This window comes from Metopolophium dirhodum, chromosome 9, assembly GCF_019925205.1.
Source record: "Metopolophium dirhodum isolate CAU chromosome 9, ASM1992520v1, whole genome shotgun sequence".
Lineage (NCBI taxonomy): Eukaryota > Metazoa > Arthropoda > Insecta > Hemiptera > Aphididae > Metopolophium > Metopolophium dirhodum.
The window spans coordinates 20,261,055-20,405,233 of record NC_083568.1 but is presented as its reverse complement, the minus strand read 5'-3'; the positions used below and the strand labels follow the sequence as shown (position 1 = coordinate 20,405,233).

At 30.1% G+C, this 144,179-nt stretch overlaps 1 protein-coding gene across 1 annotated transcript; it reads right to left on the bottom strand.

Moving 5' to 3' along the window:
* Nucleotides 1-35,279: 35,279 nt before the first annotated feature.
* On the bottom strand, nucleotides 35,280-118,324 carry LOC132952377 (uncharacterized). Its single transcript, XM_061024664.1, has 6 exons — nucleotides 117,636-118,324; nucleotides 67,539-67,744; nucleotides 64,806-64,941; nucleotides 54,935-55,068; nucleotides 42,336-42,570; nucleotides 35,280-35,894 (listed from the first exon to the last, which is right to left on the bottom strand). Exons 1-6 carry the CDS (start codon nucleotides 117,727-117,729, stop codon nucleotides 35,830-35,832), a joined length of 870 nt encoding a protein of 289 aa, XP_060880647.1. The 5' UTR covers nucleotides 117,730-118,324; the 3' UTR covers nucleotides 35,280-35,829.
* Between the last annotated feature and the right edge of the window lie 25,855 nt (nucleotides 118,325-144,179).

The following is a 144,179-nucleotide window of genomic DNA, read 5'->3' as shown; positions in this document are numbered from 1 at the left end:
GGTAGATGCACTATCTATATGTATTTGGTTGCAATTGTGCGTAATATTATGAAAATATGATATTTGGTTGAAGGAAGACCTGCAGGATTAAGGGAGGATATCAGAGGGTCCCCGTATGTATAAAGGGCCTATAATACAGTGTAGTCAGCGTAGTGTGTTAAACGATTGTTTGTACATAATACTATTATTAAGACAAACTTAAGGGGAAAGAGGGACGTAGCTTTGTTGTACAGTTGTAGGCGTCGATTGTACATCGTCATTGAATAGGCACTCTAAAGATTATGTGTTGAATTGGAACTCAATGATAAATCATTGTATACGATGTAAAACAATTCTGAGCGATGATGATTGTCTGACCAAGGTTATCAAACGTTTATTTTAATTATAATAATAATAATATTAACATTTTAAAAAATACTCTTCTTAGTTTTTCCCGATTATTTTAAAAAGTACTGAGAATTATAGATTTAGACTTCCCAAAAATACCAAATAGATGAAATTTTCTACAATAATAGTCCATCTGGCATCAAAGTTGATGATCAGAGAATTTTTTCTTCCAAGAAAAGTGTTGCTACACACAAAAAACAAATAACAAAAACACACATCATTGTAAAATCAATAGATTTGTTACCTTTCTCAGAATCTAAAACTAAAATACAATATTATTATCTTTACCAGCTATTACTATTATTTTTTTTAGCTTCTAATATATTATTTACTACGAAAGCTCAACAATTATATTATGTACACAAACAATAAACTAATAATATATAGTATACAATGTACTTAAAGTTTTTCCATAATTACAATGAAATACAATTTAAAGAAATAATAATAAAATAATGCAATTTTTGTCAGATACAGAATTAACATTATAAAGTTATGCATTTTGCATTAATAGCAAAATACCATTATATAATACTAAATCAATAGTTATTTATACCTATTAATTTAGTGTATATAATATATGGTAAATATGATTGAATATAATTAATATTTATTTAAATTAGACGTAGGGAAAAATACAATACTATATATTCTTGTTAAAAATATAGTACCTATGTACCAGTTCCTTCTAACGTGTCGATGTCAGATCGTGTTTTGGACTATTGTGTGTTTTTATAATATTTGTACTCCAAGAAAATTACGAGTGTTGATGATGGCAACAATAATATTATAATAATTGTTATTATAACGAAAGTATTTAGTTTCTATCTTTGGTATTATTTTAGGCGTTTGCTCAAAATTAATTAAATTAAGCACACTGTACGCACGAATGTTTAAAATAGTAATTAAGTAAATTAAAAAATAAAAATGTATAGGTACAAATACATTTTGGCTGGAGTAAAAAATCACTTTAGTTGAGAAGTAGATCGAGAAAAAAATAATTAAAACATCAAACATTTTTTTTTCAAAGCATCCAAATATTACGGAATTTAAGAAAAATATACCTATACATTATGTTTTATATTGTTTTAAAAACCCTAAAAACACAAAAATAAGACACCAGTATTAGTACACAAATTTTTTTCACAATTAATTTTAAAATTAAAGAACATATATTTTGTATTTATTCAGTTGTATTAATAAATGTACCTCTATTTAATGTCGTTAGTATTTATACCTTTATTTATATTTTATAAACATGTTTACTTTTAAATTATATTATTTTATTGAAAATAATAATATTATGATGTAAGTAGGTATTCACTTAATATTATAATAATAAGTATATTTTTATAAAAGTGTTATTTCCATATAATTATACTTCAGTATTATTTTATGGAAGTATTAAAATAAAAACAAAGAGTTCTAAGTGTTAAAGTATATTATTTTAAAAAAGGTAACATTTTAGTATTCAATATTTATTACTTCAATGTAATAATAGAAATATCATTGATCGATTTTACATAATACAAAGTATAGTTATTAATTAATGTGATATATTACTGATATTTTTATTCTTAACAGTGAGTAATTGTTAAGTTATGTGTATTGTGTATAGGTATTATAATTTTCAGACAGGGATAAGAACAGTATTATATTTTTCCCCGTTAATACTACCGGTATCAGACCTGGGCTTCTAGAGGTCTTAATTCGGTATTGGATTATAATACTATATATAATTGTACGGTGCATTGAGCGATCGAGTGAGGTCGTCGCCATTGTCGTCGTCGTTCGCACTACAATTTTCACCCAATTTCCTCTTCCTTCAACTATTATGTTAGGTATTTACATCAGAAGTTTTCTATTCAAATCCAATAGGTGGGAATAAAAGTATATGCATTGTATTGGTTCCGAACCTAAGAAGAAATCGATACCGTAGTGTCCTTGTGCTGAGGGGTAATTCACCTTCCAGACACCACCTTTACTTCACTATGCAGTGTGAGATAAATAAACACGACGACAACGATAGTGACGCGTGGACTATCCAACCACGAGTTTCTTTAGTTCAAAATTATTCTAACGGTTGGGTCTCTGGTATTTTCCCCTCGTAAACTGTAATGATAATAATATTATATTATATTAATAAACGGCTATTCGCCTGTTTATAGTAAAGTGTAGGTATATTAATATATTATATTACAATTACGCACAATTTTAGACCCAATGTACTAAGCGATAGGTATGAGGTATTTAACTATTTCTGTCCGCGTTTATAATACAATATAATATTAGAATGTATTAATAATAATAATGCGTAGGTATAATAATTAATAGTGTGATAATAATAATAATAATAACAATAATAATAATATGTAATCGGATAGAAGCGATATGGTATTGATTGTGCCGCATGTCTGTCAATTGGAAATCGAAACGCTTAATCAAACTACCACCACCCTCCGCCCACATTGGAGTGATGTGCTATCAATCTGCAGGAGCGACGATGACTATACTATTATAGTAATATGGCAAACTAACAGGCCACCAGTGTTCGGACTTATCTAGATGAATATTTGTTCATCTTTTATCATATCTAGATAAATAGTTACAAGGTATCTAAACGTTCATCTTAGATAATTTTTTTACTAATCTATATAAATTCATCTAGATACATTTTTTATTATACAAACGCATTTTTAATATTTATACAGATTCTCAAACCAAGCTAAGGTTTATAAAAATTGTAATTATTTTTATTTATATCATTAATATTATTATGTTCCTAGTGCCCAACTAAAATATACTTAAATTTAAAACCCATTTAAAAAAAATTGTATCTTTTTTCGTATCTAGATAAAAAAGTATTTATCTTTATCTTTATCTAGATAAATATGAGTTAAGTTATCTTTTTTATATCTATCTAGATACATTTGAGTTGCATTATCTTTATCTTTATCTAGATAAAAAAATACTTATCTAATCCGAACACTGCTGGCCACTGACATACGAGCATGTAGGGGTAGCTATAACGAGGTTCCAGGGGCTGTTTCTTCGTATTCCCTTCCCCGCGTTATTTAAAACAAAAAATTAGATTACTCTGTACAATAATTAATATTAACGAGTCGGCAAGTACTTCTTTGGAAGAACAAAATAGTTGTTCCACTAAAGAACAAAACGTTTAAACACGGGTTGTTTCATAGAGTAAATAGCTAGTACATTCGTAAATTAATTGACAATCGGAATAGCTTATATAAAATATATTATTGCATGTTAAATTTTAAATTATGTCCGTCAAACAGTCACGAATCTACGCGGGACAGTAGTATACTCGAATTTTGTAAACGCGAAAGCGACGATTATCGGATTATCCGATTTCAGTTTTAATAAAAAAAAGTTACAGTTTTTTCACTTCAGCTGTTCGCAATTTCTATAAAAAAAATTTGGGAATTTTCCAATTTCCGCGAGCTCTATAATGTTGTAATGTACCACCGACCGACACTGTTTTCGATCGATCGAATGCACTCGAATCGCGGCGGTGGTGTGCCCACTGCGCCAAAAAGTATTTTACGATAAAAAAAAAAAAATAATAATAATAATAATAAAAAAAAAAATAAAAAAAACCACACGCACCGTGCGGAGTTATATATACGTATTTTATTATTGCGAGACTATAAATCATGACGTACGAGTGCTCCATTCGGAATCTATAACGATGATTAGTAGTGTTGTGCCCGGTCTCCATAGTATAATATTATAATGCACGCTTTCACACACCTTCAAAACTATTGCAGTACGGTCGAAACCGTTTTAACAGTATGGGGCGGCGTGAAAAGTCGCCAAAGTCGGGGTTCGACGCGACATTTAGACCGGAAGTCTAAGAGTCATTCGATCGTCCAGTCTCGCGTGCAGAGTGCGGGGGGGGGGGTCAGCGCAATATCGTCGGGAGAAATTCTGGGAAATACATTATTTGTATGTAAACACTGTTGAGCGTAGACGATACTGCGATTGCTACCTACTTCGGCGCCACGGCGGGGAGGAACCGAAGACGCGGATGAAACCAGAGACACGCATTGGATCCGCGCTACCTACTGCAAAGGCCGAGTCGTGATTTCGATTATTTGAGCTCGAGTTCCGCACTAAAGCCTCCAATCCATATGTAAACATCGAATCCCTCTCCACCACTCGTCGGACAACCACCGCCGCCGACGGAGACGTATATAATATATTATATTCTGTTGTCCATTGCACGGACGTCGACAAATATATATATATATATATATATATATATGGGTACCCTATGTGTAACGTCCATCTCTTACAGCATGAGGTGTGTGTGTGTGTTTGTTTGTGTGTGTGTGTGTGTGTGTGTGTGTGTGTGTGTTTGTTTGTGTGTGTGTGTGTGTGTGTGTGTGTGTGTGTGTGTGTGTGTGTGTGTGTGTGTGTGTGTGTGTGTGTGTGTGTGTGTGTGTGTCGTTTCTGATTTTCAGGTCATGGCTTTGAAGGTTATCGCAATATTATCCTCCTCGTCTTACAGCAAAAATATATAATATCTTATATACGAATATGTCCAATGTACACAGCTACACTAGCCAACTACTGAACTCTAATCAAACAATAACGAACATTTTTCGATCCGTCGAAGTAGGTATTCATTCCATACAAATAGTAATAATTACTGTCACCGATACTGAAATAATTAATGTTGTAAGTAGGATGTAGATAAGTAGAATATAGAATATTGTGCAAAACGATTTTCCAAATTATTTTTTATATCGACCGTGTTTTGTTGAAAAGGCATAACCCGTATCATTGAAATTGTTCGGGATGGACGTAAAACTGCACGATAAATACATTTTTTAAAATACAATTTGTGAAATTATAATTTTAGAAAATTGAAAGACCAACGATTTTATAAATACATTTTAAAATACTTACCTGAAATAATTATGTAATTAATAATTAAAACTGGAGGTTCGAGATTACACCCTTACTTTATTATGCATTTTACACAAGCCCTTTTGATTAAAATAATTTTTAGTGGTAAAAGTCATGTATGTATTTTTTTTTCACAAGCCCTTTCTCATTTATAACAAATCATAAAATGCTATGAATATAATATTATATTATAAAGTTTAAATAAATAATTTCTGACTAAATGTTTAAGTTATTAGAAGTTATTACAACATAGTAATATTACCTATAAGACATATTAGCATGTATAGTCTGACTGACGACTGATGAGTGATGTACCTATGATAGTGATAATAATATTATTATTTAAGCGGGAACTTCTATGGTATTGTTTGACAACTGTAATATTATTATGAGTATTATGTACTATAATAATTAATATAAAGCAATTGAATAGTATTTATTATTATCGTATCGAAATGAACACATTTAAAGTAAAAATGCTGTAATTTCCAAATCGTATCACAAAATATAATATTATGTATAATATTTGTATGGAGAACGCCTTTTTTACATTACTCATGTTTTACTTTTATTTTACCAAAAGGCCGCCTCTATTCAGTACAATTGTTATCAGTTAGACATGTTTCTTATCAAATAGACGACGTTTTACAGACTATTCTTCTAATTTTTTTTAAAAATGTTGATACCAAAAAGTCGGGTTTCGACTGTTTCAACATAACACCGTCGATAAATTATTATTATTATGTATGTATAGATTGATTTAGATTTTAACTTCAAATATGTATAGTACCATTATATTTACCTAGGGTTATAATGATTGTAGATTTATATATTGTATAATACAATGATGTTTATTGTTTAGAATTTAGAAACGTATTTAATTATAATATTTTATAAATATTGATCTACAATAGCTATTGCCCTCAATATCGGCGCACATTATTGAAATGTTATTATTATTATTATACTTGTCTACAATATAGGTATATATATTTATTATATACCTTAACCTTTGCGAATTGGACCATAAACTGAATAAAACATTTTAAATTCTATATATATATTATTATCACGTCAGATTTGTTTGTTATTCATTTCTTTCGAGTAATCAAATTTTATTAGTCCTTGACTGGTCAGTTAAGTAATGTTCATAAACCGCATGCTGAATACTAATTTTATTTTCCGGCACGATTGTGGGAAATAGAAAATTCTCCATCCTTTGAGTGTACAATTTTTTTGTTTTTCATAACTTTATTCTGGGTTCTATCACCGCCGTAGTTGTTTGAATATAAAATCCAAAACTATTTTAAAAACGTATCGTGGGTGTACTGTGTACGGTACAGGTATACCCATTATATCTATATTGTGATGGATTTTACTAAGACGGATTAGTTAACCTTTAGAAACTTCGTATTTTTAACTTAACGCATAAATGTATGCTTGTTCTAAACGTTTACTATAGGTATACCTAATAATCATACCTTTGTATTGTTGAATATTATACATTTATACACTATTCTTTACGAAATCATTATAATATTATTATGACTATACTGTATATTCATCGTAATGCATCGTAATTAATATTATATTGTACGCAATCGTAAAGTTTTGAAGTTCATGTAATACCTATACATAATATAATATATTATTATTATTGTATATATACGTATTAAATTCAATCATCGGGAAATCGCAATATGTATCTGCTGGACCTATAATTGGCTTAACGAACAATAATCCAATAAATGTTTGCCGCACAATGTGCTGCCGATTAAATAATTTATGGCTTGGCTTGTGCAGAACTTGCGTGTGCCGACGTTCCTGTACCGTGGTCACAGATGAGGAATAATTCTGACTTTGAATCTGACGGGTGCCAATTGAAATTAAAATCAATTGTGTTTCACCACTCACTTTATTAGCCGCGACGAAATTTACGGAATACATTATAACGCAGTGCGCATGCGCTTTTTGTACAAGTGGAGTATATTATATTGTTACGTGTTTACACGAAATTTTTAATAAAATATATAATAATATTGTTCATTTAATATATCACTGTTGTAGGTGCTGCTGGTGTCGCTGCAGTTGGATAAGTATACATCGCTAACTGTAAAGCATGTACGCTGCATAAATTTCAATTTACTTGGACTTGATTTATGAAGAAAATAAATTGCATTTTTTTTTTTTGTCCATTGCTTTTTAGTCCAATTCCATTGAAGTGGCTTGCAACTCCAATAGAAATGCCCTTCCGATATATTTATTGATTCGTCCTATTGAGTTTTATCTGCCGCGTGTGTATAATGAGTTAATATTTTATATTATTCACAATTTAAGTGTGTTCTAAAGTATTTATATTTTTACTTCATCCAATTTTTCTTTAATAAATATCAATGTGTTAATTTACTATACAAATCAAGATTCTATTTTGGTATTTTATTTTATTACCATCTCATTTATAAAATAAAAAATCTGATATTGTATTTTAGTTAAAATTTTTTTTTTATATGGTTAACTTTGTTTTAATAGTTATTACATGCATATTATCTCATATTTTATCATTATACATTTTCAATTTTCAAACATAATATATTTTAACTTTTCAAACTAAATTTAATCAATTTTATTTTTTCCATTTAGATTGTCTAATTTTTTTGAGATTAAAATATTGTTGTATGAGATTTTCATATTAAACATTTGATATAAATATAATTTATTTATTTTCGTTTTACTATTTAGAGGTTATACAATAAATAAACAAGTAAAGAGATTGCAGTTATAGTTTACTAGTACGTCATTAGAAGTGTATATTTTTGATAAACATTTAATATTTTTTGTCAACAATAATAATACTATTACAATATTATTACCGTGTCGTAATATATTTTATTTATTCGTATCGATTTATATTTTATTCATCCGTATCGATTTATATTTTACAACTTAAAGACTATGTACATTTTCTATCAGAAAATTCAAAATTTTAAACGAACCATTTCAAATGATGATTAACCGTGTAATGGTGGGAATTTTACAAAGGCAAAGAGTTTCGACACTTAATTTCTCATATTACACTGTTGATGAATCGTTTGAAGCGAGTAAAAAGTTTTGTATACTTGTTAAGTGCAAAGTGTTTCCTTTAAATCCTCATTTACAACTTTATTTAAGACTTTTCATTCAGCTCGAAACTCGAAGTGAATATAAGTAGTGTTTATTTTCATCGCTGCACGTAATACAAACGGATTTAAATCCGATAAATGTAATTGCTGTGCACATGGATGAAATATTTTCGAAAGTATTTTAGTTTGCAGTTTTTTTGTTTTTTATTTATAACATTATGAGATAAAAGGAAAATTAAACCGTGACGTATTCTGAGGCATCAAAATATAACGACAAATGACGTCTTTGCCGATAAAAAGGTAGTTCTGCCAATAAACGAATAACAACAATAATAATAATAATAATGGAGACAGTTTTATGATTCGTTTGAAGTCACTCATGACTTTTTTACCTCGTTATAGCTCCAGAGTACGTGACACATGCGATAGCGGTTTATGATTGACCCGGACAGGAAATACGGTGGCGACGAACTTTATATTATTCTGAAGTCTTTGCAAAGGGATTCCGAAAACGAGTCAACGCCGAAATATCACAGAATACTATTTAATATGATTTCGACGAATCGCCACGGAGTTTATGAACCATAATTTCTGAACGGCATTTTTTTTCTTTCGTCGCATCACGTAGACATTATCGTTAGCCTTTGCCACCAACTGAGGAAGACCGTTTCCCGAACACAATTTTACATTTATACCCAAGACTTAAATTATTGTTTGTATACAAATACAATTCACGTATGTATATTATTATTATGAGTGTACTTTTGTCTTGAAAACGTTTTATTCCATAGAATACGACATTCGTGATAAACCTACGTCAAGAATTTTGACTGTTGTTTCGCGAATAAAATATGAGCTCTTGTCTTTATGAAAATTCGATTAGCAATTAGCATGATTCATACATATTTTATTATAACAATTATTTATAAGTCAATTTTTTTTTTTAACGAAGTAGGTATAACATAATATTATTGCATATACACACAGTGCAGTGTTAAAATGAATGTATAAATTATGGTATGATTTCAGCAAATTCATAAAATTTAAATTACCCGAACTTTGTGTACCTACATATTATTATACGTATAATCAAATCATGTCAACCGGTCTGCAGATTTGAAAATTCTTATAGTTCATAGATTAAAATCATTAAATATGACGTAGGTAGGTATAATTTATCTTTTTCAAACACCGCGCGTTTGGTATTCTTTAAGTAAATAAAAGTGAACATTACGGATAATACTCATAATACAAGTATTTCCCGAAATTTTATTGAATTCATAAATATTTTTTTAGTTTTAAAGAAAACCGTACTTATTCTCTCCAAATATAAAAGAATATAATATGAAAGGTCGAAAATAAACGATTATTGCTGGAGCTGTGTGGTCGAGTTCAGAAGTTTGTGTATTTTATATTAAAAAGTTTGAATCAGAGAATTCAATAGCATTTAATGCATTTCTTTCGAGATAATATTTTTTAGGAGTGAATATTCAGAACCCGAAAGTTATAAAGTAGAGCGCGTTTGGTCATTGTCGCAATTATTTATTTTTCGTCGAAACGAAAATCGGTGGAATTGTTTGTCGCATTTTTCTGTAAAAAGGTCAAAAGAAAAATCGTAAACGGTGGCGTCGAAATAGCGTGAAGAGTACACGCATAAATTCTGGTTTGTTAATAGTAATAATAATAATATTATATTGTTCTTTGACCATAAAAACAATAGTAATAATAACAACAACAACAACAACAACAACAAAAACAAAACTAGCAATAAAAACACGGGGAAGGGGGTGGGAAAAAAAAGAAGCTGTTTGTTTAATTATTATACTTCGCGTCGTTAAATGTCGTTTAAATAGCAGTTGGATTCTTCGCGTTGACCTATAATGGCTATTATATGATGGGCGTTGGACCGGCGGCAGAACGAGTGGCTGTTCGGTTTTTAAAAGCCAAATCGTGGGGCAATTAAAATTCCACGCATAGTTCCCCGGCGGTGTGTGTGTTCGTGTATGTGTTCGAGTGTGTGTGGGTGTTCGTGTGTATAGCAGAACAATGGTTAAGGTCGTAAATTGGTCTCGCGAGCTTTTGCACCGCATAAAGGCCACGCCGCCGCCTTTTCTTTCTCTCGCCATAATAATAATATATACTATATATAATATTGAATCCGGTATTGTCCTCTGACCGGGGAACGCGTGGCGTGGCGCGGTAATCTTAGGAGGACCGAATAAAAAGAATTGTCTGAATTTTTATTTTTTTTTAGCTAGATCCATATACATATATACATACATATATATATATATATACGGAGGCGCGCGCGCTGTGTCAGATATTTATTGTGCGTGCGATATTTCATGTAATATATTTCTTCTCGTCTTTTTCGAGTAGTTTTTTTCACCGTGATTATTATTGTTGTATATTTTTTTTTTCATTTTTTTTTTTTTTTGTTCGCGGACACACACAACAATAACAATTGAGTTTGGTAGCACACAGCACATCACAATGGGAATCCGGAGAGACCGAGTGTCTAGACTCTTCCGGCGGTCTCCGCCACCGTGCACTGTGCAGCTGCAGGACGGGCGCTGTAATGACTCGACACGATGACTGCCTGTGCACATATTAACCCAAATACGCGAAAGCGGCGGCGGCGGATGTTTGTCAAGACGAAACGTCGGACGGAACATTACACACGACAGTGCACACGCGCGCGACACACTCGCGATGATGATAATAATAATAATAATAATAATAATGATAATAGTGTGTACGCAAGACGGGACATTCACACGAGTATAATGTGCGGATAATAATCACTCGTCCCAAAATATATTATACGCTCGCCATCGATACTGACGGACGGTCCTCGCGTGAATGGAGATTCGCAAACACTTTTCATCCGGCTACGTGGAGAGTTTATTATTTTCTTACACCGAAATCACGGTATCCTCCAGTCGTATACGTTCCACCACGCGATTACAACGATGGATTTCAATATTCACATAATAGGTGGTCAAGGATAGAAAGTTTGTGGACGACTCTCAAGAATGTGTGAAAAGATGTGTGCTCTTGACATATGTTTCCAAAGTATCATAATTTAAATTTATTTATTTATGTAGATATAATAAATTATTACAGCCTTCACATATTGAGATATCATATCGAAACGCAGCGGAAAGGAATCAACTTTGCTACAATGGCAAAAATATCTATTTTTTCGTTTCTAATTATTAAGAGTATATTTTAAAAGAAAATAATTTTAAAGCGTATATTTTTAAGTGATAAACAACGAGATGAAGACGACAGTGCCGTTGATATAACTTAATAGTTTTTAATAATACGATTATATTACTTATTTATAATATTTTTTAACAAAACACTAGCAAATTAAAATAACTCCGAGTATTATTAATTTTGTAATTCAAACCACTTTTACATCATTCACAACTAAATTACTTACAATAGTATAATATTGCTTAATTATTGCTGTATGGTGGCAAAAACAGTAGAGCGCCATACGCAGTCGCAATGTTGTCAGTAGAGCACATTCGACAAGATAGCTCTGAAATCATTGTGATATCGCATATTAACATGGTATCTATGATATTACGTATGATATAACTATAATATCAGAGTGTCGTGGATAGTTCTTCCCGTGCTCTCTTCTGTGCCATCGAGAGATCCTCTGAGGGAAGTTAACTGTCCTCCGGACCATTTCCCAGGAACCGCTTCACCACGTGTTTTTATTATTCGATTAGGCTTCCTCAAATGTTAAGTGTAATACGATTTTCTGTATAAAAGTATCCGATTATCAATAATAATTATTACTGTAACAACAGACGATCTGTTGCGATGAAAAACGTATTATTTGTATTCAAAAATAAATATACTGTTGAAAAAAAAATAATAAGCTTCTTGGTAGTATCTACTTATAGGAGAAGGTAGTAGGAAGTAAATGTATGCATATTAGCATTGGCAATGAGTGTAACCATATATCTTTATCCACCCTGTGACCTGGTTTCGTCCGTGAATGCAACGAGAATAGCTACCTTCATTATTTTTGTCAAGTGTTCTCGCCGACAAATATGCACTTAAAAATTAACATAAAATAGTTGATTGTTTCTCAAATATAAATTAATACTATATCCTCAAAATACGCGTGTAAATTATATTGCTTAACAAATCATCTGGAATCACAAAATGTATGAATCAATACATTATATTGACAATGAGAATAATAATTAATATAAAAACAAAAAAGACGAATCCGATAATATTTATTACTTTTATAATAATATTAATATTCATAAAATTATGAGGAGCATAACATTATTATTAATGTGTGCGTCAGACTTAAATTAAGTACCTAATTAAAAAATATATTGCCTTGGAAGTGCTTTATTATTGTGAGTATGATGTTTCAATAATTTTAAACCAAAAAAAATTGTATTACAACGAAAGTAAATTTATTATTATCACAGAGCTAGTATTTGAGTTTGGGGTGCTAGGATTACGTTATTTCAGCATCACAACCATTAGGTGATTAACATTTTTATTTGAAAACTGTTTGGTATTTTCGTAATTATTATAACTTTACAATTTGTAAATGCAAAAAAAATGTGGTTACCGGAAAATAGGTATTTCAATGTATTTGTGTTAGGGGACCCGGGTGTTTCCCGATCAACCCAACCATTAAGAAATCAAGTTCTTAAAATGTTGACATTGGACATTTTTTTGTGAACGGTATAATGTGAATTACCACTCCGGATATTATCTACTCTAAAGCTGTGCCTGTGACATCCGTGTGTTGGTATATGTGGTTACAATAACGCTGAGCCGACCGGATACGGGGCCGACGGACGTCGGGCAGACAGGATATTAGTTCGACACGTATTATTGTTGAACATAGATACCTACTAAAACGGATCAAACAATATTTTAATATTTTATAATTTACTGTTCGTTTTTCTTCTTATTACAACAAACTGATTGCTAAAAAAAAATTCAATTTATATAACTATCATATTTATATAAAAAAATACGATAGTTTTATGGTGGTCCTATTACATTTATCATTTATAATATTATTTGAACGCTTCTTACAAGTGTCATTGATATTTCAGATGTTCACTCTATAGTGTTAATTCTATATTTTGAGTTTTGACCTATAACTCCAGATATTTTAATTACGACGTATAAATTAACTACGTACGTACACTGTTAAATAAATTATATAGGTATTAATATATTATACTAAAATTATCCTAATGTATTCTGCTGTTCTTTTTTAAATATTATGAAACAATAATAAATAATATGTAAACAGGTCATATATGATCCGCATCGATTAAAGTCTTCCGTCGTTTGTGCCAGGACAATAATACCTATTGTTTGGATAGTTCGAGGTATCCAATATGTATAATTTGTTATACTGACGCATTTGACAAATTCCTGGTAGAAATTATAGTTGGTAAACACTGTTCCATTCCTAAATGTTCGACGAATTTGTCTATTTGCTCAAGAGTATCTTCAAACCATATATAAATACCGATTGGTACAATATACCGTTTTGTGTTTTATTAAATTACGCCCCCTGACTGATTTTCTCGAAAACAGATTTTGCGTAAAAATTCCCGTTTTCCCTTAATTTTTCTTTTGTTTTCACGTCGCGTTTGAAAACTACTGAGAAATTTTTACTTTTGACCCCTCAAAGTACCAACTAGATTCACTTTCCTATCAGAAAAGTTACTTTTGAAGATAATCCAAGCACTTTTACTCAGTGGCGTCATTTGGCGGGGGGGGATAAGGTGGGCATTTGCCCCTGTCTGATTTAAAAAGCAGCCCTATGGGCCGGTGTCCAGTTATTGCCGTTTTACCGTTATTATATTTTATTAGCGTAAAAACGTGCCTACAATAATGTTATAATAATATTTTTAGTCAAACATTTGCTGTCTGGGTATTTTATAATATTTTCAGAAAATATTAAAGTATGTACTAAGAAATTATTGTCACAATGATACATTTTTACTAATTGATAGTTGGAATATATTTAGACGTATGCGGGGACGTACACATTGTATGTATGGGTATGTATTTATGTATGTTTGTTTGTGTGAGTGTGTTTTGTGAAGGAAAATGAACAATTAGTATCATAATCTCGTATAGTTTAATTTCTAAAATCTAAAATGATTACAAATTCTAAAAACAACAACCGATTGACGCTCTTATCATTGATCACGGACTTCATAACTTGCGACAGTCGTGTATGATTCAACTATTTTGCGTATTGTGTTAATTTAGTTGAGTACCTAAATTAAAATTAATTTTTTTCGTGACGCATGTTTACATTAATCTTTTAATTTGGGCAAAATATGATCTAAAAAAAATAGATGGGTGGTATTAGGTGGTGCGACTAAAAATATAAAATTACCGCTCACTGCTCGAAAAGTATCGAAAATCATTTCTAACATGTTAATAAACAGACAAAACTTGAGCCGGTAATCAAGCAATAAAAAAAAAATATATTATAATTTAAGATAATATTAATTTGTAAATATATCATATACTTATATAAGATAATATATATATACTTATATGCTTATAATGAATCAGGTAAAATTGATTTATAGATAATGCAGTTAATAGATTTTCAAAAATAAAAAAAAGAAGATATCTTAATAAACTACTAATATTTTTGCGGTTTTTTTTACCCATTCGGGCCGGTCTAAACCTTTGCCCCCCTCTATTGAAAACTGAAATGACGCCACTGCTTTTACTGTCCTAAAAGGTGATGACAGACACAAATAAAAAAATAAAAAATAAACACACATCATTGTACAGTCAATACATTCATCGCTTCGCTCAGAATCTAAAATGTGTTTTTAATTATTAACCATACTATTAGAGTCTCGAGTATACACAGTCAAGTAGCGATAACTCAAACCTTGATAACTCCACTTGTAACCCACTTGTAACCTACTGTACAGCAGAGCGACATCCACTTACCCACCTTTTTAAAATATAATATCACATGGGACATAATATTTGTACAATTTTTTTTTAGAAAAAGGTTAGTACTAAAATATTTTCTAGACCACACGTCGTGGTATGTTTTGACGTAATCGTATTCTATGATTTTTTTTGTGCCACTACATCGCATAATGAAAATATATTTTTAATATAAGTCACATATTTCAAACATTTAAATCACAATATATTATAGTATAAACATATTACAATATGAAAATGGTTTAGGAACAAATTGTGAAAAATGTTTAGAAATATATGTAACTTTGTAGTGTGGGATGTCATGTGCGTGCGCATATGCGCCAAACCGAAGAGGACAAATGATTATTTTTTTATGGAAAAATAAATAAATCGACTTTGCGTCACCGATTCACAGGTATAGGGACGGTACCTACACGTCACAAATTCACGTGACGTATAGTAATGCTGCCTACGTAGGCATACTTTACGCCATATTTTCCGGAATTTCGATAAGTTTTCAAAACCATTGATATATAGGTCGTGGCCGGTCGAGACGTGAACTTTTCATATAAGACGTATGGGAATTATTATTACGACGGCAGTCTGTCGTATTCCGGGCTTTCTGAATTTTTACACAATAACTTAATCTTTGTCTTAAAATAAATTCAATGGGAATTGAATCCCGATACCGACGAGTTTTATATAGAATCGATTTTAAAGTATTAACTATATATATATATATTATAATATTTTCCGAATTCTGGAGAGCTTTGACTCTTTGACAGCGAGAGAAAGAGAGATGGAGAGAGAGAGAGACGATCATTGCTGACGCAGTACAATGTCGAATATCTATTCAGCTCGAGAAATCCCACGAATCTTTGCTTATTCATTTTGTGTATATCATATCCTTCGACAGTAAAAATAAACAGCATCTGGGACCTTTTAATGGTTTTATGGGTTTTGTTCATATAATGTATAATATAATAACGTCAAATGAATCGAAATAAAATCCTAATGAAAATGTCGATCCCGGCTTAAATTTTGGCTCTATTTTTTTTTAAATTGTTGTGGTTGGACTAAACGATCTATAAAATGTCTGTAGAAAACTCTTAAGCGATTATCATAATATTATTGGGCGCACACGAATTGCGTACCAAAACAGGTAAACGAACCTTTTTGAACGAATTGCGTCCCGGACGCAATTCGTGTTACCTTTTTATCTACAGTTGAGTGGTTCTTAAAATGACATTGAAATAATAAAGATATGTCTGTGAAAACATAATATCGTATACAATAAATTGTCATAATCACATATTTTTAACAAATTTAAATTGTAAAATCATAATATCATAGGTATAAATGGTCATATTCACATATTATTTTTAAAAAAAAATTAAAGCTGTGAAAACATAATTTCTTATGTTACTTATTGATTGGAAAGTCCGTATGGTCCGTAATATTTTTATAAAAATATCTATAAAAGTAAAAACCACTAAAAGCTAGTTTTCATATAATAATAATATTTGTGATAAATATTTAAATTGTTAAAAAATTTTAATAAATTTGGAAACCACTAAAAAATATCTTAAGGCAAAAAGTAACATGAATTGCGTCCGGGACGCAATTCGTTCAAAAAGGTTCGTTTACCTGACTTGGTACGCAATTCGTGTGCACCGATATTATTAGGTTTAACACAAAAACTGTAACTGATGTGGGGAACCCTGGACTTACTCCTGAATTTTGGCTCCTGAATAAAAAGAAATAAACTTATTGTTCCGGTTGTAGTTCGGTTCAAAATTTCAAATAACTATGATTTTTATTCCGAGAACAACTCGGTACCCGGTGGCCGATTCAAAGAAATTATAATCCTAAAAAGTAAAAACCACTATTGATTTTTAAATGAAATAATGTATTGTTTTAAAATAATATGCAGGACAAACAATGAAATTTGAACTCAACCAGCAAAAACGAAAGCCTTAGGATTGAATCCAAAATTCAGGGGTGGGGTTGCCGTTGAAATGCACCACTGTGTAGCTAATATTATTATTAATAATTGTAATTTTTCGTAATAACCTATTATATACCTACTTGCATGACTTGCATTGGTTTTTTTGCCAACGATTATTATGCTTATACAGTCGTTAACAAACGTAAATCATTATCTTAAAAAAAGAAAATAATAATACTAATTGATTTTCTACTTAATAAAACATGCGTACCTATAATGATAATAATATACTGATTATTATTTTGTTCAGTAAAACAGTCGTCAAAGACTTTCTACTTGATTTAAGCTAATCGTGCAATCCTGTTCGTTAATAACTTTGTGTGGTATTTAAATGACTATTTAAATCAATTCATATTATAATATATGTAATATTATTCACTCAATAAACGTGTGCACACGGAATTTGATGAATCAGTAAAAATAGAAATTTCGTTTCAGGGAAATCAATAAAAGCACAAAATAGTATGTGTTGTTCCAAGGAAAACGATTTGAATTCAAAAATAGTTGGCATTCCCCTACGTGAAGGTCAATTTTGGAATTAAGGAGATGGATTTTACTATTCTTATTCTGCGAAAAGATGAAATAAGATTACAGTTTTCGTCAGTCAGACGTCGAAAATCGTAGTTCGTAAAATTCCGATTGCTGGTTATAACTTATAAGCTGATATTATTTTGTAACATGATAATATATAAGTAGGAACGTAGTCATTGTTTAATATTAATTAACGTGTTTGTTATCATAAATAAATGTATTAGGATTTAGGACCCTAGAGACCTTATACCAAGTATAGCGTCCATGCGTAGGACAAATTTATCGTAATACAAACTATAATTTTTAGATACCATTGTTACAATTATTACCATTGTCATCATCATCTTGTCATTTTTGCTAACATACTAATAAATTGTCCATACAATTCTCATATTGCGATCAAAATAAAATATGCACAATATTAATGTTATTGAAAGCCAGTTGGCGTCGTTAATACATTTATACAAAATAAATTAATAAAAAATAAATAAAAGTCCATTTTTATATTATGTATTATGTGATACGAGTGACGGCATTGCAGTGTATGTAATATAATTATTATTGGCTTCGATTTAACGTATGGATCTAAATAGTTCAGATTACTGACGTGAAAATTTTTTGAATTTCGAATTCAGAACAAACAAATCGAAAATGTTTGCGAATAATTTCTGAACGTGTCTCATCTTCTATAGTGGTAATAATAATAAACGTAATAATGTCATTACTCTGTACCTTTAGATACTCGCCTTAAAACTACCTACACGATGAATAATTTATACGCATATATTAACGCGTACACATCAATTAAAAACATGTCAAACCTTAAAAATAATATGAGAGGTTACCGTAAATAATGTTAAACAGATGCACCCACACGTATTATAATACACCATTCGTCTTGATCATGGCAAGTCCACACGAATTATAGTGATTATAATGCTCATATATATTTTGCCGCGTACTGACTGTCGGGAACATTATAATTGCACGTTGTATCGCGGTATTTACCATTAAGGTTACATAATATTATTATGCACGAAGTGCCGTATAGGACAATAGTTTGGGTACAAATATCATCGTTTAAATAGCATTTTAATAAATTGTCGGACGGTTTAAACCAAATCATTGCGTGTTCGTTCGAAACGATATTTATTTACGACGTTATATTTTTTTCGGTTATTACTAACGAACATAATTTGAACTGTTGGAGGATAATAACCAAAGGGTTTCAGTAAATAAAGAGGTGTCCAGATAATTCTGCACAAATTTCAACAAAAGCCGGTTAGACAATTTATTGCTTTCTTAATTTTTAATCAAAGGCTTTGTTTCGTCTTACGAAAATAATTAATAAATAAATCTTGAACTTATTTACTTTATGTCATCCAAAGTATAGGTATATCCCATATTGAACTTTATTATAATACAATACACCGCTCCCAAACCTAATAAACTTTGCCACAAAAGTTTTTTATTAAAGAGATTATAACTTAAAGTTATTGTAACTTGACAATTGCAAAGGTGGTATATACATGCTACAGTCACACCAACACACATACACACGTGCTGCACGTGCTTTGATAATATTCTTTGATAATTATCAACTTTGAGCCAACAATTGATTTTTGTCTAGAACTCGGGTCATTAAAATGTTTAGCGACAACATATTTTATACGTGGTCGGATGCTTTATAGTCACATTGGATTTAATAAAAGCTTTTATATTCCTTTACCCTATTAGTGCTATACCGTGGGTCCACGATCAAAAATGCTTGTTCAAAGGCCAAATAATTATGGAGCGAGCAATCGGATTTATGATAATAATTTACGAGGGCGAGTGTTTCGACCGGTCCGTGAGTGCCCGAGTTTATATATGGAGACCGTTTGGAAATAAAATTTTGAATTACAATTTAACAACATGATTAGATTGCTGGATCAGCCAAATGAAGCGATGCCAGAGATATTATATTATATTATGTGAACGAAATTAAGTAACATTCGCTGTAGTACAATTTAGTAAATCTAAAGCTTATATATGACTTTCTATCCCGATCGGCGTTGCCCAAGTGAAAATTTGTTTTTTTTTTATAAATATATTAGTAAAAAAAATGTATATACACTATAATACGAGTAATTAAAATTGTAATTTAAATATTTATTACCTACGTAATATAATGTTACCAATGGCAACTCTATAAATCAAAATAAAATATAATCTTCTTTCGTTGGCTGAAAACTTCATTCATGTGTGAGCTACCTTTTAGCTACCTATAGGCCATAGGGGTTGAACCGATGAACACCCTCAAAGTCTCAAGGAATCTATTGATGTAACTTTTATTGAAAACGGTTTAATAATTCTTTTGAGTCTATTAATAATACATACAGATAGACAGGCAGGCAGGCAGGCAGACAGACAGGTAAACGTAGAGAGAAGGACACAAATGTTTATAGATAAGACACATAAACATTCGGACATGGACCAGTAGCGCCTAAAACAAAATTTGTATTTTAGGGTCTGTATACCAATCGTGCTGCATACACTTAAGGTATGTTTATGTATATTAGGTATATTATTATAAATGTACTAAATATTATTTATGTTCATTCTATAACAATAAAATTAAAAAAATTAACGAACAAATTGTTTTTATTAAATCTGAAAATAGCAATTTATTTATAAATTATGAATAAATTTAATTATACGCTAAAAATATACTGTAATATACAATTATACTATAATAGTGATTTAGTTTATTGTAATTATATATTTGTGAATATTAGGTTAAAAATATATTATTAATGTTAATATTCATTATATTCCAATAAAAATATTGTTCTATTGAATATAATGAATATTACCCAGAAAATGACCGAACTCAATTGGTACACGAAAGGGCCGTTTTAAGCGCAGTTGGTCAAAACAATGTTTTGTCGAACATTTAACATAATAAAATATAAGAAAACATTGTATCTATTACAATATCATACATATTGTACTCGCATTATCAGTACGGTCGAGTCGTGGCCGTCAATATAATAAAGTTTACGCCTTATGGATTGATTACTTGTTCGCTAACTATATGTATGTCCCCGTCCAATGGAGTTATATCTGTTATAATAGTGTTAAGTCGTACATTGTAATATTATATCATGTCAAGTTTTAATTAGTCTGAATGCAGGAATGGACAAATTCGATCAATAGACGAGTATTGCGGCGAACGGTGGCGGGCGAGACCACAAGTCTTTCACACCGTCGTCGTCTAATGTAATGTTATATTATATAGATTATTAGCTGTCCTATTCATAAGCCCGATATAGATGATGATAATAATAATATATAATGTCTGAAAAGAAATAAAAGGTGCCGTCTCAAAATCGATATTACGTAATTTAATCGGATGAACGAATCACACGTCTTCAAAGTTTCAACGGTCTTTCGTAGTAGATAGGTATTTCCTACTATTTTGTGCACACAAAATTCAACATTGTGATTCAGGTCAGAGCACGCTTATCACAATAATAAATGAAACGGTAACCGTCCACTTACGATCTACGATCACGGTTATCCACGGTTATCCATTTGCAGACCATCACGCTGTATACGTATACTATATGAAACGAATTAATTTGTTTCGTCGAAGACATTAGGTACTATACCAGCGTTGTGGGCTACGACGGTGGTGGTAGGTTTACGACGTGTTAATCGTCTTTACGTCATTAGCCGCCGTTTTTGCAAAGACTCGCGAAAATGATAGTCTGGTCCTTTTCACAGCCCTCCGGGAATCGGACGTCGACTTCCGCGCTTTTCAAACCCTCTGCCGCCGGCAATCCCGGGACTGCTCGACGAAACATTCGCCAAACTACGCCATAGTCATCATTATAATATAATAACAACTTTAGATCATTACGGGTCAACACCGATCCGTTGAATACCATAAAAATATGATCGATATAATAATTTACTCCGCGATCATAAATGTGCAAAGGCATTGTTTCGTATCGGATTGAAAAAATATCGTTTAATTTTGAAATTTGAGACATCAAAAAAACCTCAAATGGTTGTCTAAGATTTTGTGAATACATTTGGAATCGCTTTGTGTAACAGTACATTTGAACAAAAGAATCAATATTATATTGCATCGAAATCATATTACTCGATGATTTTACAGTACAGAATTAAACGCGGACATAAATATTCGAAAAATAATCTAAAACAGACGTAGACACAATGTGATAATATATTGATATAATACAAACTTATAAACTATTTGATTAAACAAATTTTTGAAACCAAACTTAATCAAATACTTGACAAACTTCAACCGCGGCGATCGACAAATGACACACTGACACTATAGATTCTCGTTTTATTTATTGAAGTGCTCGCATAGCTTTCGTGGTATTAAATAGTTTTAAATCCAATAACCATCAACCGTAAAGATTTAGTAGATTTCATAACGCGCAGTTTCCAGTTATCTTCTATCAATAAGAAAATATACGTGATCCCTGTTTTGAATTTCAAAACTTAAATACCTGATCTTTTAAATCGCACGTGTCTTAAGATCTTATCGCGAGGTGACTCCCGCTAAAGCATAAATATTTCGTTTGAATTTAAATCATTGAACCGCAAAATTCAGTGAAATACGGTTTCTTTTATACGGCTTACTGTAAAAGACCGCTTGAGTATAAGGTAAATTTAGAAAGGCTTTATAAAGCAGCCCCAGATCCTCGTTATTTATTCTCTACTTAATAATATTGACAATTTTTTGTCTATATTATTTTATTTATGATTAGGTATTAGGTAAATAATATTTTAGATGATTTAAATGTATTCGTGTCTTCTCCACTGAACCATTATAATAATTTTATTTATATTACGTGGCCTAGTCGATAGTGTAAATAGTTCTTAAAATATAAATTATACCTATTCTATGCACAATGTTGAAGGGCAATTGAAAATTGATAAGCTAGATTATGATATTCTTTGAGTTTTGAAACGTTTGATTTTATTTTCAGATTAGTCTGTAGCACTAGAGATATGTGTACGAAAGCAATGAAGTATAATCATCATATCCTTATTTTATTAATTTATAATAAATATTTTACTATTTTAATCTTTGTACCTATTTATTCAAATAATTACAACTCATAACCTATATCCTAGACCTATTCTATGAAATAAGTTGTTAATTTTTTTTTTTAAATATTTGTTTTAAATCATTGTAGGTGTTTAGATTTTTTTCGTTTGTACTAAAAATAGTTCAAAAAGTGTATGTGACGGGAGAAGAGTAATAATGATTTATATTATTGTTTTACAGACGACGAATTATAAAAAGTTTTTAGTTAATATAATAATATAAATTATGCTACAATATTACCAAATTGTATAAATAATAAGCCAGTATATAAATTAAATGTTTGTCCATTAAATCTTATTTATTTTTTTTGTAAATTTAAATTATTATGTATATGTATACATATTTTTTTTATTGTGATTCAAGTATTAGTTATTATATTATCGCTATAATTTGGTCTGCAATAATTAATTGAATGCCCCCGAAATTAATAGAATTAAAAAGTTAATTATATTTTGGGTTTTAGGTTGATAATTTTTTTTGTTATAATAAGTTTAGCGAAATTATTATTGATTTTCAAACTGGCAAAATAATTAATGAATTCTCCATATTTGAATGTTTAATTAAGTACTAAATACTGTACTTTTTTATGCACAAACACACTACAATTTACAATATAATTACCATGAAAAACGAAATATATTGAATTATGTTCTATATACAGCTGATTACATAATGCCCAAAACATAGTCGTATTGCATTATAATTTATAATACATTCATTAATCCAATAAAATTTGAATATTTTCAAATTCGTATATTATTATGCTGCAAAAAATGTAATACTTTTTTTGAAACGTAGAGTTATCAATAATGTAGTAAAATAAAATCAAGTTAAGTTGGTAGGTGCTTAGTTATTTTAATATTTAAAATGTTATTATTTGGATAGTAATTTTTTTATACTCATTAAAACTATAAATATAATTTACTACATACCTATTAGAATCTATAAATGTCTGGTATGCGCCTATTTCACAAACAATTTAATTTGTAAATAAATGCCTATCGGTTGGTTAAATGATTGTTCTTATTCAGTTTGTTCTTCAAGTTATTCAACCTCTCTGTAATAATAAATTATAGTAACGAAATGAATTTATACATGTTAAGAAATCCGAGAACCATTATGATTATTGTTGGATATTTTCGTGTTACGTTGTAAGTTGAACAATACGGTAGTCGGTTTAAATCACTAGTTTTAAGGTTAACTATTAATCCATATACCTCTTAAAGTCTTAACTTATATATTTATTTAGAAATGCGTGTTGTTTTTAGTATTTTTTTTTTGTTTGGTGAAACACAATAGTAATATTATTACGTACCGTAAAGCGTTAATAAATTTATAATAACATATAAAACACTTGAGTGTATTATTAAATAAGATTAGATGTGAGGTTACGTTTAGGTTCATTTTATATTAATATTGTATTCAATTATGTGTTCGACGCACACAAATCTATATAAACTTTACAGCAGTTTCAATAGAACCTCGTCTAATTTTAGTCCATAAACCCGTATATTGGTCGAAAATAAAGGTCTAAACTTGTTGATATTCTTTGTCGTCCGTCATGTATTTACTACTTAAATATTATTAATATTAAACATCAAGCAGAATTTCGTATAATATAATGTCGCGTATTGTATATACATAGATAATATTAACATATTTATGTAGAGTCCGGATAACTGGAAGTTGAAGGGAGTTAAAAAAATTGTTTCGAGATATCCAACTTAAATTTAACGCCCTAACAAGGGGAATAAAAAAAAAATGAATCGAGTTGACAAGTATTTAGAGCTATGGCGAGTAGACTGTATTTTGTCTAGTTTCCTATACTAAAAAGTATTGCGCCTAATCTGCTCAATATACATATTTTCCAATACGTTTTCCCGAACGCTTACTTTAAAACGAGGTCTGCAAACCACCTTCTGTGGACTTTCTGACTAAATTGATGACGAAACACGAAGCTAGTCAGGCGTATGGAGAGACAAGTCCGGTCATCGCAAGTTACCTATGATTTACACTAGAGTGCCTTGATATTGCTCTGTCAAGGCACTCTAATTTACACCACTTACAGTGTGTACTTACCAGTCCAACGATAACTCTTTGTACTCTACTCAAGGTGATAGAACAATTCGTATTATTCAATTTTTCCCTATAATCCATGCCAGGCTCAAAGACTCTGACGGAGGTGCTCGTCAATTCTACCCAAAAAGCAAAACTCACAACTGATATCTGCGACCTTGAATGCACCAAGATATATCCTCTTAATAACGCCACCGCTGATTTTTTTTTTCGGAAGTCGACGTTTTATACTAAATACTAAATGTTTACTTAAATATTTTTAATATTATAAATTATATTATCATTACTATCATTAAGCAATGTCATCAATATTGTAGTGATCGCCGTGAAGGACCATTATAGACGTTATAGATCATATTATTGACATTAGATAGCTAATATTCTTACCATACAAGTCATGCTGAATATTATTAATATTTTTATATAAAATAATAAAGTTGTTATAGCACTTGATGTGCTGAAACATTTTTAAAACTACAAATAAATAAATAAAAACAGTGTAAAATATATTAATAAGTAATGTGATATAATTTAATACGTTAAAAATAACAAATTAAATGTTTAAACGATATAAGTATATATATAAATGACTAAAGTTCAGGATTATATTATTTTGCGGTCGTTGTTTATGAAATCAAAAACAACGCTTTATAATATAATAGTTCATATCTATAGCACAAGCAACAAATTTCGGATGAGAAACCACAGAGTTTTATGACTTTAAAATATTTTCTTATTTATTCGAACTCTTTCTTGTTTTTCGACTATAAGCACAGACCATATTTTAGGGTATCTGTCGTTTGTACAGATTTCTTTTACTGCTCTCGAATAGAATCCACCCTTTAACCTTTACGACCATCGTCGTCCCATCTTCACATAAGTTCCGCCGCGTCGTGTCATACTATTTCTGGCTCGATTTTTTCTTTTTTGGTATTTTCCTTATTCATCATATTATTTTCTACTACGAATATTTTCTAGTGCTACGAATATTTTCTAGTGGTCACATTAAAATAACGGTAAATGAAAGTGTATATTTCATTAGTAACTACTATCAAATAATAAATGAGATATTATTATAAATTTATTTTTAAATATACTATCAATTTTATCTAAGAAATGACTGCGTGCATATACTGCATTAACATAATTTTTCATGTTACTTGGATAAAATACTATTTTTCATCGGCCACAGGAGCCCTGTAGAATCTTCGCCGTGTAGACGCAATTACATTTACATTTACAGCTGTACGACAACCATTTATTTTTAGGATGCTAATTTATTCCTAACGATCGGGATTTACACATTATTATCGGTTCTACTCAAATAAAAATAAAAACGTTAAAGGAATTTCGTGGGAGTTTTCTTGTTGCGGGAATTTTTCGATATAATAATGTTGCGTCGGCGTTTTCACTATAGAATTCATATCTTCCCAGTTTGCTGACGCCCGATTCGCCGACTAATAAACCAGATTTTACAGTTTCATGAACATTTCCCAATTTTCCGACATCGAATATCGAATATTGGATAAAATAAAATAATAATATTATTATAATTGATGAAATGTCCGTAATGTACATGCAATGACACGCTGCGACTGTGGTTGTCAGAAAATTAAATTAAAACTGATATAATACATGTTAATCGAAACATCATAACCATGCAACACATTGAATCAGCTTCAGATATAAACAGTTTCTAAAATAGTCGAACGTTTATAAGAACAAAAATACTCTCCGTGTTTCGTGTTTTTAACAAATGTCATTAAACATTTTGACTTGGAATGCATAATAGATTGAAGTTTGTTGAAATACATATTTAATTTTATCAATATTTCATTTGCATAAGCATATTATATACATATTCTATGCGAGTTTCCGTTATATTATTTGTTTTACCAATATTAGAATAATGTATGAAGATTCTTGAATTGTATTATTATGATAAATTTTCTCATAACAATATATTTTGTAATTTATACATTAAAAATAAATTAAATGTTTTTTACTGTACTTGTCAGCAGATATAACTTGTATTATCATATATTGATTAGGTAGTTATAAATTTGGTTTATTAATTTATTAAATTATTATCTTAATAATATTGTCAAAAAAAAAACTTTTCCTTCCAAAATAATTAAATTAGCATCTATTATTAATTTAATACCTACGTATTTTGTTTGTTATTATCCGTATTGTTTTATTAACCACACGTACACTGAAACGTACGATAACTTAAAATACAAATTAAATATAAGTAACGGATAAGATTGTATTAAATGAAAATGTCAACTCTTTATAATATCCATTGTATCTTCAATAAAATTACGATTTTAAGTATTTCTAAAAAGAAGTAATTACTGTTTTTTAGTTTTATATTATTCTCTTTGTTCCAGAAAGAGTTAACTAATAGTTTTATATAATTATTTGAAATGTTGAAAATACTTGATTACATTTAAAAACGAATACAAAACAATTAAAACGTTATATTTTAATTAAAATAATAATTTTTATTTAATTGTTTATTTTGGATTGTAAATTAACTTTGGTTAAGTAATGTATAGCTTATGAACAAATCATTAATTATTAAGATCAAATTAAAAACGTTTAATAACTTTTTATTTCTAATTTCGAAACAACTTACAATCATTTGTATTAATACTATCTATACCTACTTATTAGTATGAGTGATATGGATTTGATACCATTAAATAAGTAACCAAACTCATAGATATTTAATCTTTTTTCTATTATATGATAATTGTTAAATTACAACAAAAATAAAATTGTATCGTTTTTTGTTAGCAAAAGTTTAATTTTAAGTCAAGTCCACTGACTGGCAATATATAAACTAAATTATATTATTATTCAATGACATAATATTATAATACAGTATGTAGCAAATGAACAATATTTATTTACAATAATTAATATAAAAGTAATTCCTGTGATAACATAATATAGACAATATTATACACCTTAAATTATTACACACACATCATTGTCAAACATTCCATGATTTTCTTATAGGTAATCGATAAGTGTCAAAATACTAAAATATTAAATTTACATTTTATAAACCTATGTACATTGAAGGTAATATAATTTTCAAACAAATTGCTTATTTTGTCATGTTCTCGAGAAAACCACTGGCAAAGCAATGCTTTGAAATTATCTTTAAATTAGATTTACATCAAAATTTTGTAATTTGAAATTGTTCAAAAACTCACATCTGAACAAGATCTGAAGAAAATCACAAAAAAGTTACTGTAAAAACAGTTTTCTGTAGTTTTTGTATAATACAACTACACAAGTGACTAAATTACCGCCGTTGAATACACTTTGAATACTTGAATGTAATTTGTGCGATCATCAAATAACAAAAAACAAAAACAACTCAAGTTATCTATAAAATCACGAAATAAAGTATATTATGACTAATCGGTTTATTGTATTCATGTTAATATTTTAATATAAGTTCCTATTGTTTTAAATGGTCTACAAAGCTATAATATTATTATACACGGGTTGGAACAAAACAACTTACGATAATAAGGATTGTTTAAGATTCTAAGAAGACCTGCTGATATAACAATCACTGAACATAATATATAAATAAATAGGCAATGAAAAATTTAAAAAGTAAAAATATTATCCTTACTTGACCTATATTATTGCATTGAATTGCGCAGGTTTAATAACAATTATTGGACATCAACTATAGTTGAATATTATGATATCGTTTATAGTAATGACTATCATTTATCGTCGGACGAACTAAAGTGATTGTTTCAGATTTTGGAATTATGTGACAAAAAAATTTCTTTATGATTTCCTACCTATTTTAGTCGTCAGAAATCATAATTAATGTCTTGATATGATATTTTGACATCTTTGGTTGTACTTTTTTGTAATTGGTAATTTCGAATATCATAATAATATTATAATCTAGTCGATATAATATAATATATAGGTATTACCTTCAGCTGAGTGTCGAAGAACTCGAGTCGGGAGATGGTATTTTGCGCCAATTTTATCACTTATAATTTGTGCCACCAAGAGGTACATTTAAGAGCGTATGTAATTTGCGCCAAAATATAAAAATATAACAATGTGCCACATCTAAAAAAATTTAATTTTACCAAAATTAATTTTCAGATTTCGCGCAAATTACATATTATGCATCTCGAGTATCGATAACTCAAACCTCGACAGCCGAAAAACCTCGAGAATTTTTTTCCCGCTATTTCAAATGTTCGCAAGTTGTATTTATATGTTATACAACTCGAAAATGCACAAGTAGAATTTCTTTTGATTCCTCTCGAGATTCGAGTTATCGAGACTCGACTGTATGAATAATATCACAGGACGCATATACCTAGGTACCACAGTTTGATGCGTCCGTCCATAATAATAATATTATAATAACATACCGAAATCGATTTCACAACACCGACGTAGTCGCATATTATTTTTACTTCGTGAAAATGTTGCAGCAGTATTCATCGACGAGTTTAATCGTTTTTCTCAGCGAGTTTAATTGCGTGTAAGCAATATACCATACAGCACACATTATCTGCAGGACGATCGGAACACCATTATACGAATACTTTCCGGCGTGGCTACATAATAATAATAATAATAATAATATTGTTATCACGGTAGTGTATACGCCGTTTTACATAGTACAATAATCTCAATATTAATGCTCCGATGGGCGCGTTAATGTCTGTTGCTCCACCATAAGTCTATGATCGAACGCTTTATCGTACCGCAGGCAGCCTGCGGTGTAGTAATAATAATAATAATATATTGTCTCGTTTAATCACACGGAATTTTCGTCCTCGCTTTGATATATCGAACGAGAGTCGTCTCTGGTGCGGCGGACTAAGGGATCCGCGGCAGATGCAGCTAGTAATTAAACCAAAATCGGCCGAACCGCGCGCGGCAAAATCAGCTGGTAATTAAATTGTCCGAACCGTGCAGTGCACGCGGAAAAATTCACTGTTGATACAATCGACCCCGGTTGAATAATGTATTAATTCGGCAGACGGAGGACTCGAACGCGCATAATATAATATGGGTTGGTAACATAGACATTATACATAGAGTATATATAGACCGATTACGACTGTAGTTCCAGCGGTCTGACTGTATATAGGTACACGACGATGGCCGTCGAAAAGTCTCTCACCACTACCGTGGACGCAATCCGTCGGGGCAACACGACACAGTGAAACCGAATAACGGTCACCGACATTTTGTTCAAACTTGATACGAATATGGGTGGTGAAAATTTATTTGGAAAAACGTTGCCTTAAAATGTGTTGAAAATGTGTACGAACAGAACTATTGAAATGGGTGTCGCAGCTATTCGGAGGTTTTCGAATTAAAAGTAGTGAAAATGTTTCTGCTTCCAAAAAAACGTCCCCTATTGAGAGGTGAATGTCAAGGGAGATTTATCTGCAATATTAATATCACACCACAGCAGTGTGTGGGTTTTGCATACAACAATCTCAATATTAATTCTTCGATGCGTGCATTAATGTCTGTTGCTCCGAGTAGAACCCAAGGTCTATGATCGAATGCTTTATAATACCACCAACCACAGAATAATAATAATATCTCGTTTAATCAAATACTCGTGGCCCTCGCTTTGATATCGAACGAGATTCGTCTCTTTGTGCGGTGGACTAAGGGACCCGGCAGACATGGGTAATTAAACCAAAATCGGCCGAACCGCGAGTGGTAAAATAATATAATTATTCGACGTACAGAGGACGCGAACACTCGCGTATATTATATAGGTGGGTATACGACGATGGATAAGTCTTACTACTACTACTACTACTACTGAATTCGGTGTGACACAAATAAATGTATTATTATTACACCCTGTGAATATGGTTGCTGCAGACTGCCGAGCAAAATATGACCATGGTATTCCGCAGGAGGAAACAGCTGCAAATGCACTAACACATAATATATTATTATTGTATAGCGTCAGAGCGTTGCCGGTTCGCGCCGACCCTTTTTTGGTACCTTCCTATACATACCTAATTGGCCACATTTTAATTGGGGTCGCAATCAAAGTGGTTAATTTCCATAAACATATCACGAGACGCGATACTTACGGTACCTGAGCACATATTCTCGTTCACAAATATCATATAATATACAGGGTGATTCACCAAACACGCTCATCCCAGTTGTATCCGTTGGTAATAATTATGCGTACTATGAGTTTGAATAAACAATTTTGGTTTTTATTCAGAATTTTTAAATAGACATAACCATATTAGTATATTACGTTCAAACACTGATTAATTATGCTGTTATTAAGGATGTTATGTAACAAATTTATTTTTTTTTCAAATTTTAACCGTCTTTGAAATTGAAAAAAAAATCATCATTTAAATTGACTTATTAATGGATTATTACTTGACTAAACTATAATGATCCGTTGGGTGGCCCCCTTTTCGGCAAACATTTACCGTTCCCTTTTCGGCCAGCACCCACAGTTTTCTTTAAAATTTACAATTATAACAACTGAACTTAACAGTTTTTATATTTAAATATGATTGTATCCAAAAATGTGATTTTTTTTTTTAAACATTATTACTTACAACTGTAAAAAACAGAAAAAATAAAACAATTGGCAATAAACTGTTATAACATATTATCATTAAAATTGATTATATTATATTAGTATTTATAATCAACGTTATTACTTATATTAATCGAATAAAAATTAATATAGTCATATAATGCATATAGGTAATAAGAAGGTATTTAATAATAATTATTATGATAGTAAAATATAGCCAATTATGAATGCATTTAAACTTACATTGAAGAGTAAAGGTATGTAATAAAAATAGTATCATTTTTTAAACCAAAATTAATTGTTAGTTTATTTGACTATAAGCTAATAATATGTTAAACCATTTTATTGCCAATTGTTTTATTTTATTATTTTGTCACTCCGTTGTAGGTGAGAATGTTTATCAAAGAATCACATTTTTGGATACAATCATATTTAATTAAATATAAAAATTGTTAATTGTTACAACTGTAAAAGGAACAGTATGTTTTGGCCGAAAAGTGACACTGACCGAAAAGGGAATGATAAGTTTTTGCTGAAAAGAGACACTGGCCGAAAAGGGAAGGGTACATTTTGGCCGAAAACGATGACGCCCGTTCCGTTTTATCTTTATAACTGTGGTTAGGCCGCGGAATATTTTGACGTTGGATCGAAAGCCTTGAAAAAGGACCATGCGAGTCGAACAATTATAGAAATCGCTGGATAAATTGGAGTGAGCACGATTGGCCGCAAAAAATCTGTAGGTACCTTTATAATAATATGTACTACACCGATCGTTTATTTTAACAGGTGTCCTATTGGATCGCTTACGCTGCGAACGTCTCCGGTCAAAACCGATGAATGTGCAACAACAGTAATAATATACAGACACTGTAACGATGTCGGTTGAACCTATGATTACGATATTAGTCATCCTGCAGTGAAGTATTTTTATTACTTATATGGATATGTTTTCCGTATAGCTGGGGGTCAGATACACTTGTGTATGAGGTTCTTATCAATAAATAACAGACGCGATTGTTTTTAAAGTCTATAATAATTGTTAGTCTATTTTAAATAGTACTTTAATGTAACGGAGGCTGGCAGATAATAATACTGTGTCGGTGTGTTCGCTCGTATCGATGGCGATTGTCAAACCGTCTGCCGTGTGTAATTTTAATAATAAGTATAGTAATTTGGACGTCGAAAATACTTATGAAGTGTGTATGTTTTCGATTTTGTGTTGGTCAATTTGTATTTAGTGTATATAATTAATTTATAGGGTGTAAAAAACATTACAAAACATTTTAAATTTAACACCCTCCAGGCTACAACTTTGATCGCGTAGTTACACGTGACACGAAGTTCTGGGACACGCGGCGCAATTCATTAGTAAACATTTACACAAAAATAATAATAATATTATATAGGTCACGAGTGAAAATACACATTAAACATAATAATTATTATTGTTGATGTTCAACGCGCACCGTCGTAAAGCATATTATTATTATTTTATGCACATACGTTATAATAAAAAATATGTATATACGTACTGAGAATTGCTTAGGTTTAACTACTATCACATTCAAAAAGTTTTGAGAACCTTTTCTATTGTCCCACGGCCGCCGCCGCCGCCGTTATTACCGCAGTTTTCGTATTTTCCGAGATTCGCACCAAACACATTTTGTCTAGGTACCTACGAACCGTATTTTTATAGTTTATATTATTTAGTTGGCTCAATATTATTATAATAGCGTCGTTATAATAATTATACAGTAAAAGAAAAAAAACATTACAATATAATATTCTAGCGATTATTTTGAAAACAACTATTATACGCAGATCTCGCAGACGTAATAATATTTCAGTCCAACTTTTTTGGTAACCCGTTTAGTATATAATAATACGAAAATAAATCATCGCGATTGTATATTAAAATATCACAAAACTAAGCGTGTAATATATATATATTGTTTTTAATTATATTTCGTGCTGGATCCTAGTTGAATTTATTCATTTAGTTTTCAATTTTAGGCGTCTTATAGTATCACATTTGTCACATTGTTCAGAGCATATTTTAATAAAATATATAACATTTATACGAAAGATATTATTCGTATGCTGACGGGTGGGTTTTAAATTATTAAAAGTTTTCGTATACAACATACATACGATGTTGCTACTCGACTACTGCTACTGCTACTGCAAATATAAATACCAATAATAATTCACTTCAAATATTAGTATAACATTATTTATTGTTGATATTAATATTGGAATAAATTATTTTGTTAATTTAATTCAAATATTCATAAATTACATTTTAAATAACAATTATTATTTACTGCACTCCAAGATGTAAATGCGTATCAGAAAGTCGGAGTTAATTTTATAAATAATAGCTTTTACGCCAAAATCAAAAGATACTTACTTTCTAACGACCATCATTCAGCTTATTTTATCTTCGAAATGTCAACGTTTTACTCCATGCGTACCTAGTCATTTCAAAAAATGTAATTTTGAAGCACTATTTACTAAAAAAAATCTACCGATAAAAAATATACGCTAAATATAATACAATTTTATAGTTGTCATGGTCAAGATAAATTAGAGCTGTGGAAATTACATAATAATAATTAATTTGCATTTAAAAATCAATAAAATCAATTGAATTTCTATTTACACTATTACGTACCTACCTATTTGATGTACCCATCTACATTGTAGTTATAAATTAAAATTGTAAAATACTGAGCAAGAAACGTTCACGTTGAATACAACAGTTTACATAGTTCATGAAAATATATTTAACATTTTAACTTGTATATTTAGTCGATTGTAAATTATTACTCGACAAAACGAATTAAATCATTAATCGAAATGTTGATAAAGAAAATATTTAATGCTATAATAATGTATAATTACTCTTAAACGTAATACTTTTTATTTGTCCGTTCATTGCAAATTTACAAAAAAATGTTCATAAATTAACAAAAAAAATATTTGTTTGTTTACGAAAAAGTACTTTTAAAAATCTTGATAAGGATGATTAACGTTCGGTAATTATAACGACTAATATTTATACTTGTATTTATAGCAGTTGGTAGTTAAGTTGGGTAGTTTATACCCTTAAATAATTTTTAGGTACATGTTTTTGAGTGCGACGGGTATACAAACATAATATTATTTGTGTACCAATTGTATTAGTTAATTAATTATTCTCTTATTTCATCCTCGGAAGTGTTTCACCTATAGAAATCATTTAAGTAGGTATGTTAATCGCTACAAAATGAATGAAAAGAATCAATTTGTTTTAAAACTTAGGCTTTGCAAGTTTGTACAAATTAAGCTTTGTCAGTAACTTTGTCAAACAAAACTTTGAATACATTTTTTATCACCTACACACACAAGAATAAAATAAAATAAGCCAGAAGTCTTTGAAATTCGAGTAATTCTCTAGTATGGAAAGAAAAAATAATGATAACAATAAAATATTATATTTCTTTGCAGTGATACGTAAATGACAGTAATCTACGCAAGAATGTACCTAAATTGACTATCAAAAGCGCCGTCTTATCGTACGAACAAAACAACAACAACAACACAATACGATTATAATATGATTATTTATGCACCAATGGTTTATTCAATACAAACATTAAATCATAACGAACAGTATTGGCGTCTTATCTGAAGTTTATTCACCTAACTAAGTTATTTTTTCGTTAACGATTATTCAAAAGTCGAATAGATATTATTATATAATATGTATTATTAATATTTTTATTAAATAGTGTACATTTTTAGTTGAATATATATTATAATATTATACAATGTAATAATATTAATAAAGTCGTTAAAACGTAACTTCATAATAACCGATAAAATACTCTATGGATTTTTATTTTCTAAAATCATTCTATATAATATACAACATAATACATACATATTTATACGTAGATAGTTTTTGGATTCCAAAATAACGCGTCTTAAAAATGTTACAAATTTACATAAAACGAAAATCAACGAAATCACTAATGCGGTCGTTTATTTTGTATTTTGATTTTGGATTTTTACATGGTTATCTCATCAATACGCTGACCAATATCACAATCAATAACAAATAAGAAGACGTGTGTGATGCACCTGAAAAAAAATCAAAAACATAATATCAGTAAACTTTATTGACCGATTAATGTAACACCGTAATAACCGTACAAATCGTACAATACTAATATCATATTGTTATTTATTATTTAATTATGATATCAGGAATCAGCTGTTCTCGCGGATCGGATACAATATTATTAATATTATTAAATATAGCCATTGAATTACTCCGGTACCGATGCGGGACTTAAGCTATGGTCTGCAGTAAGTTTTAATTCCCCAACGTACCCCGTGTCGTTTTGCACCCTTCGGTATGTATTTAATCGTGAATGGAGAGGGACGGTTAAGCGCATTACAAAAGTCAAATATACCATACTTAATATTACTTAAACTCCTCGAAAAAGTACGTTTTTTTTTCGACTTTAAATGAGATTAAAATTTAAAATCTTTAATATTATGGAATGGATTATAGAAGTGGTGACGCGATAACCGAGATACTTGGATGTGGTAAACATTCGGTAGCGATTGCTGGTACCTCGTGTACTGTTACTCCCGATATGAAACTAAACTGTAATGGGCGTTAAATATTATATTTTAATTTCAACGAAGTAGCCAATCAGATTGTCTCGCTTACTTTCAGCTATTACAACCTATGATATTACAGCTGTGATGGTTATTGTTATTATTATTTTAATTTTTAGGAAATTTTATTAATGATTGTTATATAGTATCTAATTAAATTTATATTAAAATATGAAAACATGATGACTAATTATTGGAAATTTAAACAGAGGACTAATATATTTCTTATCAGGTAGCACTGCTGGGAGCCTTCCTACTCTACAATTAATGTTATTTTATGTCACCACACTTACTTATTATAGGTACCTTATCGTATAGATTGTAAAAATATTATTATATTTAAATAAGAAAAAAAAAGGAATAATATACCGATGTAAACAGTATTTTAAATTAATATATTATAATATATCTAACTGTAGGTACTTTAATAAATAGTTGGTTCAAAATTATTCTCTACTGTAGTTATCGTTTTTTGTTAATCAATTATTTTACTTGGAAACAATTTTAAGGATATTATATATGTTGCAAATTATAATAAAAGCCTTATATTATATTCGCCTTAGATATAAAATATAATAATTATGTATAATTTATATTTAAAATAAAATACATATTTTATTTATACTTATACTGATTATAATTAATATAAAATTTAAATATTAAGTATCTCATTGTTATTTAGGTAATAATATTAAAATATTAAATCATTTTTATCATTTTTTCAATCTTCAGTTTTTCTTTTTAATTTTCTAATCAAGAAATTTGTTTCATCATAATAATAATCATTCTAACTGATTTACAAATTTAAATTAAAAAAACGAGTTAGCCGTAGTTCAAAACTGCAATTAAAATTATTTTGAACATAAAAATATCTCACGCCTATAGACATCAAAAAGAGTGGAACGTTTTATTTATTTAATTAGTGTACTTTATTATGACGTAATTTTTCAATATTCAGAAATGTATTTTATCATTATAATAATCATTCTAACTTATTCAATCATTTATATAAAAAACGCGTTAGTCTTTCGAAACTACAACAAACCTTTTTATTAACAGTAAAAGCTCTCACGTCTGCAATATACAAAAAGAGTGGTACATTTTATTTATTAAATTTGAGTATTTTATTTGCATATTGCGTATAGGTATATTTTTAACATTAAGGCTTTAACAAAACCAATTCTTTTTTCCTCAGTTTTTGTTGGCTTCAAGTTTTATTCATTATAATTTAACCATAAAAAGTCATCTTGTAAAGGAATTTTCGTAGTTTCCCTGTTAACTCGTTTATAACTTATTTAAAATAATTGCTTTTAGGACGCATATTTTTGCAAATCGCACTTGACAAGCATGACAAAGTCCCGAACAGTTTAATATTTTGCATTATAGTCGCTGCGCGGTACAAAACCAAAACGAGGAAAACCCAATAATATTGGATAACGATTTTGATAATACAATTAAGTAGGTACACATAAAGTAAAACATAACAATAGTTATAATACACAGAGCATAAACATTTTTTTTTCAATGTACATGCACCAACTAAATCATTTATAATTATTATACCAATATTTTTCATCCCTCGTCAATCAGATATATTTTTGACGTTAAGTTTATAACTTTTGATTATTTACGCGTACGTCGTAATTATTATATAAATATTTTAGTGTACAATGTTGACTGTCATGCAAGTTTATTCATGCCGTTGAAAAAAATATTGTTTTAAATCAAAATATATGAGTTTTCAAACGAAAAATTACAATTTAGAACTTGAGCGGTGAACGGTTATGACAGTAATACATAAACACCGAAAGTAAAATTTTATATAATATTTATGCCGGATCAGATTTTACGCAGAGACTCAATTAATAATAATAACAGTTGCAGTCGCGTAATAGTTACGTTTTCGTATTAAAATGCACAACATTTAGTATTGCATCTATAGAAACACTGCCGCAATAAATTATCCTTGCGTATATCGTAAACAATATTGACTATTTATTTAGAAGTTCATATTATATGGCTCGCGTCTTAATATTTTTACTAATATAATATTAGGTATTATTTCTTTCCTGCTCTTCATATTAATTTTACTTAATATATCATTGTGTAGCTCGCGATTCGTTTATCGCTGGCCAACTATGATATTAGACTATCCCAATGAAAAAAAAAAGTATAAAATATAAACATTCAAACGGAAAATTACATTATGTGAAATTTATTGATGAACGATTACGATAATAACATAAACACCGAAATTAAAATTCCATATAATATATTTTATGCCGGATTTAATATTTTAATGCTTTACGCGAGCGAGCGAATTAATAACAGCAGTCGCGCAATAATTACGTTTTCATATAAAAAATATAGTTTTGCATCTAGAAACACTGCTGTAATTATCCTTATTATAATAATAATATACACTCGTATAAATTATAAAAGCATATATATATATATATATATGTGTGTGTGTGTGTGTATGGGTTTGGAAGTGCCGACGAATATGCAAATGTCGGAATGGCATGCATAGTATGTATGTGTGACACGTTTTATGTTACTACTGCAGCAGCGCCGGTGTTCGAGAAATCATTTTTACCGTTTTATTTTCACCACCGACGACTGCAGCCTATACGCGTATTATGGTCGTGGTGAAAATGAAATATATATACACGATGAAACAATAAGATAGCTATAATATAATATATATATAAAAAAAAAAAAAAACAGATCGAGAGTAACGGTTACGGACGATAGGTTTTTGTCAATATATACGCCACCGTCATCGTGTTTTATACATTAACTCCGCGCGTACGATACTACTACCGAGGTAGAGGTATGTATAAAACGTACATAAAACACACGCGTGGAGTCATACGCGTTGAATATAGGTATAGGGTTCGAAACGTTTTGGTGAAATTATGTGCGCGTTTACTGTCTTTTTTTTTTCTTAATACTAAACGCGTTTTCTGCGCGATCCTTTATTAGTAGACACATCGAAAGTGTCGTTAGACAAAAAAAAAAAGAAAACGAAACGAAAAAACCACACGAAATAAATGGCGACTATCACGCGCGCGTGTCGTTGCACACCGTCGCAACCTATACGTATTTATATAGGTGCATTACTCACATATTATACCATCCTCATTCGGATCTTGTTTTTCTATTCTTTCCTCGGCGGTTTCCGTGGAAATAACCTTTCGTTATTTCGTTCGACGTATATCCACGCCACGGTGGGTCTTATAATTTTATATACTCCCGCTGGGATCGATTTTCGCAGAATTCGTCTATACGACACGCGCCTATATACTAAGGGTAGTCGTGTCACTCGGATATAGTATGTATGCGCTCGAAGGTGAAAAAAAACTGCAAATTCTGCAGGATTTTTTCGGGGCTTGTCTCCATCCGGGTGTATATACTTAAGAGAGGCAGTCGCGATGAATCATTGCACTCCAAAAACGGTTTTGCACAGAACCCGGTTTATCGTCTATTTGACGTGTCGTCGTTTATTCTATCTATGTCGGTAGATACTGCGGTAAGGTCCACGTGAAATGTTCAATACATTAATATGTATAAAATAAGCTTGCCGAGATTGAAAAGTGTTTTAAGTCCGTTTCGAGTGTGTGACTAGTGAAAAAAAATAAAGAAACCTGTTGCTAAGACCCGGTGTATATAAATCGCTGGTTGGTGGATTTTCAAACACAATAAAACGTCTTCGTCTCAAAGGCTGTAAAGGTTTAAATATATTATTATCTGAGCGTGTGGTAAATACAGGGTGGCCCGTTGAGTTTTCCTGTTTTTCCATTTTTAACACTATTACCGAAAGAAATCACGACGTGACACACACTGTACTACCCGCTACGAGTGGTTTCGCTTTCTACGCAGTATATTATCTGCACTGGGTATATCGATAGTATTATAGTACACAGACATGGTAAGTGACATTTTATAAAATGTTCAGGCCGGGCATTTGAAATTGTTTACCCTCATCAAGTACAGTATTTATTTCAAACAACGACGTTATCTATTGGATTAAATATTAACCATACACATACAAAACGTGTATACCATGAAACAAAATATGGGGAATTTTATACAAAGTTCAACTTACAAATTTCAGCCAAAAATATCACTATTAGTTATTACCACATCTGCGTACTATATAAAATTTTTTAATCTTAATTGTAGGTGAACCGCAGGCCAATGATCGTAGCAGTTATCGTCAGAGCAACGGTTAAAGTCGAGTGATGTCACCTTCCACGATGACGGAATTCGCTATGATAGTTAGCTGGGGGAGGGGAGGTCGATGTCGCGTGGTTTTCGATTAGAACAGAGTGCGTATTTAACAGAGTTGCCATAGACGTATATTATCTGCACAGGGCATATCATTGGTCTGTGCACAGACGTGGTAGGTGACACTTAATAAAATGTTCAGAGCAGACATTTTAAATGGTTTACCCTAATAAAGTACAGTATTTATTTCGAACAAAAACGTTACTCAACGGATTAAATATTGATCATAGTCGTATCAAATACATTTCCCCACCATCACCCATTTCAATTTTTCAACTTTTTCCAACGCCAATATTTAATGCTCCATTCCTGCCAATTGATGCCACCACTCCCGGAATTCCTGCTCAAGCCACTGTATTCCCAAGGTATGAAGCTCAATCAAAGATATAGTCTATCTTAAATCGTGGTATGAAGTATTGAACTCTAATAGTTGAAATTGTATCCGTAATGCGATAGGATGTTGGCAACGTGTATCCCTCTTTGTTACGAAATTATAAAAACGTAATCAATCTATTGACCACAGCCTTCATTTATTAAAAGTTGTTTGTTTGTCAGTTTCAGACGCTTCTGTAGGTATTGTATACATTTTACTATATATTAAATTACTAGAATAAACTTTGTCTTATTTGACATTTTTAAATTATTTATAATATTGATATAATTTAATAAATTTAATGTATGTATAATGTATGTCATCCCCCCCCCCCCCCCAAAGGGCCTCGATACCGTGTTCAAGGCCACAGTCCCCAGCTTTAGCCAAATCAATGTTGAAGGCCTGATTGGACGAACCAAAATATGTGAAATTGTATGCAATGTTAAACTGACTTCAGTAAAAAAGTCACTTACCTTACCTATGTACACTATGTATTTTATATTCTCAAACTCTCAGTTATCGTCAGAACAACGGCGAGGGTCGAGTGAGGTCACCGCCTCCCACGATGATGGAATTCACTAAGATAGCTGGTTGGAAGGAGGGGGGGGGGTCGATGTCGCGCAGTTTTCGATTAGAACGAAGTGCGTATTCCTTATAATAGGTCTGCGACGTCGTTGCGTTACGGAGATGTCGGCCGAGTTGCTGTGTGATATATGCGATAGCAGCAGCTCACAAACACACGCACGCAAGTGCGGTATAGTTTACGTATTATATAATATATATATAGTATAAAACAGACCATCGAGCAAATAAATTGCCTTCCACACGACTGGAGACCATTACATTACAACGACGCGAAGAATGTGCCCTTAATCCCCCGTAAACCCATTTTACACTACATTTTTCACCCGCTCGCTGGTCGAGAAAGTCTATGTGTGTGTGTATATGTGTGTATAAAGTGTACGTAGTCTCCTCCACCTTCCCCTTGCTCCCGCAGCTCCCTTAGACCGACAGATTTTTCTTGGCGCGCAGATTTTTATTTTTCTTCCCCGGACCCTATTCCTCCCCCGACCGCGTCCACACCGTCGAGAACAGTCGTCAATGGGCGTTATACAATATAATAATAATAATAGTTATAATAATAACAACAATAACAATATAATACTCGGACGATATATAATAATATTTTATACATGTATGTATGTATTGTGCGCGCGTGTCGTTATATTTACCTGTAGACGAGAACGTGCCCAGAATCGAAGCCAGGCGAGGTTTCTCCTCGTCCAGCACCGTCTCGGCCGACGTTTTGAACACGCCGTACAGCTCGGCCACGCACCGGATACGCATCTTGCCCACTTTGAAACTGTTCACCTCCAGCTCGAGTCCCACCGTGTTCGTCGACCGCCACGCGTCGTCTGATGCCGCCAGACCGGACGACGACGAAGACTGGCCGTAACTCGAGTTCATCTGTAACCACACCACACCGCACACGACCGTAATGTTTATTATGGTATAATAATAATAATAATAATATAAATGTCGATATTATTTATTATCACGTGTACGTTATACATTAATTATATTATATAGGTGCGGAATGTGTGATTATATCACGTGCGCGCCAATCGATCATCGATAGGTACCTACACGCCGCTGCGGCTGTCATTCGCGATACAATTAATTACACGTCATCGCTGTAATTATACCTAACGCCACGCATCGTCTATAATATACCACGGTACCATAATATCATGGTAGTCATAGTACCGCGTAATTGGTCTACGGAAACTTCCGTACGCCGTAGAAAATATCATCATCACGATTGCCACGGTGTCTACCGCGCGTTTTATTTGAGGCAGACGATAACATTGCTATGACTATGTTTTTGACTACCTAGGCATTTTTGAATTTTCAAATATTACAATTTAACATTCAAATCCTCACTGTTTATGTATTGTTATTTTATTATTTCCGTTTTTTGTTTACTTAAAAATTCGAGATATTATATATAATTTATATAGGTACAGATAAACAATCGTACTACGAAAATTCATAAATCGTTAATATATTTATGCCTAATAAGTACAATTTTTATTTCCTAATCATATCCAAGAAAATTGACAAGTACAAATAATACTCTGGAATTAAAAATATATATTTTTTCGAATTCTTAAAGTGTACAACTACAAAAAAAAAAAAAAACATAACATAGCAAATTGAGCCCCACCTACGGAGGAGTAAGATACACTGCGTGCGATATCCATATCGCGGACCACTTGTTGTCGAAATTATAATTTTTCTCTGTGTTCTCATGGTCCAAGTGTGCATGATCTACATATCATGTTATTTATTGTATTTCCACGACCTATATATAATATTAGCTACCTCCGTGTATCGCGTATCGTATACACGTACAAGTACAAAACGTTGTCGTAGTGTTTTCGGCGTCGATAGCGGTGCCCGCGAGGGGGATATGGATTTCATATAAATTCTCTGATATCAAAAGCAATTTAAATGGCTAACAAATTATTTATGGTCAGGACGACGAAAAAAACGAAATTCATACATTCACAATATTATAATATATTACTAGGACGCGTTTATTGCCCTCTTGGTACTAGAACGCGTTTCAAATGCACGTGCGTCTTGACGTTTATGGCGGACATTTGTTTAAATATATATATAAGATACCGCGTGTTCAGACATATTTCACGGTCGGGTCTATATAATTTTCACATTGATATCGGTTGCTGAACTTACAAAGTTCTTATCTGTCGATTTGAATTGGACTTTTGCTCTTTTGCGGAGGTGTACAAATACGTCGCGTCACTTTATATTGTATTGTATTTTAACAGAGCACGTTTAAAAAAAATAATAACAAACGCGCTAATAACAATCGATACGTCTGCTCAGGAAAACGACAAAGTTTTAACGATATTTCTTTTCTTATGCGTATCTGATATTATATTATTATATAGATACATTGCAAACGAGTTTTTCCTTTGTTCACGGGCAATTGTGTTTTATTAGCTACGTTAATTTGTTTATTGTGTACTCTTAAAATTTGCTACTGCCGATAAATGCTCGTGACGTTTGTTTAAGTTTTTATAAATGAACGACCACAGTCGTGGTATTTTACAATACAATAATAATATATTTTATATATATTTATTATTATTAATTTTAAATTTAATTTCATGCTTGTCACGCTGGGGTGGGGATCGAAAAATATTACCAAAAATAAAACCTCAGTAGTATAATATAGCTGATTATTAGAAACTAATATTAAAATATAAGTACGGGAAAACTAAATATATTACTATGTTTCTTTTACTACGAAAATGCTTGTTGTTAAATATACCTGTGTTATTTTTATTTTCCATTATGCTGCACGATGATAATGTATTTTTTAAATTATTTGATTGCAAATAAAATACATATTATCCGTGTTTGAAATATGTTTTTTAATGATCTCTCAACTTTTTCCTTTGATGTGCGCATAACATTATTCTGTGGGATCGTACCTAATAAGCAAACACATTGTTGTGAACCAAGAAAAAAGGGTATTTCCAATCATCCAATATTATATCTTATAATAACATATTATTTACATTGAATCTGTTAGAGATGAGAGAATAACGATTACTATAACAATATACAAAGACAAATACCTTTATGTGGCATAAAGTCGATTGGATAATAGGTACAAATAATATTACAAAATTGGTGAGATCGGTTTATAATATTAATATTAATAATTGGGCGTATTCAAAATATATAATTAGCTTTATAGACTCGACACACATTTTTTTACAACCATTAATTTAATAATTATTAATCACGTCGAATATGCACACTTATATTGTGCCCAACTTCGTAATAAATTTTAATTGGCCAGTATAACCTTTTCAACTTTAAACGACAATTTATGGTGAAAAATTCAATGATATATTATTATAGGTGTCGTAATAAACACGAGGGGTATAACTGGGAGAGGGTAAGGGTACGAAAACAGAACAGCAGGTATATACGTGTTCCCTTGGATTTTCTGCGGTCCTGACCATGTTACAAGATAATAATAGTGAGTATAAATTATAAATGACAGTTTAGGTATAATGTCCTAGAAATCTACCTCGTAAATTTTAAGTGATTTTGTTTCCAGTGGCCACGATTGAAAAACAAACTTATATTGTTACATATTATTATATATATAATATATGAACATTATTATTATAAGTTTACAAAGTTTTGCTATAGCATTTTTTTTTTAATTCTAGCCGATACAATAAATACTTTGTCGAATGATTCAAATAGAATTCGGTGTTAAAGTTAAATGAATTATATTTGCTTAATCTTTGTACAATTTGGACCCTTGCAAGTAGAACACCAGTTAACTTAATGTGTATTTAAATTTCAAAGTTACTTTCCCAAGAAACTAATATAAAAATCATTGTCTAGAACAAGGCACACCAGATCGATAGTAAATATAAACGGTCCTGTACAGATTAAAGCGCTACTCAGCAGCACTCAGCTTGTATACAAAATAATATATTATATTGAATGGACTTTTGAAAAATATACCTACTGCAGTGTATAAATGAAAAACGTAATAAAAACCGTTTTTGTAATACTGGAAAATACGAGCAATTCTATGATTTAGAAAACTTGGACTTCACAATACGTTTGTTGGTATGCATTTAACATGAACTTTAAGACTGTTCCATATTTACTGTTTGTTGAATATAACATAGGTGTAATAATAATGTTTTTATAATATTATAATTAAAATTCTTTATTTAGAGACCCGTAACGACTTTTCCAATACACCCACACAATAATATTGTGTTAAATAACTACTAGTAATAATATATCGTATAGTAATAATTCAAAAATGCAATGTTTTAATACACACTATACAGCTGCTAGCTCGAGCCGTTTACTGCGGAAAAAACCACTATTTTTTCTCGGTATTTTAACTCAATTGTGCAGGCAACTTTGAACACAATTAAGACTTTGTATAATCGGCTAATGTTGAACGCGTGGGGCAGCTCAATGTCGGGTGAAATGCGAGTGAAACTTTGTACAACCAAATGCATTGGGTTAGCGCATTTAAAGTTTATATACGCAACAACTGCACATTCTCCCGGCAATTTCCTGCAAGACCAGTTGAACAAAATAAATTAATTCGTCCCGCATCATTCGATATAATACATGATACATAACATATTGGTTGTATAGCTATTATTTCTATGTACTTATATTGTATAAATGATAATAATTATTATTGGGGCCTGGAAATTGATGAATTTTTTTTTTTTTGGTGCATCATTGACGATGATTTCATTTTTATGTCATTGTTTTGAGATTGGCTATGACTAAGGAATTTTTTTTTTAAGTTTTGGGGCATTTTTTATCTTTTTTTTACAATTGAGAAAAAAAATTAAGAATTAATTATTTGCCATCATTATATTTTTAATTTTATATTTTCCACCAATCGAATAATTTAATTTTTTCTATTTCGAAAAACCAGTTTAAAATTCAAGTTTAAATCAAAATATCGTATGCTATGTAATTGTGATTGTATAGCTTTAATTATATAGTTTTATGAGGGTTCCTTTTTAAGTATTTAGGTCATGGCATTTTTATATGTTTTATTGAGAAACAACATCCGAGCCCCAATAATAATAAATATGTGACGAGGAAATAAGAAATTAAGACCTTACGGGCGTGCTTACTTTACAATATGGTATAAATTATACGTATTCCCGCATTATGAGTCTAAAATTACTATGATAGAAAAGACTATGATAAAACTATTGTCATATACGCTGATTAATTCAGACATACACAAATAAACGAACAAATAATAATATTATAATCACTTTATATTATCAACTGGCGTCTAATGGTAATCGCATCTAACACGATCATCATCCCAAACTCAATCGGAATCACTATCGATAAAATCTAGGTAGTATGTACTATGAGTAAAATTATTATACGAATTGTTATTTTATTACATCGTCTTTATCATAACCTAGTTTGGTGGAATTTATGTTTTTACTTAGCTTATTGAATATTGTACGATTTGTTTTGAAATATTACTTGCTACCTATGATTCTTTTCTTAACCTAGTTTTTAAATACTAACATTTCTATTATTACTTCATATTTTAATTTATACCTACGTTAAAAGCTTATTATAACAATACCAATGTTGAATATTATCAAAGAAGTTGAAATTTGAAATACTTTATTACTTACGACCGTATCCTGGTGGGAATTCATAAGTATATTAACAACGATAGTCAAATAAATAATGGCTAAATACGCTGAAACACTATTCTATATTGAGTAGGTTTAACTGTATCAAATTAATTAAGAACCTATTTAAAAAAAAAAAAAAAATGATAGTTTTAAGGCGTTTGTAATGTGGTAAATAAAGGTCATTAGTGTACGGAAATAGATTATAATATTAGTTGTCACGATAGTAACTATCGCGTTTTACTATCGTTGTAAAGCACGGAATTAGAATACATTTATTTCATTTCAATAGTTGTGCTTTATCGAATTCGTATTTTTCCACTAGATAAATATTATAAATTATAATGAAATAGCTACATTTACATACATGAATATGCAATATTATAATTTTAATATTTTTCTAAAAAAAAAAAAATGTTATTATAATAAAATTTAAAAAAAAAGGTAGAGATTGGATGATCTGACTCCCACACCCCGTCCTGAACACAATTCTGAATGAGCATGCTTCGTGCAGCACAATATATCGTTAGAAAACATATTGTTATTATTATTATTAAAATTGTTATTATTAATAATAAAACTACAGCATTTGTGGCACAGATAAGCATCGCTGTATAATTATATTGTATAAGCTCATCTGTAATATATTATTATTGTTGTAGTATGGAAACGCAAAAAAGTATATATGTAGTTAAGGGAAAATAAAATTAGACGGAACAAAATAATACCGAACCAAATCGAAAGCTATATATAATTATCAATACGTGACTTTTAACTTTTTGTTTTCCTAGCAAGCATAAATCAAATATTATTATTTACCTCCGCACGTACACATAGAACCCCGGGATCCGTTATTATTTTCGATACGAAAAAAAAAAAAACAAAAAAATAAAATAAAATACTTCTCACAATATGCGTGAGGGGAAGTCATTTTATTTTCGATTCCGTACGTGATTTAAATAAATGCGAGTTCAAACAGTATAATATACGCAGTGCATATTTCACATTAAATGAATCACACAAACTCTCGTGGATCAAAAATTAAATTAAATCATTATTTAACCGCAATCCATTAATCAAAATATATGAACAATAAATAAATTCATTATTATTTGCGAATACCATTTGGACACCATAATAATAGTATAGAAATTATAGAAACGCGTATAGGACGAGGAGCTGGTAGGTACGTGCATAAATAATAAATATATATTATTATTAGAGTGGTGTTATACGGCGTTTCAGGTAAACTATAATTTATATTTCATTACTCGTTTTTAATTCTACTAACGAAATATGTTCGTACTTAAGAGCAACGCAGATCTGGTAAAGGTGAATAATTATAATTCGATGAAATACGATGTATTAGGGAAACACGAATAAACACAACGAAATTCATTGAGGATTTGAATAGCAATACGAACACGAATTGAACCACATAACATTATTGTGTTATGTAATTGTCAAGCTATCATAGTTTATACTGGAGGCTTTAAATAATAATAAAAAAAACATTATCGGGTATATCGGTAATACACGGATTATTTAAAAAAATTATGCTCAAGAAATTTTAATATTGTAAAAACAATCAAATGTTATAATATTATATGCATTAGTATATTATACATTGAGTCTTATTGGCCTTAGAGCCCCTCACCCCAAGTCAATACTATAGGCATAATATCCTATTTTATATTGCGTCAAGTAATCGTAATTTTGTTTGCCACATTTTCCCATCGGCAGAATTTTACATAACAGTAACGAAAATCTATCTGGTTTTAATTTTTCCTTTGATAATAGTTGTGAGTTCAAAAAGATTTTACTTAATTTTTAGTTTATTTATATATTATGTTATTTCTAACTCATGTTATGGTATGTACCCACGTGGACGTTTCTTTCAACACATAAATAATACATTACTACAGTTGTTACATGTGTAATTTGGTAAGGTATAAATGTATAATAAATATGAGCTTTAAGCTATATTGAAGGACGATGTTTGAAAGCTTCAAAATTTTTTATTTATATCAACAGATCCGGTATACTTATAACATGGTCACATACAACACTCTTGCAAAATCTAGGAAGGTCATATGCGTTGCAAATTATATTGTGCACTATAACGCAAGTATCACATTCTCGGACGTTAAAAAATAATAAATTATCCATTTGACGTCATCACAATTTATCGTAGATTTATTCGGGATGTGCTCACGAGGCGTGAACAGCGTGACAAGCATTTTGAAGTATATTTTGTATATTATAATATTACAGTGAAACCTCCAAATACCGGACACTCTCTGTGGCTGAAATGTTGTCTTCTATTCGGAGGTGTCCGCTATCCACCAAAAGGGAGTTCATATTGTAGAAAGTTTGTAGTTGGTTCCCAAGAAAACGTCCCCTAATATCTACCTACTTAAAACCTAAAGATGCCTTGGACTTTAAATATTTGTCGTGGTCCTGAACCCATAAGCTACATGAGAAAAAAACGACCAGAAATTAATGTTTCTACGTCATGCGTTTCAAGCGTACACTACAGCTACAGGGGTATAATATCGCAACAAAACAAATAAAGTAAATTTCATCAAAATACGCGTTATATGAAATTGGAAAATACTTACGTACCAAATAGTAATAATAATATTTCTCTACGTCATCGTCATAACATTGTGTACACTAACCTAACTTAACGTACTTCTACTTAATATTACGTACCGACGTAATACATATATATATAGGTACGTGTAATTTATTGTTTTTAAAAATCGCGAATCGTCGATCCGTTAGACAGCAGTGGTTCTCAAACTGTGGTACGCAGAATGCCGTGTGGTGGTAGTACGGGAAATTAATTAATTAATATTTTTGGGTACTAATGTTTGTAAAGGATCTAATATTATTATTTTTTGTTTTGTAGATACTAAATATAATCCTGTTAAATTAACATAAATTATTATTATTAAAAGTGTATTTCGTTATGGACCGATCCATTATACACATGAGTGGTAGGTAAGCGAGAAAAAAAGTTTGAGTATTTCTGCGTTAGAGCCATATTCGCGTATAAAATAATAATAATATAATAGCGTCCGAGCACGATGTCGGTGGGTATTTATTTGAAAATAATATGTTCACCCTTATGCAGTATATAAATATTTTACTATACCCGAGTACGTCGGTTTCAAACATATACACCGACCGGACTAATTCCCATATTATCGTCGTTATAGGTACTTTTTATAACTTATGATACGGTGTAATGGGTTAGGATACATATATTATATAACCACCCGTCTGGCTCAGTGTATACCTAGTCCTGGTGTGTGTGTGTGTGTGTGCTAAAGGCGTAGGCAAAACTCAGCGTTTGATACTTGTTCGAAATTTCTCTTACACGTCTAAAACACGAAATAGTAAATTTGTCTGTACACATACGGTTTTACTCTATACGAGAACACTTTAGTATTTCAATAAATGCGGTAGAGTTCAAGTGCCCTTTAGACGCCGCTATTCACTCTATAATGCGCCGGCTCTATATGTGTGTGGTGTATTCATTTAATACGGACGTCTATTTTAAACTATTACGGAAAATAAATGTTTAGCAGGATGTTGTTAGGTTACGTATTATACGGGTAGGTACTGTTTGCCCGTTAACAGCGTTATTATTTTTAATTTAATGCGACAAAATGCACTGTGCACCGTTTCAGTTGATGTCTCTCGACAGTTGTACGTGAATGTAGATCGGTAAGAGCACGCAGCAGCGGTTAAATTAACGTTGTTATAAGAACGGTTAATTCGTCCAGTTGGTTAAGACCGTCTTACATAATTATTATGACATAGTGACAAACAAAATGCATCAGCGGACGTCGGCTTTTATACATTTTTTTTTTTTTTAGTTTTATTAATTGCATTGTAGTAAGTCATTATTATGCGTACTATATTATAATAGCACGCATTGCTCTCATTCGAATCGCCAACTCTAATTCGTAATCTCTTAATTCCTAGAGGATATTTAATTCATTATGACATATTCATTATCCCACTTTGCGAAAGTTTAATCGCAGTCAAATTTAATTCCTCTGCGTTGCCTGACTTAATAATTATTAACCACCGCTACGGTAATATGATTTTAAAAGTTTAGTTGACAAAACATTATTTGTCCCTTACATTTGAATAAACGCATTAGAAGTATTTTAAAGGATTAGTTATTAATATATTATTATATAGGCAATACAATATTACATTTAACGAAAGTTCTGTCGTATATTATTATTTACGATTAAATTTATGTATATTTTTTTAGATTCTGAGCGAAGCCATGTTTTTTTTTTTATTGATCAAAATAATATCGACAACAGAGGCCATTAGTTATTATGTACATTTGTTTATTATGTTAGACAGTGTTTTAATTGTATACAAATGTAATACAATTTTTTTTCTCAATCTCGAATTTATACAATCTATACATAACAAAAAGATAATAAGCATAAAGAATGTTTTTTCTTAAATAATATTTAAGTGGACGCTTGAGTGACTTGAGGGAAGAACCAACCAGCAAAGGCACTTTGGCGTAAATCGATAAAAAATAAATCGAAAATTAGGTAAAGAAATGGAATCATAATTCAAATATTATGTCAAACATAACCGTATTAGAATTAATAATAATTATAATATTTATATTTTATACAACATATATAATAATATATCGATTTTGATGCGTAAACATAATTTCAATATCGCATACAAATATACGAATACAAAAAATAAGAAAAGATAAATAATAATATCGTCTGTGAATGTTATGACACAATAACAATAATAGTATGTACCCATCTATTGCATTATGTAAAAAAACACAAAGATACCTAATGTATTATTTTCTTTGAACTTTTAAGTAGATCAAAAATAAGATCTTGGTTATTTGATTGTACTGCCGAAACGAAATTCTATTATTGTTAGATAAATTATGTTCTAAAGACTTTTGTGAGTAGTAACTTATGCCTTTAAACTATAAACTATCATTTCCGAGAAAGTATTATAATTTATTAGCGTTTCCCAGTAAAACGAGTACGATAATAATAATATATAGTATTGGATAATAAAATATGTTTTACTCTACGACGTAACAATGTCAGAAATAGTTTTTTTTTATAAATATATTGTATACAATATTTAGTGAACCAAATACCCTCGATAATTAGTAGTTATTACAGAAGCATATAATACTCTTTGAGTAAAACCGAAACAATTTTTAATTTTTGAGGGTTACTTATAAATTTATTCTTTGAGGTACTTACTTTAACCTATAACTTATAAATACTTAGTGTAACCAATTAACTAAGTTGTACTAATTTATCAGTGTTTCGAAATGTTTTATAACCTGAAAAAGCATGCATATAATTCATAACGGATTTTCTATAATGTTGTTGTAACACTGAAAGTTATGAGTTATGACTGTGGTATACTCGTGCTAAAATATTTAAGTAACGTTTTAAAAATTGTGACCAGTACACAACTTTATCGGTGTACACCCCACGAATGGACTTGATATACCTTGGTCATAATATGAGCTACACCGGAGTGCCTTTTTATTTTTCTCGACCGTTTTTTATATTGATATATTTTTATTGCGTTATATATTTTACATTATTATAAATACTTGGTAGATTTGCATCACTTTATAATAATATATTGTATGGCTGGTATGAATATGCAGTTGATTGGAAAAAAAAATTACAATATATTGAACATATAATATATAATGACGTACGGATCCAGACATATTATTATATTATAATATATTGCACAAGCGTGAAATCGTTTAATTTAACGTAATATGATGTCTATTCGCAGATGACAAATTCAATTTAAAAACCCGTTTTATATGAATATTATATTGTATCTTGGATTCGTCATTAAAATATTATAGTAGTAATATCGTCACGCGCAATGTTATCACCTAGAAGTGTACCTATAGCAATACGATAAGCCGTCATATCGAATATACAATATAGCACAATAATATTATGTAGGTTAGGTCTATGTTGGAAATAAAACGCTATGATTAACCGATGATTATTTACGTCCATGATGATAATATTATTCGTATAATTTAAAATTTAAATAAATACATATATTATATTTTTTTTTTATTTTTATTTTTTTTTTTTTATTTGGGTTAAGGCTTCAACTACTCAGGTTATTAGCCTGTGGTACTGTAGGGGAGGGGGTACTGTAGATTTGTTTACTCGTGATTTGTTTTGGCAGAATTTTTAATTTGGGCACCCGTAGGTATCTGCCATGCCCGGGTGGGGGATGGCGGCACTTGTTCTCCGGACACCGTGACTTGCATGGAGAAAAATGCCGCCCGGTGGTTGAGGATCGAACTCAGACCGGCTGTGCCGAATCCGTCGCGTTAGACCGCTCGGCCACCTCGTCCCCCACATATTATATTATTATTGAATTTGTCAACACAATATGTTATATGGGTCAATGTAATATAATAACTATTATTTATTGTGTAGCCCAATATAGTTGAGCAGTTATCTGAACAAAAAATATATTATTTAGAAAATAAACATACTTAAAAAGTACACAATAATAAGGCCAAACATAAACTATAGTCTATATTATTACAAGACTCGTTAATTCATGCATTAACAAGTCAATCTGGTAAAGTTATATTGGATGCTATTGATAACATAGAAATTTTCTTTTATATGACAAGATTCCCGATTCAATACATTATTCTATTTTATTTTGCAAAATTAGAGATTTTCGGCATTTCTAATGTATTTAGCGTATGTTGGTATGATCATGGATTTATTAACTTTTAAAATGTTTGACTTATTGTTAACACATTAGTTTCGATGTAATTTGTAAACAGTCAAATTTTAAAACATTAAGAATACTATCTAGGTACATACGTTTTTAAAATATAACCAATACCAACGTACAGTTAAATTATTAAAAATAAGACGTTTAAATTAATAGTTTTCTATCTGTTAATTATAATGATAATATTTACGATTATAAATGAACGCATAGACAATTTTTTTTTTTTATTCGCAAAAGTAAGGAATAAAAAAAAAAAATTAGGATGCGATTAGGTTTTGTTAATAAATCAAAAAAATTAATTGAAATAATATTTATGAGTTTTTACTGTATAATATATTAAAGGTTTTTTATTGCAAATTTAAGTGCATATTTGAGCATTTTTAGGAGCATAGTTACTTACATATTATTATTCAAGCGTTTTTTAGTGCAAAAACTTACGAGCCAGCCCTGATGATTACATTTTTAATTATGCACTATGATTAATTCGCCTAATTAGTTTTATCATACTAAAACTGTATATTTTATTTTAATATCCTCAGACGAATCCTTTAGGTCCTACCTACTGATAAATGCAGTAGCATTGTGAGCATACTTAGCATAATATATTTATTGAAAATATCGTATCGGTTTTAACAATTTTTATGTACCTAATAAATTAATTTATAGACCATCGGCTACCACATATATGTAATGATTTTTTCCGAACAACGACTTAGGTAGGTCGGGTTTGGTTTACGTACCCATTTATCGTTTAAGTACCACGTGACATTGGATGGTGGACTGGACGGCGGTGACGTGCAGTTGCCTTTCAATGTGTCTCCGATGGTGTAGTGTCGTTTCTCCAGCGACAGCACGGGTTGTCCGACAGGTGGGTCTGAAACGTGATAACACATTAACGGTGTAATTATACTACAATCGTGTTTCTTAAGTATGAAACATATGTATAATAGCCACTTAGGTAATAATATAATAGAACAATAATTGATTATCGGTGTAGGCGCACACGAGGGAACGTATAACGTATAAAGTATGATTTAATAATAACGACCATTAGATCCCTATATAGGTTATGACGACGAGTTACATAGACGTGACACATAGCGTAGATATTTTATAATATTATAGCGTCGAGGGTGGTTATACTTCACGTTTGATAATGCAGATCTACCGAGAATAATATATATAATATTTATTATTTACCACAGGAGATCAACACGACATATTAAAATGTATGCCGATGTTAGTGTGTTACTATTATAATAATTATCATACACGTCTTGTTGAATATTGAAATAGGTACTAATTATTGTATTTTGTAGCTATTTAAAAATATTAAACACAAAATTCAGAGTATTTTTGAGGCGTGATGTTTTTTTTATTACCGTAACTAAACAATTTTCTCCTACGCCCAGGAATGGTTTACTATCTACGACGAATATTGTATACTTTATAGTGCTAAATAGTGTATAGACATAGTTGGATATATTATGTACAATAAGAGTATGCGATAAGCGCAAAACATAAATTTGAGTTACACGAACCACCCGTTAGTGACACTTAGTGAAAGATTTATTTTATACCGTTATTTTTTATTCCTATTATATTATGGTATACAGCTTATAAGTGAAAAAATATAACTGTTACACAGTTTGTACAAAATGATTTTTTGAGCAGGTTTTTCTAATTATTATAATACAAAATCCGTAACTATAAGAAAAAAATAAATATTATTTAAACAAATATAGAATATGGCGTGCAATTAATATAAAAATAATATTATACCTCCACAATTGTTTTTCTCATACAACATAATATTATATTAAAAAATAGCTGAACGTTAGAATAAAGAATCTGAAAAGACCAGAAAATCTAAAAACGTTTTCAAGTATTTAAAAATATTTAAAATACTTATTGAATACATTTGTATTTAAATACTTATAGTATAATTATGCGTTTAAATAAATAATAAAATACTTTTTCATTCGAGTAGGTTATATAAAATATCTATTTTAGTATTTTGGATACGAGTAGGATGAACACTGATCAGTATAAACAGTAAACATGTTAATAACATTCTATAGGAAATACAATAATATTTTTAAACCATGAAGTGCACTTAAAAGTTGAACAAATTCAATAACGAAATAAAAACGAGCATGCTTGGTGAATCGTTCGCTGTATAATATATATATTATTAAATACTATACTTTTTCCCATGATCATATAATAATTATATAATATATCAGCTGTGCAATTTATTATACAACTACACGCATACACATCATAATACCAAAACAACACACCGTAGTCGTTAAATAATAATTATTGTTCACGGTGTTACTAGGTCGCACCCCATATACGTGTATGAATCAACCGAGGGGTTGTAAACGCACCTATGCTGCAAATAATAATATGATACAATATTATATAATAATGTTATCCAGACCGCATTATTGTGATATCCGTTGTTGTCGTCGTTGTCATCGTCGTGTGTCATGTCGTTCGGTCGACCCCACAACGGGGAGATTTACATTCGTGGATCGTGACGCGGGTCAATCATACATATTTTATAATACGCATGTCATCGGTGACGGGTTAAAAAAATCAGTTTTTCGATCTCCTGCATACCCACGTGCTTTGTTTGCATAAAATAAACGAACATTTTTCATTCCCCAGACGCTCTACTACAACACTGTACCTAACCTATGTGTATTATAGTATTATAATATAGGCCAATATGTCATTGTATATATTATTATAATATACACTATACAGCCAGTAATGATGCATACGTGTGGCCGACTATATTTTATAATAATATGCGCATGACATAATATTATATTATACCCTACGAAAATAATGTGCTAGTCACTATTTCGTTTGAGTAAAATCTATATTATCATAAAAGTACCGCAATAATATTATTTTATTAATTTAAATGTTATTTCAAAATTGTATTGGAACACTAGGTACGCGGGGGTATCCAAAACTGTAAATGCAGTGCCTTCATTCGTTTTACAAATTACCGATATTTATTTTTAGTTTTTTTTCCTGGATGTGTAGAGTTAACAATGGAACTCCGAAATAAACAAATAAAACCCATAATATAATATTATGAAAACCGTCTTTAATAAAATACGCAATATAAATAATCAAGCCTATTATTTTATATATTATTTTGCTTACTAAACTCATAAATTATTGTATCATTCGATTGTCTGCCGGAGTATACGCCTTTCATTTAGATTTTTATGATTTGTTTGTTGTATTTACACGCCAAATTTTCTCATAATTAATGGTGCAATTTGATAAAGCACTTGAAAACTAACCATCTAAGTATAAAATACTAAATAGTTAAACTTTTCCTACCTGCATATTATTAATTACCATATACACCTACGGTGTCTTTGTGACTTACAACTTACACCATACTACTCGACAATTTAATCATAAACGTATGTCGGTAAATACGATAGTTAATAAGTAATGACTTATAAGACTTATAGACTATACCTATAGTTGACGTCTTTGGGTAACTAATAACTATAGTTGAATTAGTTTGCTTGATATTAGTTTTGAAAAAATGATATAAACACAGTATCTAAATATGGTTGTCCATTTCAAAGAAAAGTTAGTTTTGAATACAAATATAATATAATATGTAAAAGTGGCATAATATAAAATATATGTACCTAAATATAACACCTACTGCAACTTAATTTTTATTAAATAAACGGTATTTTAAAAAAACACTATTTCATAACTTTGTTCAAACACAGTTCCGCGTAAAATTCTCTTCTAACAAACGATTTTTTTTTTTTTACGTTAACTCTGTGACTGAAGGAAAAAGTATGTGCAATTTATTATTTAATTTACCAGAGAAGGTAAAAAACATAAATGCATAACGTTAGATGTTATATACATAGCCCCGAACGAGTACGGCTTCAGAAAGGGTGTCAGTACAGGGTCAGCAATCGGCAAAGTCCTCGAGCTAGCTGCCCAGGCCGCAACCGGACCCGGACAGAAAGATTTGTGCGTCCTAGTGACACTAGACGTTAGGAACGCATTTAATTCCCTAAGATGGCTCGTCATTGATGAAGATTTAAGGAAGATGAACACACCAGAGTATCTGGGGGAAATGCTCCGTTTGTGGCTCTCGAGCAGAATACTACTGACTGGAGCAGAGATAGCCCCCAGACCTATAATCTGCAGCGTCCCGCAGGGGTCGGTTCTGAGCCCCGCTCTGTGGAACGTTGCATACAACTCCACAGATGAGGTCTGCCGCCCTGAAGCTAATCTGGGCCTATAGGACCGTCTCTGATGAGGCTGCTCTGGTTCTTGCTTGCATGCCGCCATCGGATCTATTAAGTCTCGAAAGGCTCAGAATCAGGGACCGGCAAAACACGACACCCAACCCCGGAGAACCCCTCCCATCCAAAGCAGCCATCAAGCGGCAGGAGAGAATCTCCACCATCGCCCTCTGACAGGCAAGATGGGACGAGACGGAAAAAGGGGAATGGACGCGCTGATCGATCCCTAACATCAAGAGATGGCCGGGAAGAACCATGATTAAGGTGCCTTTGTCCTTTCACATGACTCAGGCACTAGCGAATCACGGTTGTTTCCAGCAATACCTATTCCGAATGGCAAGAGCTCCTAGCGCGGCATGCCAACACTGTCAGGGAGACTCAGACTCCGCAGAGCACACACTATTTGCGTGTCCATACTGGAGCGGCCACCGGAAAGAGCTAATCGCCCGACTCGGTCACTAGCCGACTGCAGCGGACCTTCCGGAGCTTCTGTGTGGGACCGACTTCGACGTCCTCCCTCCGAACCCAGAAGAAAAAGGCATTTTGTTGGCCAATGCCGACGAAGCCTTACGGCTATTCTACAAAATGGTAGAGGATATCCTTTCTTTAAAGGAAATAGAAGAAAGAGCAAGACAGGTGGCCGGAAGATGAGCTCGACCACTGGACTCGGACACCAGGACAGCACGAGAACTCGTGACCGGCGGGCTAGCCAGCCGGGTCAAAAAGTCCGGATCAACTGCGCTCGCAATTCGAATCTTGTAGATATAAGTTACTATCGTTGTAATTGATAACTTGCACTATTGTAGTAATTGATAACCTGTACTATTGTTGTAATTGATAAGTTGTTGTGTTTTTCAATAAACGATGGGGGCCGAGGAGCTGTAATGCAAATCGCGGTTCTCTCCCCGGTCCTCGACAACACGAAAAAAAAAAGAAAAAAGATGTTATAAACATGTTTTAATAAAAAGTATAATAAAAAAATTCCTAATGATTGGCAAAAATGGTAAACAATAATATGTACAAAATGTGTTATGTTTACCGGAAATGCATGTATAGGTACACACAAAGATATAAACGAGTACTACTGAGTTTATGCAAGTAAAAATAGTTTTGTTCTGTAAGTCATGTGTCTCATTTCACGAAATAGCAAAGAGCGTCGATATTATTTTATATTGACATGATTAACTGAATTAGTTGTTTGATTTATTTTACTTCTCAGCGTGTTTATTTCCGAAATCGAATATTGAATGTTTTAAGTTTGAGAATGGTTGTGTTCTCATTTATACGTATATTGTACTAATGTTGTGTTTCGAAAGTATCAGCTCGACGTATCTAAATGTGTTAGACAAATAAATAAATTATTTTAATGTCTGAGAAACCCCAACAGGCGACCACAATAAAAAACAGGAAAAATCGCTCTGTTGTATTATAGTTGTAGGTGTCGGATGTACCTTTTCATTATAAGTAGGTCACGACTGAAATGGATGAGTTTGCAACATACCCTTCCTCCTTCGTCCAAAATCAAGTGATTGTCTTAATTCATATCCAATCCTATCAGGTCTAATGATGGTAGTTGGTTTGCTATTCTCACTACTACACGAACCGGGATCGCGAACCAGATTGTTGGACTTGTATAAATAAAGTTTTCCGGGAAGAAGTAATGGTAACGCGGCTCCTTCCCGGTTATCGATTTATAAAAAAAAGTTATATTTTACAGGTACCAGAAACCTACAACCAGCGTCCAAACTAACACGATATAGCAACGTGTGCATAGATTTATTCAACACCTGAAATATTTACAAAACAATAACAATGTATACTGTACTGCAGTGGCATATCCAGAATTTTTCGGGGAGAATGGAAGGGGTTAATTTTTGACGAATTTTATTGAAAATAATTTATTAATGAAAATGTTGTTATTATTTAACAATTTCGGGGGGTTACAACCACCCCTGGTTACGCCACTGCAGTACTGAGTACACGACTATCGCTATACCCGAGTAACCCCGTTCTTTAGGGTGCTATTTAAGATCACATGAATAGCGGAGTACGAGCTGTTGAACAAAACAATTAATTAATATATTATTATGGCGAGGTTAGGTTATGTTTTTGAGGTTATTATACCTATATTTAATCGATTTAAAATTATATACCTATTCAACATTTAAGAGTTGATTGTTGTAAGTCTATCTAGTTTGCATACAGACTTTACTACTACTGTCTGTGTAAATAATTAAACAACAATATAATATACTTGTATACGCTCGTACTCAACGTTCCTGTGTTTTGTTAACCTTAAGCAAATTCACAGAGTGCGAAATAAACGACTAGTTAGTTGTAATCTGTAAATCATTACATAGGTATTACATTTGAATTCAAAGACAAATCAAAGTACACGGGAAACGATTCTGAGCGGAGACTTATTTGTCAGCCTATATCTAAGCATATTGTATAGCAATATATTTATATGGCTATAAAAAAAGTATAGTTCTCCAAGTACCACAGGTGATGTTTAATTTTGTACTCCCCTACATTTTCAACTAGAGCCAATTATTTATTAGACATTACTTTCTAAAATTTGTTCAATGAAGCATATTTTTTACTTCTCCAAAATGTTATGGACTAAAAAAAGATATAGTAATAGATACATAACTAAATAAAAAATAAGAGAATCCATCTCATCATTGTAGAATCAATACATTCATCGCTTTGCTCGCAATCTGAAAACAATGAAAAACCATGATTGGAAATCCTACAAAGATAAACAAAATCTAATTATACTGAACAAACACGATGTATTGAATTCTAAGAATTGAAGTACACTCGCATTAGAAAACACAAAAATACACATAATGAAATACATACATACATTATACATATAAATAATTTAATGGCATAATATATTATATTATTATATGTTCTCCAAATGCCCCGAGGGAAATAATATTATACAAAGTAATCATATTTATTTAGAATAGGATTAATATCGTCTATACTTATATTGCGAGCACAATGCTACGAAAGTCGACATTTTACCGCATATTTGTGGACGATATTAAAATTTAAAATTTAAAATATAATATGTATTCGTTTTCATCTCATATCCAAGTACCTATACTAATCAAATCTTCTCCAAATACATATTATATTATTAAAAGTCAATATATTTTTTTGCTATTGAATTAAGCTTGACATAACGAAGAGTATTTTTTTCTTTCTCTATGAGTAAACATTTAAATAAAATAAACTATTAGATGTGCACATAATAATATAATGAACGTATGTATATTGTATATATATATATCATATAGGTATCAAAAAAACATTATTTTATTAATAGTACGATAACTAATACTGTTTATTATACATTATTATTATTACTGTATGTTTCACGCAGCGGGAGTGGTTTTTTCATTTTCATTTTCTATTGGTTGGAAACCCGTCAAAGTTGTCGGATGAAAGAAGCCGCCGCGCGAGTAAACTACAAAACCAAGTATAACTTTTTCCTCGGTATAGTTCTTTTTCTTTTTTCTGGTCTTGTTCGCGTTCTCCGTCTCCTGTCGTTTCGGTTTATTTGTTTTGGATCTCTGCCGGGTGCGAGATTGAACACGCGCGCACGCGCACACACACACAAATACATTCACGACGACACGATGGTATTTTTGCGTGCCACGGCGACCCGGGATTAAAATTTACACGACGACGACGCGACTCGCGAAAAAAAACACAGCTGTCACTAACGGCTTTCTTTCGGGCGGTTTTCGGGGCAAACAATATTATTCGCACCCCCTTACTCTCCTTCTCCCACGCACACGCTTACACACAAACACACACACACATAAACACACTCACGACCACTCGCGCACAACAACAACGCACATCCCTTACTCGGTCGTCTGGCTTAATTACTTTTATAGTCTTAATGGTTGGATTTGTGCGGGTGGTCCGAGACCCGCCAAAACACGCGCGCTAAAAAACTCGATAAATTCCACGTTATTAATAGACGTCACGACGGCCGCCGACGATAGAGCACAATAATATTGTATAGGGGTGGGTGGCGAGTGGTGCGAGGGGAACGAAAAAACGACGAAAAAAACCGACCGTTTTAGTAAAAATTGTCAAGCCACCACCGCCAGCCACCACGCCGATTACGTTTTTACGTCAAACGCCACTTCGTCGTCGCTTTCGCCGCCGGTCGGTAATTAAAATACATTATGATATTATAAAATGATAACGTCGTGGGCGTCCACGCGTAATAATCTGTACAATATAATAATTATAGTACCACACAAACATTGTTTGAGTTATACCCACAGCCTCAGGTGGCAGCTGAGGTGCCGATTACGCAGACGTCATATACGATGTAAACTAAATCACTTATTTTATGTCTTTAAAAACAAGTAAAATATGTGACTGACAAAGGACCGACGACTATTATTGGTACGAACGTCATCGTTATTCTGTCGTACGGTTTAGATGTGGATAGTATATGTGATGATACGTCATGGTTGTAATATTGTATATTATTATTGGACGTGACACCGTATTATTATTTATTTGTGATTTTGATGTCATAATCATTGCAGAAAACAAAAAAATTAAAAAAAAAAAATGTATAGCATGTTCAATTGGATATTTTGTTACAGGATATTTTGTCCCAGAGTCGACTGCATTGTATAGTTAAATTATAAAAATAAAGCTTTAATTAATAACAGTCTCAATAGATATTATAAGATGACTCCATTGTCATGACTTTCACTCCTTTTTTTTATTAATTTTAAGGTATCTGTATCTCATATGACGCTCATTTTTTAGTATTATAATATAATTTAAAATTTCATGGTGATCCGGCGACCTGGATAGGCAATTAGCTACACCATTTTTGTGCATTCGTTTTACTGGTATTATCACATACAAAAAAAAATGATGTTTTGTTATTAAACTTAAAATACATCAAAATACGAAATAAGTGAGTTAGTTGTAAAAGCAACGTATTATTTTGGTCTATTTCACAAGATATATGTTTATAATGAGTAATACCTCAATCCAATTTAAGGTACAAATTAAGAAATGTAGTAATATTGTTAATAGACGTTTAATTATCATTTCAAAATAATATTGTAAATGCTAATATTAAGTGAATATATAGTAAAATAGTTATATACAAGACAATTTTGTTAAAACTTATGTAGTAGGTACCTACCAAGGTACGGTCGTATTTTAATAGTAACAACTGACTACAAACATCTTTTTGCACCGCCGCCACTTACGATGGTTACGCGGTTGTCGAGATTACGGATGGTACCTTTACAACCGATTTTCTAGGGTTTCTGTAAACATGCAGACATTTTTCTACCAAGCACGTTTTCTAATAATATATTTTTACGAAACTTATATAAATATTTGTAATTTTGTAAAATTTCAGAATAAAATATTATTTGTCACGTTGTGTACGAAATAAAATACATATTAAATAAACTGAACACTCCAGACGCACGCATCCTATACTTGGTTATTTTGAATTATTATGCTAACTACAGTATAATACTAATTCAAAATATTTATCAAGAGCTCGTAGAACAAAATTGTATTATTTAATAGTAAAATAATTTATTTAAATTGGATTTAATTATACCCTTGAAATTAAGGTAGAGAAACTTTGCATTTGGGTTTAAATTAAAAAAAAAGAGCCAGCTTATCCACAAGAAAATATTATAACTAGACAAATGTTTCTTTTAAGCTCCTCGTTATTATTTATGACCGAAGTTTATGAATAAAAAATGGCATTCGTATAACGTGCGGTTGACGTGTACGACATATCATTATACGGCTAATAATAATTGTTATAAAACAGAACATTAGTCGTACCTATACGTTAGGTTTTTGTTTTTTTAACCAACGGATCCTTTATCATTAATAAACATACATTGTCGGCTGAAACGTAATACGCCCGTTCTAGATAATACGATATGAAAAAAAATTCGATTAATATCGTCAGCTGTCATTCGATATTTTTCAAAACCAAAAATTTAGAGTGATATCTAAATTAAATCATATTCAACGTCAAATTCAATTTGATTAAAGTGAGTAACATATTGGCAGATTTCGAAACAATGAACTTTATTGTAAATCATAATTTAAATCAATAAATGTGTATTTCAAAATCGTATAACTACATATAGACATGAAAAATAATATATTTACGAGCAATATATTATATAATTTGTGACATGTCAGCGTAATCCATATATTTTGTATGAAACCGTATTGTTTAAACATAGTTTTAAATTTTAATACTTACAGACAACATGCATCCAAGAGGACACGATTTTCGTGTGAAACGATGGTGCGTCCGCTGATACCTCGCATCGGTATTTTCCTGATAAGTGTCTTTTGACGTCTCGTAGTACCACTTGATTAGGTCCTGATTGGCTAACCTGATTTAACATACGAAGACAAAATCGATCTGATTAATTATAATATGACAGAATATGTAAATATATTATAATATATATTATATATTATTTATTATATATTACCTACTACTATAAATACGTAGGTACACGTGTAATACTAGATAAGCCAACTCGATCTACATTGCCTTATCGTATTATCCGTTGTAAACGAAATAAATACGAAACATTTTTAAATTACAAAACGTCTTACAAGTTTTCAACTATTTTGACAATATTTTAAACTGTAAAAACAGTAATTGTCTGTAATTTAAAAAGGTACTAGGAATTTATTTAATGTAATAGAAATACAATATTTAAAAGAAAAAATTTAAGTATGCTAATTGAATATAAACTTTTAAGATGAATCGCCATGTATAAAATGAGAACAATACGCCGTTGACAGAGAAAAAAACTTTAATAAGATTACGTAAGAATAAATATAAATACCCATAAAGAATTCAAAACCTTCGTAAAAAGTACCATTTTTGTTCCAACAAAACCATTTTATAAGATCGCAAAAAATATATATACTTTAACTAAATAATTAACTGTACGAAATAATTTGAAATTTAGAAAAGTATAAGGTTACGTATTATGCAAATATAATATCATGATTGTTTTACATTTATAAAAATAGCTTACATTATATTTTATTTAATGCTTTGAATAAAAGAGTAAAGTTACGATACTCTTTCATTGCGGACTCATAAAAGTATTTACCTGATACTGAATTGAAAATAAAATATATGACTTAATAGTAATTACTAGCATAATATTATAATACATCGTACAACATATAGTAAATACAAAATGTATACTAAAAAAAGACTACAAAGCTGTTCATTTTGGAGATTAGTTGTAATTGAACAATTATTTACTGCTACAATTGCTGTTAAACTTAATTAATACTGCAGAGTGCTGATTAAAATTACAATTTTCATAAAACAAAAAGGATAATATTAGAATTTTATAATAATTGTAGTTAGATTAAAAAAAAATTGTGTGTCGTGACATAATAAAAGTTAACGGTTATATCAACTATATTTTAGGTAAATTTCTGCCTGATACCAAAATATTATGTTTATTTTGTTTTTTACAAAATATGTATAACAATTTCTAAACACCGCATATAAAATAATATATAAATGTACATGACCGAGTTATTTCACGTTTCGGAGCGCAACCCATAATAATATAATACAGGTATTCTCCATTGTAATGTTTGATTGTTCATTAACGTTTCGTATAATATAAATACAATAATTTATAATGGTATTCTGCGGAGTGTTTCCGAATAGTAAATGATAAATTTCCATTAGGGGTTTGATGTAAAAACGTAGCTGCAAGGCGGGGTCCCGTCCTAAGCACGTGTGCCGCTTTTAACGCAATAATAACGCGAGTAATCAAATGTCAATACGACCACACTGTCCGCAAATACACATGCACCGCAAGGTGTACCTACACGGTGACCCAAATAATAAAAATTTGCATAACAGTACCTACTTTACTATTATTATTATTATTATTATTGTTATTGTTATCAGTGGTGCCGTATCCAGATCATTTATTTTTATTTTATTTTTTTTTTTTTTTGGGAGGGGGGCACTTAAATAATTATCACCTGTTACTCTATGAAACCATTGTTAAAATAAAATATAATATACAAGAGGGCACTTGTTTCCAGTACCCCCCCCCCCCCCCATGACTACGGCACTAATTGTTATTGCTATTGTATTGTCATTAATTATACACACTGCGGAAAGAACGCGTCCGACGCACGTGTGCCACTTTTAAGTTTTAAAGGTCTCGGTGCCAGTTCTTCAAATTTTCCACAATTCTATAAAATTTGAAAATTAAATTTTATATTTTAGTTGCCACCTCAATTATAAGACTTTTCCATTAATCTACTACCCGATACCTATTTAGAGGGGGGGGGGGGGGTTGATACTTGATAGGGTGTATTATATCGAAAAAAATTACTTTACGGGAATAACTCTCAAGCTTTGTAGAATTGTCAGATTTTGTTGACTATTTTTTTTTCTGCAAGAAGAAGACTTCCTTCCTACAGCCCGCATCGATCTCTGATTTTGTATTTTATTTCAAATAATTGTATTAAAAAATTTGTAAAAAAAAATGCTTTTTATCTTATATTTTTTTAGACATATTATAAAGTTTGAGAATAAAATATTGAAAAACAGAGATCGATGCGGGCTGTAGAATATTTCTCTCTAGCAATTAAAAAAAAAAATTATGAAATTTGGTTGATTTTATAAGGCGGTATCGTTGTTCCCGCAGAGTGTATTTTTGAGGACAAAATGGCATCGGCACCGGGTGCCCTAACAAAATAATAACGTGAGCAAAAAATCACCTATACTGTCCGAAAACATACGCGAATAATAAGTGGCCCAAGCAATAATAATTTGTGCAACTGTATATCATTATTATTATTGTTACCAGTGCCGTAGCCAGAAAATGTTAGGGGGGCACTTTCTCCCAATGCCCCCCCCCCTAGCTACTGATCAGCACTGATTGTAATATTTTTATTGTACCTATATTGTCATTAATTTCAGTACACTTACGTCCACGTTTATGCCGGGCCACGGGAACACTCTGGTGTGCGGCAGTTCCTTCGGCACGTATCTGAAGAACTCCTGCCGACCTTTGTACCACTTGACCGTGTACAGCGGATCGGATTCTAGGTCGTAGGTGCACGTCATCTTGGCCGACTCGCCGGACGCCACGGCCACGGGAACCGTTATGCTCATGTTGGACAGACTGTCGCATTCTGTAACACAATGACGCACAAGAATAATAAAAACACGTTCATATTATCCGGCAAACACATTGAACAGTGAAGACCCCACATGTCTCATCTGGGAGAAGGAAGGTAGTATCATATATACATAGATACATAGATCACATGATCTCCCTAATACCCATTTGTGATTAGTATTTATAACTACCTTGGGGTCGTATCAATGAACAAATACAAAACATAAAATAAAAAAATATTATCCGGTAAACATCATCGAGTCCGGGATCGTGGTCGTAATACGTCATATAATTAATGTACCTACCTATCGTCACCGAAACTATGTTATTATTTTTAAGCAGTGGCGTTTTATGCAACGGTTTCGAACGTCCGAATAATGTGTATATTCAGTGCTTATTTATATTTGCAGGGTCATTCGACTTTAATTTAATTTTTCTACTAAAAGGCTATTTATGTGCAAATATTTACGAGCGAAACCCGATAGAAACTCGATAGAATCAAATACGATTTAAATTTGTACTAGGATATATATTCAACGCATAGATAGTTTAAACATAATGTAGTTTCTGTTAAACGTTTCCGTTTTTCGAGAAGTAAAGACAAAATGCGTACGGACAATATTTGTCATGCATCAACTACGTGACATACTTCACAAGGCCTGTTAAATTCATTGTACATAATATGTTATTATTATCTTTTAAAACTAAAAATATTTTCGTCTTCTGTCAGATATAAAATAACATGAGGTTTATGATTGATCGCACTACAATATAATACATTAATACATCACTGATTCCCAATGATTGGAAAATAATATAATTTAATGTAGATTATTTTACCTTTAAAAAATATAAGCGAAAGTTGATTACTTCCACGTTTTGGAAACTCACTGAATATTTACGTTATTCTTGACACATAAAATATTTTGAAACTTTAAAACAAATTTCACGTTTTCTGTATTTTCTACAACTTGCCTGATGACAATTTTTGGGAATGTATAATATTAAAAGTTTGACATGATTCGTATAAAAAATATGTATTATTAAAAGTACAACTTTGTGACCTACAATAAGCTTAGTTTTTCAAAAAATTTATATTAATCATTATAAAGAAATAAGGAAAAACACATTCTTGAATCCTATTGTAGACAATGTTATACTAGCGAATGTAACTCAATAGCAGCGATTTAACAAAACTTAATCAATTTAAAGCTTAAAAACACTTTAAAAAAAGCACAAAACTATTACACTGTAGAAGATTTAATTGATAATATAATTTCAATTCAATAACAATTATTAAAACCTTTAGGATTGTAGGTTAAAAAAATAAGTGTCGACAAACAATAACAATTGTATAATAGAACATATATTAGATATGTTTTGTACGATTTTAAATAGTTTTGTTGCAATGAATTTTACGATGAAGTACCGAAACTTATAACACTATCAAAGTATTTTAAAACGTAAGTAAAACTAAAATTTGAAAACTCACGCTGTGTTAAACACTGTATTTGCGATTATTAAACAGGTACAGACTACAAATTTGACGTCAGATTTCATTCTTAAATCATCCTGCGAAATTAAATTAAAGTTCGTTTGACAAATAAACAAACGGTCCAATAATAGTGTACACAATTATGAATAGAGTTTACTTGCGCACTACAACTTCTGGGAAATGTGAGCAACAACTACTCGTGACTGTTATTTTGTAGACATTGTAAATAAATAATACGTTTCACATCTTATTTTGTAATTTAAAAAAAAATAAAAAGAAACACATCTCTGCAGGCTTTGCACTAACATACAGCTAGTGTATATTATGTACTTAACATCTGGCGTAAGAGCCATATGCTGCAATGAGAACTACTCTGATACTATAAACTTATAGCATTGAAATTAGGTATATAAAATATTATAAATGTCTACATTAATATACGTATAATATTATGCATTATACATATATTATGTTTATATGTTATAGTATATACAACCGTTAATGTGTTTACATTTCAAATTGTAAAGTCATAAGTTCTCGTCATTTCTCATCATCATGTCTCTTCAAGATCATCGTTCAAAAAATGCTGTATCGTCACTATTTTAACTACGGTGACTTATGTTAAACATAATATATATTATATATATAATATTATTCTACTGTTTGATATGGCCATGGCTGGCGTGTTCTTACTAATATAAATAAAATTATAAAAATTATTTTTCAAACAATATCTTACTATTGTTTATTTTATAAAATATGCATATATTGCATACCACGATTTTATTTTAATCTAAACATAGTTTTTCCAAAATTAATTTCAACTAAGTTTTTCTTAAATTTAAAAAAGCGCATGTGAACAAAATACGAGGGTATAAAAAATGTAAGCTTCGTATTCAAAGATGTGATTTCCAAAATTCATCCATTTTTGTTTTATAGTAGCAGTACATTAAAAGACATTAATAACATTTAAACACTTTTATAGAAGTTTTAAAACAACTACTAGTGAATAAAATGTATATTTAAATTTAAATTAATAATAATCTAATTAAAAATATTTTTTTAACACAATTGATCAAATATTATGATTTTAAACAAAAAAATATTTTAATTCAATCATATAATAAATCTTAACTTGCTTAAACTTCAGAAATTTCACATATTTTGTAATTTTTTTTTAACTTATATTTTTCGTGTAGAATGTATTACCGAGAAAATTGTTTATATGTTACATTATACATTCCGTTTAGTATTTTACTAAGTGATGTTTGAAAATTTGAACATATTTTATTATTTTACTTTTAGAGTACAATATGTTATACACAACAAATACAAATGTTGTATTTACTTTTTAATATTTAAGACAGTATAGGGCAACATATTAAATAGTTTTACAGTAATTTATACACTCGTTATTTATTTAAATTTTAAATATCCAATTTTTTCATAAACTTGAATATTTTCTGACATTTGACTATATACTATAGTGTATACAATATGTATACATTTTCATAAGTTGTTATTCAAAAGTTTACTTATGTAACACATTATTCGATAGTGCAAATGTTTTTGTTTCATTAAAATATATACAAATTTAAATTATCGTATTCACGCAATAGAAGTGGAAAGAGTTCACTTAATAGAATAAGGTGTTAGTCTCCGTCAAATTTGTGTGTAATAAATTCACTTGCGACACCTTTAATACGTGAACACGTTTATTCTGTGAGTAGTTTGTATTATTTTTATGTTATTGCTCAAACCACAATTATTGTTACTGTTTTTATTCCGTTAAAAAAAATCATCGGGTTTTGTTTTTAAAAATTTGAAAAATACATTTATCTTGTCAATACTAAGTATGAAATATACTTAATATTAAAACAGAAAAAAAAAATTTAATAATCACATCATCATGATTGTATGATTCATACGGCCGTATTATTATTTTCGGTAACAATACGTGAAACGATTAATTCTAGTTTAATTTTTACCACAAAAGTTGTTCGATAAATTATTATTTTACAATTGTTTCGAACATCATCTGCAAACCATTATTATTAAAAAATAATAATATATATATTATATACGTACACATAAACGTTCTGCATGATAAATTACACATGAAATAGTAGTAATGTAAATAATAGGTGTTAGGTATCTCAAGCTGGTATAACTAAAAGCATTTTACATTATGTGATTAATTATGATTTTCAACTAAAAGCAGCAACTATAATAATATGTATTAAAAATAGAAATAATAATAAAAACTGGGGTTTAGTTTTAAAAAATCAATTTTAAAAACGAACATTAATTAAACTGCAATAAATACCATTTTTTCAGACACAATCACTCGAGCGTTCCGGCATAATAATTATTTATGAAAATAAATATTCGAAAGGCATTTTTATACACCGTCCCTTTCAAATAAAAGTAATATTAAACACCACAATATCATAATTTTATCGTGTCTTTTTGTTGTTTTTGTTAATGCATATCACAATTTAATTTAATTTTTTTTCGTTTTAATGGATACAGTTTAATTTCAATAATTACAAGTAGGTACCTATATTTTTTTTTTTTAATATTATCATTCATTACCACTTGCTTTGGGATGAGGTTGCAAAAAACGGCATTATATGGGACAATGGTAGCAGGAGTATATAACCCCCACCCCTCTGGGCACGCCACTACTAGCCGTAAAAATGGATTCAAACGTATCAAAACCTTGAAATCCAATGGTTCGTTATTTGTGGTTACATATTTTAATTTTCATTATTATTTTTGTTCGATTCAATGCAAAACTTATCAGAAAAACGTACAACCAATTATCTGTACTGCAGAGGACCATCATCTCGCTTTAGTGTACATATTATTATGGTACTATAACTATAATACAACCTATCCATCAACGCGTTATAAAATAGGTATGGTATGATATTGTATGCATAATCGATTTCTCTAGATACCGTAGTCAGTCCAACAAGGCTACAATAACTATACTAAATATTGCGGCAACAACACTGCGTACACATCTACAGTGCGGCTAAACCCCGCTTTTGTTCCGGAAAAACACAATTTTCAAACGGCATAATATTATCATAATAATATTACTATGTTTATCGATTCGGGCGAGAGGGAAAGCGCGTTTATATAGTTTTTCGTCCACCACACTGAATATAACCGAACAATAACAACGATTAATAATTACGATAATATAATAGTATATCTAAACTCGTCCGCGTTATGTTTTTGGAAGGGATTGTGGCAGTACGCATAATATATAGTATAATTTATACACATAATATACAATATATTATAACTCGATCAATGGCTGTAGACGCAATAATACATTGACAAACGAACAAAGCCGAAGTGGATACGGTGACCATACGGGGTGTGGGACAGTAGTAATATATTACATAGTGCTTCGTGATGTTCAATAATGTTGAAATCGATGATAAATCATAGAGTTCGAAAAACGATTCTCGATTAAAATTGCGCTATAGCTTAAGTCCCTTTACTATTCTTCAACGCGCGTACTTATATAATATGATGTGTAGTTTTTCCTCACGTGTGTAGGTGTACGTGAAAAAACCCGAGAGTGTTTTTGAAAAATGACCTATTCCGTATTCGAAGTACCAACTATACTATATTAATATAGTCTCGATTTTCAATCGATAATCAGCAGGGTCACGTGAAACTATCGGAGCACACTTCTTCTACCCGAAAAACACCCGTTCGGAGAGAAAGATTATATTTTAATATAATCATGATAATAGTAATAATAAAAATACGTCAATAAAAACCTATATACGATCCTGCAGGCCATATCACGGCTTGAATTATAAAATACACACTTTTAATAATTTAATAATAACTATAGCTAACAACTAAATCGGTGGCCAACGTAATCCTCAGCATTCCGCATCCCTCGTTACATTCAACGAATGACTGAGGCTGTGGTACAGTGTATTAAACATATAAATACATAATATTTTCTGTGTATACAATATATATTATATTATAGTATGTATTATATAATATATATATATATATATATATATATATATAAATGATACATTTCCCACGCGCACGCACGCAAACAGACATTAAGCCCGGTTAAACGGTCGCGTCGATCTCCGACAATGATGAGTAAGCGATGAATCCATTACCACCGGCGCGCGTGTTTACATTAAAGGACATTCCAATTTGAAGGGTTGTCGTTGGGGCGGGGGTGGGGGTGGGTTTGCCGATTATAAGGGTGGTGTGGAAAAGCAACCGAGAGGGGGGAGGGAAGTGAATATCGGGTAAAAGGACTGCCCTCGGATGTCAATAGCACTCCTCGCACTCTTTAATATATCGGTCTGCACATACACACACACACACACACACACACACACACACACACGCACGCACACCACACTGCTTCACCCGAAACACATAACCGACAGTGCTTCTCACCGTCACCACACCGCCCGCGACCAAAACGCAACCCGCCGCCGTAGTGGTAGTACCGTAGCTGCTCCGGGTGTGTATACCGAAAACGTGCATTATATTTTTGTGTCGACCGCCGAAAACCCTTCCCGCGAGGTCCATAAATAATATAAAATGCGCGTATATACACACAATATAATATACAATATATTTCCTTTAAATGTCTTCGGGGGACCGAGAACGTTTCTCTAATGTCACCGCCGCAGCCGCCGCCGATTTGCTCGAAACACACGACTACGACATTGTATAATAAAAGTCGTCGTCGTACTATATACGCCCTTGTGGCGCAGTGTAACGGATCGCATAAGCAGTGGCGACTGGCGGTGGCGGCGCCCACTCGACGCTCGTGGAGAGAAGTTTCCACTTATTATTTTATTTTACTTAACGGTTTTGGTCCCGACGCCAAACATCGCCGCGAATTAGAAACCCGGGCCGGCCATATATTATTTTATCCGAGTGGCGCGCGCTGCGGCCCCACGAACGACGCTGCAAGTGTTTCTCACACGATCTCCAAACTACTACAAACTATATACATTATACGATTACAACACCCGACTAGCGTTTTACGAAATTAACACGAAAAGTTACAGCCGAATGTTACGCGCTAAAGGAGACAAATCGTTTATGAATCCGACTGCAATGTGTGACCGTTTGACAGACGTGCCGGACGACGGTTATTGATCGATACGAGACACTTTCATTTTTCCACCGACTTTTTGTTGCTGTCGTTGTGATTTTCGATGATCAACTATCGTCTTTTTATCGGCTTGATAAAATTTGTTTTATTATTATAATAGTTTCACGTTTTAATCTTATTCGATAGTATTGTATTATAAACGGACTCAAAGTAATTAGCTAAACAAATTGCACAGATATAGATAACCTACATTAATCTAACTTAACTATAATTGTTTCTCTTTAATCAATCGATTATGGGCTATAAACAAGAAAAACATTTTAAAATCGAAGTTTTTATATGATTATTGGAATGTTTATTATTTTTATTTTATTTATGGGCAATAAAACTTTATAATTGAAAGTAAAAGTGTAAAAAAAAAATTTATAAGCTGCAGGAGATATAAAATTCAATCAAACGTATACACATCAGATATCAGAATTCAGTAATAAAGTTTTACCTCACTTATATGATATTATAGGTAGGTACCTACATGTATCACTTGGGGCATTCAAAAGCATTGAAAAATATTATTAAAAATGTCATTACATAATAGTACAATATGCATTGAATGAGTGTTTAAACTAATCCAGAGGCGTATTTAGGTTTTTGTCATGGGGGGGGGGGGGGTATGATTTTATCCAGTAGCCCTGGTTTTAAAGTTAGGACTCCGAGCAATGTTTCATATTATATACAGCCTATGGGGGCATCGAATCTTAAACTTGACGTAAGAAATACGGGATTTCAAAGTTTAATTTAAAAATAATCAACCTGGAGATCTTATAAAGCTTACCGCTAGCATTGAATATCTTACTGATATATTTCATTCGAATGTGTTTAAAAACAATTTAGACATTTTCAAGCCACCGGTATCGCAGAATCGACTTGAAAATAATTGTTATTGCCAATTATAATGATTGCGTACATGGACCATAATAATGTTGAGCATCTCGGAATCGTACAATTCCAGTGACATACAGGAAGGGGTAAATATGACTCACCCCCGTCCGTTTGGAAATCTGCCACAACAAATGTTTACTGACGTGTATGTACAATCATTATTATAAAGAACGGGACACGAAGCTATATATATGTATAGTGTATACTATCAAGATTTAAGAGGAATGCTCAGCCATTTATATATAAACTGACATTAATAATAATAATAATAATAATAATAATAATACTAATTATAACTAAATAACCACATGTCCGTAGTACATATACGTATATATTATGATAAAAGGATTGAGACACATAAGAGGACGTTCCGAGTTAACCAGATGAATAGCATTCAACAGCCAAACAAACGTTGTCAGATATCTAAAGAAATATAAGCCGGAACAATATCAAATGTACACAGAGACTACATGCTACAACAACAACAACAACAACTACTACTACTTCTACTATTACTACTACTAGGCGACTATAGCCGGAGACAGACTGACGTACGAATCGATTAACTGGAGCACCACAAACAGCAGTAGTTGTACTACTCCACCGCGTTTTGGCAATAATAATAGCAGAGGACAAAGCACAACATATTATTTCTCAAAACACAAACTCGTACCCATACACCCACACACACTCACACAATATATGTATGCATAATATATTATGTACAATATATTACGTCATAAATCATGTCAAAGTATTTCGCTCTATGTACTATATTATTGGGTTCAACACGGTTTTGATACAACTGTAAGTTAATTGAAAATCGTAATTAAATGCATATATATACACAATAATATCTAAGTAACATCCACGTGTCTTAATTAAAGCATGTTTCAAACATCGACAATACTGCAACAAATGATTTAATACGCACTATCTAATATATACTTATCGAACGACTCCTCGCAGGATTTCAAACACGGTATAATTATATTATTGCTATTTCTGTTACTAACCAGACTCTAATGCGATTTAAAATAATTATATGGGTATTTTGGAGATTTACTGTTGTATTTTTCAACTCATTCGTTCGGTTCCTCCGTTTGAAAACGCGTATTAGAATAATAATAATATGTGTTTAGGTTGTAGGTACACTTTCTTTTATGCATCACTATTGTAAATATGATTGAAAAAATAGATCATAAGAAACGTTACGTAGAAATATTCTTACATCTTCGTTATAAAAAAAAAAGAGAAAAATGCCATATATAGTATGTATCATCTTCTACTTCTTTTCCTTTTCGAACAGTTTCTTAAGGACTAATACGTATTTGATGAGGTCGAGTTCAAAGTGATTTACTGACATCTTTTACGACTACAAAAATATTTTGTATCAGAATATAATGTAATAAATATTGTGTGTTTGAAAAAAAATTTAAATGTCTGTGCACAAGATAAATGTGTCACTATATATAATATCGGAGAAAAAATATCGATTTTTAAACACTTAGTAGATAATAATATGTATATGGAAAAAGATATTCCCGTGCGAGGTTACGGGGTAGTTCATTAAGGGTTCGGTTAAAATAATATACGTAAAGATAACAGAATTTTACACCGGTAGTACGCTATTTCGTTTAGTAGCACCTATTGTTCGCATGATTTATTGAACTAAAAACAGTCCTTAACAATGTGTGCTTTTTGCAACTTTATACAACTCTACATTATGAAATCTTAGCTGTTTAAACTGTGTATATTGTTAATAAAATATAATATATTCTAATTTCAAGGTATATTGAAGTAAAATATACCAACTTATTCGAGCAGTATGATTATGCAGAGCCGTTACTCCGTTTTATTTTTAAGAAATCAAAATTCTACGTTATACATCCTGTGTTTGCATAATATAATATACAACTTAATAAACTAGCAACGCACAACTATGTTGGTGTGTTTGAAACGTTAAACTTAGATTCACAAAATCGTTAACAATAACAAGATTTCAAATTAAATAGTTTAAACACCCCCGTCGTGAATTTCTTATGAAAATTTAAACAATTCAAATTTTTTAATAATTTATAAACAGAAAATAGTAAAAACTACATCATCAAGATATAAACTTACTTTTGCAAGATGTATAATAATAATTTTCAGAGAATAAACTGCAGGAACGACTTAAATTAAAATAAATGTAGCGAGGCATTATCCTAATAGATTGGTAGGTTTACCAAAGGGTATAGCGATAAAAATCGGTAATTATTACAAAAGTGGGCCGTGAACAAAAAAATCAAAAAGATCGAAATCGACATATTTCTCGTTCAAATATTATTAGTTAGTAGCTAATAATGACGTAATTAGTTTTTAAAAAGATTCGTTTGTATTTTGTAATATATTTCTTATGCGTCGATAATGTCGATCGCACCACCGTAGTAATTTTAATCCGTACGTCCAATATCTGGAAAACAATCTGAAAGAGGTATATCAAATAGTTTGTTCAAAGTTGAAAATTGTTTTATAGATTTCTTCCATTCACATTCTCGACATCCGGGAGTAGTATTTCATCTGCCCGTTATTTCCGACGCGTCTGTCGTATTCCCATTGTCTTAAAAATTTCGTTTTTAACATGAAACTTCTGGAAAACAAAACAATAACTCAAGGAAAAAATCGCCGTGAAACTAAAGTTCTAGACTCTATTAGTGTTCCTGGTGTATAGAGTTCTGTTTTTAAATATTAGAATATCGCCTAAAGTCTTGAACCTGCGGTAGTGCTTTATTCAGAATTCACTAATGCCCGGCATGTTCATCCATAATTCCTCTTTGTACAAGTTTCAATAATTTTATAATTGAATAATGCATCAGCCAAGAGCTTAAAATCCAAAAATTTAAACCACCGAATGAATTATAGCATAAAATATATAATATGAATAATAGAAGATTAGAACTTGTTTACTTGTTGACTGCAACTCATCGAAAAAATCTATTATTTTAAGTCTACGCGCAATTGTAAAAGAACATAATATTATTTTATAACAAACCACTAAATTAATATTAATCCGTCCATGTTTTAACTGGATGTGTTCTATATTTGTGTACCAACTACAAAAAATAGCATTTATATCAATACATTTAATTTAACTCTCGTCTCACAATAAATATTTTATATTATAAAAGCAATTAGTATAGGACCATTGTACCTATTATATTATAATCATAATTACTATATTATATTAATGTGTTTTATATTTTCAAGTGTTTTAAGCGCCGAGTGAGAAAAATTAAACTAAGTGGCTAATAAAAACAAAAATGTATTGGCATATATATTTTATTTTAAAGAACCATTGAAACAAAAAAATGCTACCTCGATAGATAAGCACTCGAATTAAAATTAGCGTACATAATGTAGACGGGACCTTTGCGGTGATATTATTACTAACAGCTGGTTTTAAAAATTCTTTACATGACATAATAAATAAATATTACTATACATAAAAGAAAATACGATTATTTATAATTTATACGGCTTAAAACACATTTAAAAGCACTAACGTTTGATATAATAATTCAAAATGAAAAAAAAATAACGGAAAATTGCATTTGGTACATTATGGTGTTCTACTATAGTTTTCCGTACAATCACATACGATGTAATTTATTACGATGGTACATCGAAGTACACAAAACAGTATTACAATAAAACACGAAAAATAAATGGTTACGATCGCCCAAAATAGATGATACCATTTTCCAAAAGAATCGTAAAATCTAGTAATTTTCCATCGGTTCTTATAGCACCTTAAAAACAAAACGAGTCCTCCGAAATTTGTTCTTCAAAACTTTATCCATTTAAACACTTTATGGTGTCCCATAAAAATGTCACCGAAACCTTGACACGATTAAGATACTCGGTGTACGTATCAAGTGCGTTAAAAAAAAACTTTTATGTATATTTTATAAATTATCTTTATTTATTAGCAAACTCATCTAATCATCGCATAAACGGCAAACGTGACAAAAATTGAAAATTGATAATATTTTTTAATTTTGTGATATGAAAAGACTTGTCGGAAATCTCTAGGGATATTACATTATGATGATGATCTTATCGTCGGGCAACTAACTCCATTTAAAATATAATATATTATATACCCAACAACATATTGCTGTACAAACTTTTTATTTCTATATTAATAAACGTATAATTTATTGCAGATAATATTCTTCTGGGATATTCCGTAGAAATACGATATTATTATTTATCTGCAGGTATTTTTGTGTTAATAATAATAATAATAATTTTGAATTTATATATCGATCATGTACACATGCGCACGACGGAGGGCACGTCGTATATTTGATAATTTAACCGCTGTACACAAAATTAACGGCGACAAAGTTTTACATACGGGCGCAATGCACACACATTTCAATCAGTGGTGTATATTTGGGGGAGGGGTCAAATCCCCCAAATGTAAAGTACCTATCATGTGTGTGTAGAATTATATTATTAATTAAACAGTTGGAATCCCGACTTCTGGTTTCTACCCCACCACTGAAATTATATCCTATATACGCCATTGATCGCAATAATATATCGTCAAATAGCACTTCAAAGTGGATCAATTTCTTTCCGTTTCCGAGCAAAACGCGGCGACCTCTCCAGAGACAATCGCGACGGTTGTTTTAATAGATACCCACGATATGCCACGTCGTTGTTAAAAGGTTCGACAGTATTCCCAAGTCGTATACACGGTTGATTTCAGTAAACGATCTTTGGGTTTTTAGTCGACGGGACCACGATGGTTGTTACCCATACTATCTATAATCTATATAAATAATAAATATAATATATCATCACACGGAGGCTCCTCATAGAAAAAAACGATCCTCTCATATGAAAAATGTGTGGAGTGGACTACACAGTCAAACACATTATCACCGAATGCCAAAAATACGAAGACACGAGAAAAAAACACATACATCACAACAAATCGGAGAAGCGCTTGGACCTGACCCTCAATCACTCATCAACATCCTACAATTTATAAAAGAAATTCAGCTATATAACTTAATTTAGGCCATACAATAACATATTAAGTTAAACATACCTTTGTAAACTAATTTTAAGTTAATGTCAAACTAATGGCCATAATAGAAGCCGATGTTTTTTAAAAAAAAAAAACAATTAAAAAAAATATATAATATATATAATATACCTTTGCGCACTTTGCCTATACATCTTCGAAACTTTGTTTTCGTATGTGAATTATTATTTCTATTATTAAAAATGTTTTGAATATATATTATATTGTATAATATACAAAGTGATTCACCGAGTATGATTATCTCAAAGTTTTTATTTATAATAATTTCTAATATTTGGACATTTTAAATATACTTAAAGACCATTTTTTTCAAATTCGTTAGATTTACTAGTGTCCTGTGGTCATACAAACTTTTGTTTTTCAAATGAAAACCCCCTTTATTACTATAAATTAGGTTAGATTAGCGTTATAAATCGGATCATTTTTGACATATCAAATTCAAAATTCTAACGATCGTTACATTCGAGTGGTTTTCAGTTATTAAAATGTTAGTATTAGGTATAATAGGTACATGGACCATGATAATGTGTTCAGATGATATAATGACTATAATGGTGTTTTAAAAATGTAGTAATTAATATTAATCTAAAAAATGGTCCAAGTATAATTAATACTATATCCAATATTACATTTATCTTATGCTATTGTAAAACCATTTTTAAGGACTTTATCTATTATGATAACTGAGAAACTACTCTTTTGAATATTGAATTAGATACATCTAAATTTTCAAAAATACTATCCACTAAACAACTGACAGTAAACAGAAGTTGTATCGCCACAGGACACTCCTTAAAAGTATAGTAGAAAAAAATTCAAGTATTTAAAATAATTGAAAAAATTGGTCTGTATACTCATATGAGTATATTTTAAAGATCCAAAAATCAGAATTCTAATAATTACATTGCCTATTGAACGAAAAAGGGGGTGATCGTGTTTGGTGATTTACTTTGTATATATTACGTATATCGAGGCGATAGAAGTATTTCACGGTGGTAGGCCCAGAGGTCAGCTTTGGGAGTTTTCACCGTCACGGGGATAATAATATTATTGTTATTACGTATTGGGATTTTCGAGCGTCATCTAGCTTTGGCGGTGTCTTTTGACCAGGCGGCTGGTGATCGTGGCGATTGTAAATTCCACAAAAGGTCGGATGAAACGTTGTAAACTCCGCCTCGACAATGTTGTGGCGCATAAATTATATATATATATGACTTGACTGGTTAACAATAAACGCAATCTTACTGCGTTCACGTTTTAATAAAACTGTTCATTATATCCATTCAACGAATTCTACTACAGGGTCAATTAGTAAAACATAATGATATTAAATACCTACATCGTATGAATTTCAATAATCAAAATTCAAATAACAATTAAAGTCGTTTCTGCGTAAAGTAGGTAATATTGTTTTAAAATTCAAAATATACGTGAAAATAATAATAATATGTCAATCAGCAGCGGATCCAGAGGTTGTTCGCGGATAAGGGAAGGACTTTCAAAAAAAAAAAACTTTTTATACTTGTCAAACTCAGAATTTAATATTAAATTATTTTAATATAAAATTATGTTCGACAAGTGTTTAATTGTTTGTTTACTCGTTCGATGTATAGGGGGTTCAGACGCGTGCAATTTGAACATTGATTTTTTAAAATTTTTTTAGAGAACCTTACTTTCTTACCTCTTGTTTTATTTTTAAATTTTAAACAACGTATTTAAATAAACTCTGTATTTAGAGATTCCGATACTGGATTGATAATATGACGGATCTAGAATAACGAACGAACGTCTCGTTATCAGTACAAAGCTGGACATCAAGTATTTGTACCATACCGTATTTTTTTTTCAAAATGAAAAAAGGTTGATATTATTATTCCTTCTTTAATTTTATTTAGAAAAATAAAATATAATTGTAAACGCTATTTGGAGCCTAGTTCGTAATATTTTTCCAACTCACACGTGAACAATAACATTAATTTCATGCCAAATTTCCATTCCGTGTTCCAGGTGTTCCTAATAGTTTTGACGTGATACTCGTCGTATATTTCAAAGCCAGGTTTTCATCTTGAGATTTTTTCCAATAATAAATTGTTGTCATACTACGTATGTTTTAAACGCGCTACGAAGCTTTGCAATTCTTTATTAAAGCAATTAAATTGTCTTTCCCAATTGTTATAACTTTTCTTTTGCTTTTCTAAATAATAATTTGTTTTTAAATGTGCTCGAAAAAGGTCACTGACGTGCACAATATATTAATGGTTGTAACACCACGGTCCCAAAATGTAGGGAGTCAGTATATTAGTAAATAAACAATCGCCCAATCACAGTAAGAGTATCACACCACCATTTTATTAGTCTCAACAATAATTATATATTGATAATATTTATAAACTTAAAAATTAAAAATTATATGTTTGCTTCGGAATATCAAAATACTAACATTTGAAATTTTCATTTTATTTCCCTGAAATGTATTGAAGTAGTTTTAATAATATACTACAATTATAGAAAAAAAAACATAATCTGAGAAAAATGCACACGCTCTAAATTATTTTATACACCAAAACATTTCCTGGTGGTATTTACCTTTCAGGTACTCATATTTTGTCTTTAAGTCTTCATTATTTTTGGTGGAATTTATGCGATATGTGCTCACTGGCCGTGTGCTTGTATCTTGTGTACGAGGGTGGTTTTCACACTCCCCTCCCCACCATCACTGCGAAGATCCATATCATATATGAGTATGCTAGGAATTTGAGACAGTCGAGGATAGGTTTAGATTTTTTTCGTACTTACGCCTAAATTATTATTCAGCCAACCGACGATTTCGTGGTACATCTAGTATATTATACAAATTTGTTTAACTAACATTTTTGTTTTTCGGTTCTCCTTTTTTGTCACGTTCATTTTTGCAGGGGACAGACTAAACGCAATTTTTATATAATATACCTAGACGGTCGAAAGAATGAAAAAAAAAGAAACGAAAACTATAGTTCTTCAAATAAACGGCTCATGAATATAAAAATCTATCGTTGCACGACCGAACCCTGCCACCCCCACCCGATATCCATGTATATAGCCGTAACTCCTGTGCATCTAATTTGAGATTAATACAATTTACGCGATTTTTTTCATTTTTACTCCGTTTAAATTAACTGACATAATACAAAGAACGTGCGCGATATTCTTCCGTGATAGAAATATTTTAAAAAGACCAGGCCATCACTTCAGCTTAGCAATTTTGTTTGCATTATAAAGACTACAACTACTGTTTACTGCACAGTGTTTCGCGTTTGTCCGATAATTTTTTTTCCCTAATCGCTGTGCCGCAAAAGCATCATCGTAATACATACAGTAATATTCTAACTGTACGATGTTGAACTTCACTATAGTTATAATATTTAAGCTTAAATATTTTCCCCTCAATTAATGTTTCGGTCACGTACGACGTTAATTCACATCCAATTCATTTTTACGGACAAAAAATAGGTATATAGAACAAAATATAATACCATAAATGTAACATGTTATAAAAAAATAACGAAAATGTTTTACATACAATGAAATTGTATTTTACAACACATTTTTAAATCTGTATTTTAATCAAAACGGCTTTATATATTATATATTATGTTTGTGTAATTTTTATCATAGAACGCGTGTTGTATTTTATAGCGATGTTAAATACTTAAATCCCTTGTCGGTGCATAATAATATATGCATTACGATTCAGTTTAATTTAAAAATAATTTGTAAAAGATACAACTTGGTTACCTACATAAAATATAAACGTTTTAGTGTGTCATTGGTATCCCCTGCAAAAACCACGGTATAGAACGCGAATTATAATACGTCGCAACACGCAATAAGTTAAGGAATTATTATTAATATTTACTATCAAAGCGAGAGCTCTAAATTTAGGTAAATGTATAAGTTATAATTATCTTAACAATTTAGATTCACATTATTTAAACTTTATCGGGCTTGGTTTAGTTTAATCCAAACCCTATAGGTAGGTAACTATTAACTTGGAAACAATGGCTGTATTATCATTGGCATTTCAGTATCCCGATGTATATTGTATATATATTGAATACTTTTCGAAATAGTTTTCTGGACACGTTGAACACGAAACATAACTATAATATAATATATACAATATACATACATTGTATTATAGTGATAAAATACATGAAAGATATTTTATTATTTCAAGCATTTATCCTGGAATTGGGACTAAAAAAAAATGAACACAGCTTGTTTGGTAGAATAGTACTAATAAAATATGGAAATATGCGTCAAATTCCAGCTGAAATGTAATACATGAACCTATCTGAATAAAAAATAGCATACATTGTAGGTATACGTTCGATTAAACTTGTATTTTTTTAAAGGAAAAAATAATTTGTTTCTATTTTATATTATTTCCAATTATGACATTGTTATCAAGTATTTTTTTTTTATTTATTGCATTTATTATACCTCTACCCATTAGTTTGAGAAAATAATGTCTACCTGCTTAATATCTGCAACGACTAGATGCGAAAATGATATAAAAAAAATCACATCGTACCAGCTTACCATGTTCTATATTACTTAACATAATATGATATATGTATACTATAACACCCAATGAATAAAACTAAATTATTATATTATAATAAGCTTTCTGCGCGAAAGTGTGGTTCTGAAAGCCGATAAAACCGTGCTATAGCCAGACTAATTATTGTTGTGAAATTGCATTAAAAAAAATAAACCCCTTTTATATAGGTATAGGTGTGTATATATAGCGTGTTAGTGTTTTGCTATCTTTCAGTTTTATATTATTTTCTTTATGAATATACATAGTGTGGACTGAGGGGGCAATAATAATTAACAGGCACAACGGATTTTCCCTAATCGTTAATTAACATTTTTCATCCTCGGGGAATAAAAGCTTGTGAAAAATGTATATAAAAAAAAAGTTGTTTGAACAATATTATGTTTTTGAGACGCAAAATAATTGATACGCTCTTCGGGCATATCAAAATATTAGATACAGAATACCGTCACTCATCATATTATATTTTAGAATTAATTAAGTAATGTAATTTACTAAAATAATATAGCTTGAACACTTTTTTTTTTAAAAAAACCTTTAAAATTAAAGTAATTTATTTTCCATAAAATTTAAACAATACAATAGTATAGTTAAAGATTATAATACATTGTAGGTACCTACCTACTTAATTTTGTTGTTAAATATATGTTCTTCTCTGACTGTAGAGTTAAATTTAAAATATTTTCTGTTTTAATTAATACCGATTGTGCACAGTGATAAATAATTTCTATTAACTCAAGTATTTTTCATGACGCATCTTCAAATTAAAAGCAGCAAGTTATAATTTATAATTAAAATATTCCTAAAACTGTGCCATTCGATAATCGATGAATATGACGACAAAAGAGCTAAAAAAATTTAAATGATTCATTTCTCAGAATATTTTACAAAATTAATAAGCGAAATCACCGAGTTCGAGTTAAGTGCATTTTATAGCGAGGTCAGTACCAATTAATTTTAACAACCGTACGTGAATGCAGAATATTCCTTTTCCCTGAAATTACAATATTATATTTTGTTAAAACAAATAAAGCATCCTTAAATCGTCGATTATACCTATGGTATTACCTAAGTATTTATAATATCTATTAAGTTGCAGTCATCGTGTAATGAGTTCAAAATAATATCAATTACAATAATCACTAATCGCTAATCAATATAATAATATAATAAATAATAATAAAGAATGTTCGTGCGAAGATAATATGTTATACATTAACTGTATAGACTTTTTAATGCTACCACTAATAATTATTGTCCATTCACCATAATAATATGCGAATATATACAATATACATACTATATTTGTTTAGCACAGTCAAACCTTAACGCGTACAATGTCCAAAAACAAACTTCACCGACACTTCGGCCTTTATTGATCCGTTTAAAACTATAAATGTTAGTTTAAACTAACCTAACACGATAAGAAGAAGAAGTAAAACTGATAGCGGCGTATCTCTGTTTCGGGAGTAAATACGATTTTATTTTTAAAACGCCTCAGTATCATTTTCTAAAACTATAATTATTATTCTAACAAGAGTTTTGTGGTTATATTATTATAATGTTGCTAATGATTTAGCACCATAATAATTATCACCGGGGACAGATAAATATTATTTATGATTAACCGCAAAATATTAGACATAATAATCTCTTTAAACCCTCGACGTGTACGTATATTAATCTACATAATTTTAATAACGGATGGAACAATCTTTTATAACATCGCGTGCTTTTTTTTTTTTTGTCTTGTAAATAATTAATAATTTTATTCCATACTATTTTAAGAGTAACCAAAACCGTTTATCAAAATAAGCATCTAAGCTAATTTTAGTCAAATTACACGGATTCGTTTATTTTCGTTTATCCTATTATTAATTCGCTTAGTGAACTTATAAAATAACGACATGAAACGCATTAATCGTTTGGAGTTTGTCTGGTTTCATAATGATATTATAGCGAATTTAATCCGTTTTACAGAACAAAAAACATCTCTTTGGAAAGGGATAAAACTAAAAGGCATCAATTAGAATCAAAATCGAAAAAAAAAGAACAGCCATTCACATATCAAACACAACATTTATGCGGTACACGCGCGTTTCGATTGTAAAGGAAAACGATAAAAAGGGTACCGGCGCGACGTTATATATTGAATAGGCGTTAAAACGAATTGTGTTTATACGTATGAAAACGATACTCGCGGACCGTTTTCCCGTAGGACGGGAGTGGAACGTGTGAGGGTCCTGGGAAAACGTCTTTTAGCGATCGTTAAAACACGACCGTTGCCATCGTCGCCGCCACCGCGACTGACGATCAGAAGTCATCTGTGAAATAATTTAATATTATATATATATATATATATATACTGTATGTTATGCATCTTAAGTTGTAACGTCAAGTAATATCAGAAAAATCGACTTTGCTCTTTTAATTGTTGTTATCAACCACATAAATAACGCCAGTGCATATGGACACTCGTACTCTCTCATTTTTTTTTTTTTGAAATGAATTTTATCAATCTCTAATCATTCAAATAATATCTAATAGAATGTCGTAGTGTCAACCTCATTATTTAAATATGATATGTATTATGTAGGTATACACAATGTGTATTACACATATTATATTTATTTTAATGCACGTCTTATGAATATTGATGCCAATTGGTTTTATTAATGAAAGTGTAATTTCTATTTACAGATATCACAGGTAGTTAACTAAACAAAAATCATAATCTCAATCCATTGAGAAAACTCAACTTGAAACATTAATCATTGGTTAATATTTTGTGTTTCGAATATATTAGCTTATAGTTGTGGTCGTCGGATTCTTCGTGAAATCAATGTCGCCGTCATGTAGGTGCGTACCGCATTTACCACGGTAACGATGCAAATATCTACTTACGATTACTGTGACCGAAAAACTATAAAAATAAACCAATCGACTATTACTAAATTAGGCATGACAACGATTTGATAAACATAATATTAGTTACAGTATCGTTAGTCATTGGTGTTGTTATATCTATATAATATAATACAACTGCTGGTATTGTATAATATGTGAAATGATGTATAATAAAATATATTTCCATTATAATAATATTATCGTTGTACATTTGTATGCTTGTAATGTTATTGCGCATAAAATGGTATTTTGCCAAGTGGCGACGAACTGCTGTCTTATTCGTAATAGAATACCTACGGAAGAGGTGAACTCGAGGAAATGAAAAATTCTTTACTCACGTAGACATTTATATGTATACTTTTATATTGTTGTATATTATATTATGATATTATGTGTAGTTAAACGCGTTCTACGCACAGGTGCCGGGAAACATTTTGGCAAGGTTCCGGGTTCGCCTCCGTCGACATTTACATATTCGTGTCACTGATCTTGCCGGCGACTTCCGATCTTGCATTGTTGTCGACGTCGACTACCGGCATCGCAGCCACCGAAGTCGTCGTGATCATCCGGGGTGGAAGAATATAATATGGGTTGTTGGAGGATCTGGTCCGAGTGGGGAGACTCCGACGACTTGTCAGGCACGGGATAGGGTACACGCTTTGCTGGAGGGACGGTGAAAAAAGTGGACTGATAGTGTAGGCGGTAATCCGAATCTGCAGGCTCGAAATGGCCTGATAATCAAATTTAACGGACTCGCACTTCCGGCACACACGCTCTCTAGTCTCCACCACCCTCACCTTCGTATCGTGAGTTTTATTATTATTTTTATTTTTATTATCATCATCGTTTGTTCGTTCTTATTTATTTTTTCACCATGGATTTCGTACTGTATACTATACATATTACATATTATAAGGTAATATCGTGACTCGACGCTTAGGTTTATAATATAATAATATTACGCGTATACCATAATACTATGCCTACCCTATATTATATTATATTTTATATGCTGACTTCGAGGTCCTATTTCTTCTTCTTAACGATCCGGAATCCAATCAAACTCGGGCTGTACGATGTCATAATAATATTTAACGGTCATCTTAGACTTATTATAAACGAACGTACGTACGTCGGGCGTATGATGATAATATGGTATATTATATACCTATGCGGCGAGTATAAAACACGCATGTTTATACCATAATATATATATATATATATATATATATATATATATAGAGAGAGAGCTTAAGTATAATATCTATCTCGACCAGATGTGTGAGCACTGCAGGCAGACCGTGGTCTAAATTCCATGCAGCATACAGTATATATAATATTATACACGTAACGTGTATCATATCTATACAATCCATACGTAATATATATTAGTAGGTGGGCTTTATAATATTTTAATCATGTCGTATACCGTATCACCTGACATTTATTAATTATTACATCGCATTATATTTCCGTTTCGTGTACCGTGGGTACAACAGATAAATACTGTACACGGGCCCATATAAAACGGTAGGTAGAAGGTACCTAACCTATCTGTGTACTATTATATATATAGATATACCTCACCGCTGTTGTAGTAACAGATGTTGTTTGTAAACCGACGACAACCGCGTCACACATATCGCTCGATAAATCAATTTTGTTAAAACGTATTCCCGAAATATATAAAACGACACACGTTCCTTATCCCCCTATGCCACCGACATCACGAATTGAACCGCAAAAAACGGCGTGTATGTGCCTAATACATATTATTATTATATGCGCAATGTGCGACGTCTTCGCGTCTACACGTCGCAACAGGAAACATAAATCATACACTTATTATCTGTGCTTCGGTAAATATTACGCGTGACGGTAACCGTCGAATATTCTATTCCGACCGGTATACGCGAAACGACATTAATTCATAAGATTTTCTTTCCAGATTTTATTTGTCACTCTGCGGATTTATCATCTACGTGCACATATAAATCCTAGCCGAGAACTCGAATTCGATCATTTCGCTACATTTATCTTACGATTCCACACGCGCAAGAGCGACCTATTTGATTAGTCAACGAATTTCTATTTCAACATTTTAATACCTGACCGTGTATATTATGGGAATTTATTACATTGTATTTGTCGTGCCGATTTAGGCCTGAAAATACAATACCCAATTAAAACTATAGAATAAATCGTTTCTATGATCCCGTATTAACTATCGTATATTTTAGTTATGTTCAATATAATATATTATGGATTAATCGATGTAAAAACCAATAATAGTTAATCATAGGTTATACTCAATTATAATAATTTTAGCATACAAATTATTGCTTGTAGTGTGTTTTATATGACTAATTGTATTGATTATTATTTTAATACCTACACGAAAAAATAATTGGAATGCAATTAATATTACCATAAAAATAATTTACCTTGAAAAAATGACACAGGAAACTACATTTTCAACCCAATTAATAATATAAAATATATAATATTAGGTACCTACTTCTATTAAACATACTAAATAGGTTTTTTTTTGTCAGTTGTATCCAAAAGCTTTTAATATTAAACGTTGTTTATAAGTTCGGAAATTATATCTGTTTTTTGAACCCGAGCAATTAGTTATGAGTAAATTATTAACTGATGTAAAATACGTGAATCCCATAAACTCCAAATGTGTATTTTTTTTTAATACAATTTTATCCTTTAAAATTTTGTTTTTATGTACAAACAATTAACGTCAAAGAAATAGTCATTAAGTACAAAACGAATTCTCACATAATAGTAAAATAAGAATAATATTTTAGTATAACATATTTCACGTTAAACATATAAATAATAAATAATAGGTAATAAAATATATTATATTTTATACCTACGTGTTTAATAAAATTTCGTTCAGCTACTAAAAAACGAGTATTTACAACCAACATCTAAGAGAGACAAATATGTAATGATTTACGACAATTATTTAGCAACAGGCCTTAACGAAGTCCAACAAAAATTAAAAATGTTTAACAGTTGACCTCCCACCTTTTTATGATAAATCCATTCTGTAATAATATTTTAAAGGAAAAATAAATCCATTTTACTTCCATCTTCAGTCGTCTGACTAATAATTTATAAATAATGATCCACTAATTAGCACACTTTCAATGGATAATCTAACATGGCCAAAGGGTGGATCTGAACCCGGGTTTTATTCACGTCTTTGTCCAGCCGACGAAATTATTTATGTTAATAATTACTATGAATTTTATCGTAGCATAAAAACTATATTTTATCGGTAAGTGCTACCATAAAATATGAATTTTTTTAATGCATTTAGTTCTTTTATAAACTCTGCAATAATTTGTGAACCTTTAATAAATAGTGTTTTTAAAAATATTTGTTTTGGGATTACCTGACGTTAAGTTGATTATTATTATTTTAGATTTCGAGCGAAGAAATGTCGTTGTATACTGTATAATATACATTTTATTTCTGTAATAAAATAATAATATTTAAAATCATAATATTATTGATTTCTCTGCATGTAAAAGTTATCGGGTAAACACTATGCCTACAGTCTACAGCAGCGTTTCCCAAACCATGGGTCGCGACCCATCATTGAGTCGTGAAATTTTTCTGATGGGTAGCGACTAGCAGTTACGTTTACAGTTATTTTAGTCGTAAAACTATTTTTGTGACAGTATAAATGGCTGATAGAGTTGGCATATTTAGTAGATATTTTTACTATACTTAATTATATAAATTTTCGATGCAAGGTAAAAATTTTGACATTTTTGATCAATCAAAAAATTGCTTCGTTCAAAAAAAAAATTATTATTTACAAAAAAAAAGTAGAAATAGGAAATATTGATATGTTTTTTGTACTTAGCGAGTTTCTAGAAGAAGACGACTCAGTGAATGTTAATGATATCAAAACAATTATTTCATTGCATTTAAATCAAATATCAATTGCATTGAATAGTTATTTTCCAAAAGATATTCGTGACGATTTTCAATGGATTGAAAATCCTTTTACTGTTTCTATTGAAGAGTTGAACTTCAATACACTTCTTGAAACTCAGATTATCGATCATTCTTGTGATAAAACTTATGAACATAAATTTAAAAATGAAACTCTTGTAGATTTTTGGTGTGCAGTAAATAATGAATATCCAGAACTTTCAATTAATGCAATAAAAAAACTATTACTTTTTCCTACCACTTATTTGTGCGAAAAAGGATTTTCTACCATGGCCAATATTAAAACAAAACAAAGAAACAGATTAGATGTCACACATGACATGCGCATTAGTTTATCTAAAATTGTACCCCAGTGGGAAATTTTATGCAACAGTGTCCAAAATCAAAATTCACACTAAATTTTCTATTATACTAATTTTTTGTATTTTATATTTTTATTATAATTTATTTTATTTATTTATTTATTAAGTTATTATTATTCAGTATATTGTAATCGTATTGTATTTTATAAAAAACTCAATGATAAAATGGATTAGAGTAGACTCTACAGGCAGATATTTTAGTAATTTTCATATACCTAAGTCTTTCGAAAACAAAAAAACAGTTTGATAGATGTATTTCGATAAACGTAAGGACAATTATATAACTATAATAAAGGTGAGTGTGGAATAAATGAAGAAACTCAAGCAAGAAGATGATTATTATTTTTCTATTAAAATCATTCAATATATATATATCAGTATATGCACGATCCATTAGCAAAAGTGTGAAAATCTAGACGAGTGCCACACATCAGCTGATGTCTGCAACATCAGTGCATCACATACTGCCAGGATATAATTTATGTCTTAACTTAATATCGAACGACGATTTTAATGCCAATTGATTATGCCAAGTGTATATACAGGCCACTTTCAAACTTGTGTGTGGCCTCATTGGTGGTTTTTCCGTTTCAACAACTTTTGCTGAAACGCGCACTCAAAACTTAACAATTGCCAATAGGTATTTAATGTATTCCGAACCACTATCGTAGGTGCACTATTATAATAATAGTAATAGTTGTTTCAGTTGTAACAAAGATTATATACGAGTTGAAGTTATATTTGAATAATAATTATATGTAAATAACTTCAACTCAATATTATATTATAATGTATAATATATATCCAATATATGTACGTCCACAAGACGAGCGTGCCATCTATTATACGTATATATAGTAGGTACTGCAGCTGCCGTTCTGCAATTATGCTGACTTACAAAATAAGTACCTAACTGCACCTGATGTTTAACCAACGTTACATTATTGAGCACCGAAAACGTCGAGACACTGCGCACTCGTGTCGTGTTGGCCGAAATCATAATATACTCTATGGTATCGGCCGCGGCGGCGGTATTTGAGTCGGATAGATTGGTGGACATTATTAATCTGTTCATTTACATTACTACTGTGCATAATATATTATTTTATATTCCGACCATTGATTAACATTATGGATATAAATATAAACAGGTGCTACATTATTGGTACTTACGCGTTACATTATAATATAATATTACGTGTTAATGTAAAGCAATGCGTGCCTACCTATAAATAATGATAATAATAATATTCGGTCGCCATTTATTAAAACGTACTATATTAATACGCCTCGAGGTATGAGCTTTCCTCAAATACGTCGAGCAAATGCGTTTTCCTGGTAATAAGCATTGTAATATTTGTATTTTATACCGCAACGCATTTCAATCTAAAGCAAATTTAATTTACACGTCCCATTCGAGAACTACGTAATTGTGATCAAGATAATAGTAACAGTAATAAGGATTAAGGTCTATGTAGATCGGGTACGTGTATATAAGGGCTAATACTGAATAGCAATCAAGCCGTAATAAAATTACATCCACCGACCTCGCCCTTTTTCCCACGTCTAATTTCTATTACATAATTATTATGGTCATGTTTAAGACCATTTCCAAATCCATTTAAGTAATTTTTTTTTTATTAATTTCATACTTTGATCATTCATAATATGAAAAGCGTGTATTAACAACTAACACGAAGATGGTAAAATAATATTTTAATGCACGCACGGATAATAAATTATTTTTCGTACAGATATCTATTTATTTCACGTATAAGTTCTGATTTGACAATGTGAAGTTAAATTTAGATAAGATTGCCTTTAGAAAAAAAAACTTTTATTATTAATTTAAGAGCAACACACGGTTTTAATACTTTTAATATGACACGAAGTTTTTATTTATATTTTATTTTCATAAAAGGGTCAAAATAAATGATTCCCAGAAACAACATTTATTTTTCAAATTTTATATTTAACACAATTTGGTTTTTAGTTCTGTTATTGAAGATTTTCTTTTTAATGGAAAGATATTAATCGGTTTTTCCATCAAAGTGATCTTAAGTAAAAAGACCTTACTTCAACATTTTAAATGTCCCTTACATTTGCTCCATTGTATTCCACATAATTTTCGTTTTTATAGGACGAAAATTGAGTTTTCAAGTATAACGGTTAGCACTTAAATTATTTGTTCTACAATATACAGTTGAGGCATTTGAAATATTATGAAAATATGAATTTTTTCTCGTCACTGTAAAATTATCAACTCATTGGGAAAAATTAGCATTGATTGTACATTTTAGTTTAGTTTATTATATTTTAATCAAAACAATTCAATATAATTAATAACGATTATACGATTATACACAAATATTATATTATGCAATTATATTTAACTTTTAAGTGTTTATGTAAATAAAATAAAACGATTATTGTATAGGTATATTAAGTATAAGTATACTATATTATAATATATTATAATATACATTAATTCCAGCTTATCTTTTTGCGGGCCTGGTGCGAATTTGTTTCTTGGAGATGAACCTAGACTGTGACATAGAAATTATGTAAATACTAACCCCACTTTTCTTCAATGGGTATCATAAATAAATTTGGATGTTATAGCTATCAAATTTGGTTTAGAATCATTAACTTCCAAACGTTTATTTAACGATACAGCTTTTATTTATAAATTAATTTCTGAGCTATTAATTTGCACTAAGTTCCTAAAAAAAAATTAAAAATTAATTATAAAGTAACAGTTTTAACTTAAGAAATAATTCTCCCATTTTAGTTTGACATTGTTCTAGTAACTTAATTGCTTATAGTACAGAGTATCAACTTTTAAACTATTGTAATAGTATATCAAATTTTGATTTTTGTATTTACTCATTAGCCAAACCAAAAAAATATTGTAATGGATATTTCTTAAACTATAATTATAATTATTAGGTGTATTATACATTTTCTTTTTATATAGTAATAATTTTAAAAATATGTATTATTACCTGTTATAATATCTGTAAAATATCTTTTTGGATAGTTAAATTTACATAAAAGAATAAATAAAATAAATATAATTAGAGCCTTTAAAATAGTGATTGCTTAGTTACAGAAATCATAAAATATCAAAATAATTAATTTGGTATTGATCATTTTTGATTCCTCAATTTGTTTTTCAACAAAATGTAAATATCGACAATTCAATTAATAATTCATTTACAATATGAATAAATATATAATAAATAAACTAACATAAAATATGTATATCTTATATAAAGTTTTATTTTTAAGCTATTAAAACACGCAGTTCACCAGCTAAAAAAAGAAATGTTCTTGGTTTTACTGATGAATATTTGTGAGAATTATTTTGCCTTCACTTGAAGTTTCTTCGATTTTACTACGTTACATTATTTTATATACTAAAAATATTCATTTTAAGGAATCATTGAATTGGTAACAAATGAAAACAAGAGCTGATAATAAATTTGCGGTCGCTACCCTTCACCAGTGCTGATATACGCAATACGAATTATATTATAATATTATTTAATTCGCAGAAATAACGAAAATCTAAACACATTTGAGTTATTCGGTACGTACGTAATAAACATCCATAATATTATACATATGCAATAAAAACTGATGGCATTCCGCTTGCACCGGACTGCTATTAAATATAGGTGATTTGGATAACTTTTTTTTCGCCTAGTAGAACTTGAGTATGTTTACTATTTTTTAAGATACGTTACTACCATATAATTTTATCGTCACGTTTTATACCGTCTTTTATGACTATATATTGACATAATAAATCACGTTTATTTTTATAGTCTCATTTTTTAAGTCTATAAAATTCACAAATATATTATACTGTACCTACTAGTTCTTATTCATCGTAATGGATTTACATGATTTCGTTCTGGGGTAAAGATGAAATTAGAAAAATCTTCAAAACAAATCTCAGTAAATGGTATATGAACGTTTATCCACAAGAATTTCCAAAGTAATTAAATTCAACGACACTACAGTTGTAAGTTGTAACACATTACATTATTTGTAGGGATTAACATAGTTTCACTACATTAGGTGTACACACAATATAGCAAATTACTATAGCATGCTAAAAATGTATGTTTATAGCGTATAATCAAACATTTTCATTTTTCACTCTACATATTACGACCCCTTGATGTTGAATCAAAAATGGTAAGTATTATACTAAAGAAATAATGAATAACAAAATATTATATATATATTTAAAAAGATTTTTCTGTTTTATAACTTTTATTTATCAATCATACAACAGCATAAACTTTTTTTTTAAATGTTGAGCAAACTGACATTTTGTAATCTTTTCACTATTATAATATTATAGTCACAACCCGTCTAGTGACCAGATGTTATGTCAATACCGACTACCAATTCGCAATAAAACATTTTTTTTTTGTTTTTCACAAAAAATACATGTCATATACGAGATAAATGTAACAACCAAACCTAAACATAAAAAATGGAATAAATATTAAATACCTAATAAGTGAATTCAAGAAATTTAAAAAACAAAGGAGTGAAAATGGCACGTTACAAAAAAACAATACCTATAGCCGCCGACCACTGCGGTATCTGTGTATATCAGTACCTTCAAACGTGATAAATAGACTTATCGATTTTACGTCTCATAATAAGCATATACTGTATTTCACTTTATTGATTTTTAATAATTAACACAATAACACCAATAAATACAGTAAGTTTCTATTACTTTCAAAACACTATTCTGAATGGACATACATACAATAATTTGATATAACAAGTATGATTAACTAAATTTACAATCTCAATTTAGTAATTTATTGAGTCAAAATGAATAAACTCATTAGATGACTTAAGCAAGTGGCGTAATGGACTATTATTTACGTAATTCTTATAGAACTAAAGGGAACATTCTTACACGTCAAACTACCCTACGTTTTAAGACATTCTGTACGTTCAATAGTTATAATCTAATCACCTACATCTCGTAGTCTTATCTAGAATAGATATAAGAGATATATTATATTAATTATTTAAACGCAACCAATAAATAGCATAATTTTTTTTTCCATTTCAATTAATACATTTCATCAGCGTTTTAAAAAATCTCGCAACTCGTTTCTTTTTTTTAAAAAAAGCATCGCGTCTCAATCATAATAATATATAATAAAAACTAATATTATTAAATAAATACAATATGATATTAGGAGTGTCGCGGTCGTTGTTATTTATTTGTTATTTGGGTAATAGCGTCGCCGACCACGATAATAATATTATAATAATATATTATGCACGCATATTATCATCAACCATGGGGATTATATTATACGTGCGGTGGATTTGTATCATAGCCGAATACGATAATAATATTGTACCTACGTTAAACACCGCAAACACATAATATTATACGGTTAACCGGCGGCGGCGGAAGCGGTGGAGTCTGTCAGCGACTGCAATTCCGAAACGATTTAATAACAATATATTAATAAGTAATAATCGTAATATATAAAATACACATTTTATAGGCGGTGCGCGCGTTTCCGCTACGATAAAACAATATTGCGTGCGAGTTATCGCACTGAAAAACACATTATTGTTTTACACCATTTATATTATAATATATTATTATTTAACAATAAATTTGCATTACGATATTTGGCACGAAACCGTCACATGGAACCACGAATAGGACAATAGCGAATAGCTCGGTACATATATAATAATATATAGGTATAATAATATCATTGTGTATAGATGTACTTACACAATCCGAAATATTATTATTATATTGTTTAAAGGGGTCGCGACAAATTGCATTTCCGAGGGACACGACGAACGTGTGCGCGCCACGATCCGATGTGATTCGGAATACGTTGGCTTATTATAATAATATAGGCTCCCACCGACCGCGATCCACATACCTATTTATACCGTGTGTATGGTATACGAACGTCGTGCGCTGCAATTCTGCCGGACCGGACTCGGAAATCAAATCACACACACGGCCGAGTGCGATTCACGTCATTCATACGGTTCGTTTAGTTGGATGCGCCGCGCACGTGTGTAAACGCGTTTCCCCTCGACAGCTAATTGCAGTGAGTGCCAGCGCGACGAAGAGTGTAGGTAGGTATATATGTGTCTTAGTATACCTAGGTATATTATGTATTTATGTGTGCCAAAGAAAACAAATAAAACAAAACGTAGCACTTACGGACACCATCACCCTGAAGTGTTCTCGTTGCTCATCACCTGCAACTCTGCCGAGCATGGGGTGGTGTAACACAGGGTATTATATAATATTATTGCTATGAATACCTAAGGCGTTTTATGACATTTTTGAATTTCTAGGTAATTTTTAGGCTTTTTTTTAAATTAATGTCTTACATACCTTTTTTTCTACATTTTTTTAAGTGAATAAAACTAATTAAAGATTTAGTTTGTTTTTTTTAATATACGCAACTTGATAGATTTTACGTTGTATATTTTGACTTTTAATGTACTTTTCAGAATTTACAGTACATTATACTACAGTTTTTGAGATTTTAATGCATTTTCGGGATTTATAGTGTATTTTGTATTGCATTTATTTAAGGTTTTTAACTGCATTAAATCCTCAGCTCTATAATATTATTATTTATGAGTTAAACGACGACGACGTGTAAACGCGGTGCATTGGTTGTACAGATTTTAGTCGAATATGGTTTCATCATATGCGTTTGACTATCATTATAAAATAAGACTCGTGTATAACATACTCAAAATTTAAAAATAAACAATAAAAGATGGACACACACTGCTACACTACGCGTTTCGACGTTTTCAAAATCCTTCACGTAGTCCGCAGACATTTATACGAGCTGTTATTATTAACGTTTTGTAGGCGATTACAATGTGTGCGTTATTGTCACGCGTGCCGTATATAATACGATCGATAAAATATAATCGGTAAAACTCTATACAAAGACGCTGCAGGATTTATAAAAAAAGTTTTCCTCCCCGACAGCAACGATACGTCACGGCTTCTCATGTAATATTGTTCACGATATCAAAAAGTACCTCTCTCTGATATAATAATGATAATACCTAATGTGATGTGTGTATGTCAGCCGTCATAATGAAACATTTAGAGGGATCGTAGTGTATAGTTGAAAAAGTGATTACATATTGTATAAAGAAGAAAGAATCGCATCTCATATTATATAATAATACTCAGCGGCAATAGATTTATTATTTATGTCTTGGAGAAAATACGAAATACAATACAACGCGTGCCTATATAATAATATAGCGCCGTCGAGTGTGCAGCGAAAAGGTGTGTGCAGGAGTAATAAATGCACACACATATACAATACATAAGGTCTTATAATACAAATACGATATCCGTAGGTAGGTAGGTAGGTACTTGGTTTTTGTGGCGCCGATATATATACTTCTGCCGAGCCGGAGACCGAACTAATGAAATTTCCGTATCGTTGAACTTCTCATCAGCAGTGGTAACCGCCGCTACTACATGGGCTGCTCTATATAAATATTATATACTACCACCAACACTACTGCCGCTGTTGCAGGGCCGTTGACGATGGACGACCGTGGTAGTGGTTTACGCGGCGTCGCGTAGCGGCAAGCGCAGTCTTTGAATATATAATATATACCACCCCTACCGGTCCTACACAACCATCTAACATCTCACTCCGGTTCTCTCTGCTTTCTCTCTCCGTCTCTTTTTGTCCCTCTCGGTGTGAAAACTTTTAACATTTCATAAAAATAATGTCGCATCATATATGTGTGCGTGCGTATAATAATATTATGTGTATATTATATGTTATACACCAGGGATGGCCAAACAGTCGATCGCGATCGACTGGTCGATCTTGGACGATTTCTAAGTCGATCCCCCTTGTTAGAATTTATTCATCGTTATGTTTGTCGTTTAGTAGATAGGTACAGTTATCAAATACATATATTTCGGATTAACCTGTTAGTATGAAATGGCATTTTCTCACATGAAAGTTATAAAGGAGTAGGTTAGGTTTAAACTTTAGCACAGCGTCTTCGATTGGCCATGATATGCAACGACACGCTTCTACAACAGTATAATGTTAATACGCATTTGAAAATTATTTAGAAATTTAATGTGAAACACTCATTTCAGATAATTTAACACTTTAATTTTATCATTTATATAAGTATGTTTATGATTAATATTAAATATTTTTTTTTACATTTGTCGAACCTAAAAGAAAAAATATACCATCAGTAGATCTTAATCAAAAAAAGTTTGGCCACCCCTGTTATACACGCTCGACAATTTTGAATTTGATTGGACCGATAAATCGATGGAGTATAAAAAATTAATTATAATACGATATCGATGATATGTAGGTATAGTAATATAATATATATATATGTATATGATGTACAATGTACTGCAGCTTCACTATCCCTATTATAATCAAGATTATAATAGGGATAGGTTAGGGTATAACATTAAATGGTATATTAAGCATTAGGTATGATTGTTCCGGAACGTGCCGTCTTCAAATTCTGATAAATTATTTAATATAATATATTGGTAGAACTTGGCATATAGAGTAAAATTAATATCTTAGTTCCTAAGAAAATCTCACCACTAAAAGATTATAATAAGTATATAACAATAATCGGTATTGGTAGTTGGATTGTTCCTCTGAACCGCGGGCACGCGCCAGCTTCGAATTTCAATAAATTATTATATACTATAACATAGATATACATTATTACTATATTTGCAAGTTAATGAGACAGGAGCTTATATACAAATACTGCGGCCATCAGATTAGATTATATTATTATGCATGCGGGACTAATAATTGAAATAACTCTGAAAGCATTCCAATCTATTGCGATGGAATCTCTCAAACTATTAATAATATATACTGGATCAATGATTTAAAAAAATATTTAACGCGTCGTGACTATAGGCACACATAGAGGGGTGCTAGGAGGTGCTTAGCACTCCCAGACTTCAAATTAGCTCCCCCAGTTCCCTGTAAAATTTATTTCAGCATTTCGCCAATCATTTGTAAATTATTGTTTATTATTTGGTTTTTCCTTTTTAGTTTTAACTTATATTATTGAACCTGCGTGCTACGTTGAATTTAATGCGGAATAACAAATATTATTGAGGACGCTACACCTGCATGACGTTTTGTCTCTGTCTTACAAATGTATAACATAGCAAAAACGGTTTTTTGCGGGTAAGAATCACTCAGGCCGTAGTCCAAGTTATTAGATAAGCAGCCAAATGTTCACACTAAAAAGAGAAGAACATTGATTGTGCAACGTTGTTTTTAATTTTTCAATAACACAAATTCGAAAAAAGTTCTTATTGTTTAAAAATTTATTATTTTTGAGTTTTTAAACTTAAATAACTTTTTTTTTAGTTCTGATATCAAAAAAATAAAAATGACTTTGCACAGTAAATGTCCTCTTCTTTATATTGTGAAAATTTGGTTGCTTAGATTGGACTATAGCCTGAAGGGTTCTTACCCATAACAAAACAGTTTTAGCTATATTTTACACTTGTAAGACGGAGGCAACACATGCGGATGTAACGTCCTCTTAATAATCATTCAGATAATTTGATTCAATAGTATTTGCATGTTTAAAAATTTTAATTTATTGCAATACAGTTTACTATAGTATTGGGGGGGGGGGGTGTAGTGGGCAAAGCCCCCACGTATCTGTGTACCAATGTACCATAAATGAATCCAGCACCCTCTAAATTCACACCCAATGTGCGCCTATGGTCATGACTATTATAGAATAGTATAGTAAATAATATAATATAATTTATTGTTCAAATGTGCGCGATATTATAATATAATATATGAGAAGTGCAATAAAAACTGAATAAGAAAAAAATTATACACGATAAATCTATTTGGTTTACACTATACGCAGATACTCGATTTTCCATCGCCTTTTTAATTATTGCATTATTTGCATTCCAAATATGCACGCGAGATGTGTAAAGCGAGCGCCGAAACATCGAGTTTTATACATTGTATATACGATTAGTATAAAACATATACATGTATACATTTATTGTTGTTTAACGACGAAATAAAAATGTCCGTTTGACAATATAACGAACGAGCTTAAAAGAACTCGCGATATATTTGAATTTAAAACGCGTGTGGAAAAATGCTATACGAATGCTTCTTCAGTATGCATTATACACTGCGACGAAAGTAATAGCGGACAGGAATTCGAGTATAAACCAGAAAATATATTATATAATAATATACAATAATATATTTTACTCATATATATACATGAAATTTCGAGTGCAATTGGAAATAAACATTGTCTTATTAAATTACATTTCAGTATACTTACTGAAACCATCTTAATAGTGGGTTTTTTTGCGTCTGTAAAATACTTAAATTCTTCTTATTAACTTTCTCCCACAGGATAAAAAAAAATCCATAACTTATTCATCAGAAACATACGTAGATACACGTATACCTACATAACTACAGTGATAAATAATATAAATATATAATACTCAGACAGCACAAATCTTAAGTACATATCACTCATATATTACGTCTTGTGTCTTATGTATAATATGTTACCACACGAGGCACAAGCGCTTATTTTCTCCACGTATGCCTCAATAATACATCGGCTTAGTACCATACATATATATGTGTGTGTGTGTTTAACGTTTTCACGTGTGTCTTTTAGTTTTGGTTTCCATACCACAGTTTGCACGCTTGGGTCCATATACGCTTCGACTTTGCAGTGCACACCCTATTATATTGATGATGCTAATGTCTCAAAGTCTATACGTCTCGTTTGAAAGGTCCCGATGATTGTCTTGCGATTATCAGTATTTCTGTTTCCGTGTTAACCCCGTGATGCAGGTCAAATGACTGGTAGTGTGGCCAAAAGAGAGGCGTACAGTTACTGCACAGCTGCTGCAGGACGATGTGCAAGTCATCTCTGACGCAATTACCCACCTGTTTTTATAGTTGTGATGGGTGGTGAGTAGTTAAAAAATGTTGTAATATTATTACCAATAATGTCACAGTTTGTTTTTATTTTAAATCTCTGACAACTGTCTTTTGTGGGTGGATATATGCACAGCACAGTTATACACCTAATTGTTTTACTAAAAATAATAGTTCAGTCCACCATCGCTGCACTCGCACAGTGTATATTTTATAATATGATATTAGGTAAGTCGTACGAGTCTCACGAGTTAACGACACACTAAAACAAATTCTGACAGCAAAAATAAATAACTGATGGTTAGGTTATGGATATAATGGAGAAGTTAAGTATGGTGGACGATCAAAAAATATTGTTTGATATTGTTATGTCATGGTCTGTTTTCATTTTTCATGTGATTTTCTCAACTCTGACAATTTATTTTTGGGATGAGTATATGCACAAAATTATAATACAATTTCCTCATAGAAAATAATAGACCACTGCACAGTGTATAATATATGGTATGAGGTACACGCCGTACCTCATACGTGCATCAAGTTGACAACCCACTAAGACAAATTCTGACGGCAAAAATAAATAACTGATGGTTAGGTTATGGATACAGAAGAGGTAAGTAATGCACTGTTTATTGTGTAGTATATATCACCGGTTTAGTATGATGTGGAAAAGTACCTACGTTGTTATAGGTATAATAATTCCGCAAAAAGAATTTCGTCCACGTGCATACTTTACACAAGTGTGTGGATAATAATATTATTATGTTATACAAGTAGTTTCTTCGTGGATATAGAATGGTGTATACTATAATTTTTTTGTATCACGAATATTCTTGGGAGTTGTTTTAAAGTGTCATATCGGAATTTTTTGTTGAATGCAAAATAAAATTAGCGTCAACTAATCATAATTAGGTCAGCTCGTAAAATAGGTACTTATTTAGAGATTATCATTACGACATTTTTATAATTGATCATTTTTTTTTTAATAAATCAGAAAACGAGTAAATAGTGTAAAAATATAATTAATACGATTTTCATTTATACATTACTAATTAAAAGGAAATTTAGAAGATGATAATTTAAGACAATGCAAATACTTAAAATGTTCAATAAAAAATATTTAAAAATAACTAAGAAAAATTGAAATATACAATAATATGATACTTTTGGTACCTATCTATTGAAAATGTCTAAAACCATCAAAATGTTATTATTTGCGTTATAAAATCGTCTGTCGATATTTCAAAAACGAATGTATAAGTATAGAAACATTTAAAAAGCATCAGCTATGATTGATTCAAAGGCACACACATCATGCATCCCCCAAATGACTCCCCTGTTTTTGTTGTCGATTTCCAAGGCAACTTATCTGTTCTAAATAATGACAGTAACAACAACAACAATAATAAGAATGTAGCAGATTGCCGGTATTATAATTTATAGCCCGAGTATGTACACGTTGCAGGCAGGTAAACAGACAACACGATATTTTATATAATATTCACCCAAATCTGATCTTACCTGCAGCATCCGAGTATACGTGGTGTGAACGCTGTAGATAAATAATAATAGTAATACGAAATAATACGTTTTCGCGCCGCAGCTGAGCTGTCGGCGAGCAACAATGTTCTACGCACGTGAAAACATAATAATAACAATAATAATAGTAATAGTAATAATATGATACACGGCCGCGGTGGGCCGGCGATAATTCATTTATTTTACAATGAACGTTATGCTCATATTATTATATTATACATTACCTATTATATTAATAAATCGTGTGTGTACATTATGACGTGTATGTATATTGAGCACATGATATTGCATATGTTCACAGCGCACACGCTTATTTGTCGTTTTAGGCGAATTTTGAGTACAATCCATCTATAATAATATACGATGGCGTAATATGAAAAATCAACACACACACACACACACACACACACACACACACACACACACACACACACATCCGAACAGAAAAATGTCCATCCCTACTCTTAAATTATTATTAAAATCATTAGCAATATATTTTTATAGTTTTACTCGGTTCACGTGCATACGCGTGATTTAAAAATCGTTGCCTGGTTTACATAATGTCAGTTTTTGTACCAAAAAAAATGGGCTCGCTCCATTATTAACAGTCTTAGGGCTCCCTTCGTTTCATCTACGCTGTAGATTCTAATACAGTATAAAGTAGTATAGTAGGTAATAATTTATTGTAATATTAGTAATAATCCTACCAACGCCGCTGAACCGAAAGCGACGATGCGCGAAGTGTGTTTCATCAATCTGCTTCCGAATTTGATTTCGGCACGCGCACAACGTCGCACGATACTCCGATGTACCATATATATTATACATATTAAGTATACAATATAATATATACTTATATACACTTATATACACTTACAAAAAATATACATACATACATACATACATACATACATACATACATACATATATACGTACATATACATACGTACGTACATGATACTACATAGGTACATTACACAGGTTTTCCTTACGGCTTGTTGTATATTGCTACTGCGCCAATGTGAATTTCACACATCTGTTGTTTGTATCGACAAATCTCGACGGCCACATACAAAACACACGCGCATAAATATTATAATATATGATGTACATATTTATATGGAATAGCTGTCATGTCACACGACACTTCGTACGCGAAAATATGATAATCAGACGACAGTTCTGAGGGCGCGTAATTTATTTTTTCACCGACACCTTACTCCATACGTATAGCGTTCAACACTGCAGCTAAAATATTATATTGTATTGTATATTATTAACGCTCACTTCACGTTTATAATACGCACGCAGGACCGTATAATCATAATAATAATCATAAATAGTAATAATAGTAATAATAATAATAATAATAACAATATAATCGTATAACACGTAATAATAATATTGTAAACGTCTCTGGGGTGTTATACAGCCGTCTCCAATTCTCCTAACCCCCCCACCCACCCTTCACACAACCGTCGACTCCCGTGGTGTGAAATTTGCTAGATCGACGCCGAATGTTGGGGGAGGTACCTAATCGCGTGTCAGTAATCATACGGTGCCACGGTGGCGACTCTATTGTGGTCGGCGGGTGCAGGTTCGCGTGCTGCGTGCAGTCATCATTGTAGAAAATTTTCACTCGAAATGTCATTCCAGTATTAAGATATTATCATAATAGTATATTAGTATGACGGATGCACACACATTCTCATAATATTATACTGAATTACAATAATATGCATATTTCTTTTTTCGTTCAAATTATATATTATTGTGTAATACCTCTTTGTGGATTTAAAATAGCCGTGGTTTTTTAATCGAATATATTATACACACACAATTCTGCGATTATCTTTACTAAATTAAATGTCGAGATACCGGTGTTCATAACCGCATAATATCGTTTTAAACCGAAATATGTATTATAGTCTTTAGGTATAAACGCATGCGCGGATACTTTAAGAAACTCAATCAAGGTAATATTTTAGTATTGCGTTTATTTTTCATTTTCTCCTTCCCCCTCCCTCGGTCATACAGTGTTCATGTAGTTGTCTATAAACGCGATGCACGTACCTATACCCCTAATGGTGTGCGCATAAACGTGAAGAGATTGGCTCACGCCGACTGGGTCAACAAATAATAATATGATTCAGAAATCGTGAGATGAGAATATAATATAAAACATAAATACAATATTATATAATAACTAGCTGATCCCGTGCACTTCGTTGCCCTTAAAAAATGACAACTCTTAAACAAATTGTGATTGTTCAAATTCTTTTGGATGTAACTCGCAATAGTAAGTGCAATTCAGCCACCCTGGTAGGCAATCCGACTACGTCGGATCGCGAACAATTTGCAACGATATATCAAGTAGACAATCCACCTGTGGTGGATTGCAGACACCGCCGATGAGTGGCTATAAGTGCAACATATTGGTAGACAATATGCGTCAATCCTATTTGATGCATGCTTGATTTACCAATATACAAATAAAATACGAATACTAATACGTCATTAATAATTATTAATAATATTAATAATTTAACTAACGATTAACCAATAATTATTATTGTTATAGCTTTAAAACCCAGAACAACCATTTATAAACAAAAATGTCCACCGAAATGTCTGAAAATTGAACAGCCATCGATGGCGGCGACGTACCTATGTGTGAGTACACACCAAAAAACGAAAAACACGAAGACACGCGTCTTTCGCGTAGGTAGTTGTATGCTTATATTATTAGATACACACACATATAACATATTATATATTATGCGTATATATATTATATATTTATTATTTATATATATTTATATTAATATTATAATATATCCTCGAGCATAATAATAATCGTCGTAAATCCATCACGTTACAATGTTACACTATAACAACTCGCAGTGGATTGTTTCCAACAATTTTACGAATAGGTAATTGTACGAATGGCTAAAAAGAAGATTCGCTACATGATCATAATATAATATTTTAATATATATTGTGGATTATTACAATAACAGCAGTAACCTACCCTAACATATCAAACAACAAATATAATATGATAGTACACTACGTCTCACCCTGTGCAGGGAATGAAACACAACCGAAACCCTTAGTATTATTATTAATAACCAAAGTTATAATCGACAATATTTTGAGGCACTCCTAAAATATTTAAATCACTGGGTTTTATCGATTTCACGGTATATTAACATTGTTTATTATGTTTATTCCACCGAATATTTGTGTATATTATTCAATATCTATTTCATCGAAATTTGTTGAATACTAATAGATATAATCGACAGAACAAGTATATAGAAAATATAATAATACATGATGAAAAACAAAAATATTCTTGAGATTTATCCATAAAAATTCCAAGCAAAACTAACAAAAAATAAAAGCCTTAGCTAATATATGGGTTGTTGATCAAATTAATTTTAACAGTTTTAAAATGTTGTGTTTATATTTAACTCAATATGAAATTGAAATGTTTATAACCACGAAGTTAAAATATATTATACTATGATATAGTATGATGTACCTAATTATAAATTGTAACAATGAATAAATGTTAATATACCATATATATATGTATTATAAACATATACAATTTGATTAAAGTGCTTCTTAAAAAAACATTTATTTCGATAATACTTTTAAGTTTTTTGTTGGATATAATTAATGTAAATGTAAATAATAATAATAATAATATACAAATATGCAGATATATTATTTACATAATATTATGTAAATACCTACAAAATTACATTAAACACATAAAAAAAAACCGTTGGAAATCATTGGTAATTTTTTTAATTTTTTTAATTTTTTAAACACGCTAAGTCTATAGAACTTCCTATATAATATAATACTGTAATATAAAATATACATAGAGGTATTAAAATTCTGCATACCTCCTTCGATGATCATTGATTTCAAATTTTAAAAACGCATTGCAATTTATTAGATAAAGTAAAACATTAAAGTAAATTTGAAAAAAGTTCATTTTTAACAACGTTACTGGAATAATATAACTTAAATGTTAAAAATAAATAAACATAAAACGTCTTCACTATATGTATATAAAATATATTTAAGTAGTTACACAAAATTAAAAGCTAATTAATAATATAATAATATTCATATATGATTGAATAAAAATAATGAAAGTCAAGACCTTTTTTTTATAGATTTCTAAAGAAGTTATGGTCTATATTCTTCAAGAACTTTTAACCTACTTGTCATCTAAATGTATAAAATTAAATAATTAATGGTAAGATAATTTAATTTAATTAAGAATCATCGTATGGCCTTGTGAGTGTTTGTGTAATGTGTATCAATATTGCGTTTATATATTAATTTTCATGAAGTACATAAAGTTTTCAGATTAATTAAGTTTTAAATAGTTACAGTATAATGTATTACAAAATGTCTAAAAAAAAAATGTAGTAAAAAAAGTGTATTATGGATTTATAATTAAATTGATGGATCCTATAAAATATACATATCGTTAAATCCGCATCAGCCGTGCAGTATCGTGTTCGAAAATATTCTGTTTACTTATATTTACTTATTTTCATTAAATATGTGAGGGTTTAATTTAAATAATATTTGTTATATTATAACATTATATAATATGTTTTATGTATTTATGTATAGATATAAAAAACAACCTGACAGAGGTCCCCTCATGTATTCATAATAATCATGTAAATATCATGTAAATTATACTATACATACGCTTTACGGGTAAAAAACTTTATGTAGAATTATGTAAGGTCTCAACCGTCAACACTGTCAAAAGAAAAGGGTTAATACTAGGAAAACTAACAGAAATGAGATATATTTTATAGTAATTGGTAGTGCATATTGTTAGAGTGAAAAATTGTAAAAAACATACTTAATTATAATATATAATATTCATACTATGAAATAGATTTGAATTTATAATACTAATTTTCCATTGAGAAAGCAATTAATTATGCCTACAACTTGAATAGATTCTATGATTTTATCCACGACATTTTAATTTTCAAAAGTACTATATGTCTACATATAATGTATAATACTCTCAAACAAAAACTTTGTATTTTAAAAGTTTTCAGCCAAATTCATAAAAATAAATACCACTGTTATGGATTTAAAATGTTACAACTATATTGAAAAGATTATTATCTGTTGTACTCCATAATAATTATTATAAAAAGTCTGTAGTCTAAAAAGGCTGGAGAAAAACCGATGAATCGTATTAAATACATCTTGAGCTTTTAAACGTACACTTTACAGTTTATATTGATACAATTGATAATAAACTCTAACATTAAACAAGTTTAAAACTAAATATTCAACGGTCTGTAGACAAAAGAAAAGCAGGTCTGTACAGTGTACACTAAGATCTAACTGGAAAATAGATCACCAGACGTGAACATGAAAAGACGATCTAAGTTCAAATGGTCGGCTAATATATATTAATTTGAATGTTGTAGTTTTTAAGCAGCGAATTAATATATAAAAACATTCCTAGTAGAAAATTAATTTAAGGCCTCGTCACAGAAGAATTCAACACAGGTAAATCGTTTAGGGACAAATTTGATGAAATTTAAAATCAGAGCTTAAAACCTTTTTCAGAAACCGGTATAAACCGTTTTAAGACCGAAACCAAAACCGTAATCAAAACCGAAACCGGAAAAAAATTGGATACCGGTATTAAATTAAAAATCGAAATCAGAAAAAATTGGAAATCGTTATTTTTTTTTTAATTGACGTGTTTTTAAATCCGTAAATTCCATTAATACGCATAATTAATACTCATAATAAAATTGAGATCATGATTAAAATGTTGATAACCATTTCATTATTCGCAAAAGAAAATTGGAAACCGGTATACAAAACCGAAATCACAACCGAAATTTCTTAATACCGGTATTGCCAAGTTGAAACCGAAAAATTTAGAAACCGGTATTCAAAACCGAAACCGAACCGAAATTTCTTAATACCGGTATTGCTAAGTTGAAACCGAAATCGTTAAATTCCAAAACCAGTATACAAAATCGAAACCAAAACCAACATTTTTAATACCGGTATTGAAAAATTGAAACTGAAATCGAAAAAATTAAAAACCTGTGTACAAAATTGAAACCGAAATCGAAAAAATTAAAAACCTGTGTACAAAATTGAAACCGAAACCGAAATTATTTTAATCGGTTTCAAGCCCTGTTTAAAAGATGGTAGATGCCTATAGTATAATATATATACTATCTACAGTACGGTGAATAAAAATATAACTGTTAAATTGTAGGGGTTAATCAATATTATTTCCATAGATTTCAATTAAACATGACATATAGGTTAGATACATACACATTTTTGTATATTTATTTTATCTTTGTAATATTGCTATTTTTCCTTTTGTAGTTGCGCATAATACCTGCTTTAATTAATTTATTTTTTGTTGTAAGCATAATATTTATAATATGCACTAATGCCGAATATAAAACCTATATTATAATAATTTATCATAAACAATTGTGAATTTTATATGTTAAAAAATTCCATTAAATGAGAGATTATTGTAATACGCACAGAGCAGTCGGTCAGTTTTTATAAACACATTTATGAAAATAAAACATTTTTCATAGTTTAAGATTTTTAATGAATGCATTAAAAAAAGAAAATGATTAAAATATCAAATACATTACGGTAGTATAATTAAAAGCCTGAAGATTTAAAGTTCTTCCTGGAACTGTTTATTTTAAGTTTCAATTATGAAGTAACAATCAAATCAAACGCTAATAAAATCACATAACGAATAGTTTACATAGAGAATTTGTCTCATTTTATATTTATTTGAACAGCTACTGATAAAGAACCTAAATAAGAAATTTGGCAAAATTCCATTTAAAATAAAAATAATAAGAAACGGGATTTGTAATAACTTTAATACATTTATTATCTTCAAAAAAATAACTAACTAACCAAATATACACGACTTTAAATGTTATGCAATTAAGAATATAAAAATATCACACAAATCCAAACATTTTTTTACTCAGCTTTTATTTAATATGTCTACTTAACAGTAGTAATATTATGTTTGTGTTAACCGCATAGTATTATAAACAACATTTTAATCATTATTTTAGTTATTTTCAATTACTGTAATAATTCTGATTAATTATTCTACTGTAAGTAATTTTAACTCTTCTTATATGATACATAAAATAAGTGATATTAGTTACCTACATTGTTTATTATATTTATTAACACTTTGCATTTAAATTTATATTGTTTTTTTTTTCTTACAGAATATTATAGAATATTTATACTTTATAATATACAAATTGCATGTTTGTGAGTGGAAAGCCCCTACTTCAGCTAAAATCAAGATGTCAAAACAAATTCAAGGAAAAATAGGATTATGTCTCGTTGACAAATAAAGACGGGATTTGAAAATACAAATGATGGTTACATAGCTAGACAGCGTTTTTGACTTCGGTTCATTTGTGCTTCTTATTCCTAATTTGAACTATAAAAGTTGTTGAATAAATTATTTAATTATCCTTTTTACAATTAATGAAAAACATTACAACCACAAATTACCTTTTTTAATAATTATACACTTAATTATTTTTATTTAAAAATAATACACTCCACCACAAATTGTATTTATATAAAGATATTAAATTTTTCAATTATACCAAATCAATTTTTATATCTCCTATAGTAATGAATACCTAATAATTTAATAATTTTAAAAGAAAAGAAATGTTTTGTAAACTACTTTAGTATAGTACCAGAGCCTAAAATAATGTAACTATAATGGTGGTTTTTTGTTATTAAAAAAAATATGCATGTCATCATTTGATTGCTAATTAAAATCGTCTAAAAAAATTGTATTTATAAAATCAATATGCATACAACAAATTAAATATTAAATTAAAAGACGCTGTACAAAGAAATTAAAGTTTTCTGAACTTTTAAATTAAAAACTTAACTATTTAAATTCAATTAATGGTAACAAAAGTAGTTGATTATTTAAAGGAAATACTTTATAATTAAATACAACTTTTTAATAACAATTTCTAACTTTTGCATTATAACAAAAAATAGTTTGAACAGGTAAACGTTGATTATAACATATTTATAAAATAAAATTTTTCAAAATGACATAATAACTGATATTTATAACCTATGGAAGTTCTGAAGTTCTGAATAAATAAATTTAAAATGTTGTTAAAAATAAAATTGACGCTTTTTAATACTTTAATGCTAGAATATTGTAAACAATTTATATAATGCAATTAAAATGATGGAAGAATTGTATTTATTAAATATTAAGTAGTTCAATATTAGATTTAGAATAGAAAACGCAAAGAAGTCATTATCACTAGAATTTAGAATCAGTGAAACAAAAATTGCACATCGTTTCTTTATGGCTAAAGTCTAAAGAGGAGGCCCCAATATGCACGGCCTGCGAGGTCCGAATTGATATCTAACTTTCTTTCACCGAATGCCATATGGCATAATATAGAGACACACCCAAAACAGAGAAAATGTTATGCTTCTACAGGATGTACCTGTGTATCACTCAACCAAGACAACAACTTTGACTCCACCTCAATCAAATTCATCTCCATACCAATCGTATCATTTAGTATTTAAGTAGGTAGTATTTATAACATTATGATAATTTTTGCATCGTTATATTTCTATATTATCTGTATGTAATTTAATCTTGTCAACATTACTCTATGACTATTGTTTCCGTAGGTTTATTAAATAATAATAAAAAAGAATACACAAACTATTATTTATTATATACCTATTTGAAGGTTGCTTTACATTTCATGTAATAAAATTCAATCGTATTTTAGTTTTGCTTATATTATTTTAATTTAACGATTAAAATTAATACGATTCTGGAATTATTATTTTTTTTCATCTTTACGGGGTACACCACAGCTAACGTGAATAATGTTAAAATATTACCTGAATGGTTTTTAACACTTTATTTTGAAAATTATAATTTAATAGTGACTAATGTGTTTCAGTCCATTAACAATTGTCGTATTAAAATTAAAGCAAAAAAAAAAAAAATTATAAATATTTAATTACATTTTTATACTTTCATAATACGTATTGAATTTACTTCGTTTCCAATTATTGATTTTTATCTGAAAATATATATGCTATCATTTATATGGTGTGTATATTATCATGATTATATAAAAGTGAATACATTATATGCTGATAAAACCCTTAACTGTTGATTTTTTTTTTAATGTAACGTTAAATTTCTAAAAAAAATATTTAATGAATAAAAATGAGAAATTGAACCGTTGTAGTCGCAAAAAAAATAGTATAGCCTTACGACAAAGGATAACCTTTATAAAAGTCTTTTTTGAACGCTTATCTTTAAAGGTCTGAAAAAAAAGATTAGGTTAAGAGGATATATCGACCTTTTGCACATTTGTCAATTCATCGTAGAAATTCGTATTTTTTTCCTCCAGATAGTCCATGCAATAAAGTTACTTAGACACACAATGCTTGCATTATATCTGAGTGTCCTAAAGCCCATCAAATACGGCAAGCAGACTAAAGTTTTAATGACAAGCATTTGGACGGCCACTCACGATGAAATATATATATATTTGTTGTGTAAGCGACACTTTAGTGGTCAAGAAAAATAACAAATCTCCAAAAATTGTTTTATTAATTCAGACTTATGATGAGTCTGTTTCACAAAAATGTCATTGTATGAACATTTAATTCTTGACTACCTACTACTGCAAGTTAACCACAATGATAATCAATTAATATATTTTATTTTAATGACTATACTAATTATAATACTGCATTATTTATTATCAATGTACCTACACGATATTGTTACAAAGTGATTAGTAGACAAGTTCCTATATTCTTAGTTATATTATTCTATGTATAAAATATTTAATATACTGCTAAAGTATACATCAAATTATGCTTTTCTATAATGTTTGATAAATTATTTGATATTTCCCGTTTTATATACTTGTTAGTTTAGATGGTGAACTTATTTTTCATTCTATTAATTTTGACGCATACATTAACAAGAATAAAATATATTTTATTAATATTTTTGATTACAATAATGTATATAGGTATAGGCATTTATATAGTATGTATCAGGGACCAGTATAAAATACATTATTTTTAATCTGTCTAAAATCTATGAATAAATTGTTATAAATTGAAATTGGAATAACACCATTAAAAATTAATAGTATTTTGAATCATAGAAAATCGTATTTTTCGATTATCATTTTATAAATTTCATAATGTAAAATCATAAAAACATTCTTTAGAATCAAATAAATAACTATGTAGAATATGCAATAGTTATACTTAGGTACTTGCAATACTTACATAATAATATACAGTACATCTTTGACAAAAAATAATAGGTTCAATTTAATTAATTAAAAAGAAAAATCTACATTATAAACAAAACTTTTATCTACTCAAAAAAATGTTTTATTAACTATGTATTTAAAACAATTTTAATAGGAGAATATTATATAATGTGTAAAATATTTTTTATTATTCCTTTGTCCGCTTTATGATTTTGAAAAATTTTAATGTTTCAATTAAATGTATAATAATCTTACTACTTTAATTTAAATTTATAGAAATATTTTAGTGTAAAAGTTTATTAAAGTGTTATTAAACTCTCTTATCATAATATCACGTCTTTTGTATAAGCATTCTTACATGCACTTAAATTATCTAACGGAGCACAAAGTTATTCGATATAAAAACGCTTCTAATATTATTAAATTAAAATCGTACTTTATTAATGAGTTCAAATTAAATTCAAAAAGAAAATTAATGAAGTCTCGTGAAAGGATACAGCAAATATTTTCTTCGTTCTGGTATGCGTTTATTACGATATATTTTAGATGTCCATCATTATGGTTTGTCTGTTCCGTGACATTTTTTTTTATAATTCATGATTACGTGATGTTATGTAAACAACTACAAATTACAGCGTATATAACTTTTAACGTGTAGAAGTAAATACTTTTTTGAGAATTTAATTCATTATATTTTAACCTATATTTTGCAAATATCTTAAATAAAAATCTAACAGTAGGTACGTCTATTAAATTGACAATAAACTAATTTCACAAACAGATCAATATTTTGACTTATTTATATTGTTGTAACATACCTACATCTACATGGTATTATTTATTCTAAAAAAAGAACTAATATAATATACATAATATAGTTCATTGTTTCAAAGTTTAATGCCAAAATGCTTAATATTCAATACACAACTACATTTAATATAAAAGTTCAACTGTTTATATTGTATTTTATTTATTTAACATAACATTTACTTATGAAATAATTATTTTTAAAACAAAAATAACATTGGATAAAATATTTTAAGAATTGTGTGTAACATAAAACTAAATATTTATAGTGTCTTCTGTCTTTCAATTTTACTTTATTATACAAATAAAAATTAAATTATTTAAAACCAATATTTAATTATTCCAATGCTTTATGCTAATAAACCATTAAGTTTTAATTGCAGTACTGCCAGTATACTTAACTACAAAATTAAAAGTTTTATATAACTATAAATAAAATATGTATCAACTAATATTATTGAAAAATCTGGTAGGTACTTTAATATTGAAGGCAAATATTTAAGTTTTGACCTTTTAAAAGTTGTATTTTATGTAGGTATCATATTTTTACATCATTATAATCCAAAATCGAATAATGTATATTATAATTTTATTCATTTTCATACGTATATTCCATAGAAAACAGTTTATAATGTATATGTATTATGTAAATATACGAAATAAGACTGAACTATAAAGGTATTAGTTTAGCTATGTTCAACAATACCTCATATTTACATACGAAATACGGTCAAACAGTAAATTAATAGCGTGACAAATTCTAGTCTGCCTCAATTGATTGGTGTCGTCCGTGGCCCTTCAGGTGTGCAGTCTCGATTTATAGATGTCTTTGCTTATATTATATTATATTGAATTTTTAATTGTAATATTAAAACAGGAATGCAAAAATTGTAAACGAAACTACCGACGCAAGTTCTTGATCAATGGCTAGAGTATTAATTTAATATAATATGTATTTACCTCTTAAACCATCTTGTAGTTAGTTGTATAAATAAAAAGGTTAAGATTTAATACAGTTTTGCATATTATTTCGGATCGTATTAGATTTACAGATTTAGATGATGTAGAATAGCGGTATTTTGTCTACTGGTATTTCGGAATTGAACATAATTAATAAATATCACAAAATACGTGCTTCTTCATTGCAATTAAATATTATCTGTTGGAAATGTGCACAATTCGAACAATCGGATTCAGACTCTCGATTTCCTTATTCCAATATTACCTACTTCGGATTGGTATAAATCGCCCGGTTAATAAACGCAAGGCTTAAGTCAAAGTCCTTGCATCGTGAGCTTTAAAATAATCTTATTGGTTAGTGCGATTGCCATTAAAAACTTAAATATAATATTATTACAAAGTGGTTTTAACACAAAGTGGTTTCGGGTTGGCGTTCTGGGCGCAGGTAAGACTCGACAGGTACAACGCGACATCAGAGTAAGTTGTCATTGACGCTGTCGGACGACGGACAAGTTGAAAAATACTCAAACGATTCTTTACGCATAGTTGGTAGGGGTATAATGTTTACACACAAAATATGACGGTGACGATAGCAAGAAGACATTAAGATAATGATTGTATTATTATTGTATAATTATATTGAACGACTTACTCGGAATTCGAAAAGCGACGACGGCGGCGGCAGCGGCGGCGACGATCGCAAAGTACGTGCGAGCGGTTTTGTTCAGACGACGACTCGGTAACATGGTTCTGACGTCGCGGTACGGTATACGTATCCTCCATCACGGGTTACCGCGGTAAGGTAACCAATGTCGACGCCGGAACGGGTCGGCCGACGCGGCGGCGGATTCGCCGGTAAACATGTCGTCGCGCGTTACGTATAATATCAATAATAATAATAATAATAATAATATATTATGCAATAATATTATACGATATTTTTATTTTTATCGAAATATTGCAGTGCACGCGTATGTCGATGTATCAGTGTCGCGTACTGTTGAGATCACCGTCTGTCCGCGGGGTAGTCAACGACAGTTGTACAGTAGTAATCGTCGGACTGTTGAGATCATTCCTGGCCGGAGTCGCACCAGCGGGTATGATGACGAATAATAATAATAATATAACTGCACACCGTCGAAATAGTCGTACCGTTTGAATAATAACCAGTGGTGGTTGTTGTGAGGAAAAAAATTTAAAACGACGAAATCGAAATAAATAGTCTTTGCCAATGCGTTTTTAATGGTGACTTTTTTTTTATTATTTTTATTTTTTATTTTTTGTAAATTCTTTCCGAGTGGACCACAACGCGCGCGAGCAGACTGCGTTCTGGGCGGCCGCTAATTGGCACCGCCGCCGAGGGTACGTCGCCGGACGCCCGCAACGACGCCTGGTGAGCACACGTGTTCGCGCCCGATGTGTTTTTCGGGAAACTTTTTTCATACCTAACAATCGTGCGACATCATATTATTATTATTATAAAATTGTGTAGGTATATAATATTATTATAGATATAGATTTTTTTTCTCGGCTTTCCGGACGATCCCGTCAAAAATGTGACGCGCTTGTAAATATTTTAATGGCAAAAAAAGTGTATGCGATTTCAGTGTGATACAAAATAAAAGCTACGACCAAAATGCTAATGCAAAACTACTATGCAATATATTTTACGATAGTAATAATTGTATGGTGAACTTAATTTTCGAATCCATCAATAAAAAGTAACTATATTATTTACTTTTTTTATTATTATTGTTATTTACATAATATTATTATAATATATAACGCAAATACGATTTACATTTTGTTTTTCGCAAGTTGGGCTGCTCGCGCTGATGACCATTAGTTTTTATTAGTTTTTTTTTTTAACAATCTGCTCTAAACAAACGGGACGTTTTCCTAATAGAGGTGCATTAGTGTGCCTGAGATTTATAGGAGATAAAAAAAAAGTGAAAAACATTACGAATAATTATTATCGTGAGTATTTTTGTCAGGCAATATAATATAGTTGCTTCATTTTGTTTACCTATGAAATCAGTAACGACGTTTTAGTAGTTATCACTTTAAAAATGTTATAACATAAATACAAATTCGATTTACCTAATCATGTCTGATAAGTATAATTATTTTTCAATAAAAGCCATTTCACGTGGAAAAGTAAAATAAAAATATTACTAATTACAATAACTAAATTATCCACTGTAAGAATACAAAAAAACAAATAGCTTTATAATATTTTGTATAACTTTTTATTTCTGGCCTCAAAAACTCTTCCTGACAACCCCACAAGACGTCTCAAACGTAACTGGTGCAGAGATCTTCTTAACCAATAAAATACATTTATATTACTCATAAAAATTGAATTTCATTGTAAAAGGGTGACTCGACTGCGAACCTCCCTACACGTTACTCAAAGCCATTGTTTTATATTATTTATTATACCTTATCATATTTACTTATTGTATATAATGTACAGATTGTAAATCCTCAATAAACGCCATTATTTTTTTTTTTTTTTTAAAAACTTTTTATTTCTACGAGCTTCTTCATGTTAATTGTTTAGTTTGACGCCTATGCAATTCTAAAATAAGCAATTTGTTTTATATTTATTTTAAAAAAACCAACTGAAGAAAACTGCTGAAAAACGATGAAAAACGTAAGCAAACTCGGTCACATATAGGCACTCGCATTTTGATGTGTAAGCTAACATGCATTGTTGTTTATACCAATAAAACGATGGGAGCCAGCGGAGAATTAATGCAACAACAATTCCTCCTCTTGTTCTCGATAACACGGAAAAAAAGTACTAGCATTTAATTATATTTTTGCATTTATATTTACAATATTATTTTACGCAAACTTTTTTTTTTTTATTGATCTAATATAATGCCCGACAACTATGGTCATTAGCTACAAATATGAAGTATATAATAGTTATTTACAGTTTTAAGGTATTCTTATATATAAGTTAGGTATTAACATTGAAATTACAGAATAGGTGTGGTTACATAGTGTACAGTCGGGTTAAATATTATTATATTAAATTGTAAAGGCCTGTCAATTTCAGGAATTTTATTATCTTAAAGTTTTCTTCGGTGTTGGGTCCCAGTGCGGTGTCCAGTGATGAATCTAATCCGATGATTTGACGATCGCGTTGGAATTTTAGGCATTCGGTTATGATGTGTTTCACTTTTGCATGCCTATCTATAAACGAATCACAAGTGTTTGAAATTATATAAAGATTTCTCACCAAACAGCTTTGAGATTTTAGTTCAATGTTCATGTGTTGTGTTATTTGTAAGTAAGTACTGCGATCATTTTTTTCAGGTAGAAGGGTTATTTTACTTCTTTTTTTTTTTAATAGATATAATGAACTTAACAACATTTTTTTACCGTCTAGAAAATCTATTATACAACGATAATAAACTTTTTTTTTTTTAAAACTTATTTTACAACGTCAAAATAAATTATTTGGATAATGTTTGATAAATTAAAATGAGAGATTGTACCATTACAATTGTGTAGCTTTACGACAAAGGAAACCTCCTCAAGTGTTGGTCCTTAAAGTCTTATCTTTAAACGTCTGTAAAGAGATAAGATTAAATGGATATATAAACTTTTGCCACATTTGTCAACTTATCCGTAATTTTATTATCATTAGGTACATCAAATAAGAAGTTATATAATGTACACTTTTGTATACACTTTTACTTCTGCTGTGCGTTGAACGGTATTTCATAAGATATATCATAGGTTTATCATACATGTAGCCAATTAAAATTACACCTCATTACCAATATTATTTAGTCATTTGAATAAAAAAAAACAACAATAAATGTAGTCAAAGAATTATTTGTAATATTTAAGGAAGTAGCCAGATACAGGAGAAATATGATATTATAATCCATGTGTTAAAATATTATTCTGTTATGATAATATTATATTAATTATTCAAGTTTTTAAAGTGTTTGAACGTATCAACAATCGGATAAAGTTATAATGCTAGTTAGACAGGTATTATACGTGAATATTATACTCAAGTTAGTTATATTATTACTGAACATTACGTTTCCTTACATTTGACTAAATTGAAATAATTTAAATACAAAATTAAGATTATTACCGTTATAAACATAAGTAAATAATTGAATTTAATGTATTATTCCTTTTAAGCAATGAAGGTCAATAATTTCTAAGATACTAAATTTATAAATGTATATTTAAAATAGTATTCAAGTGGTTTGTTAATATTCATTTGTATGGTAAGTAAATTCGATTTACTTTTAGATAAATTCTTATTTGTGCAGAAATCTGCTAGATAAATGTTACCAAACTACCACAGTTACACTTCAAACAGTAGATATTATACGTTTTAAAACGGTCATAAAAAGATAGAACCGTTGAGAGAATAAAAACAAAATAATCACAACATAAAAATACTCATATTATATTATATTCATATGAATTATTTTATATTTTTTAGATAAGTATTTAGTAATCCAACAACCCGGCAGGGTCGCGCAAGTACAAAAAGAAAAGAACGCCTTAAAATGCACACATAGGCAAAACACATGCAGAAACTGCCAGACATAATAATTACAGGAACACGATTCACGATAAAAAATGTCTTGAGAAAGCATAGGAAATTTGATGTTAAATAATGAAGTTTAAAAATTCAGTCATCTAATTGGAAATTTTACGGATAAGTGCATGTATTTTTCAAAACATTTTGAACAATATCAACAATGTTATAGCCAATTTAACTAGAAATTATTGTAGCGTATTTTCAACATTTTATTAGATAATATTCCCCACGGCCTGCATTACAATGCACTTTCGGACACGATGATCGGTGGAGAACCCCCACCAGATACTATGACTAACCTACCAATATTTTACACGCGGGTTGCCATACATATTATAGATATTATATTATTTAATATTATCTATGATGTCTCCACGATGTTTACTCCCAACACGTCATTATCGAACACACATTCATTCTTAATCACGATATCATATTATTAAAATTTAAAACCACGTATTTCTCGACTGTAACTACCATATCTTATAAATGCACGTAAGACGTAAGTCTTTAAAAAAAAAACAATGACTTATTAATAATAAGGTATCAACAAAAAATGAGTGATATCCCAACAAAAATACTCCACCAAACTCCGTCAAAAAAAACACTAAGTATAAAAAAAAGGCTCTACAAATTGTGATATTGTTTTATAGCTAAGTCTTTGAACTATATATAATATAATTTATGTTAAAATAGTCTGCTAAATGATTGAACTTAGTTTGGTGACTTAAATTAAATATGTAAAAATAACAAAGCATAATGAATAGGTACGTAATAATATAGTCTATCATTGAATATGTAGTGTATTACTAAGTGTTTTTAAGTCACCAATCGAAGTTCAATTATTCAGCAGACTATTTTAACATAAATCATATCTATAGCTCAAAGACTTAGCTATGAAAGTATATCACAACTTTTGAAAATGTCGTCGTGTATAGAAAATATAATAACATTGAGATGCGGTGTCAAAATACTTCAAATCCCCACTTCCCCCACAAATAATATTTCTGAATTATAACAAAATAATTAAAATTGTTAATATTACCGTTTAAATATCCAATTTCGTTAAATATTAACTTAAAATGTCAGTTTTATAAAAATATCGGGTAAGTTGGTAACGCTAAAATATATTAGTTTTTTCTTAATATTTCTTTTGTTTTTCACGGTGCTTTTGAACATTACTGGGAATTTTAAATTTTGACCTCCCCAATGCACCAACAATGTTCACTTTCCCATCGAACAAGATCCTAAGTTGAAAATCGAAGCATTATTTCGACTACTTATCGTGTACACTGACACAATTTTTATGAGCGTTTAAAGTTCATATTTTTACAAGATTGGATATTCACTCGATTGCTCGTGTACCGGCAATTTTGTTATTTTATTGTAATGCAAAAACCATTAACTGTAGATACATGAAAATTTCACTGAATGTTTATATTCTCAATTTTTATACACCATCAAATTTTAAAAATATTTCGACTCTTTTTGAGCTGTTTACTGGAATTGTCAGTTTTCAATTTTTTTGGTTTTTTTTTTCTATATTGTCAATAAAATGTTATTAGTTGGGTACAAATGCTTGACAATTTAATACTTGACTCCTGATATATTGCTTAAATGGCAGTTAGAAAATATTAAAAATACATGGGCACAATTTTTTTTTATAAGCATTTAAGGTGGGAATTTTGTCAACATTTATTAAATTGAAAATGTAATTATTACTTTGTAGTTAAAAATTTATTAAATGTTCAACTTTTATAGCTAAGGATTGAAAATTTAAAACAATGTTCCACGTAAATAGTTTACATACAAATTACTTTATTCACAATAATATCATCAAATATACTTAGCAATATCCTAGGCTGTCTGACCGTCTCCAGTCAGAATCGTTTTTCTTATACAATGATATTATATTATTATATCATTGACTTCAAATTTAATACCATCCATTATACAGTGACCCACTTGTAACCTACTGTACAGCAGAACGACACCCACTTGCCCACCTACTGTACAGCAGAGCGACACCCACTTACCCACTTGCCCACAAAAAAACTAGGTAATTAAAAAGAAAATTTTCTCATGCCTGTAAATAACTCCAAATGAGTCGCAATATTTTGAAAACTGGTGCATAGAAATTACCATTATAAACATTCAGTGAAAATTGCAAGTATCTTTAGAGTTAGGTACACTAAAAAACAATTTTTTTAAAATCCTAGTTTTCCGTAATTTTGTTGTTCGTTTTTAAAAACATACATCATTGTAAAATCAATATTATAATATATTATTATAAAATAATTAATTCTCCGTAAGAAAATTTCGTACGTATGGATTTTTTTATATATTTTGTTTCTTCAAAAACACCATAATATAATAACTGTAATGAAATAGTAAGAAATGAATTTCAACGACATTTAAAAATGTTAATTACGCATAATAACGATATTACCTACTTGTAATTTATATAATAATAAATACAGTCGGACTTGGTTAACTCGAAGTTGAAGGGACAAAAGTTCGAGTTATCCAAGAATTCGAGTTATTCAAAGATAATACAATAATAGGATATTCTAAAGTCCAGGAAAAACTAGTATCGACGATTATCGACGATATTGAGGTAAAAAAATTCAATTTAACCAAGTTTGACTGAGCTATATTTATGCAAGTCATTGTTTTCAGAAATTAATTGTATCAAATCTGTTCTAAGAAACCGACTAACGAATGAATGATGCAGTGCCGCAAGTACTTTATGTTTTGTCTTAACGTTTTGTTAAATCTCTCATAAATACATTTAAATTTAAATTTGTTTTCATATTTATATAATATTTTTCATTATTGCATAGCACGTAGGAAAAAACAAAAATATCTGGTAATTTTTGGCACGTAACGTTAGAAAAATTTTCAATTCCTGATCTATATTATATTATTATATCATGAAACTACCTCTAAAATGAACTGACCTTAATTTTTACATCGCGTATCCTGTAAATAATAATATCATTAATCATCACAATATCTGATCGTAAAATGGAATTGGCACATTAAAATATAATTATTGTCACCTTAATCGATGACTTGAATTAAGATCAAAATCGTATAGGTATGATATTATGATAATCAGATTTAGTCACCGAGTCACACAATTACATCATACTCTCGATGAAAGGCTAACAGCAGCTGCTCAAGATTTGGATATTTTTTAATAATACGGTCGAACAATTATTTGGCCAAAATTCAATACTTAACACAAGAATATTATATTTTTTTTTTATATATCGTATTACTATAACATTATATACTTATAAATACGGTTCGTGGGTATAACGTAAAAATATCCTAATTTTAAAGCAAATTGTAGCGGATTTTTGTGTACATTTTAAAATTTGAAATTTAAAGCAGAGCGAAACATGTTAGTCTTACGATGATGTACATTTTTTCTTTAGTTTCAACTATTTTTCTACTAAATCAACTAGGGTTGCTTCGTAAGTTTTTTACAATCTTTTAATAGATTGGAAATTGGATACAAGTGATGATACTTTAACACGCTGTTTTTGTAATTTTCCAGTACTAAAGTTTTCGAGAAAATTGCGAAATACTGTCAAAGAACATTAAAATGTATACGGATAAGTAATTTTAAACTAAATTTACTTGGACAAAAAAAATATATAATTATCTTTGATATTCCAAATTGTCAACAATTATATATATTAAGATTCGATAGAAACTCTATAGTATAATAGAAACCCTATATTTTTAAAAATATTTTATATGTACCAACCTATATATTGTATATTAATTAGATAATATACCTATAAACTTTAAAAATGTTAAGCATGTTTCATGTTTTTTATTTTATAATATTTTTAATTTTAATAATACTACAAAAAAATCATAATTAATAATCATAGAATTTATGTAATAATTTGAATTTATTTCAAAGATCCCTCGCCGACCTTCTCCATAAGAATTTCTACCCTGCCTAAATACACGATTATAATATACAAACAGCATAATATTATAGTTTATAATTGTTTTACTTGAATAATATGTATACGTTACACACACATCAACCAGTAACTTGGGATGGTTTAAAATATCAAAATAAACAGTATTTTGATAAAACATTCATGGAATTCTTGTCATTTTTAATTAATTTGCTAATCATAATCGATTTCATAAAAAATATCGATTATATTAATTGAATTAGTTTTGTTTTATTTTGTTTTGCTTATGTGTTACTCGTTATTATTACTGTGTGCCACACCACCGACTATAACCTACACGATATTTGTCTTATAATGGATTTATCGAATTAACTGTTAGTCTGTCGACCATAAATTAGGCTTCTCGTAAATCTTTCTATTTAGCCACATGAATGAAAATAAACGATTATTCGAAAAAGCTGTTTGGCTGTTAGCCACTCTACAACAATCCATTTCGCTAACTTCGAAGAACCTATACATTTATTCTTTCAATTATCGATTGTCAGAACTCGGAAGGTTATTTGTTAGCGCAAAAAAAAACACAATTTCAATCTATTCATTGTGCGTACAATAATATTCCTGATGCAATTTAAATAGTAGAAGTAACTTTATTCGACTTGTATTACAAGTGTTTTTTTGACATTTAACTTTAACTCACGTTTATTGTTGCGGTAGCCGGTAGGTATATATATAGGTACTACATGACATTTTTGAAGTATACGACATTATATTAAATCGTACACATTTATTAAACATAATACGAGAACGCAAATGAAAAACAATTTTAATTTTAAAACATCACGGAATATATAGGTTACAAACTTAATATAGTTGCATTTATATTATACATGACCAATATATTATATGTACTGTTCATACAAATTTTTTGTTTTATACATATTTTTATTGAACGAATAAAACAATATTATATATGAACATGTATTTATAATAGCTAAGACAAACCCATACAAATTGAAAATAAATATTTTATGAAATCACAGAAGCACTCACATAAAATACAGCTCAAATACAATGAACAGATTCATAAGGTAACTTAATATTAATAATGTTATACTTTCAGCAAATCAATAATTAATTTAATGGTTTTACAGTAATCTATTTTTAGTATTGTTGGTTATTATATTTTCTAATGACAGAAGTGTTCCAAATGTTACATTTAACCTTTTTAGTTGATCAGAAATGTTACCTATTTAGTCTGTAAACTGTAGTTACTTCAAAGAGATAATATTTTAATTTTCTCATCAGTTACCCTAAAATGTGGGAATCTCAACCAACAAATTGTGAAATATTGTTTTCTGATTCACAATACAAAACATTAAATATTATTTTTTTTTATTAATATACATTTTGTAAGTATAACGTAGGAAAAATAATAATTGGTAATAACAATTTTTTGATTTATTTTCTTACATTTTATTAAGCCAAGTAATGATTGAAATATTATTTGCTTACTACAGTAGGTACTAGAACAAATCCTTATTATTAATAATTTATACGTTGTTTAAGTAAAATATAAATCTAGCACAATAATAGGTGAACAATAATCTAATTATTTTTTTTTGCTTATAAATAATTGTTTTTAATGCCTACTTAATTACTTTTTCAAGGTATTTATTGATTAAATTGAAACAAATTAAGCAATAAATGTTCAAAAAAAGATCCTTGGGTGATTAAGAGGTACGCATTCAAAGTAAATTAGTTGGCCATTGCCGATAAATAAAATTTAATTGTTGGAATTTAAAAAAAAGCTATTAAATATGAAATAAAACTAAATAAATCTATATAGGTATTAAAAAAAAAACCATTTATTTTAATTAAATATTTGCATTTTGAATTTTAAGAACATCTCATTTTGTTCACTCCGTTTTAAAATTAAAAAAAATGTTTTGTTTGTATACATTTTGAAATTAAGTAGTGTAAATAAAACAGTACCTATTAAAATTTAAATTATAGGTTCCTAGATATATAACCACATAAATATTTTATGTTTTAATTATTTTGAATTTGCAGTTTACTGTCCGGAATTCTGAGTAAGGAGTTTCAGCAATGAATAAAAAAAAATTTAAATATAGTTATTCTAATAATTATAATATTTTATAACTTAGGTAATATTATTATTTTTACCATGACATCATTTACAAAATAACATTTCCCGTATACCTACAAAACCATAAGCGTGCGTATGGGGCGAGCCGGTCAAGCCCAGGCTCGACCTGAAACTTTTTAGGGGCATGGTAAAATCGGGATTGGTAAATTGGGTCCCATATGACCTTATCTCGGTAAATTTGGTCCCGGAAAAAAAAGGTAGTAGGTAAGTTGAGTCCCGGATAAAAAAAGGTTGTAGATAAGTTGAGTCCCGGAAAAAAAATTAGTGGTTTTTATAATATTTTGTTCTAAATAAATAATATATGGTATAAATGATTAAAAAATTGTGTACCGGGAAAAAAATGTCAATATGCTAAATAATATTATAGTACGTACAATTTTACAATATATGGTATAAATAATTAAAAAATTGTGTACTGGTATAAAATGTTAATACGCTAAATGATATAGTACGTCAAATTTTACAAAAAATAATTAGAAATATTATGCTTTAGGTAAAAACTTAAATGATAAACATTTAACAAATTCTAATCGAGTTATTATATTATTAGTATATTTCATCATTTGTTCTCTTAAGTATTTTAGACCTAATTGCGCCAATGATTTATAGCCGGGACCCAACTTACCTATTACCTTTTTATACCCGGGACTCAACTTACCGCTTTCAAAACGAACCTAAATTATCGCGGACCCAGTTTACCTAGCTCCGGTAAAATATGCGTATATATTTTATTACAATGCTTATATTATAATAATATGTTCCTGAAGATCATGGCAATTTTATTTGTCGTGAAAGTATAATAAAATCAAAAATATTTGTGTGTACTGCTACACACATTTTATTAATCTAGCAAAAATATTATACCTTTATACAAATACAATAATTATAGTACTATATAGACATTAATAGGTTAATACATCAACATACGTATGTTGATATGTTAAAAAAAATAAGGGCACTGTCCAAATATCAGGGCACTATAATTTCCCCGGCTCGACCAGAAATTGAAGTCTGCGCACGCCTATGTGGATTTGTAAATTCCACTAGGAAAAAATTAATATTTTTCAACTAAGCGTTCCGTGACTGTATAACGCGACTGTACTGTACTCAAAATATAATTAGAAAATATAAGAATATTAAATATCTATGAATGATTATGTAGAAAACGTAGCTCATTATTTTGGAGATTTTGACAAAAAAAAAATTTAGAATTGATTAGATTTGATTGATTTTTAGTTTTAATTTTAGAATTTTAGATGATTATATTTTGACTCGTCTTTATCATTATAATCATTACTATTCGTAGGACTTTTATTCATTATATATGACTTATAATTATGTGATAATTGTATTGACTTAATTTGTGAAATATAAATGTATTTATATTTAAGATTCATCTATGTTATGACTCATTTTATTATTAATCATACTACTCATATTATTCATATTATTATTACGCCCGTTTAAATATACAAATAAATAAATAAATTTTCAAAACTACATTGTAGAAAATAGGTATATGGTTTTAATTGAAAAACACAAAAAAAACTAACTTTAAACTTTTAAACTTCATTAAACAATAAGAACTTCTTACTTATAGGTAGGATGTGTTTATTAATTATATTTTTTGTTTGGGGTGGAATTTATATGTACCTTTTTTCTCCTGTAGTTTTTACGGGTTGAATTTACATGTACCTTATTTTACCTGTAGTTCATTTCGGGCGAAATTTACATGCTCCTGTGGTTTCATCACTTTCATCCACAATAAGCAATAATAAAAATTGTGTTTTATTATATTTTTCGCACAACCATGTTATATGCGTCCACGATTTTAAATAAAATTAACCTACTAATAATAATGCGGGATACCATATATAATTTTCAAACAAGTAATTAAAATATTAAATCACATCATTTAATGGAAATTATTTTAAGTATTCAAATAGCGTTTAATATTTTTGTAACTATATATTACTCATATTTCATAATATGATATTATGAGATAATTTATGGCTCAGTAGTGACGGATCCAGGGGGAGGGCAAAGGGCCCCCCCCAATCGCCGTAGTTTTCCTTTGTTTTACACTGTTTTTAGCCAATTTTGTAGCCAATTTTGGAACTTTTTGTACTTTTATCCCCCCATTCCCATCCCAAAATTAAGCCCTGGATCCGCCACTGTATGGCTGAAGTTTATTTTTAAAAGTGTGTAGGTACCTATGTCACGCTTAATTGCACAGTTACAATGTGCCCGTATGTTTTACATACGTATACTTATTAGTTATTGTGCCCTTAAATTATCAAATTGTATAATATTGTGAAAATAATATATAGTTAGTTGATACTTAAATAATATATTAGGTATTTTTATGATGAATATTCAACTTGTCCGGTGGAAATTTGAAGCCAAAAATTCATCTAGTATTCAATGAACGACAAATCCTGCATAGTAATCATATTTTCATGCCAGATTTAATAAATCATTTTAAACATACGTCTCGAACAAATATATTTTTATTTTTAGATGCTAACCTTACCAACTAATGTATCTAGATAAATAAATGTTAAGCTCATTTTTTTGTGAAAATAGTATAGAATCACTCCATACTATTTAGTATTTCAACTTCAAAACGATATATAAAATAAGTAAGTACTAATTATTTCACGTATGAGTGTATGACTAATAACCGTAAACGTAATTAATTATCTACACGAATTCTTACGAGGAGCCAATTATAATTTGTTAAAATATTCCATATAAAAATCGACTGAAAAAGCATAACATATTAATATTATTTTCTATGACTTTATTTTGATCGCCAAAATTAAAAAAAAAAATGTATCCAAATATACTACAGTGCAGTACATTATTATAATATGTAAATATTACCTATAATGCAATAAACTAAATAATGTCAGGGATATAATATAACGATAGTAGAAGCGTTAGAATAATAATATGAATAACCTGTCTATATCTACGAGGGACTTGTGAATAACATATAGGTGACGTGATGTGCGTCTTACAATATTAACGGGCTGCGCGCCGCCCTCGCAGTTCAAAATCCTCGGGAAACGTGCGACGCGTTTCATCGGACCAGAAATAATGAGGATCGCAAATAGTATAATGCCATTGATGATTATTTAATTAATAATAATGATAGTACGTAATAAACTCGTAGCGATGGAATTTCGTCGTGCAACACACGGCCATTAATAATATTCGCATTCGCGGCTTCGGCGACGCGCCAATGGTTTGATTGAGAATCGATCGTTACTATTACCACGGAACCTAGTAAAAAAAATGACGTCGTCGACTACACTGCGTTTCTCTAATTCTATCACACTGGTCACTGTACAACAAAACTCTACGCGCACTCGTGAACAACGAAGCAAAAATAGTTTGTTTTATCGCTAATCATCGAGCGTGTGGTCGAAAACCTTTGTTTTGAATTACAGCCACGGTAACGGCCGATTCTTACCACCTGGTAATAATATTCTTACCTGACCTCAGTAAATATGAATTCTGCTTTAAAATGTGTAGAAAATAATGATTTTGGGATTAATAAGAAGCAAGGCCAATTATCATGCCCCCTTTCCCCGTTAAAAATATTCTAGAAATTTTTTTTTACCAACAGTAAAATGTTTCCAGAAGAGCGTAAAAATATCTTAGGTCAATTTTGAATCCTCAATAAAAAAATATACTAAGCTGATATTTTAATATACAATACTAACGGTAAAGTGATTCCACATATGGTTGATAAGAATAACTCTATAGGTTGATTAGTGTGGGGGATGGTAGGGTGGTCATAATACTCCCCCACGGCCCCATAATAATTTGTTTTATACATTTTTTAGTTGGCCACTTATGAAAAACTGATAAATTATACATAAAGGCCAATTGATTTGAAAAAATTGTGATAGTGTTGTTGATTAAAAGTTGATGGGAGGGGGATTATAAATTTCATTGTTAGTATAGGTACCAGCCAACCAAACGGAATCGTCCTGATGCCTTCTATAGAAATTAATTTATTATGTACAAGTATTCCCTAGTCGGACTGGCTATTGGCTATCGGACAAAATAAAAATTAAGAAAAATCGGGAATTTTTACGGAAAACTAGCTATTGGGAAGACAGATTTACACTGGGAGCGCTGTCGACGCCTATCGTACTGATGGTTAGGTGCCCCCCCCCCCCCCTACGCCGATTTGGGGCTCGAGTCGGGAGATTGTATGTATTTTCCCGACATTTCGCATACATTTGGTTTTAAGTGAAGTGTATTTGAATCTATTTGATAATATTAGTAGAAATTGTACTTACCAACGTATACAGTTCGCCATAAAAGCGTTTAAAGTTTCGATAACAGAATTAATTTATTATAAACGTAAAATAACCAATATAGATATATTTCTATACATCCCGAATCGGAAGGTACAAATTGTTTTCCACCAGAGCACGTTTTGTTGATCTGCTTCACCAATAGGCAAATTTTGTTTCTTATTTAGTAATTAAAAAACGAAAGAGCTTAGATACTATAGATACTTTGGCCAAATGTTTATATGATAATTTCCCATATAAGATAAGATTTTTAAGATATTTCAATTCTTTTTAAACTATTTATGGATACTTAAAATTTTTTTCTTTTTCTATAAATGTCGGTAAAAATTGTTTTGCTTGGCACAAAAAGTTTAAAAATTTAATAAAAAGTTCCTCATAAATTTTTCATATAGCAAATAAAAAATATCGGAGATACATCAGTACGATTTTTTTTTATATGCATTTGAAGTTCATATGTTGACAAAATTTACCAAAATCTTTCTAATTTAACGCATGTATTATTATAGCAGGAGTCGCCAACATTTTTTAACAATTGGGTTGCATCAAAATGTTTAAATACTTGGTAATCGACCACCATTTGTTTAGGCATATACGTATACTACATGTTGCATGATAATATTATTTTATTTTTTCTCCATACCATAATTGTATGTCTTGTTTTTCGCTAATAATTACTTTACTATATATATAAAGTATAACAGTGTGGTTAAGTCTTAAACATTATGATTGCGCACGTGATCAACAGATAATGGTATAATTAATTTTTAATACGATCGCCCAATATTACTCAAAAGATCGACCAGTCGATCACGTCCCCTGCATTTTAGTGACCCACTTAGACACCTACTGTATAGCAGACCGGTATCCACTTGTCCACCTTTTTTTTATACCTAACTAATGGTAATGAGTATTTTTTCAAGTGTTACAAGTTGAATTTGTTATTTAATTATATAATAAAAAATTTTAAAATATTTTAATAGTCTTATGATGGCTCCAACAAGACAAAAAAACAAGTTGTCCCAGATCAATTTTCAGAGTTGGCCAAACTACTAACTCCCCCCTCCATTATCCAATGTCGTTTACTTTTCCATAAATTACAATAAAAATGTAATGCAAGGTTAAAAAGCTTGATATTTTATTACAAGATATTTCATTAGTATTTTTTGTGACACTAAAAAATATGGATTTTTCATAAGCATTTAAAATTCATGAAATCACATACCTATTTTTAGTTCAATTTTTTCTTCCGATAATTAACGCTAAACATTTAATACTTGGTTCCTCGTAAATTTCAATCTTCCATATTATTAATAGAAAAAGGAATTACTTTATCGATATAAGCATATGATAGAATATCCTTAGAATTAATATATAGACTGACAGAGCTTTCCCTCAGAATTATTCGTGTGCATTAAATTCAAATTTAAAACATCCATTACTGTAATCTACTCAGTGATGATTATTGTATAGTTAGGTATAGGAGATAGGAGTTGAAGGGTGAGTATGATGCACTTGTTATTTACCACGATACTTGTTCATAAACAGCATATTACTATACTACAATATCGGTTTCATATTATTTGTTCTTCTTTGAACTTTGTTCAATATCATTATTCCGATAACTCGGTTATTGTTTATTTGAAAATCTTTGATAAAAACAATAAAAAAAATATTTAAGGTATTTTTTTGGATGAAGGTAATTTATATAGAGTATTGTTTGTACCTTGAGTTTCCTTTTTCAGTTAATCGATAGGTAGCAAAATACGTCCAGATTTTTATTTTTATTTTATATTTTACAAAGGATACATTTAAATTATATATTTAATAATGAATTGCAAAGACAGCAGTTTTATTTTAGTAATTTTATGTCCATAAAAAATATAAGAATATGAATTTCTAACGATGTTTATTTTTTTAATGATGTAAATGTTTAATAAATTATAATATAGTTGCAATGTTAAGTATAATGATTTGACTAACTTAGGGCCGTTCTTACAAAGTCTGGTTAAAGTTAATCGACACTTAACCGGCCGAATTCTGCCAGTGATAAAATCTGTTATCAGTCGGTTAGCGTCAACCGACACTTTACCGGACATTGTAAGAACGGCCCTTACAGGTATAACATTTATCACGCATTGACGATATTTATCTTCCATGCATATGTAAAAAAAAAATAGAAATAACTATCATCTTACACTGGTCTTTAGATGTCAACTTTTGGAGAGGTAATAATAAACACAGACTTGTTAAAAAATTTAATACTACCTAGGTATTGTTTTGAAAAAATCATACTTTATATATTTTATAAATATATCTAACTTTTAATATAATTATTATTATTTTTTAAATTACCTAGTGCTCTTGCAATTATTATTACATGATGGTAAATTATTGGTATCGTAGAGGTTTTGATCTAATATGTTCGCTCGTCGTAGTTTTAAAATTATACATTATAAAAAATATCTCTTGGCTAGTCCATTATTTATTATAAGTTATAACACAAACATACCAACTGCGTATAATATTACATTTACACTAAGTCTCACTCAAACATAAGAATTGACTCTTTGCATCCCCACACTCATAATAATTAATATAAGTCACTTCAATTATAATCTGTATACTTAATTAATGTAGGTGCAAATACGGAGAGTGCCCCGGTAGATTCCCCTATAAGTCTATGCTACTTCCTATTAAGTGAACACTTACAATTCAGTATTTACGGACATCAGACTTTTGTGAAAACAGGATATTTGATTTTTTAATAATACCTATTTCTCATTGTAATTATTATTTTTTGTACACTTACGTCACGAATAAAAAATAATTAAATAAAATCACTATAAAGTAACAATTTAGGTATTATTATGTGCTATACATGTTATTTTTCGAATAACTATCCTTTAATTGAATAATAAAAATTATAAATTATAAATTATAAATCATATAAGCATATTATGTTTTTGTTAAAATAAGTTTTAATAAAAATAAAATATTTATTATATCAAGTATGGTATCATTGATCATAATGGTCCCCAAACTTTTATGACAATAACCATAATATGTACTCTACTAGTGTCTAGTACTATACTAAAATACATTTTTTAAACATATACAATATGTAACAGGTCTCAATACTAAAATAAATAAAATTAAGTCTCACCATGCATGGCCCAACTAATTTTTTAACTAGTTTATTATTGAAATCTAATTTCTGCAAATAATTACTTTGGACGACTTTGGAAATACGTTCACTAAAAATCTATTATGGATATTCATGCAATAGCTACGTACTATTTTTATATTTCCATAATAAGATAGAAAAATGGAAGGTACTGCAATTTTTTTTCCTAGACTCCTCGAGTCTGTAGTTTAAAAAAATGTCAATACAAATATATACAGTAATACTACACCCTCATGTTACATATCGCAGAAATACCATGGTACTTTTTTAGTAAATTTCACTATAGTACATGCTGTAAACACTGCTGTTTTATAAAAATATATCAAACCAACAACTTAACAATACAAAATCCCATCATAAGTTTGTAAGAATCTACACCACTTTAGAAAGAAATTATAGGTAATATAGGGTATTCGTTTGACAATATTATACTTTTTTCACACTGTACAAATAATAATATATTTTATTGTGTATACATACTACATACATATATATATATATAGTTCGTGTTAAATAGATAATATGAATGAACACAACGTTGTAGGTAAACAGTTTGTAGAGATGAACAAATGTTTAGAGCTGAAACTTTTTCCATGCAACAAATAATGGTTAAATACAAATTATGGACAAAAGTTTTCAAACTGGAAGCCAAAAACAGAAAATACGGCAACAATAATGGCAAACTACCAGCTATAAAATTTGATCCTGTTGAGAAATCGGTTCTACCTTCGTTGTTTTACACGTTATGAGAAATACGTATATATATACTAAATTTAATGTATATAGCATTAATAAATTATTTTAAAGTTAATTTGTTTCAATTATACTTTACCAGTTACATTTTATACACTTTATTTCAAGAAAACTTTTTTTGTTCTCGAACAGATTTACAAGAAAAACTAATTTAAATATGTTATACACTTATACATATACATAATATATATATATATATATATATATATAAGCCAACAAAGGTAATTCAAATGTACAAGAAAGTGGACTTTTAGAACACATAATATAGTAATAATATATACATCAATCGTGGTTATGAAATTCTTTAGAATGTAAAACAAGTTTTTAAAATAATATATATATACATTAAATACGAATTTTCTCATCCATTTTTTAAATATATTATGTATCCATTCAGTTATAACATTCATAGCTGTACCTATTATTTATATGTCTGATTAAATATTAACTTAAAATAACAGAATAATATCTATGTTGTTCGTGTAATTATGAAATTTCGACGCAAATCTGATGTCTGTATTTTCTAAACGACCCTATACAGAGAAAACAAAACATACTCATAGGTTAATTCAGTTTTTTGTATACCAAGAACTTATAACCTTGAGTATTTTTTAACTTGAAAATGTTTTATAGTATTGCTTTACTTTGATTTAGAAAATAATAGTTAATAATATAAGATCCACACGTTACCCGTAATTTCATAATAAAAAAAAAATAAACAAATATTAATTTTAATAATTTCTTATCATTAGTTTCTATATAATTTGTAATTATAAATATATATTTGTTGAATGATTGTAATATTGTATTTGAATACATTATATGTACCTAATAAATATACTATGTACAAACAAAAGCATAATAGATAATATGAAGACTTTTAGTAAAAAATAAATAATTGATTATAAAATTTTGAGCAGATCATAGTGCGTATTACAGTGTTCTAATTCATTTTTATGTGATGAATACCTACTGTTATTTGTGGTTTTAACTTTTTTTGAAAAAGATTTCAGGAAATGCTTCATAAAGTTTGAAAGTACATTTTTAAAAGATATAAAACGTATGGTTTGTCTTTGTCCGTTGCAAGAAAGTCAAATAGAAATTTAAAAAAAATTAGATTCTTTGAATTAAAAGTCTTAAAAATTAAATATCCGAAAAAAGCTTTATTTTTAACGTACCCAACTAGTAACTACGCTAAGTACGTATTAGTAAGTTGAATAGTGTTAATCAATGTATTTTTTTGAACTAACGAACAGACCGTGGAGAATGGTATATAGTGTAACCAAACGGTAACAATAAAACGTACTTATATAGTGTATAAACCAATTTTTTAACAATGTGTAAGCTCATTCGAAATATCCTATTTGCGGTGCGTGGGACCGCGTAAGTGGTCCGAGTAATTTATAAACTTACGTCCTTATATGTATGTCATAATATAGATACGGGTAGGGGAGCAAATTAATAAAAAGTTGCCTAACTCATAACAGGTGGTTTTACGGTTAATCCCTCCACATAATTATAACACAATTGAACAATTACGCTTATAAAATGCGTACAAGAGATGCACTGCAGTGGATGATGAAGTCGAGTGAAAAAAAAAAAACAACAAAAAGGCCCATTTGGATTTTTTCCTCTTTCATACGCCTTAAAGAGACCCTTATTCTCGTCTGTTATCTAGCGATGTTAATAACCCGCAGGTGTTTTGTTCATTACCAACTCTTCTTTCTCTCTCCTCATCTCTTTCACTTTTTCTCCACCTCTCATCACGTCGCGTCACTCTTCAAGCTTTTGTGTTCTCTCTCTATCTCTCTATCTCTCTCTCTCTCTCTCTCTCTCTCGCTCTGTCTCTCTCTATATATCTCTGTATCTCTATCTTTCTCTCCGTCTCTATTATCAAGTGCTCCGGTGTTTTTCTATCTCATTGGCGGTGAATTTAGCGCCACCTCTACACGTCTTCTCGACGAGTATATAATGGAAAGAGGTTGCCGTTAACTACAATATTTCTAAAGTTTATATTTTATGTTGGCCTACGTTTGGGACCGCGAGGCACTACCGCGGTGGTCATTTCATTATATATAGAGAACACTGTCACTTTATAATAAACTTGCAATTTTGACGAAAACCGCAATTAGGATAATAATATCGCGTCCAAATGTGTACACCACCAACACTATACACGAGGGCTTTGCCGCACGTCCGATATAGCTTCGACGACAGCGTCGTCGTCCGTAACAAATTACCAACTGCCAAGCACCGGCCACTTGTATTTGATCGCCAAAACATTTAACAACGTTATCATCTGAACCGTCCTACGGTATAAACGTGCGGCAGGGGATTGGTGTCACTGTATCGGCACGGTAAAGGTCGTGTATACACAAGGGGTCGATGGTTTGTCTGAAATTTGTGACGACAAACCATTGAAAATTAAGGAACATTTTAATATGTTATTCCCACTAGTTTTATAATAATTGATAAGTCTCTGTATAATAATATTATAATATAGTATTCATATTTTATTGAAAAAGTATACCACGGTTACGATTGCAGTAGCGTCACTATATGGGGGTACCTACTACTTCAGTTGAGCTCGTCGTTTAATCTGCGAAAAGTTAAATATATCTATATAAATTCGCACAGGAACAAACTCGTTTCAAAAGATATAATAGCCTAAGTATAAACAAATGGTGTACGTCTATAATACAATATTAGGTACGTATCTTTTTATGTGAATGATTTATAATTTCTATATTAACAGTATCCCGGTGCATAATTATTGCTGTTTAGGTTTGGCAGTCGGACTCGACGTCAAAAGTCAAAACGACTCACGAATATGTACCACTCGTAAAAACTTTTATATTAAACCATTTTCTATAATATACTTGTATATTCCATTCATTCCCGGTTTTATTAACGCAAAACGCGCATATAGTTTACGCGGTGTACGCGTGAGCACAAACACAATTTAGAACAAACGAATGTATGTAGTTGTTGTCTGCAGTATAGAAACTCTATATAACTATAACGCGATAACTTACTGCATCTGTAGCATCAAACAGAAATACGAATGGGAGACAAACTTCAAACCGAGACAGATGTTGTATACACCCCCCCCCCCCCCCCCCCCGCAACCCTAGACCACATACCATGGCCGTAGCTAAGACGAGATTTCTATTTACGCGGGATAGGTACTCGGCAGTAAGTAATGCATTTGTAGTTCAAATATTAAATTAATTTATAAGTAAGGTTTTCACGTCAAAATAACGACAATAATTGTTATACATAATATTGTATAATTATTATACTTATTTTCATTCTTAACTTTTTTTTGAGCATTGAAAACGTACCGGATCTATAACAGCCAAACCTGTCCTGTCAGTGCATTTTCCACGGCGAATCAATGTTGACGTGATCGAAGAAAAGTGGGATTACAAGACTTTGGATACCGGAGAAACAACAGCCGATATTGTCAGTGACCAGCAGGAAGCTCCAACAGCTGAATGTGTTCGACGTAGGCCACTCCTATCGGCTTTTGGGAGGCGACTCCTTAAGGTCGGTAGGAGGTAAAACCATTTAGATTCACTTTCCCATCGAACAAGATACTGAAGTTGAAAATCGAACTAACTGCTTAACTGCCCCTAAAATTTATGACAGAAACAAAAAAAATATATAAAAAAAAAAACACATTATTGTAAAACCAATACATTCATTGATCCGTTCAAAATCTAAATTGTACCACTACTCAATAAACTTTCCGGATCCGTCATTTTACCACGGCTATTTCTATGTACATAATATAATATTATTGTAAGCACGGTAAAGTTTAGCTGGGAATTTTATGTCGTTTAGTCGATATATATACATCGTACATTATCAATCAAACCAGTTGTAGATATTTTAAATAAAATATGTTAATATAAAAAGAGTTTTTTTTCCAATCCGTTTGATCTACATAGGATTTTATTAGTGTTTACCTGTTTTAATATACACCTACAATTTATCCACTCATTATACATGCAGATACACACCCACACGCACAAATAAATGGCAACTACGGCTCTGAAAGTGAATTACGGATATTTAATATTTACCATTTAAAGTAAATGTAAACTCCATTATTCCCATTTCTTGTTTTAAATTAGCAAATATTCCTTGGACGAACCAATATATATATTTTATTTTTAAAATTTTAATTTATTATTCAAGAAGATAATGGGCCCCACTCAACATGTTCGTGTGGGGTCCCATGAGTTCACAATTTGAAATATAAATACATTAAATAGTTCTTATAAATTAAATAATTACAATTTGTAATATACATTTCTCACATACCTAACTATAATATTAATAATATAAGTAAATATATATTTTATTTTATTTATTTATAAAATATTATATTATAATATAGCATTATGTAAAAAAATTGTGTAGTTAAATAATGCAATATAATATGGTAATATAAAACTAAAATTAACAATTACTAAAGTCGTACAACTTATATGATAACTAATGCACTAATCCTATACGTTTATTATGAGTCGGTCTATATTTTGTTTTTGTAATAGCCAAAGTGTATTTTTTTTTCAAGATTCCTAAAAGAGTTGCTGTGTTTAATTTCTAATGGTAGTATATTGTAAATTTTTGGACCAATATATAAGTATGTGGATTGTGTTAATTTTTGTACATAGTTGGTACTTCGATATTAGATATTTGTCTAGTATTATGTCCGTGTTCAGTTTTAAAAGTAAGGTTATTTTTAATTATGTAAATTCATGTCATTGTATAAATATTTTGTGTGGTATCTTGAGTCTTTTTTTAAGATAATTTTTAGTATTTTGTTTTGTATTTTTTTTAATGGATTTATATAGTTGTATCATACGTACTTCCCCATATGGAAATACCATAATTAATTATGGATTATATTAATGCTTGATACACCACTCTAATTGTCTTAAGTTCTAAGATATCTGTTAAATTTTTAAATGCATACATAAGTTTTCTTAATTTATTTGTTAAACATTTTATGTGGTCATTCCATTTAAGATTATGACACATTTCCATACCTAAATATTCACAGTTTTTAACTATTTTTACAAAGGTTTGGCATGTACATATATTTTGATTTAAACAGTCATCCTCATGTATACATAGATTTGTTTTATTTGGTTGATTCGAATTAACTATAAAGTGTGGTAATATGTAGGTTTTTTCTAAGTTTAGGAATAAATTGTTTTGACATAGCCATTTTTGTATTTCACTCATACCAGATTGAACACTAGCAAATACTTCATATATATATATTATAAATACAGTATTAATATAACTACTAAAACAACTAATTGATTCCTATTTCTAATCAAACATTAAGAACAAAAGAATTAGTTAACTTCAATGTAATAATGTAATATTCGACCTACTCAAACAAACTCAAAATGCTTTTAGGTGACTTATAGTTTTCTAAACAGAACCCATACCAGTGGCGAATCAAAGGGATCAATCCCCCCATCGGCTGTATATAATATGCAAAAGTTTTCATAGTCCTAACATAAGGCCTCTAACTTTAAAGGCGGGGCACTAGATAAAATCATATCCCCCCAAGACAAAAACCTAAATACGCCACTGACCCATACAACAAATTTTAGGTACCAGACACAGATATGAAACATTTTCACATCTGTGATAGGTACCAGGCGCACAAAAATTATTCCTAGATACTAATTAATTTCATAAAACAAAAGATTATAGTATTTATTAAAGTATTATAGATTCTGAATGGAGCGATGAATGTATTGATTTTACAATTAGGTGTGATTTTTTTTGTGTATGTCTGTGTGCACGATAAGTGGTCGAAATAATGCTTCGATATGTAACTTCAGTATCTTGTTGGATGCGAAAGTAAATCTAGTCAGTTTTCGACAAAATCGATTTTGGTTTTCGATGTAACTATTGAAAAAACTACCGTAGATTCATGAAATTCACTAAATGTTTAAATTATCATTTTCTATACACCATAAAATATTTTGACTTGTTTTTAGCTGTTAATAGGCATAACAAAAGGCCGAGTTAATAAACAAAACTATTTGGATTACTGGGATTGTTGTTTTCAAGGTTCATGCATCACATTTATAAGTGATAAATATAATAGACTACCTTTCTACGTCAGGGTCGTGATATAGAAATATATTCTACGTGATTGACGTATTTAAGTACCTTTCCCGCAGACCCATCTATATTTAAATATTTGGAAATCCTCGTGTATAAAAGCTTTACTAGTAAATTATAGCTATTTAATGATTATCAATAACTGTAAGCTATCCCAATTTAATGGTGACTGGATAGTTATTTCCGTTTGCTTGTAAACATTAAACAATAAGTAACTGGTTGTTTAAAAAAAAACACGCGATACAATTGGAAATCAATAAGTAGAACCAACTAACCATAAATAAAGTAACTATGACAACTTGTTTTAATAAAAATATATGATATATTAAATGTTTCAACGAAAAGTATAATATAGTAATTACAAGCTAATTCGTTTTTAATCAAAAGGTGGCGTATACAAATCACGTTAAATTTAACGTACATAGAATAAAATTTAAATAATTGTATTATTGCTTCATCAGATTAACGATTTGATTTACGGTGTCTGTATTACAATTTTAGGAACGTTCGTATAATTTAAAACAGTTATGTGAATTTATAATGAGTTTATTCATTTCTTAAATTTCTTTGTAAACTATATATTATATTTAATCTGTAATACGTTGTACTGTAAAAGATATTATAATATTTTTTAGTAAACTAAAGTAATGTGTGCCTTATCTATCAAGGTATATAATGATATTAAGACATGATTATGTTATAGTATGAATAAAAGAAAAGAGGAGCTGGACGGTAGAATATAAAAGAAATTCATAACAATAAATGTGTATTGTATTAAATTGTAAATATTTAAATATTGTACAATATCGATAATTTTAGGAATTTAAAGATAGATTTGATGTTGGCTGGATCGAGGCTTTATGCTTCTTGGAGGTTGTCTTTGATGTCACTTATTATTATTATAATTATTAATAATCTTGACATACTATCTTGTCATTATTATTATTATTATTTTAATTATAAAGAGCCGTTATCGCTAAACATAATATTATAAGCTCGACAGTTTTTACAAAGTTATACCAATACTATGTACAAATAAATTATAGGTGTATGTACAGCGATAAATTAAAAATGATATATTTACACATTATATCACAGACAGCAATTTTTTGTTTGATAACATTTTAATAACGAATAATATTAGTATAACGTTATTATAATACTATTATAATATTATCATTACAAATTGTTGTCTGGGATGTAAATAGTTGTAATAATTAGGATTTAGGGGTTTGACATGGTTGAGTGTAGACATTTATCTAAAATGGACGTTAGTCGTGCAACTAATGGACTAATGATGCTTTTAAATTCGTAAGTATAGAAGTATTAATAGAATAATTTGATAATATACCATATACATGTGTTGGTTGGCTGGCTGCACGGTCTTAGAAGATAAGGTCGGATAACTTTAATTTATCAGCTTCCCGCTTATGAAACTTGAAACGTTTCCTATATCGACGACTTTTTTTTTAATATTATCACAAATAACTGACGTGTTTGACGTGGTGAATAGGATATTATTATTGTAATTTTTAAATAAAATGAATAATAAAATATTAATAAACATTAATAAAAAATGTTTAATGTCTGTGTTACTTTTTAAATACAATAAAATAATATCAACATTTTTCAATATATAAAAGCTGATTATGTGTTTTAATATAATATGCTTCAGTCGATAACGGGGAGAGTTGTTTATGTTTTCAACTAGGGACTGTTTCTCACGGATTACAGCAGTATAATTTTATCATTAGATGAGAAAAACACGATCGTGGGGAAACAGACGTTGATAAATTTAAATTAATACCATCTTGTTTAAGAACCCTTTCCAGTTTCCAGTACACACATATCGAACATACTATTGTAAGGCATACTGCATATCGATTATCGACTTTGGGCTGTACAAAACAGCAGGAGCGCAAAAAGACGTGTGTACTTAACAGACCCGGACTCATGATATACCAACAAGATATGATCGGAACTTTTTGACGGTCAGATTATTTAGTAGGACTTAGCGTAGCGTATATTAATAATATGAAAACATTGGTAAAAAAGTGACGTGTTGCGCAG

What these genes read in the sequence shown, in the direction of transcription:
- LOC132952377 (XM_061024664.1), bottom strand. Translation starts at nt 117,729, where the DNA reads ATGTTACCGAGTCGTCGTCTGAACAAAACCGCTCGCACGTACTTTGCG. An exon ending in CGTCGCTTTTCGAATTCCGA is followed by an intron (nt 67,745 to 117,635) that starts GTAAGTCGTTCA and finishes ATTGTGTTACAG; the next exon opens with AATGCGACAGTCTGTCCAAC. An exon ending in GGCCCGGCATAAACGTGGAC is followed by an intron (nt 64,942 to 67,538) that starts GTAAGTGTACTG and finishes ATGTTAAATCAG; the next exon opens with GTTAGCCAATCAGGACCTAA.